At 38.5% G+C, this 144,179-nt stretch overlaps 5 protein-coding genes across 5 annotated transcripts; 3 read left to right on the forward strand and 2 right to left on the reverse strand.

Annotated features, from left to right (window-relative positions):
* Positions 1–11,743: 11,743 nt before the first annotated feature.
* On the forward strand, positions 11,744–18,357 carry LOC127107113 (mitochondrial outer membrane protein porin 2-like). Its single transcript, XM_051044387.1, has 2 exons — positions 11,744–11,872; positions 16,943–18,357. Exon 2 carries the CDS (start codon positions 17,674–17,676, stop codon positions 18,265–18,267), a length of 594 nt encoding a protein of 197 aa, XP_050900344.1. The 5' UTR covers positions 11,744–11,872; positions 16,943–17,673; the 3' UTR covers positions 18,268–18,357.
* A 19,334-nt stretch (positions 18,358–37,691) lies between these two features.
* LOC127107114 (mitochondrial outer membrane protein porin 2-like) lies at positions 37,692–38,626 on the forward strand. Its single transcript, XM_051044388.1, has one exon. The coding sequence runs from the start codon at positions 37,943–37,945 to the stop codon at positions 38,534–38,536; it is 594 nt and encodes a 197-aa protein (XP_050900345.1). The 5' UTR covers positions 37,692–37,942; the 3' UTR covers positions 38,537–38,626.
* A 25,593-nt stretch (positions 38,627–64,219) lies between these two features.
* On the forward strand, positions 64,220–64,774 carry LOC127101716 (mitochondrial outer membrane protein porin 2; the record flags this gene model as incomplete). The annotated part of the gene is made up of 1 exon (XM_051039166.1): positions 64,220–64,774. A coding segment is annotated over exon 1 (555 nt), but the record flags the coding sequence as incomplete, so codon positions are not given.
* Positions 64,775–64,794: 20 nt separating this feature from the next.
* On the reverse strand, positions 64,795–65,568 carry LOC127105047 (uncharacterized). The gene has a single exon (XM_051042215.1). The coding sequence runs from the start codon at positions 65,479–65,481 to the stop codon at positions 64,795–64,797; it is 687 nt and encodes a 228-aa protein (XP_050898172.1). The 5' UTR covers positions 65,482–65,568.
* Positions 65,569–67,207: 1,639 nt separating this feature from the next.
* On the reverse strand, positions 67,208–68,509 carry LOC127105982 (uncharacterized). Its single transcript, XM_051043206.1, has one exon. The coding sequence runs from the start codon at positions 68,369–68,371 to the stop codon at positions 67,364–67,366; it is 1,008 nt and encodes a 335-aa protein (XP_050899163.1). The 5' UTR covers positions 68,372–68,509; the 3' UTR covers positions 67,208–67,363.
* Between the last annotated feature and the right edge of the window lie 75,670 nt (positions 68,510–144,179).

Genomic DNA, 144,179 nt, shown 5'->3' on the forward strand with positions numbered 1-144,179 from the left:
TGCAATTACCAAACACATGATATAATGAGGTTAAAGTATATATAAATTAATATTAAATTACTTTTCAATAGTACAACATTTAGTCTTGGCCAACTGATCCTGGCTTAAGATAGCACAAAATATAATTATCTCACACACTATATTTATATCCATTATTCAATCATGTATTTTCTTAATTTCTTTATGTGAGATTATAATTCAACATCTTATTATTCGTTATCAATATAAAATAATACTTTGTAGACATCTACCATACAAAGAAAAATCGTCAAGCATATGATATTATATGATTGAAGCATTGAGCTGCAATGAGAATATCACACAAGGCTAGATTATATATATTTAATTTCATATAAATTAAAAATTATTTCTAATGATACTGTACTTAATTTTAACCAAACACTTGAGACTTATGTAGTAGACATTTTTATTTAGTTTTCAATGCAAATTTTATATAAGAAATTCTCTAATTTATATTACTAAATATTTGATGTGTGACAAAACATTAGTTTCTTTTTTGTGTTATCGGTAGATTATTATAGTTGAAATAAATTTCTATAATCAAAATACAAATAAAATAATTAGCATATATATAATATTATACATTTAGAGAAATTATCAAACACATAATATTATGTGGTTAGAGGATATAAAATATAATTATAAACTAAGTTGGAGTGGTACTACACTTAGTCTTAGCCAAATGGTCGAGACTTAAGGTCGTACAAAATTTAAATTTGCTCACACACTCTATTTGTATATGTCATCACTCACTTATTTTCTTAATTCCTCGATGCGGTATTATAACTCAACATCTTATTTTTCTATTAACTAATATAGTTTTACTTTGTTGACATCTACCACATAAAGAAAAATTATCAAACATACGATATTAAGTGATTCGAACATTGAGTAATGAGAATATTCTATGATGCTAGATAATAACTATATATATTTAGATAAGTTTGAAACTATTTAAAAGGGTATATACAGACAGATAAATTTTAATCTACTTTAAATGGTACAACGCATAGCCTTAATAACGAGTTTGATATGTAAGGTAGTATTATTTTTATTGCAGAATTTATAAATGTAAATCCAAGATTTATATTCTTAACTCCTCAGTGTGAGAGTACTATTTATCTTCTTTTTATTTTGGTGTCATCAGTAGATTATTCAATTGTATAATTTTTAATAGATGTAGACCAATTATCATACACGTAATATATTGTGTTTAGTGCAATTACCAAACACAAGATATTACCAAACACGTGATATCATGAGGTTAAAGTATATATAAAAATTAAAATTAAACTACTTTTGAGTCGTATAACACTTAATTTAGCCTCGTGATCATGATATAAGTTAGTACATAATATAATTTATCTCACACACACTTTTTATATCCATTATTCAATCATGTTTTTTCTTAATTTTTTGACGTGGGATTATAATTCAACATCTTATTATTGGTATTCAATTATACAGTAATACTTCGTCGACAGCTACCACACAAAGAAAAATTGTCAAGCATATGATATTAGGTGATTGGATCATTGAGCAGTGAGAATATCATACGTGGCTATAGCTAATATCATATAAGTTTAAAATATTTATAATAATAGTGCACTTAATCTTAACCAACCACCTGAGACTTAATTTACTACAAATTTTTACTTAATTTTTAATGCAAAATTTATATATGAAATTTCTCTAATTTATATTACTAAATCTTTGATGTGTGCCTAAACATTAGTTTCTTTTTATCAATAGATTATTTAATTGTAGATATAGGTTTGTTATGAGTAATGAGAATATTTTATGAGGCTGTATAATAAATATATAAATTTAGATAAGTTATAAACTATCTAAAATGGTATATAAAGACAGTTAAATTTTAATCTACTTTAAATGGGACAACACATATACTTAAAAACGAGTTTGAGATATAAGGCATTATTATTTTTATTGCATAATTTATATATGTATATCCCAAATTTATATTCTTAACTCCTCAGTGTGAGGCTACTATTTAGCTTCTTTTTATTTTGGTGTCATTGGTAGATTATTCAATTGTATAATTCTTAATAGATGTAGAGCAATTACCATACACGTAATATATTGTGTTTAGTGCAATTACCAAGCACAAGATATTACCAAACACATGATATCATGAGGTTAAAGTATATATAAATTAATATTAAATTACTTTTCAGTAGTACAACACTTAGTCTTGGCCAACTGATTGTGGCTTAAGATAGCACAAAATATAATTATCTCACACACTATATTTATATCCATTATTCAATCATGTATTTTCTTAATTTCTTTATGTGAGATTATAATTCAACATCTTATTATTCGTATTTAATATAAAATAATACTTTGTAGACATCTACCATACAAAGAAAAATCGTCAAGCATATGATATTATATGATTGGAGCATTGAGCTGCAATGAGAATATCACACAAGGCTAGATTATATATATTTAATTTCATATAAATTAAAAATTATTTCTAATGATACTGTACTTAATTTTAACCAAACACCTGAGACTTATGTAGTAGACATTTTTATTTAGTTTTCAATGCAAATTTTATATAAGAAATTCTCTAATTTATATTACTAAATATTTGATGTGTGACAAAACATTAGTTTCTTTTTTGTGTTATCGGTAGATTATTATAGTTGAAATAAATTTCTATAATCAAAATACAAATAAAATAATTAGCATATATATAATATTATACATTTAGAGAAATTATCAAACACATAATATTATGTGGTTAGAGTATATAAAATATAACTATAAACTAAGTTGGAGTGGTACTACACTTAGTCTTAGCCAAATGGTCGAGACTTAAGGTACAAAATTTAAATTTGCTCACACACTCTATTTGTATATGTCATCACTCACTTATTTTCTTAATTCCTCGATGCGGTATTATAACTCAACATCTTATTTTTGCTATTAACTAATATAGTTTAACTTTGTTGACATCTACCACATAAAGAAAAATTATCAAACATACGATATTAAGTGATTTGAGCATTGAGTAATGAGAATATTCTATGATGCTGGATAATAACTATATATATTTAGATAAGTTTTAAACTATTTAAAAGGGTATATAAACACAGATAAATTTTAATCTACTTTAAATGGTACAACACATAGCCTTAATAACGAGTTTAATATGTAAGGTAGTATTATTTTTATTGCAGAATTTATAAATGTAATTCCGAGATTTATATTCTTAACTCCTCAGTGTGAGGGTACTATTTATCTTCTTTTTATTTTGGTGTCATCGGTAGATTATTCTATTATATAATTCTTAATAGATGTAGAGCAATTATCATACACGTAATATATTGTGTTTAGTGCAATTACCAAACACAAGATATTACCAAACACGTGATATCATGAGGTTAAAGTATATATAAGAATTAAAATTAAACTACTTTTGAGTCGTATAACACTTAGTCTTAGCCTCGTGATCATGATATAAGTTAGTACAGAATATAATTTATCTCACACACACTATTTATATCCATTATTCAATCGTGTTTTTTCTTAATTTTTTGACGTGGGATTATAATTCAACATCTTATTATTGGTATTCAATTATACAGTAATACTTCGTCGACAGCTACCACACAAAGAAAAATTGCCAAGCATATGATATTAGGTGATTGGATCATTGAGCAGTGAGAATATAATACGTGGCTATAGCTAATATCATATAAGTTTAAAATTATTTATAATAATAGTGCATTAAATCTTAACCAAACGCCTGAGACTTAATTTACTACAAATTTTTACTTAATTTTTAATGCAAAATTTATATATGAAATTTCTCTAATTTATATTACTAAATCTTTGATGTGTGCCTAATTATTAGTTTCTTTTTATCAATAGATTATTTAATAGTAGATATAGGTTTGTTATGAGTAATGAGAATATTTTATGAGGCTGTATAATAAATATATAAATTTAGATAAGTTATAAACTATCTAAAATGGTATATAAAGACAGTTAAATTTTAATCTACTTTAAATGGGACAACACATATACTTAACAACGAGTTTGAGATATAAGGTATTATTATTTTTATTGCATAATTTATATATGTATATCCCAAATTTATATTCTTAACTCCTCAGTGTGAGGCTACTATTCAGCTTCTTTTTATTTTGGTGTCATCGGTAGATTATTCAATTGTATAATTCTTAATAGATGTAGAGCAATAATCATACAGGTTATATATTGTGTTTAGTGCAATTACCAAACACATGATATCATGAGGTTAAACTATATATAAATTAATATTAAATTACTTTTCAGTAGTACAACACTTAGTCTTGGCCAACTGATCGTGGCTTAAGATAGCACAAAATATAATTATCTCACACACTATATTTATATCCATTATTCAATCATGTATTTTCTTAATTTCTTTATGTGAGATTATAATTCAACATCTTATTATTCGTATTCAATATAAAATAATACTTTGTAGACATCTACCATACAAAGAAAAATCGTCAAGCATATGATATTATATGATTGGAGCATTGAGCTGCAATGAGAATATCACACAAGGCTAGATTATATATATTTAATTTCATATAAATTAAAAATTATTTCTAATGATACTGTACTTATTTTTAACCAAACACCTGAGACTTATGTAGTAGACATTTTTATTTAGTTTTCAATGCAAATTTTATATAAGAAATTCACTAATTTATATTACTAAATATTTGATGTGTGACAAAACATTAGTTTCTTTTTTGTGTTATAGGTAGATTATTATAGTTGAAATAAATTTCAATAATCAAAATACAAATAAAATAATTAGCATATATATAATATTATACATTTAGAGAAATTATCAAACACATAATATTATGTGGTTAGAGGATATAAAATATAATTATAAACTAAGTTGGAGTGGTACTACACTTAGTCTTAGCCAAATGGTTGAGACTTAAGGTCGTACAAAATTTAAATTTGCTAACACACTCTATTTCTATATGTCATCACTCACTTATTTTCTTAATTCCTCGATGCGGTATTATAACTCAACATCTTATTTTTGCTATTAACTAATATAGTTTTACTTTGTTGACATCTACCACATAAAGAAAAATTATCACACATACGATATTAAGTGATTTGAGCATTGAGTAATGAGAATATTCTATGATGCTGAATAATAACTATATATATTTAGATAAGTTTGAAACTATTTAAAAGGGTATATAAAGACATATAAATTTTAATCTACTTTAAATGGTACAACGCATAGCCTTAATAACGAGTTTGATATGTAAGGTGGTATTATTTTTATTGCAGAATTTATAAATGTAATTCCGAGATTTATATTCTTAACTCCTCAGTGTGAGAGTACTATTTATCTTCTTTTCATTTTGGTGTCATCGATAGATTATTCTATTATATAATTCTTAATAGATGTAGAGCAATTATCATACACGTAATATATTGTGTTTAGTGCAATTACCAAACACAAGATATTACCAAACATGTGATATCATGAGGTTAAAGTATATATAAAAATTAAAATTAAACTACTTTTGAGTCGTATAACACTTAGTCTTAGCCTCGTGATCATGATATAAGTTAGTACAGAATATAATTTATCTCACACACACTATTTATATCCATTACTCAATCGTGTTTTTTCTTAATTTTTTGACGTGGGATTATAATTCAACATCTTATTATTGGTATTCAATTATACAATAATACTTCGTCGACAGCTACCACACAAAGAAAAATTGCCAAGCATATGATATTAGGTGATTGGATCATTGAGCAATGAGAATATCATACGTGGCTATAGCTAATATCATATAAGTTTAAAATTATTTATAATAATAGTGCACTTAATCTTAACCAAACACCTGAGACTTAATTTACTACAAATTTTTACTTAATTTTTAATGCAAAATTTATATATGAAATTTCTCTAATTTATATTACTATACCTTTGATGTGTGCCTAATTATTAGTTTCTTTTTATCAATAGATTATTTAATAGTAGATATAGGTTTGTTATGAGTAATGAGAATATTTTATGAGGCTGTATAATAAATATATAAATTTAGATAAGTTATAAACTATCTAAAATGGTATATAAAGACAGTTAAATTTTAATCTACTTTAAATGGTACAACACATATACTTAACAACGAGTTTGAGATATAAGGTATTATTATTTTTATTGCATAATTTATATATGTATATCCCAAATTTATATTCTTAACTCCTCAGTGTGAGACAACTATTCAGCTTCTTTTTATTTTGGTGTCATCGGTAGATTATTCAATTGTATAATTCTTAATAGATGTAGAGCAATTATCATACACGTAATATATTGTGTTTAGTGCAATTACCAAACACATGATATAATGAGGTTAAAGTATATATAAATTAATATTAAATTACTTTTCAATAGTACAACATTTAGTCTTGGCCAACTGATCCTGGCTTAAGATAGCACAAAATATAATTATCTCACACACTATATTTATATCCATTATTCAATCATGTATTTTCTTAATTTCTTTATGTGAGATTATAATTCAACATCTTATTATTCGTTATCAATATAAAATAATACTTAGTAGACATCTACCATACAAAGAAAAATCGTCAAGCATATGATATTATATGATTGAAGCATTGAGCTGCAATGAGAATATCACACAAGGCTAGATTATATATATTTAATTTCATATAAATTAAAAATTATTTCTAATGATACTGTACTTAATTTTAACCAAACACTTGAGACTTATGTAGTAGACATTTTTATTTAGTTTTCAATGCAAATTTTATATAAGAAATTCTCTAATTTATATTACTAAATATTTGATGTGTGACAAAACATTAGTTTCTTTTTTGTGTTATAGGTAGATTATTATAGTTGAAATAAATTTCAATAATCAAAATACAAATAAAATAATTAGCATATATATAATATTATATATTTAGAGAAATTATCAAACACATAATATTATGTGGTTAGAGGATATAAAATATAATTATAAACTAAGTTGGAGTGGTACTACACTTAGTCTTAGCCAAATGGTTGAGACTTAAGGTCGTACAAAATTTAAATTTGCTAACACACTCTATTTCTATATGTCATCACTCACTTATTTTCTTAATTCCTCGATGCGGTATTATAACTCAACATCTTATTTTTCTATTAACTAATATAGTTTTACTTTGTTGACATCTACCACATAAAGAAAAATTATCAAACATGCGATATTAAGTGATTCGAACATTGAGTAATGAGAATATTCTATGATGCTAGATAATAACTATATATATTTAGATAAGTTTGAAACTATTTAAAAGGGTATATACAGACAGATAAATTTTAATCTACTTTAAATGGTACAACGCATAGCCTTAATAACGAGTTTGATATGTAAGGTAGTATTATTTTTATTGCAGAATTTATAAATGTAAATCCAAGATTTATATTCTTAACTCCTCAGTGTGAGAGTACTATTTATCTTCTTTTTATTTTGGTGTCATCAGTAGATTATTCAATTGTATAATTTTTAATAGATGTAGACCAATTATCATACACGTAATATATTGTGTTTAGTGCAATTACCAAACACAAGATATTACCAAACACGTGATATCATGAGGTTAAAGTATATATAAAAATTAAAATTAAACTACTTTTGAGTCGTATAACACTTAATTTTAGCCTCGTGATCATGATATAAGTTAGTACATAATATAATTTATCTCACACACACTTTTTATATCCATTATTCAATCATGTTTTTTCTTAATTTTTTGACGTGGGATTATAATTCAACATCTTATTATTGGTATTCAATTATACGGTAATACTTCGTCGACAGCTACCACACAAAGAAAAATTGTCAAGCATATGATATTAGGTGATTGAATCATTGAGCAGTGAGAATATCATACGTGGCTATAGCTAATATCATATAAGTTTAAAAATATTTATAATAATAGTGCACTTAATCTTAACCAACCACCTGAGACTTAATTTACTACAAATTTTTACTTAATTTTTAATGCAAAATTTATAGATGAAATTTCTCTAATTTATATTACTAAATCTTTGATGTGTGCCTAAACATTAGTTTCTTTTTATCAATAGATTATTTAATTGTAGATCTAGGTTTGTTATGAGTAATGAGAATATTTTATGAGGCTGTATAATAAAATATATAAATTTAGATAAGTTATAAACTATCTAAAATGGTATATAAAGACAGTTAAATTTTAATCTACTTTAAATGGGACAACACATATACTTAAAAACGAGTTTGAGATATAAGGCATTATTATTTTTATTGCATAATTTATATATGTATATCCCAAATTTATATTCTTAACTCCTCAGTGTGAGGCTACTATTTAGCTTCTTTTTATTTTGGTGTCATTGGTAGATTATTCAATTGTATAATTCTTAATAGATGTAGAGCAATTACCATACACGTAATATATTGTGTTTAGTGCAATTACCAAGCACAAGATATTACCAAACACATGATATCATGAGGTTAAAGTATATATAAATTAATATTAAATTACTTTTCAGTAGTACAACACTTAGTCTTGGCCAACTGATTGTGGCTTAAGATAGCACAAAATATAATTATCTCACACACTATATTTATATCCATTATTCAATCATGTATTTTCTTAATTTCTTTATGTGAGATTATAATTCAACATCTTATTATTCGTATTTAATATAAAATAATACTTTGTAGACATCTACCATACAAAGAAAAATCGTCAAGCATATGATATTATATGATTGGAGCATTGAGCTGCAATGAGAATATCACACAAGGCTAGATTATATATATTTAATTTCATATAAATTAAAAATTATTTCTAATGATACTGTACTTAATTTTAACCAAACACCTGAGACTTATGTAGTAGACATTTTTATTTAGTTTTCAATGCAAATTTTATATAAGAAATTCTCTAATTTATATTACTAAATATTTGATGTGTGACAAAACATTAGTTTCTTTTTTGTGTTATCGGTAGATTATTATAGTTGAAATAAATTTCTATAATCAAAATACAAATAAAATAATTAGCATATATATAATATTATACATTTAGAGAAATTATCAAACACATAATATTATGTGGTTAGAGTATATAAAATATAACTATAAACTAAGTTGGAGTGGTACTACACTTAGTCTTAGCCAAATGGTCGAGACTTAAGGTACAAAATTTAAATTTGCTCACACACTCTATTTGTATATGTCATCACTCACTTATTTTCTTAATTCCTCGATGCATTATTATAACTCAACATCTTATTTTTGCTATTAACTAATATAGTTTAACTTTGTTGACATCTACCACATAAAGAAAAATTATCAAACATACGATATTAAGTGATTTGAGCATTGAGTAATGAGAATATTCTATGATGCTGGATAATAACTATATATATTTAGATAAGTTTTAAACTATTTAAAAGGGTATATAAACACAGATAAATTTTAATCTACTTTAAATGGTACAACACATAGCCTTAATAACGAGTTTAATATGTAAGGTAGTATTATTTTTATTGCAGAATTTATAAATGTAATTCCGAGATTTATATTCTTAACTCCTCAGTGTGAGGGTACTATTTATCTTCTTTTTATTTTGGTGTCATCGGTAGATTATTCTATTATATAATTCTTAATAGATGTAGAGCAATTATCATACACGTAATATATTGTGTTTAGTGCAATTACCAAACACAAGATATTACCAAACACGTGATATCATGAGGTTAAAGTATATATAAAAATTAAAATTAAACTACTTTTGAGTCGTATAACACTTAGTCTTAGCCTCGTGATCATGATATAAGTTAGTACAGAATATAATTTATCTCACACACACTTTTTATATCCATTATTCAATCGTGTTTTTTCTTAATTTTTTGACGTGGGATTATAATTCAACATCTTATTATTGGTATTCAATTATACAGTAATACTTCGTCGACAGCTACCACACAAAGAAAAATTGTCAAGCATATGATATTAGGTGATTGGATCATTGAGCAGTGAGAATACCATACGTGGCTATAGCTAATATCATATAAGTTTAAAAATATTTATTATAATAGTGCACTTAATCTTAACCAAACGCCTGAGACTTAATTTAATACAAATTTTTACTTAATTTTTAATGCAAAATTTATATATGAAATTTCTCTAATTTATATTACTAAATCTTTGATGTGTGCCTAAACATTAGTTTCTTTTTATCAATAGATTATTTAATTGTAGATATAGGTTTGTTATGAGTAATGAGAATATTTTATGAGGCTGTATAATAAATATATAAATTTAGATAAGTTATAAACTATCTAAAATGGTATATAAAGACAGTTAAATTTTAATCTACTTTAAATGGGACAACACATATACTTAACAACGAGTTTGAGATATAAGGTATTATTATTTTTATTGCATAATTTATATATGTATATCCCAAATTTATATTCTTAACTCCTTAGTGTGAGACTACTATTCAGCTTCTTTTTATTTTGGTGTCATCGGTAGATTATTCAATTGTATAATTCTTAATAGATGTAGAGCAATAATCATACAGGTAATATATTGTGTTTAGTGCAATTACCAAACACATGATATCATGAGGTTAAAGTATATATAAATTAATATTAAATTACTTTTCAGTAGTACAACACTTAGTCTTGGCCAACTGATCATGGCTTAAGATAGCACAAAATATAATTATCTCACACACTATATTTATATCCATTATTCAATCATGTATTTTCTTAATTTCTTTATGTGAGATTATAATTCAACATCTTATTATTCGTATTCAATAAAAAATAATACTTTGTAGACATCTACCATACAAAGAAAAATCGTCAAGCATATGATATTATATGATTAGAGCATTGAGCTGCAATGAGAATATCACACAAGGCTAGATTATATATATTTAATTTCATATAAATTAAAAATTATTTCTAATGATACTATACTTAATTTTAACCAAACACCTGAGACTTATGTAGTAGACATTTTTATTTAGTTTTCAATGCAAATTTTATATAAGAAATTCTCTAATTTATATTACTAAATATTTGATGTGTGACAAAACAGTAGTTTCTTTTTTGTGTTATCGGTAGATTATTATAGTTGAAATAAATTTCTATAATCAAAATACAAATAAAATAATTAGCATATATATAATGTTATACATTTAGAGGAATTATCAAACACATAATATTACGTGGTTAGAGTATACAAAATGTAATTATAAACTAAGTTGGAGTGGTACTACACTTAGTCTTAGCCAAATGGTCGAGACTTCAGGTAGTACAAAATTTAAATTTGCTCACACACTCTATTTATATATGTCATCATTCACTTATTTTCTTAATTCCTCGATGCGGTATTATAACTCAACATCTTATTTTTGATATTAACTAATATAGTTTTACTTTGTTGACACTTATAATTTATCCTCTCATCACTCTCCCAATTCCTCTTCTCATTCACCTATCAAAGCTCGCCACTATTGTTGGAGTAAGCTTCACTGTGAAGCTTGCCACCACTAAGTTAAATTTACACTTTGCTACACTCAGCATATAATCAACAGTAACAACATGAATTCACCGCATACAGACTAAAATTCAAAGTAGAAGAAGAAGAAGAAGAAGTTTATTGCATAAGGAAAAAGATTGAAGGTTCAAGTTACTTAGCTCTGGCTTTCTCTTCATAATCTTCATCTTCATCTTCAATAAAGTTTGGGATAAGCTACAGTCTTGCAAGTAGGTTCTCAATTCCTCCTCTTCTTGCTTTAAATTATGTTGTCAAAATGTAGTATTCACTAAGGGGAACCAAGGCCCCAAGTGGAGTGGCTTGGATCCCCTCATTCTGCTTTTAATTTTTGTTATGGAGGCTTAGGGTTTGTATCCTTCTTGATTGGATTCGGAGAATTGATTGAGTTTTGGGATAAATTGAGGCGAGATTAAGAGAAAAGACATTTAGACGAACATTTTGGTAGAGTGATTGGTTGTTTTGGACCCACTATGTCGCCTCCGGTGCGACTGAGCAAAACGCCGACGAATGGGGAGCATTTTTTAGAGAGAGATAAGTTGAGACAAAATGAAGTGTGAAATGAATTGTGCTGATACTTTCCACTCTCCCCTTTGGAATTGCATTTCGTGTGTGGGCCTCAAAGGCCCTAGACCCATGGGGCTTTGCCAAAAATTCTCATAAACCACTAGCACACCCCTGGTCTGAGTAATAACAATAGACAACATTTCTTTGGGCTTTTTGTTTGGGCCCTTGCGCCAATTTCCAGGCCACACGCCCTATGGCCACTGCACCCCCTGCAGAATGAAACCTTTTCTTGATTAACTTCTTTTGTTTCTTTAATTCTTTTTGTCACTTTTTAACTCATGAAAATATTAATTGAAATACACATAAAAAATGTGTTTAGGTTCATATTTTAATTGAATTCATTTTAGGTAAAATTTAATTCCGCTTTTAAATCAATTAATAACACGTCAGAGATTAGGATTATTTTTGGTTATTTTTATTTTTTTAATGCCATGTTTCTTTTCATGATTTCATATGCTTATGATTCTCAATGTGATCATGTCTCCCTTATTAATTAGTTGATCAAAATTATGTTTGATCAATTGGTTACACTTGTCCTTGACTTGCCTTGAACATGTGTTTGTTTTCTTAATCCTTTTAAGTGATCATAAGTCCCTTGATCACTTGATTGGGTGATACCTTTGTACTTGCCTCGCGCTAGATCTCAAGTCAAAGTTTCACATCCAAGACCTTGGAGACAGAAAGGAAATCAAGACCTTGATCATTGCTGAGTTTCATTCATTTTTCTTTCCCTTGTTCAATTAAGACTAAAATCCTTTTTGCAAATAAATTTAAAAATCCTTAAAATATGATGTGAATTGTGCGCCACAAGCCTTAAGAAATGGTGAAGTATGAGAGGGATATATTTATACCTTTATTCTGAATATCTTTGGATACGATGCGCATGACCCCGTTGTTCAAAGTATTCACCTATATTCATAGACTTTAGTGCAATTCGAATCAAAACAATATTTCCAAATTTAAAATCAACCGCAACCCATCAAAGCTCAATTTTTTCGTCTTAGGGAAACATTCAAAACCTTTCAAAAAGGACATGTTATTTCCGTTCTACCGCAACATAAACAACGCTTAAGCCTCCGGCGCGGAAGTATATAAGCAACGTTAAACTGCTAGAACATGAATGTTAACACCGTCCAGTAAAAACAACCAACATATCCATATTTTCTACCATGAACTACAGAGCTTTGATTTTCTCATTGCACTATGGAAATATGTAGGCACAAGATTTCGACATCTTGCCAAGCACATTAATTAAAAACTTATCTTTCCCTTAATTAAAATCAACTACAAGTAATCTTTAGATAATTACACTCATTCGCGCAAAGAACAACTAAAATGGTTTCTGTTGAGTACAACGGATGTGAGGGGTGCTAATACATTCCCCTTGCATAATCCACTTCCTTACCATTTTTCTCTTTCCCTTGGGTTTTATCAATATTTTTTCTTTCCTCTTGGAATAAATAAAGTTTGGTGGCGACTCTGTTGTATCTTCGAGCGTACCATGTGCTCAAGTATTTTTCGCGGCGTGACATTATATATATAGCCTTACTTTGAAATCATTGTCACAAACATGTTGGGAAAGTCATATTGAAAGTGTAAAAGCTATAAGATTCCAAACTTCATAAATAAGAGATACTTTATTGAAATTAGGTGAAGTGAATGATGAATCTAAAATAAAAAGTGAAGATGAATGTTTGGCAACTTATGAGCTTAAAAATTTTGAATTTTTTATAGGCATGACTATTTGGTATGAAATATTGTTCGCTGTAAACTCAGTTAATAAACACTTTCAATCAAAGGATATGAGCATCAATGTTGCTATAGAGCAATTGAAAGGACTTATTTCCTTTTTTGAAAAATATAGGGAAGATGGTTTTGAAAATGCCATAATTTCGGATTGTCGCACCTCGAAAAATGTGGGGATACGACTTCAAAGCGAAGCGCGATCGCACGCTCGCAATGATGGGCTGAACAGAGTCGCCACCGAATTTTATTTATTCCTAAAAAGGAAAGGGGAAATATCGATAAAACCCAAGACAAAAGAAAGGATAAGATATGGTCATCGCAACCAATATCAGGGTTCGGGAGTCAATTACGCAAGGGGAAGGTGTTAGCACCCCTCACGTCCGTTGTACTCAACGGGAACCATTAGGTCAGTTGTGTGCGTTAGTGTTAGTTAAATATGTTGGGATTTTTGAATTATTAGGTGGGAAAGAAAGAAAGGATGAGAAGAAAAGTTTTTGGATTTTTAACTAAGGACTAAACCTAAGTTTTTTATTAGTGGGCCTGACAAGATTTAAAAATCCTGCTCCTACGTATCTCAAAAGAGAAATCAAGGCTTACGTAGTTCTGGGTAGAAAAATGTTTGTTTGTTTGTCGATTTTAGCGAAAGCTATACTGTATTAATCGATGAAAACATTGTTTTACCCAAAACAGATGAGGAGTGGACGCATACCACACATCGAACGGATTTATAAATCTACATTCGGAAAAGCGTCATTTATCTCTACTCAATAATCGTGGCCGAAACATTGTTTTGTATCACTTAAGACAATATATCTTTCATTTATGAAAAAGATTTTTGATTAATCGCACGGCGGCGAGAAAAGAGTTTGATCGGTTGGATGTATTTTGAGTGATGGCGAGGACTTGGATGAGCGAGATATACATCTCGAATCCTAGCCTCAGGAGTGCACGGTATACACCATGTTCCATTTCCATCTTTATTGAAAGAGGTTAAGATGGGAATTAAGTATTTTGGAATTTGATTGAGAAAGGGTTTGAAGAAACCGCATTGACAATTTTAGACGATGGCGAGAGCTAAGATTGGCGAGGCATACGTCTCGAATCTTAACCTCAGGAGTGCATGGTATACACCATGTTCCATTTCCACCTTTATTGAAAAAGTGTTAAATAAGATTTAAGTATCTTAGATTTGATTGAGAAAGGGTTTGACGAAACCACATTGACAATTTTAAATGATGGCGAGAGTTAAGATTGGCGAGGCATACGTCTCGAATCTTAACCTCAGGAGTGCATGGTATACACCATGTTCCATTTCCACCTTTACTGAGAAAGTGTTAAATAAGAATTAAGTATTTTGAGTTTTGTTGTGAAAAAAAGACTTGACACTAGATCAAGTATTGATGGACGTTTAAGAGAAATTTGAATGAGTATTTGAGAGAAAACAAAGTGGATAAACTTGGATGATGGCGAGAGCTAGGATTGGCGAGATATACATCTCGAATCCTAGTCTCAGGAGTGCGTGGTATACACCACGTTCCACTTCCATCTTTATTGAAAAAGTCTTGACTATGAATTAATATTTTTTGAGTTTTTATCAGGAAAAATGGTTTGACGTTGAATCAAGCGTTTGATGAAAGTTTGAAAGAAATGGAATAGAATGGGAGGGAGAAATGGGTTGGTTTGTTTATTGAGAAAATACTCGACGTTGGATCGAGTCATATTTTTGTATTTTTTTGGAAATGGTTGATTTTATTCTTGTGTTAGTATCTAACTAGACAGTCAAACAAATAAAGAAATAAAACAGTACAAAATTATTACACATCGGGGGAGTGGGGTACATCTTGTTAAATGGGGATTCAAAAATCATGAAATAATTAAATCGGGCCCAAACAATAAATAATGCGATGCATGAGTGTAAGTGCAAGAGAACTGGCTCATTGTAAGAAAGCCCAAGAGTAAGCTATGTGAGGTTGATGGCGATGCTTAAAAGCAATCGACTTACAAGGGTATGAAAATGAGCTCGACATTGAATCGAGAAAAATGTGATTTTTAATAGTTCAAAATGGTTTTGAATGGATGATGAAATTAAAAAAAACAAATTTGTGCTATTAATCAATAATGAAACTATGAGTATAGGAGAAATTATAATAAAACATAAACATAAAAAAAATGAATGCTAAAGAAATAAAATGCTATATATGGGTATCGAACCCACTCCACTAAAGACTATGAAACTAGTCTCTCTCCACTAGGCCATTTATGATTAGTTATTATCTTAATACTAATTTAGATATATAAACCAAGATAGATTAAAAATTAGAATTAAAAAATAAAAACTAAGATAAAAAACAGTCTGTTGGACTACCAAGAAAAAACAGCAGAAAATTAAACCCAGCCGCCTGGCTGTTGGGTTCTAGAGTTAATGAATTGGGAAAAAACAAAACTTAATATACACTATTAAAAATAAGGGAATACTAAACGTACTAAATTTTCTAAATGATTTAAAAGTTTGTTGTTTTTCTTTTTTTTTTTAAAATAAATAAAAAGGAAAGAAAGTGGGAAAAACAGGAAACCAATACCCAGAAGTCCTTCATCGTCTTCACTCACGTAATCTCGTCCTCTCCCTCTCAAACGCTCGCCTCAATCTTACTCACACGCCTCTCAGGTCTCACGTCTCTCCTTCTCAAGCGCACACCATTCCGTTCCCAATCGCTCACATCTCACTCAATCTCTCTGAAACATGCAAGAATCCATGGCTAAAACAAAAAAGGGGCTCACCTTCGGTGGTGACGACGGTGACGATGAAGCCTAAACCTCACTCTTTCGCCTCTCTAATCCGGGTTTGTTTTGATTGTGGGGTTGGGGTTTTTGTTTCTCCGATTTCGTCCGCCTCTCTATTAGGGTTTCGTTTTTGACCTTTTTTCTCCGCCTCTCAATCGCCTCCTTTCTTTCCTATTTATCCTTTGCAGATTAGGGTTTGGGATTTGGTCTATGGAGATCAAAAGGGGTCTCTGCCAAAACACTTTTTGTGCTCAGTATCGGATTGGTCCCTTTGATGTTTGGATTTGGAACAGGTAATCTGAGCTCAAACTTTCTCTTTGAATTTTGTCTCTATTCCAATTTGGGAATTTTCTTAAAATTTAACTGCTTTGCTATTTTGCTTTTACTGCAGTGAATTCGGAGTATTGGTTTGATGATGCCGGCTGGAATGCGCTACCCTCACATGGCTTGTGTAGCTCTGAATCCTCTTATATTTCCAACTAATTCTGCACCCCTCAGCATCAGTTTTAGCTCCTTTTCGGTTACATATGGATCACGCAAACCGAGCCACCTCTGTGGCATTGTGAACCGCAACGTTTTTTGGAGTGATTTTAGTGAGAAGCAAAATGGCAACAGTCATCACTCTTGTTGCTGCACTAACACCAGCTCCACCAAATGCTGCAGTTGTTTTCACAGAAAAGCACACGATTGCATCAGAATGGTGCCAAAGTTGCTTCAAGATTGCATCATAAATCGCAAATTTGTTCTGGTTTGGTGTGTTTCTTGCAGGTCACAGGTCGTCATTGGACATGGTTGCTGGTGTGTTGATTGCAGCAAGATTATTAGAACAAACTCTAAGAGACTCCTCCAAAATATTTAGCATCTTGGTCATAGTCAAAATCGTACTCTCACACCAAACTTCCTAACAACATCATCAACAATGTCTTCCAAATGCCCCAGTATCTTCTCCGACATCGGAATATTATCCAGAGATATCCTTACCAAAGATTACAACTCCGATCAACGGTTCACAATATCCTCCTCCACCAACTCCGGCATCGATTTGCATTCAACGTTATTGAAGAGTAGAGGACCTTCCTCCGGTGATGTTGCTGCTCAAATTAACCACAAAAAGAATACTCTTCTTTTCAAAGTTGATACCGAATCAAGTGTGTTGACAACATTTACTCTCACAGATTTTGTGTCTTCTGCGAAAGTCGTTGCTTCTATTCGATTACCTGATTACAAATCCGGAAAGATTGAGGTTCAATATCTTCATGATCATGCTGGTTTTACTACTTCTGTTGTTTTAAATTGCAACCCTGCTATTGATTTTTCTGCGACAATTGGTACTCCTGGGATTGCATTTGGCGCGGAAACTAGCCACTCCACAAGTGTTGGGAAGCTTACAAAGTATAATGCTGGATTGTGTTTGAAGATGCCGAGTTCGCATGCTTCCACCCAATTTTCCGGAAGATTCAAAGACGGTGTTGATTGCTCAGTTAAGGATGCTTCGCAAGGTTTTGCCCGTTGACTCTTCCCGGTACTTTCATTATAATAGTAAAATGCACCACTCCCCGGATCTTTTGCTTCCACCTTCATGACAAACCATCCTGGAGGTAAGTTTTCATTTCCCCTAAGTTCAGCTGAAGTACCTTTAATATCTTTGGTATGTATATCATCTTTAAGAACACCCCGAGCTCTTAACTTCTGCTTGAGGAACTCGGGCAATTCTTTACCTGCAGATGTTTGCTCTGAATATCTATCAAATTTAGATTCGGGCAGACTGAATGCGCTGTTGTCAGGGTCAGTGTTAAGCTTGGGAATATCATTATAGGCACCTCCACCAGGTACACAATATCCATTGCCTATTTCTGTGTTGACTTGTGGAAGTGCAGGTTTTCCACGCTTAAGAGCGATTTCAGACCTATGCTCAGTGGCCATATTCAAGAGATGTTCCTTCAAAGCATTGGGGTGATGACGGGCAGAGAATATGTCAAAATTATCCTTGGAAGGTGATGTGGTAGTTGTCACCTCTCTCTGGGTCCTTATGATATTTTGAGTTGCAAGTTCTTGTTCGCGCAAAACGGCATCCTGAGCGGCAGCATCAATGTTAAATGGTAGCAGAGACTGAGAGCATTGAGTAGCATTAACAAGGGTTTGAGAAGAGAGGGTTCCTTGTTGATCTTGGGAATTCTCCATAATTTAATCACATCAATCAAAATCGAGTGTTAATGAGTGATTCCAAGTGTAGAAATGAGGATTGAGGATTGTGCTGCCAATGAGATTAGTAACTCTGAATTTGGTAGGCGGCAAAGTTGCTAGATTTAGGATTATTTGTGTTAGCTTTTTGTGTGTTGTATTGTCATGAAGGTTCTATTTTGTGAATTTGAAAATTGGATGTAACAAATGATAATCCGCTGTAATTTCGGGGATTGCCCAAGGTTGTGGCAGCTTTGAAATGTGAATGTGTTGGTTTGAATTTTGCATTTCGTTTCAAACATTGTAATCAAAGGTCCGTGGAATGACGCAATGGCTTTGGTTTGAATGAGTCATGGTTTGTAATTAGGATGCTTTTACTCGATGAAATATGGTTTACTGTTGTAAAAATGGACGTGCATTTGGGAGAAACATGTATGTATGAATATGGTTTTGGAAATGCTTGAAAGCTAAATATTATTGAATGTTATGAAATGTGTGTATGTGCTATTTTGATTTGAGATGAACTATGGATGGAAGATGGATCATGTTTGGTTATAAAAATGGATATGGATTTTAGAAATAACCTGAGACTAATCACAATGTCAATTAAAAATAAAAAATAAAAACCAATTAAAATCAAATTAATCTATAATTTGTTAAAACTACTTTGATGTCAAATTCTAACATTTATTTGGAAACTAAAAATCAATTAGAATTTGAATCATTAGTAAAAACACAATTAAGATCAAATTGAAATTTGGAATTTAGGATTAATTTGAAATTAAAATCAAATTGAAAATTAAAAAGTCAAATAATTAAAATCCATTTTATAATCAAAAGCACCATGATCAAAAAGGCCTAGACAATGACCAATGTGTAACAAAAATATGGATTTGGGAATGAATGTATGCAAATGAACTTTAGGCCAAGTGCCAAATAAAAATGAAAAAATGGAAAAAATTCAGGACCAAAATCGGGGTATGACAGTTGCCCCTATTTAAGTATCTTCAACTAGAGAATATGAAGCAGGACACTCTTCATATGATCATAGTGGGAGATGGTTAAATACTAGGAAAACCCGGATTTTGATCCTGAATCCCTATGACATGATGTGATATGATATGATATGATATGCATGGATTCTCTTTTTTGTGATTTTTTTTATCTGCTAGGGATATGGTGGACCCTTAACAGGAGATGCTACTAGACAGACCAAGCTGTGGGGAATGCTGGTGGTCCACAGGGAGACAGACAAATGGTAAAATAAACAAACTCGCTGGGGAAGACAAATCCGGCTGGAGAATCAGACACAACGGGGAGTGCTCAAAGTGAAATTTGATAATCGATACTTGGAATACAAGAGGTTTCGGTAGTAAGTTCACATATGACTTACTAACCCGAATAAAGGAAAAAATGCTACAACTAGTTCACATATGACCTAACAACGCTGGGGAATATCAAGAAGTTCTGACAGCAGGTTCAGGTATGACCTAACAAACTCAGAAAAATTCAAGAAGAGTGTATCAACATGTTCATATATAACCTGATAATACTGGAACAATCATAGAGAAAGACTCTTCAGAACAGGTTCATATATGACCTGACACTGGAATAAGGTTTAACAACAGGCTCATATATGACCTGAATAGTATTGAACAAACAAAGGGAAAAAATCTTCAGAACAGGTTCATATATGACCTGACACCGGAATAAAGCTCAACAACAGGTTCATATATGACCTGAATAGTATTGAACAAAAATTGGAAAAACTCTTCAGAGGAGGTGTAGAAGCAAGCTTCAATCCAAGAAGTATTTTGATGAAGACAACATGCATCAATGCAAAAAGAGAAGAGCTTCAAAGATAATTCAAGCATCAAAGTGATCAAGCCACATACGCATGAGGAACCTTTTTGATCAAGCTTCTTTTTCAAGTCAACCGTTTGCAAGATTGTTGGTTCACTTCTTAGGTATATCTAACTCACTCTTAGATTAGTATACAAGTGTTCAACAATCATGATCTGCATTTGTATTTTTAAACATAACCATTTGTTAACACATTGAAATGCAAGACACAATTTTCTTAAAGTATTTTTCTGCATTTCAACAGTGTTAACCGGTTAACCATATGGGTTAACCGGTTAACAACCCTGTTTTTTGAAATCCTGTGTTAACGTTGTATGCGTTAACCGGTTAACCCATTTGGTTAACCGGTTAACACTGTTCGTTGCAGTGAAAATGTTTTTGAAAAATTATATCTTTTCATCAATGTTTATGGAGAAAATGATACCTCTTTGAAAAGGTGTTTTGGCAATATAAATTCTTAATTTTTCAAAATGAATTTTCACCTCCAAGAATTTTCATACAAACTTAAGATAATCACTCTTTCATATTTCCTTCAATATTTTTTTTAAAAAGTGTTCATAATCAAAGTTTCATCTCATTCTATTTCTTGAACACTGGTATATTATTCATTGAGTGAATTATTTATCTAAGGAGAAGATCAATCAAGAGAAGATTGATAATACTACACTTTGTTAATATCATCAAAAGATTTATTTCTGTTTGACTTGTGATCCAGGATTGTTGGACACAAGGGTTGGTGTTGAAGAGGATTGTTCTTCATACACTTGTTTACCTATAGGTTAGATAGTAGGCATCACCGTTGGTGTGAATAGGCTGTACCATAATTCTAACTATAGTGAAATCTCTTTCGTGTGGAAAGGGGAGTGGATGTACCTTCGGATTGTGAAGGGAACCACTATAATTTCCGGTGTCTTTTTACTTTCCGCAATTTATCTTTCCGCACTTAAACGTAAAATAACCAAAAACCGGAAACAAGTTCGAAGAATTTTTAACCACCTAATTCACCCCCCCCCCCCCTCTTAGGCGCATTTACAACTTACAATTGGCATCAGAGCAAGTTATAGGTAACTTGTTCCTAGAGATCCAGCATGGCTTCCGCAAGCATAAATCCGGTTTTCAAAGACGGTGGAAGTAGCAACAAGCCCCCACTCTTCTCCGGAGAATATTTCGATTTCTGGAAAATCAGAATGAAGGCACATCTTGAAGCCCAAGGGAAAGGTATATGGGAAGCAGTTGAAGAAGGTCCACACAAACCGGTAAATGTGGTGAATGGAGTTGGTACCCCAAAGTTGAAAAACACTTATGACGAAGATGATAAGAAAAGGATTCTAAATGAGAAGAAGGCAATCAACATACTCCAAAGCGCTCTTAGTATGGACGAGTTCTTCCGTATATCTCAATGAAAATCGGCAAAGGAAATTTGGGACACCTTGGTTGAAACACATGAAGGAACCACCGAAGTGAAGAGATCGAGGCTAAACACTCTAAGTCAAGAATATGAGATGTTCCGCATGCAGCCCGGTGAATCTATAGTTGCCTTACAAAAGAGATTCGTCCATCTAACAAATCACCTGATTGCTCTGGGTAAAACTTTCACTAATGATGATCTCAACCTGAAAGTCCTAAGATCTTTGACAAGAGAATGGCAACCGAAAGTGACCGCTATTTCGGAAAAGAAGAGTCTCTCAACGATGACATCCGCGTCTTTATTTGGAAAACTTCAAGAACACGAATTGGAACTTGGAAGGCTCGAGAAGCACGAAAGTCAAGAAAAGAAGTCCAAGGGAATTGCCTTGAAGGTTGATTCAAAAAGGGACAAAGATGATGAGACGTCCGAGGATGAGAACTTTATGCTTCTTGTAAAGAAGCTTGGTAAGTTTTTTAATAAAAATAAAAATTCCTCTTATCCTAAAAAGAATAACCATTTCAGGAAAAAGGAAGCATCCACATCAATGCAAGACGTCACGTGTTATGAATGTGGACAGCAAGGTCACATAAAGCCGGATTGCCCAAAACTTGCAAAGAAAGGAGGATTCAAAGGCAAGAAGGAATTCAAAAACAAAAAGGCTTATGTCGCTTGGGACGATAATGAGATCATTTCATCTTCGGAATCGGAAAGCGATGAATGTGCGAACATGGCTCTTATGGCTTCACATCACTCCGATGAAGAAATCGATGAGGTTAGTAGCAATTTTTCAGTTTATGACAATGATGCACAAGATGTTATAAATGAACTCTTAAAAGAATGCAAGACATTGTATAAAAGTATTTCATCCCAAAAGAAACAAATTTCATCCTTAGAAGAAAAAAATACTGCGTTGGAAAAATATATTGAAAGTGGAAAACAAAAGTTGATGGATGAAAAACAAAGTCTTGCATGTAAGAATTGTGAATATTTATCTTTTCAAATTGTTCAACTTAAAAGAGTTTTAGAAAGATATGAAAAAGGTCAAATTGGGTTGGAAGAAATTCTTAAGCACCAAAGGTATTCTAATGATAAAAGTGGATTAGGATATTCTAAGTTTTCTAAACCAAGCACAAATAAGACCATTTTTGTTAAAGCAAGTGAACAAGTTGCTAAAGAGAAAGTAAACAATTCTAAAAATATGCATCAAAGTCATAAAAAGAAATTGATTGCTAAGAAGAAGAATTATGTTCCTAGATATAGAAGTGATTTTCAACCTACTTGCTTTTATTGTGGAATCAAAGGGCACACACCTAATGCTTGTTATGTGTGAAACTTTAGCGTTCCAAAAGGGCATTATGTGTGGGTTAAAAAGGGTACTAACTACCAAGGACCCAAAGCAATTTGGGTACCTAACAAAACTTGATTTTGTTTTGCAGGTATGCTTGAAGACAACCTCGAATCAATGGTATCTTGATAGCGGTTGTTCAAAGCATATGACGGGCGACATCGACAAATTTTCACATCTATCTTTAAAGGCCAAGGGATATGTTACATACGGTGATGACACTAAAGGAAAAATCCTTGGAGTAGGAACCATTGGAGAACCTCCTTTTACCATCATCGAAGATGTCCTTTATGTTGAAGGCCTAAAGCACAACCTTCTTAGCATAAGTCAATTGTGTGACAAAGGGTTCCGGATCAACTTCTCAAAAGATGAATGTGTGATAGAGCATGAAGTCACCCATGACATTTTGCTAAAAGGTAAAAGGGTTAATAATATTTTTATGACTTCTTTTGATGACTCTTCCTTGAAGGTAAAGTACTTAATGATAAACAACAACGAGGCTTGGCTATGGCATAAAAGATTCGCTCATATACACATGGAGCACATGAACAAATTAATAAAGCATGATCTTGTTGTTGGTCTTCTAAAGATTAAGTTCATCAAGGATAAGCTGTGTGACGCATGCCAAAAGGGAAAGCAAACCAAGACAACTTTCAAATCCAAGAATGTTGTATCTTCGTCGAGGCCACTTCAACTCTTGCACATGGATCTCTTCGGTCCATCAAGAACGAAAAGCTTCGGAGGTAATGTTTACGGTTTAGTAATTGTTGATGACTTCTCTAGATATACGTGGACTTTGTTTCTTGTGCAGAAAAGCGATGCTTTCAAGGCTTTCAAAAAATATGCGAAACAAATTCAGAATGAGAAGTCTCTCTCAATAACCTCCATAAGAAGTGACCACGGGGGAGAATTTCAAAACACATTCTTTGAAGAATTTTGCGAAAAGCACGGAATTTCCCACAACTTCTCCGCACCACGAACACCACAACAAAACGGTGTCGTAGAGAGAAAGAATAGATCCTTGGTGGAACTCGCAAGAACAATGCTCAGTGACTCCAACCTTCCTAAATATTTTTGGGCGGATGCAGTTAGCACAGCATGCTTTGTTAGCAACCGTGTCAACATTCGGCCGATTCTCAAAAAGACTCCGTATGAGCTTTTCAAAGGAAGGAAGCCTAATATATCTTTCTTTCACATCTTTGGGTGCAAATGTTTTGTCCTCAACAATGGAAAGGACAACCTTGGTAAGTTTGATGAGAAATCCGACGAAGGTATCTTCCTTGGCTACTCCCTATCTAGTAAGGCATTTAGAATTTTCAATAAAAGAACTCTTACTATTGAAGAATCAACGCATGTATGCTTTGATGAAACTAACCCCTCGAAAGAGGATAACTTTGTTGTTGATGACGATGATGATATAATAGATATGTCACAAAAGGAACTTTCAAATGTTCAATCAATTCTACAAGGAGATGGCTCACCAATCATTGAAGAACATCATGATCTACCGAAAGAATGGAAAACTCATAGAGATCACCCGATCGATAAAGTTATTGGTGATATTAGCCAAGGCGTTGCAACAAGACTAAATCTCAAAGATGCTTGTCTCAATATGGCTTTTGTGTCTCAAATAGAACCAACCAAAGTCGATGAAGCCTTAGGCGACGATCAATGGATAGTAGCAATGCAAGAAGAAATCAACCAATCCAAGTATTGCAAGGAATTATTGAAAAGATTCGATATGGATAGTTGCAAAGTGATGTCCACTCCTATGGGATCCGGAACGTACGTTGATCAAGATGAATCAGGAATGTCAATAGATATTACAAAATATCGAGGTATGATTGGTTCATTACTATATTTGACGGCAAGCCGTCCTGACATTATGTTTAGTGTATGTTTGTGTGCATGCTTTCAAGCAAACCCGAAGGAATCGCATCTCACCGCCGTGAAGAGGATTATGAAATATCTCAAAGGAACAACGAACGTCGGACTATGGTATCCAAAAGGTAGTATATTCTCCTTGATTGGTTATTCTGACGCTGACTATGCAGGATGTAAGACCGATAGAAAAAGCACAAGTGGTACTTGTCACATTCTCGGGAATGCACTAGTGTCGTGGGCATGCAAGAAGCAAGCATGTGTCGCACTTAGCACGGCCGAAGCAGAGTACATTGCAGCAGGCAGTTGTTGTGCACAAATTTTATGGCTTAAGCAACAACTTCTGGATTTTGGTGTAGATCTCGGTTGCATTCCTCTTCGATGCGATAACACAAGTGCCATCAACATCACAAAGAACCCGGTCATGCATTCAAGGACGAAGCACATAGATATCCGACATCATTTCCTTCGAGATCACGTGCTTAACGGAGATGTAGATGTTACGTTCGTGGATACACATAACCAACTCGCTGACATATTCACAAAACCATTGGCTAAAGAGCAATTCTTCAAGATTCGGCGAGAACTTGGTATTCTCAATGAAGGTGACATCTAACCTTGTCTTCAAATTACTTGTTATGTGGTATAGTTGCTAAAAATGTGTTTACTTTCAATTTTTATGTTATGCAATGCTAGCACTTCTTTTTCGCCGTTTTCCGTTCTTCTTACTTTCGCATGTCCAAATATTATCCGTTTTAAAATATTTTTAAATCGAAAGTTGCGTATTGATAAGTGCTAATACTTTGTGTAAAATTTTTGTAAAAATCTTTTCCCGATTCTTCAAAACAGAGCTGCTGTTTTTCTTCTATTTTTGAAAAATTCAGTCCGTTAACCGGTTAACGGTATAGGTTAACCGGTTAACACCTCCAAAACAGCACTTCTGCGTTAACGTTTTGAATACAATTTTTTTTTTAATTTTATTCTTTTTTAACTTTAAATTTTATTGTGGTATGTGTGTTTATGTTAAATGCATGTGCTTTACTCTTTCACCTACACCTCATAACTCTCTCCTCCCTCATTACTCACCATAAACCCTTCATCTCATTTCATTCAACTTTCAACCATACTCTCTTATTAACTCTCAAAATCCCAAAAATCCTCTCAAAACCCTAGCACCTCCTTTTTCCCCATGGCTCCTCCAAGAAGAGAAAAGGCTCCCGTATCGGCATCTAGCAGTGAAGAGGAAGAAGTGCAAATGGAAACAGCAAAGAAGAGGAGAATGGATTTCAGAGTCAGGGTTAGACATTTGCTCAAGGGTAAGTATGTGAATCTCAAATCCTTCACTACCTTCTCTTTTCCTGAGCTGTTGAGATATCAAGGGTTGCATGCGTTCATAACTGATAATGGCAAAACTTATACTGATTTGGTAAAATCTTTTCTGAACCATTTTACTTTAAATCTGAATGATGATGATCAACATATGATGTCTGCCATTGTAAGAGATTGTGAAATTGTAACAGACCTAAGGTCGCTGGCTGTGTCTCTTAAGATTCCCTATTCAGGATTTTTTCTTCGGAAAGGTGTTAATCATGATGAAGGAAAATGGGCTCAATATGATAAAATGGAATATTACTACTCCATCTGTCGGTTTCCAAGGGATGCTGTTGTGTCGGGACAGCGCACTTCTCGCATACTCTGTTATGCTAAGAACCTGTCGATTGATGATCGAATGCTGCATTATGTTATTTGCCATGTCTTGCTGCCAAAGGATTCAAACCTTTCACAAATCAATGATTTGGAGATGCAAGTTCTATTTGCTGTGAAGAACAAAATCAGAATTAATTGGCTACCTACTATGATGTATCATCTGAAACAGCAACTATCTCTCAAAACAAGGCTGCCATACGGTCGTCTTATCTCAAGGATTTTGGAATTAACAGACATGGAAATCGGGAGAGAACCGTTTCTGGCTATGACCACTACCGCCAATCAAAATCAACGGCGTTACCATTATGAAGAATACCGGGATTATTCAATGCAATGACGGTTCCTACAAGTATGATGACGGGTCTTCTTCTTCAAACTTCCCTATTCCGGAAGGTGGCATTACAAACGAGTTCCTTTACACCACCATGATGAGCCAACACCGTGAAACCACCCGCGCTATCAAAAGTCTTCGGAACCTAGTGTTAAGTTCCCGCAACCTTCCCATGGAAGATGATGAAGGTGAAGCCGATAGTGAAGCGGAAGGCGAGGAGAATGAGGACAGTTCGGAAGAAGATTAAAGCATTATGTTTTTTCTATGTTCCTGTTATGTGTTGTTCTACTGTTTTTGTTGTTAAACTATGTTTATGCTAATTATGCTTACCGTACACTTAACTTTTAATCCATTTTTATTCTGTCATAATATGTGCTTGAATGCTTATATAATGATCACAAAATGTGTGTATGCTTGTATACTTTTCCTTTTTCATAAGTCTCTCCCTTTTTGCTAATGCCAAAGGGGGAGAAGACTTGTTTCTCTAATGGTTTCTCTATGCAGAATTTTTGTATGTCTCTCATTTAGGGGGAGTTCTTAAACTTAGGGGGAGAATCAACTTAGAGAAACTTCACTCTCAAGCATCTATCTCAAAGTGGTTGTCATCATCAAAAAGGGGGAGATTGTAGAAGCAAGCTTCAATCCAAGAAGTATTTTGATGAAGACAACATGCATCAATGCAAAAAGAGAAGAGCTTCAAAGATAATTCAAGCATCAAAGTGATCAAGCCACATACGCATGAGGAACCTTTTTGATCAAGCTTCTTTTTCAAGTCAACCGTTTGCAAGATTGTTGGTTCACTTCTTAGGTATATCTAACTCACTCTTAGATTAGTATACAAGTGTTCAACAATCATGATCTGCATTTGTATTTTTAAACATAACCATTTGTTAACACATTGAAATGCAAGACACAATTTTCTTAAAGTATTTTTCTGCATTTCAACAGTGTTAACCGGTTAACCATATGGGTTAACCGGTTAACAACCCTGTTTTTTGAAATCCTGTGTTAACGTTGTATGCGTTAACCGGTTAACCCATTTGGTTAACCGGTTAACACTGTTCGTTGTAGTGAAAATGTTTTTGAAAAATTATATCTTTTCATCAATGTTTATGGAGAAAATGATACCTCTTTGAAAAGGTGTTTTGGCAATATAAATTCTTAATTTTTCAAAATGAATTTTCACCTCCAAGAATTTTCATACAAACTTAAGATAATCACTCTTTCATATTTCCTTCAATATTTTTTTAAAAAAGTGTTCATAATCAAAGTTTCATCTCATTCTATTTCTTGAACACTGGTATATTATTCATTGAGTGAATTATTTATCTAAGGAGAAGATCAATCAAGAGAAGATTGATAATACTACACTTTGTTAATATCATCAAAAGATTTATTTCTGTTTGACTTGTGATCCAGGATTGTTGGACACAAGGGTTGGTGTTGAAGAGGATTGTTCTTCATACACTTGTTTACCTATAGGTTAGATAGTAGGAATCACCGTTGGTGTGAATAGGCTGTACCATAATTCTAACTATAGTGAAATCTCTTTCGTGTGGAAAGGGGAGTGGATGTACCTTCGGATTGTGAAGGGAACCACTATAATTTCCGGTGTCTTTTTACTTTCCGCAATTTATCTTTCCGCACTTAAACGTAAAATAACCAAAAACCGGAAACAAGTTCGAAAAATTTTTAACCACCTAATTCACCCCCCCCCCCCCCCTCTTAGGCGCATTTACAACTTACAGGAGGTTCAAGTATGACCTGACCCCGGAATAAAAGCTCAACAACAGGTTCATATATGACCTGAATAGTATTGAACAAAAATTGGAAAAACTCTCCAGAGCAGGTTCAAGTATGACCTGACCCCGGAATAAAAGCTCAACAACAGGTTCATATATGACCTGAATAGTATTGAACAAAAATTGGAAAAACTCTTCAGAGCAGGTTCAAGTATGACCTGACCCCGGAATAAAAGCTTAACAACAGGTTCATATATGACTTGAATAGTATTGAACAAAAATTGGAAAAACTCTTCAGAGCAGGTTCGAGTATGACCTGACCCCGGAATAAAAGCTCAACAACAGGTTCATATATGACCTGAATAGTATTGAACAAAAATTGGAAAAACTCTTCAGAGCAGGTTCAAGTATGACCTGACCCCGGAATAAAAGCTCAACAACAGGTTCATATATGACCTGAATAGTATTGAACAAAAATTGGAAAAACTCTTCAGAGCAGGTTCAAGTATGACCTGACCCCGGAATAAAAGCTCAACAACAGGTTCACATATGACCTGAATAGTATTGAACAAAAGGAAAAAACTTCAGAACAGGTTCACGTATGACCTGACCCCGGAATAAAAGCTCAACAACAGGTTCATATATGACCTGAATAGTATTGAACAAAAATTGGAAAAACTCTTCAGAGCAGGTTCAAGTATGACCTGACCCCGGAATAAAAGCTCAACAACAGGTTCACATATGACCTGAATAGTATTGAACAAAAGGAAAAAACTTCAGAACTGGTTCATGTATGACCTGACCCCGGAATAAAAGCTCAACAACAGGTTCATATATGACCTGAATAGTATTGAACAAAAATTGGAAAAACTCTTCAGAGCAGGTTCAAGTATGACCTGACCCCAGAATAAAAGCTCAACAACAGGTTCACATATGACCTGAATGGTATTGAACAAAAATTGGATTTGAAAATGTCTGCGAAAACCGGATGTTGGTTTAAGGGCACCAAATACAAACTGGAATCAAAGGTCAAAGGATCTAGGATCGACAACGAGACCTGGGTCAATGCAAAATGAGCACGAAGTACATTTCGGCTATGCATGATTTGAATTTCCTTTTATGCATGATATATGAATGATCATGATTATGAGAATGCTGACACTGGGCAGACTGGGAGTTTGTAAAGGCTTTTTATGGAAGCTCATGATTCCTCAACACCGAGAACTCAACCAAATATTTTATGATAGATGTTGTCAAAGGAGGATTCTATCCAGTTTGATAGCCACAACTTAGCCAATGGATCCTTTTGGAGGATTAATGAATCGTGCTAGCATAATTTTCGGGCACTCGTCTTAAACTCAATAGTTGTTGACGTATGGCAGAATTTGTTTGAGCAGTTTGAAAGCACGAAGAAAGAGGTTCTGCCCCTCTGTGGCTCATCTTGCCCTATTGTGTTGGGTCTTTGGAAATGTTCACCTTGAAAGTGAGTTTGGAAACAACTTGCCATGAGACTACCTCGAGATGGCTTGCCCCAAGTGTTTGAAACTTGTAATGGTCTGAACTTGGCTAACCAAATGTTGGAATGGTAGACTCTTGGTCGACATTCCTTTGGATAGTTGGACTCATTGAGCTCTGAGGTGGCTTGCCCCAGTCTAAGTCTTGAAGCAAATTACTCTTAGCTAACTGAACCTTGGAGTGATTGGACTTACTGAGCTCTGAGGTGGCTTGCCCCGGTCTGATTCTTGAAGCAGATTACTCTTGGCTAGATGACCCTTAGGGTGACTAGCTCGAATTAACTGATGCTCAAAGTGATTTGCCCTTGACTAGACTTCTTTCACTCCATCAAGTTCCTCAACTGTGTATTGGCATTTCTTTGATGCTAAGTGTTGACTCGCAATTGTGCATTCAAAAATGGTAATCTTAATGCAATGCTTATGCAAAAATTTGAACTCAAATTTTATTGATATGAATGGGTGAAATACGGTGAACGAGTCATTGATAAGAACACAATGGTGATCAAGTCATTCACAGTATGCAAGTTGGTGCCATCAAATGATTAACAAAAATCGTTTGGAGTCAAGTTAACACAACCTTGTTATGGTATGCTTTCAAAATAAACCATGTCTCAATTAGGTCTTTTAAGGGTTGTAACGTGGTCTGGTTCACGGTTTTTTTTGAAACAAAAGGATATAAGGCTCAAAATTTATTTTTACCCACCCCTTCTTCTTGATGATCTCCATTTCCTATGTTCAGTTAATTCAAATACACGCATTCGACTTCCAAGAGGGTTCGAAGGTGTGATGAGGGTTCAAGACGAATTTTCTTGAAATGGCAGTCACCTTATTTTTTTGTTTTGTTGAGGATTTTGGTGACCTCTTTTGATTGATTTTCTTTATCCCTAATTTTGCCTGGACCGCTTCTCTGAAGCTTTTGGTCCATCGGGATGCCCTAACTTTTGCCTAAGCCATTTCGTGGTATTTGATTTAACGGGCTTTTTTTTATTTTTTTAAAGGTATTGACTGCCACATTATTGGTGGATGAGGATCAACCAACACTAAATTTATCTTTTCTCAACTTCTTCGACACTTCAACATGTGCGCGAAGGATAACATGTGGTTGAACCTAATTGGAGGATGTATATATGGACGATTTTTGAAAGATCGACTGCATGATCAAACTATCTGAACATAACTACCCTGCCCCAGGTTAAGATTAAGGGTTTTAGATCCGAAATAAACACCAACTTTTAGGCTCAAAGTGGTTGTCTAGGGATTAACTCCTTATCACTCCAGTGTTTGGGGATTTGAAACAATGCCTTACATCATCGACAAGGTTTACTCAAAAGCATACCACAACAATTTCAGGTGTTTTATTTTCATCATCCTCCTTCCAATCTTTGTTAACACAACGGTTTGATAAACAAAAGTGAATGAGAGGAGTATTTTTTGTTTTTTTTTTTGTGTTTTTTTTTTGTTTTTTAACATAAATGAAAAGCGAGTGAATACGAATGGATTAATTCAAAAGATGCATAAACATTTCATTAATCTTACCAATTCAAAGAAAACAACAATGCTTAAAAGCAATTAACAAACAACATGCAAGGAAACTACAAAAGAAATGCTGAAACAACCAAATGATTGCCAGCTCTAGGGAATTGACTTCTTCAAGCTTGAAGGTTTGGATCAACAAGCTTTTTGACATTGGCATGATGATCTTCAAATTCTTTTCCTTCATTCTCATCGTTGAACGCAACCCTCTTGGATCCACTACTCACTTCTCCTTTTCTTTCATTGGTATGGATCGTGACATTGGAAATCCAAGGCGGTATCTCAATGCTCTTACCAGGAAACAATGATAGCTCATTAGCCACATCCCTGACATCTTCCTTGTGGTACAAAACCTTGAGGGGTTTCAGGGGTCCTTTCCCTTTCTCATTACCTGGCTCAGAAATCAAGGTATATGTACCCGAGCCTTCCTCCTTGAGTGTTAGTGACCCTATGTCAATCAATCCTCGCAGTTTGAGCTTAAAACTCTTGCATTCCTTGATGGGGTGCCCCATTGTCCCAGTATGGTATTCGCACCTGACCTTCGGATGATCTTCTTCAAAGATTAAGCTCTTTTTGTTAATCAACCCTCGCACCAAGGCTTTCAGCGCTAAGCAAGAATCCAGGTCATGTCCCAATGCTCCTTTATGGAATTCACATGTTGCATTTGGATTGTACCATGGCAGGTATGGTGACACAGGTGTGAGAGCTCGAGGGGTCACCAAAGCATTTTGGATCAGTTGCGGGTAGAGCTTGCTATATGACACCAGAATTGAGTCATTGTGATCCTTGTTCCTCTTGCTCTGATTCTGATTTTTGTTCTGAACCTGACTTTGGTGACTTTGAGGAGCAAAAACCAGAGGATGTTGATGATGACGTCTTGAGGGAGGTCCATATACTGGTAAATGAGGAGTTGCCACATAGAATTTCCCTTGACTTGGGATAACACCAGATGGATGTGGGGTAGTAGCTCTCTTTGTTGCAGCGGTGTATATTGGGTGACCCTCTTTTCCCAACAAGACTTGCAGGGTTTCCAAGGCCCATCTCATTTGGCTCTTCAAAAGATTAAGTTCCTCCTTGCTTCTTGGCTTTTTCTTAGCTCGTCCATCATCTTCTGAGACATGGTTCTTTGTTCTAAACGCGTGTTGAGAATCACTTTGCTGATCACGGACAAAGGATGGATGAGTTTTTTTTTTGTATTTTGTCTGGAAAATGACATGCGTTATGATGAGATGCAGATGCAATGAGATGTGAATGAATGCAATGCAGGCCATGCATATTTGTGTTTTTTCAACACACGGGTTCAAAAGTATGAGGTATGGATAAATTTGATTGCTTTTCCAAAACGGGGTTCTCACCAGGTATGATCTAAGGCTTTGTTACAAAGGATCCCCAGAGTCATTGATTCACAAGAATGTTTGACGCTTACGGGAAATACTTTCCGGTCGTCAACTCCATCAAGGGAATCTATTCTGGGTGAGGTTCTCGTACCGACCCTTACGAAGTATTCATTTCGGGAGTCCGTACTACGCAACCATCGACTGGGTTCTAGACAGGGTACTCAGAGTCATGGATTCAAAAGACTGTTTGACGCTTACGGAAAATACTTTCCGATCGTCAATTCCATCCAGAGAATCTATTCTGAGCGAGGTTCTCGTATCGATCCTTACGAAGTATCCACCTCGGGAATCCATACTACGCAACCATCATTTCTAGTTGGTCAAAGTTCAATGTTCTAAAAGGTTCTTAGAGTCATGGACCCCTTTGAAACATTGAAGCTTACGAGGTATACACCTCGGGCAACAATATTTGCAAAAAGATCTACTCTAAGTGAGGTTCTCGTACCGACTCTTACGAAGTATTCACCTCGGGAGTCCGTACTACTCAACCATCGTCCTATCTTATGTTTTTTTTTCACTCTAGACTCGGGTGTAGAGCCTTTCCCACATGGTTTGCAATCAAAATCCAAGTACCCAACACAGTGGAACCAATATACAACAAATATCAATATAACAATAAAGATACTAAAAAGCAACGAAATAGGGAAAAGCCACAAAAATTAAACAAACAAAGGCATACAAACGTCCTAACTAGGCTCGACTCACTTAGGGATTGTAGTCCCCAGCAGAGTCACCATCTGTCGCACCTCGAAAAATGTGGGGATACGACTTCAAAGCGAAGCGCGATCGCACGCTCGCAATGATGGGTTGAACAGAGTCGCCACCAAATTTTATTTATTCCTAAAACGGAAAGGGGAAATATCGATAAAACCCAAGACAAAAGAAAGGATAAGATATGGTCATCGCAACCAATATCAGGGTTCGGGAGTCGATTACGCAAGGGGAAGGTGTTAGCACCCCTCACGTCCGTTGTACTCAACGGGAACCATTAGGTCAGTTGTGTGCGTTAGTGTTAGTTAAATATGTTAGGATTTTCGAATTATTAGGTGGGAAAGAAAGAAAGGATGAGAAGAAAAGTTTTTGGATTTTTAACTAAGGACTAAACCTAAGTTTTTTATTAGTGGGCCTGACAAGATTTAAAAATCCTGCTCCTACGTATCTCAAAAGAGAAATCAAGGCTTACGTAGTTCTGGGTAGAAAAATGTTTGTTTGTTTGTCGATTTTAGCGAAAGCTATACTGTATTAATCGACGAAAACATTGTTTTACCCAAAACAGATGAGGAGTGGACGCATACCACACATCGAACGGATTTATAAATCTACATTCGGAAAAGCGTCATTTATCTCTACTCAACAATCGTGGCCGAAACATTGTTTTGTATCACTTAAGACAATATATCTTTCATTTATGAAAAAGATTTTTGATTAATCGCACGGCGGCGAGAAAAGAGTTTGATCGGTTGGATGTATTTTGAGTGATGGCGAGGACTTGGATGAGCGAGATATACATCTCGAATCCTAGCCTCAGGAGTGCACGGTATACACCATGTTCCATTTCCATCTTTATTGAAAGAGGTTAAGATGGGAATTAAGTATTTTGGAATTTGATTGAGAAAGGGTTTGAAGAAACCGCATTGACAATTTTAGACGATGGCGAGAGCTAAGATTGGCGAGGCATACGTCTCGAATCTTAACCTCAGGAGTGCATGGTATACACCATGTTCCATTTCCACCTTTATTGAAAAAGTGTTAAATAAGATTTAAGTATCTTAGATTTGATTGAGAAAGGGTTTGACGAAACCACATTGACAATTTTAAATGATGGCGAGAGTTAAGATTGGCGAGGCATACGTCTCGAATCTTAACCTCAGGAGTGCATGGTATACACCATGTTCCATTTCCACCTTTATTGAGAAAGTGTTAAATAAGAATTAAGTATTTTGAGTTTTGTTGTGAAAAAAAGACTTGACACTAGATCAAGTATTGATGGACGTTTAAGAGAAATTTGAATGAGTATTTGAGAGAAAATAAAGTGGATAAACTTGGATGATGGCGAGAGCTAGGATTGGCGAGATATACATCTCGAATCCTAGTCTCAGGAGTGCGCGGTATACACCACGTTCCACTTCCATCTTTATTGAAAAAGTCTTGACTATGAATTAATATTTTTTGAGTTTTTATCAGGAAAAATGGCTTGACGTTGAATCAAGCGTTTGATGAAAGTTTGAAAGAAATGGAATAGAATGGGAGGGAGAAATGGGTTGGTTTGTTTATTGAGAAAGTACTCGACGTTGGATCGAGTCATATTTTTGTGTTTTTTTGGAAATGGTTGATTTTATTCTTGTGTTAGTATCTAACTAGACAGTCAAACAAATAAAGAAATAAAACAGTACAAAATTATTACACATCGGGGGAGTGGGGTACATCTTGTTAAATGGGGATTCAAAAATCATGAAATAATTAAATCGGGCCCAAACAACAAATAATGCGATGCATGAGTGTAAGTGCAAGAGAACTGGCTCATTGTAAGAAAGCCCAAGAGTAAGCTATGTGAGGTTGATGGCGATGCTTAAAAGCAATCGATTTACAAGGGTATGAAAATGAGCTCGACATTGAATCGAGAAAAATGTGATTTTTAATAGTTCAAAATGGTTTTGAATGGATGATGAAATTAAAAAAATCAAATAATGTGCTATTAATCAATAATGAAACTATGAGTATAGGAGAAATTATAATAAAACATAAACATAAAAAAAATGAATGCTAAAGAAATAAAATGCTATATATGGGTATCGAACCCACTCCACTAAAGACTATGAAACTACCCTCTCTCCACTAGGCCATTTATGATTAGTTATTATCTTAATACTAATTTAGATATATAAACCAAGATAGATTAAAAATTAGAATTAAAAAATAAAAACTAAGATAAAAAACAGTTTGTCGGACTACCAAGAAAAAACAGCAGAAAATTAAACCCAGCCGCCTGGCTGTTGGGTTCTAGAGTTAATGAATTGGGAAAAAACAAAACTTAATATACACTATTAAAAATAAGGGAATACTAAACGTACTAAATTTTCTAAATGATTTAAAAGTTTGTTGTTTTTCTTTTTCTTTTTAAAATAAATAAAAAGGAAAGAAAGTGGGAAAAACAGGAAACCAATACCCAGAAGTCCTTCATCGTCTTCACTCACGTAATCTCGTCCTCTCCCTCTCAAACGCTCGCCTCAATCTTACTCACACGCCTCTCAGGTCTCACGTCTCTCCTTCTCAAGCGCACACCATTCCGTTCCCAATCGCTCACATCTCACTCAATCTCTCTGAAACATGCAAGAATCCATGGCTAAAACAAAAAAGGGGCTCACCTTCGGTGGTGACGACGGTGACGATGAAGCCTAAACCTCACTCTTTCGCCTCTCTAATCCGGGTTTTTTTGATTGTGGGGTTGGGGTTTTTGTTTCTCCGATTTCGTCCGCCTCTCTATTAGGGTTTCGTTTTTGACCTTTTTTCTCCGCCTCTCAATCGCCTCCTTTCTTTCCTATTTATCCTTTGCAGATTAGGGTTTGGGATTTGGTCTATGGAGATCAAAAGGGGTCTCTGCCAAAACACTTTTTGTGCTCAGTATCGGATTGGTCCCTTTGATGTTTGGATTTGGAACAGGTAATCTGAGCTCAAACTTTCTCTTTGAATTTTGTCTCTATTCCAATTTGGGAATTTTCTTAAAATTTAACTGCTTTGCTATTTTGCTTTTACTGCAGTGAATTCGGAGTATTGGTTTAATGATGCCGGCTGGAATGCGCTACCCTCACATGGCTTGTGTAGCTCTGAATCCTCTTCTATTTCCAACTAATTCTGCACCCCTCAGCATCAGTTTTAGCTCCTCTTCGGTTACATATGGCTCGCGCAAACCGAGCCACCTCTGTGGCATTGTGAACCGCAACGTTTTTTGGAGTGATTTTAGTGAGAAGCAAAATGGCAACAGTCATCACTCCTGTTGCTGCACTAACACCAGCTCCACCAAATGCTGCAGTTGTTTTCACAGAAAAGCACACGATTGCATCAGAATGGTGCCAAAGTTGCTTCAAGATTGCATCATAAATCGCAAATTTGTTCTGGTTTGGTGTGTTTCTTGCAGGTCACAGGTCGTCATTGGACATGGTTGCTGGTGTGTTGATTGCAGCAAGATTATTAGAACAAACTCTAAGAGACTCCTCCAAAATATTTAGCATCTTGGTCATAGTCAAAATCGTACTCTCACACCAAACTTCCTAACAACATCATCAACAATGTCTTCCAAATGCCCCAGTATCTTCTCCGACATCGGAATATTATCCAGAGATATCCTTACCAAAGATTACAACTCCGATCAACGGTTCACAATATCCTCCTCCACCAACTCCGGCATCGATTTGCATTCAACGTTATTGAAGAGTAGAGGACCTTCCTCCGGTGATGTTGCTGCTCAAATTAACCACAAAAAGAATACTCTTCTTTTCAAAGTTGATACCGAATCAAGTGTGTTGACAACATTTACTCTCACAGATTTTGTGTCTTCTGCGAAAGTCGTTGCTTCTATTCGATTACCTGATTACAAATCCGGAAAGATTGAGGTTCAATATCTTCATGATCATGCTGGTTTTACTACTTCTGTTGTTTTAAATTGCAACCCTGCTATTGATTTTTCTGCGACAATTGGTACTCCTGGGATTGCATTTGGCGCGGAAACTAGCCACTCCACAAGTGTTGGGAAGCTTACAAAGTATAATGCTGGATTGTGTTTGAAGATGCCGAGTTCGCATGCTTCCACCCAATTTTCCGGAAGATTCAAAGACGGTGTTGATTGCTCAGTTAAGGATGCTTCGCAAGGTTTTGCCCGTTGACTCTTCCCGGTACTTTCATTATAATAGTAAAATGCACCACTCCCCGGATCTTTTGCTTCCACCTTCATGACAAACCATCCTGGAGGTAAGTTTTCATTTCCCCTAAGTTCAGCTGAAGTACCTTTAATATCTTTGGTATGTATATCATCTTTAAGAACACCCCGAGCTCTTAACTTCTGCTTGAGGAACTCGGGCAATTCTTTACCTGCAGATGTTTGCTCTGAATATCTATCAAATTTAGATTCGGGCAGACTGAATGCGCTGTTGTCAGGGTCAGTGTTAAGCTTGGGAATATCATTATAGGCACCTCCACCAGGTACACAATATCCATTGCCTATTTCTGTGTTGACTTGTGGAAGTGCAGGTTTTCCACGCTTAAGAGCGATTTCAGACCTATGCTCAGTGGCCATATTCAAGAGATGTTCCTTCAAAGCATTGGGGTGATGACGGGCAGACAATATGTCAAAATTATCCTTGGAAGGTGATGTGGTAGTTGTCACCTCTCTCTGGGTCCTTATGATATTTTGAGTTGCAAGTTCTTGTTCGCGCAAAACGGCATCCTGAGCGGCAGCATCAATGTTAAATGGTAGCAGAGACTGAGAGCATTGAGTAGCATTAACAAGGGTTTGAGAAGAGAGGGTTCCTTGTTGATCTTGGGAATTCTCCATAATTTAATCACATCAATCAAAATCGAGTGTTAATGAGTGATTCCAAGTGTAGAAATGAGGATTGAGGATTGTGCTGCCAATGAGATTAGTAACTCTGAATTTGGTAGGCGGCAAAGTTGCTAGATTTAGGATTATTTGTGTTAGCTTTTGTGTGTTGTATTGTCATGAAGGTTCTATTTTGTGAATTTGAAAATTGGATGTAACAAATGATAATCCGCTGTAATTTCGGGGATTGCCCAAGGTTGTGGCAGCTTTGAAATGTGAATGTGTTGGTTTGAATTTTGCATTTCGTTTCAAACATTGTAATGAAAGGTCCGTGGAATGACGCAATGGCTTTGGTTTGAATGAGTCATGGTTTGTAATTAGGATGCTTTTACTCGGTGAAATATGGTTTACTGTTGTAAAAATGGACGTGCATTTGGGAGAAACATGTATGTATGAATATGGTTTTGGAAATGCTTGAAAGCTAAATATTATTGAATGTTATTAAATGTGTGTATGTGCTATTTTGATTTGAGATGAACTATGGATGGAAGATGGATCATGTTTGGTTATAAAAATGGATATGGATTTTAGAAATAACCTGAGACTAATCACAATGTCAATTAAAAATAAAAAATAAAAACCAATTAAAATCAAATTAATCTATAATTTGTTAAAACTACTTTGATGTCAAATTCTAACATTTATTTGGAAACTAAAAATCAATTAGAATTTGAATCATTAGTAAAAACACAATTAAGATCAAATTGAAATTTGGAATTTAGGATTAATTTGAAATTAAAATCAAATTGAAAATTAAAAAGTCAAATAATTAAAATCCATTTTATAATCAAAAGCACCATGATCAAAAAGGCCTAGACAATGACCAATGTGTAACAAAAATATGGATTTGGGAATGAATGTATGCAAATGAACTTTAGGCCAAGTGCCAAATAAAAATGAAAAAATGGAAAAAATTCAGGACCAAAATCGGGGTATGACAGTTGCCCCTATTTAAGTATCTTCAACTAGAGAATATGAAGCAGGACACTCTTCATATGATCATAGTGGGAGATGGTTAAATACTAGGAAAACCCGGATTTTGATCCTGAATCCCTATGACATGATGTGATATGATATGATATGATATGATATGCATGGATTCTCTTTTTTGTGATTTTTTTTATCTGCTATGGATATGGTGGGCCCTTAACAGGAGATGCTACTAGACAGACCAAGCTGTGGGGAATGCTGGTGGTCCACAGGGAGACAGACAAATGGTAAAAAAAACAAACTCGCTGGGGAAGACAAATCCGGCTGGAGAATCAGACACAACGGGGAGTGCTCAAAGTGAAATTTGATAATCGATACTTGGAATACAAGAGGTTTCGGTAGTAAGTTCACATATGACTTACAAACCCGAATAAAGGAAAAAATGCTATAACTAGTTCACATATGACCTGACAACGCTGGGGAATATCAAGAAGTTCTGACAGCAGGTTCAGGTATGACCTAACAAACTCAGAAAAATTCAAGAAGAGTGTATCAACATGTTCATATATAACCTGATAATACTGGAACAATCATAGAGAAAGACTCTTCAGAACAGGTTCATATATGACCTGACACTGGAATAAGGTTCAACAACAGGCTCATATATGACCTGAATAGTATTGAACAAACAAAGGGAAAAAATCTTCAGAACAGGTTCATATATGACCTGACACCGGAATAAAGCTCAACAACAGGTTCATATATGACCTGAATAGTATTGAACAAAAATTGGAAAAACTCTTCAGAGGAGGTGTAGAAGCAAGCTTCAATTCAAGAAGTATTTTGATGAAGACAACATGCATCAATGCAAAAAGAGAAGAGCTTCAAAGATAATTCAAGCATCAAAGTGATCAAGCCACATACGCATGAGGAACCTTTTTTATCAAGCTTCTTTTTCAAGTCAACCGTTTGCAAGATTGTTGGTTCACTTCTTAGGTATATCTAACTCACTCTTAGATTAGTATACAAGTGTTCAACAATCATGATCTGCATTTGTATTTTTAAACATAACCATTTGTTAACACATTGAAATGCAAGACACAATTTTCTTAAAGTATTTTTCTGCATTTCAACAGTGTTAACCGGTTAACCATATGGGTTAACCGGTTAACAGCCCTGTTTTTTGAAATCATGTGTTAACGTTGTATGCGTTAACCGGTTAACCCATTTGGTTAACCGGTTAACACTGTTCGTTGCAGTGAAAATGTTTTTGAAAAATTATATCTTTTCATCAATGTTTATGGAGAAAATGATACCTCTTTGAAAAGGTGTTTTGGCAATATAAATTCTTAATTTTTCAAAATGAATTTTCACCTCCAAGAATTTTCATACAAACTTAAGATAATCACTCTTTCATATTTCCTTCAATATTTTTTTTAAAAAGTGTTCATAATCAAAGTTTCATCTCATTCTATTTCTTGAACACTGGTATATTATTCATTGAGTGAATTATTTATCTAAGGAGAAGATCAATCAAGAGAAGATTGATAATACTACACTTTGTTAATATCATCAAAAGATTTATTTCTGTTTGACTTGTGATCCAGGATTGTTGGACACAAGGGTTGGTGTTGAAGAGGATTGTTCTTCATACACTTGTTTACCTATAGGTTAGATAGTAGGCATCACCGTTGGTGTGAATAGGCTGTACCATAATTCTAACTATAGTGAAATCTCTTTCGTGTGGAAAGGGGAGTGGATGTACCTTCGGATTGTGAAGGGAACCACTATAATTTCCGGTGTCTTTTTACTTTCCGCAATTTATCTTTCCGCACTTAAACGTAAAATAACCAAAAACCGGAAACAAGTTCGAAGAATTTTTAACCACCTAATTCACCCCCCCCCCCCCCTCTTAGGCGCATTTACAACTTACAATTGGCATCAGAGCAAGTTATAGGTAACTTGTTCCTAGAGATCCAGCATGGCTTCCGCAAGCTTAAATCCGGTTTTCAAAGACGGTGGAAGTAGCAACAAGCCCCCACTCTTCTCCGGAGAATATTTCGATTTCTGGAAAATCAGAATGAAGGCACATCTTGAAGCCCAAGGGGAAGGTATATGGGAAGCAGTTGAAGAAGGTCCACACAAACCGGTAAATGTGGTGAATGGAGTTGGTACCCCAAAGTTGAAAAACACTTATGACGAAGATGATAAGAAAAGGATTCTAAATGAGAAGAAGGCAATCAACATACTCCAAAGCTCTCTTAGTATGGACGAGTTCTTTCGTATATCTCAATGAAAATCGGCAAAGGAAATTTGGGACACCTTGGTTGAAACACATGAAGGAACCACCGAAGTGAAGAGATCGAGGCTAAACACTCTAAGTCAAGAATATGAGATGTTCCGCATGCAGCCCGGTGAATCTATAGTTGCCTTACAAAAGAGATTCGTCCATCTAACAAATCACCTGATTGCTCTGGGTAAAACTTTCACTAATGATGATCTCAACCTGAAAGTCCTAAGATCTTTGACAAGAGAATGGCAACCGAAAGTGACCGCTATTTCGGAAAAGAAGAGTATCTCAACAATGACATCCGCGTCTTTATTTGGAAAACTTCAAGAACACGAATTGGAACTTGGAAGGCTCGAGAAGCACGAAAGTCAAGAAAAGAAGTCCAAGGGAATTGCCTTGAAGGTTGATTCAAAAAGGGACAAAGATGATGAGACGTCCAAGGATGAGAACTTTATGCTTCTTGTAAAGAAGCTTGGTAAGTTTTTTAATAAAAATAAAAATTCCTCTTATCCTAAAAAGAATAACCATTTCAGGAAAAAGGAAGCATCCACATCAATGCAAGACGTCACGTGTTATGAATGTGGACAACAAGGTCACATAAAGTCGGATTGCCCAAAACTTGTAAAGAAAGGAGGATTCAAAGGCAAGAAGGAATTCAAAAACAAAAAGGCTTACGTCGCTTGGGACGATAATGAGATCAGTTCATCTTCGGAATCGGAAAGCGATGAATGTGCGAACATGGCTCTTATGGCTTCACATCACTCCGATGAAGAAATCGATGAGGTTAGTAGCAATTTTTCAGTTTATGACAATGACGCACAAGATGTTATAAATGAACTCTTAAAAGAATGCAAGACATTGTATAAAAGTATTTCATCCCAAAAGAAACAAATTTCATCCTTAGAAGAAAAAAATACTGCGTTGGAAAAATATATTGAAAGTGGAAAACAAAAGTTGATGGATGAAAAACAAAGTCTTTCATGTAAGAATTGTGAATCTTTATCTTTTCAAATTGTTCAACTTAAAAGAGTTTTAGAAAGATATGAAAAAGGTCAAATTGGGTTGGAAGAAATTCTTAAGCACCAAAGGTATTCTAATGATAAAAGTGGATTAGGATATTCTAAGTTTTCTAAACCAAGCACAAATAAGACCATTTTTGTTAAAGCAAGTGAACAAGTTGCTAAAGAGAAAGTAAACAATTCTAAAAATATGCATCAAAGTCAAAGAAAGAAATTGATTGCTAAGAAGAAGAATTATGTTCCTAGATATAGAAGTGATTTTCAACCTACTTGCTTTTATTGTGGAATCAAAGGGCACACACCTAATGCTTGTTATGTGTGAAACTTTAGCGTTCCAAAAGGGCATTATGTGTGGGTTAAAAAGGGTACTAACTACCAAGGACCCAAAGCAATTTGGGTACCTAACAAAACTTGATTTTGTTTTGCAGGTATGCTTGAAGACAACCTCGAATCAATGGTATCTTGATAGTGGTTGTTCAAAGCATATGACGGGCGACATCGACAAATTTTCACATCTATCTTTAAAGGCCAAGGGATATGTTACATACGGTGATGATGTTAGTTGTAAATTTACGTGTCGGGTTTTTGTTATCGTATCCACAGGGATTGTAAGATATCACCGTCTTTCGATGGTTGTATTAATTCTAGCTCAAGTAACAATAGGGTTTTGATTGGTTGTCACGCTATCTTGCATAAAAAGGTATTAAATTGCGGTAAAAGTTATGTTTTGAATAAATGAGAAATATTGTCAAAGTTAGGGTTCAATGATTACTTTGCATGTATTTGTTCGGTCAACAATCGTATAAACTCCTTTAGATGATAAATCATTTCACAAAGTCCTCCCAATATGTTTCTCTCGAACACACATTGTGAGTTTTCTCATTTTGATCCATTGTTTCTCTCGAACACAATCTATCAAAATGACAACTTTTTGGTTCAACCTTATGGTGAACAAAATCATTCATTACTATCTCTAGCTAATAAACAAGATTGGATGAAAACCTAGGTCAAGAGTTGGTAAACATCTCTCGATCATAAACCAACACAAAGAGTTTTAAATAGAAACAAAGTTTTCATCATAAATTCACCATTAAAGAGTTTACATATGAAGATCCTTACATTTACACGCAAAGCTAGTAATCACCTACATCTAACCTTGGCAAATGGATGACTTAGCTACTCATTTTCATGGTAGCTTGGTCGGCAAGTTTCGGAAGAAGGTTGATCAACATCCAAGTCGGATAATCGAGATTGGATGGGAATCCACCTTCTTTTTGTAGAAGATGGTTACAAGATGAAGAGAAATAAAATCTAGGTCAAAAATATCTCTAGAGCAAAAGCTGGAAAAATAAAGTAAAACTAAGGTACTGAGGTATGGTGCTCAAAAGTGGCACTTGCTACTTATAGACATGTGATGGGCTGTCATGCTCGCTAGGCGAGCAGAAAGGCTCGCCTAGCGAGGGTCTAATTGTGGCACCAAAGGCACCTGCGCCCAGAGAAAACAGGGTCTGTTGAACTGTCATGTTCGCCTAGCGAACAAACCTTCGCCTAGCGAAGGACACGCTCCAACCTTCGCCCCAGCGAGGTTGAGAGGTTTTGCTACTGGAATGCTCGCTGGGGACTCGCTAGAGCCTCGCCTAGCGAGTGAGTGCTGGCTGCGCTTTTCACCAAAACTGAACGAACTCGCCACCACCTTCGCCAGCAGCTCGCCTGGCGAATTTATTGACAATTTACTGGAGCTTTTCGCTTGGAGCTCGCCTAGCGAAGCAGTGCTTCGCCACAGCCCTCGCCTAGCGAGCAGGCTGATGAAATGCTTGTATTCTTTGGTTCCTTTGCCAATTTTCTTGTGTCTTCATTTTCAATTAGCTCATGCCCTTTTTCCTGCACAATAACACACAAATCAAAGGCACCAAGCTTGTTTATCAATGTAATGCATTCCACGTAAAACAAATGTGGTTTTGACAATTTTAGCAAGGAAATAGAGTGAAAGATACCCTTAATTGATGGCTCAAATAAGCACTTTTGGGTATCTAACAGATGACACTAAAGGAAAAATCCTTGGAGTAGGAACCATTGGAGCACCTCCTTTTACCATCATCGAAGATGTCCTTTATGTTGAAGGCCTAAAGCACAACCTTCTTAGCATAAGTCAATTGTGTGACAAAGGGTTCCGGATCAACTTCTCAAAAGATGAATGTGTGATAGAGCATGAAGTCACCCATGACATTTTGCTAAAAGGTAAAAGGGTTAATAATATTTTTATGACTTCTTTTGATGACTCTTCCTTGAAGGTAAAGTGCTTAATGACAAACAACAACGAGGCTTGGCTATGGCATAAAAGATTCGCTCATATACACATGGAGCACATGAACAAATTAATAAAGCATGATCTTGTTGTTGGTCTTCCAAAGATTAAGTTCATCAAGGATAAGCTGTGTGACGCATGCCAAAAGGGAAAGCAAACCAAGACAACTTTCAAATCCAAGAATGTTGTATCTTCGTCGAGGCCACTTCAACTCTTGCACATGGATCTCTTCGGTCCATCAAGAACGAAAAGCTTCGGAGGTAATGTTTACGGTTTAGTAATTGTTGATGACTTCTCTAGATATACGTGGACTTTGTTTCTTGTGCAGAAAAGCGATGCTTTCAAGGCTTTCAAAAAATATGCGAAACAAATTCAGAATGAGAAGTCTCTCTCAATAACCTCCATAAGAAGTGACCACGGGGGAGAATTTCAAAACACATTCTTTGAAGAAATTTGCGAAAAGCACGGAATTTCCCACAACTTCTCCGCACCACGAACACCACAACAAAACGGTGTCGTAGAGAGAAAGAATAGATCCTTGGTGGAACTCGCAAGAACAATGCTCAGTGACTCCAACCTTCCTAAATATTTTTGGGCGGACGCAGTTAGCACAGCATGCTTTGTTAGCAACCGTGTCAACATTCGGCCGATTCTCAAAAAGACTCCGTATGAGCTTTTCAAAGGAAGGAAGCCTAATATATCTTTCTTTCATATCTTTGGGTGCAAATGTTTTGTCCTCAACAATGGAAAGGACAACCTTGGTAAGTTTGATGAGAAATCCGACGAAGGTATCTTCCTTGGCTACTCCCTATCTAGTAAGGCATTTAGAATTTTCAATAAAATAACTCTTACTATTGAAGAATCAACGCATGTATGCTTTGATGAAACTAACCCCTCGAAAGAGGATAACTTTGTTGTTGATGACGATGATGATATAATAGATATGTCACAAGAGGAACTTTCAAATGTTCAATCAATTCCACAAGGAGATGGCTCACTAATCATTGAAGAACATCATGATCTACCGAAAGAATGGAAAACTCATAGAGATCACCCGATCGATAAAGTTATTGGTGATATTAGCCAAGGCGTTGCAACACGACTAAATCTCAAAGATGCTTGTCTCAACATGGCTTTTGTGTCTCAAATAGAACCAACCAAAGTCGATGAAGCCTTAGGCGACGATCAATGGATAGTAGCAATGCAAGAAGAAATCAACCAATCCAAGTATTGCAAGGAATTATTGAAAAGATTCGATATGGATAGTTGCAAAGTGATGTCCACTCCTATGGGATCCGGAACGTACGTTGATCAAGATGAATCAGGAATGTCAATAGATATTACAAAATATCGAGGTATGATTGGTTCATTACTATATTTGACGGCAAGCCGTCCTGACATTATGTTTAGTGTATATTTGTGTGCACGCTTTCAAGCAAACCCGAAGGAATCGCATCTCACCGCCGTGAAGAGGATTATGAAATATCTCAAAGGAACAACGAACGTCGGACTATGGTATCCAAAAGGTAGTATATGCTCCTTGATTGGTTATTCTGACGCTGACTATGCAGGATGTAAGACCGATAGAAAAAGCACAAGTGGTACTTGTCACATTCTCGGGAATGCACTAGTGTCGTGGGCATGCAAGAAGCAAGCATGTGTCGCACTTAGCACGGCCGAAGCAGAGTACATTGCAGCAGGCAGTTGTTGTGCACAAATTTTATGGCTTAAGCAACAACTTCTGGATTTTGGTGTAGATCTCGGCTGCATTCCTCTTCGATGCGATAACACAAGTGCCATCAACATCACAAAGAACCCGGTCATGCATTCAAGGACGAAGCACATAGATATCCGACATCATTTCCTTCGAGATCACGTGCTTAACGGAGATGTAGATGTTACGTTCGTGGATACACATAACCAACTCGCTGACATATTCACAAAACCATTGGCTAAAGAGCAATTCTTCAAGATTCGGCGAGAACTTGGTATTCTCAATGAAGGTGACATCTAACCTTGTCTTCAAATTACTTGTTATGTGGTATAGTTGCTAAAAATGTGTTTACTTTCAATTTTTATGTTATGCAATGCTAGCACTTCTTTTTCGCCGTTTTCCGTTCTTCTTACTTTCGCATGTCCAAATATTATCCGTTTTAAAATATTTTTAAATCGAAAGTTGCGTATTGATAAGTGCTAATACTTTGTGTAAAATTTTTGTAAAAATCTTTTCCCGATTCTTCAAAACGGAGCTGCTGTTTTTCTTCTATTTTTGAAAAATTCAGTCCGTTAACCGGTTAACGGTATAGGTTAACCGGTTAACACCTCCAAAACAGCACTTCTGCGTTAACGTTTTGAATACAATTTTTTTTTAATTTTATTCTTTTTTAACTTTAAATTTTATTGTGGTATGTGTGTTTATGTTAAATGCATGTGCTTTACTCTTTCACCTACACCTCATAACTCTCTCCTCCCTCATTACTCACCATAAACCCTTCATCTCATTTCATTCAACTTTCAACCATACTCTCTTATTAACTCCCAAAATCCCAAAAATCCTTTCAAAACCCTAGCACCTCCTTTTTCCCCATGGCTCCTCCAAGAAGAGAAAAGGCTCCCGTATCGGCATCTAGCAGTGAAGAGGAAGAAGTGCAAATGGAAACAGCAAAGAAGAGGAGAATGGATTTCAGAGTCAGGGTTAGACATTTGCTCAAGGGTAAGTATGTGAATCTCAAATCCTTCACTACCTTCTCTTTTCCTGAGCTGTTGAGATATCAAGGGTTGCATGCGTTCATAACTGATAATGGCAAAACTTATACTGATTTGGTAAAATCTTTTCTGAACCATTTTACTTTAAATCTGAATGATGATGATCAACATATGCTGTCTGCCACTATAAGAGATTGTGAAATTGTAACAGACCTAAGGTCGCTGGCTGTGTCTCTTAAGATTCCCTATTCAGGATTTTTTCTTCGGAAAGGTGTTAATCATGATGAAGGAAAATGGGCTCAATATGATAAAATGGAATATTACTACTCCATCTGTCGGTTTCCAAGGGATGCTGTTGTGTCGGGACAGCGCACTTCTCGCATACTCTGTTATGCTAAGAACCTGTCGATTGATGATCGAATGCTGCATTATGTTATTTGCCATGTCTTGCTGCCAAAGGATTCAAACCTTTCACAAATCAATGATTTGGAGATGCAAGTTCTATTTGCTGTGAAGAACAAAATCAGAATTAATTGGCTACCTACTATGATGTATCATCTGAAACAGCAACTATCTCTCAAAACAAGGCTGCCATACGGTCGTCTTATCTCAAGGAGTTTGGAATTAACAGACATGGAAATCGGGAGAGAACCGTTTCTGGCTATGACCACTACCGCCAATGAAATCAACGGCGTTACCATTATGAAGAATACCGGGATTATTCAATGCAATGACGGTTCCTACAAGTATGATGACGGGTCTTCTTCTTCAAACTTCCCTATTCCGGAAGGTGGCATTACAAACGAGTTCCTTTACACCACCATGATGAGCCAACACCGTGAAACCACCCGCGCTATCAAAAGTCTTCGGAACCTAGTGTTAAGTTCCCGCAACCTTCCCATGGAAGATGATGAAGGTGAAGCCGGTAGTGAAGCGGAAGGCGAGGAGAATGAGGACAGTTCGGAAGAAGATTAAAGCATTATGTTTTTTCTATGTTCCTGTTATGTGTTGTTCTACTGTTTTTGTTGTTAAACTATGTTTATGCTAATTATGCTTACCGTACACTTAACTTTTAATCCATTTTTATTCTGTCATAATATGTGCTTGAATGCTTATATAATGATCACAAAATGTGTGTATGCTTGTATACTTTTCCTTTTTCATAAGTCTCTTCCTTTTTGCTAATGCCAAAGGGGGAGAAGACTTGTTTCTCTAATGGTTTCTCTATGCAGAATTTTTGTATGTCTCTCATTTAGGGGGAGTTCTTAAACTTAGGGGGAGAATCAACTTAGAGAAACTTCACTCTCAAGCATCTATCTCAAAGTGGTTGTCATCATCAAAAAGGGGGAGATTGTAGAAGCAAGCTTCAATCCAAGAAGTATTTTGATGAAGACAACATGCATCAATGCAAAAAGAGAAGAGCTTCAAAGATAATTCAAGCATCAAAGTGATCAAGCCACATACGCATGAGGAACCTTTTTGATCAAGCTTCTTCTTCAAGTCAACCGTTTGCAAGATTGTTGGTTCACTTCTTAGGTATATCTAACTCACTCTTAGATTAGTATACAAGTGTTCAACAATCATGATCTACATTTGTATTTTTAAACATAACCATTTGTTAACACATTGAAATGCAAGACACAATTTTCTTAAAGTATTTTTCTGCATTTCAACAGTGTTAACCGGTTAACCATATGGGTTAACCGGTTAACAGCCCTGTTTTTTGAAATCATGTGTTAACGTTGTATGCGTTAACCGGTTAACCCATTTGGTTAACCGGTTAACACTGTTCGTTGCAGTGAAAATGTTTTTGAAAAATTATATCTTTTCATCAATGTTTATGGAGAAAATGATACCTCTTTGAAAAGGTGTTTTGGCAATATAAATTCTTAATTTTTCAAAATGAATTTTCACCTCCAAGAATTTTCATACAAACTTAAGATAATCACTCTTTCATATTTCCTTCAATATTTTTTTTAAAAAGTGTTCATAATCAAAGTTTCATCTCATTCTATTTCTTGAACACTGGTATATTATTCATTGAGTGAATTATTTATCTAAGGAGAAGATCAATCAAGAGAAGATTGATAATACTACACTTTGTTAATATCATCAAAAGATTTATTTCTGTTTGACTTGTGATCCAGGATTGTTGGACACAAGGGTTGGTGTTGAAGAGGATTGTTCTTCATACACTTGTTTACCTACAGGTTAGATAGTAGGCATCACCGTTGGTGTGAATAGGCTGTACCATAATTCTAACTATAGTGAAATCTCTTTCGTGTGGAAAGGGGAGTGGATGTACCTTCGGAATGTGAAGGGAACCACTATAATTTCCGGTGTCTTTTTACTTTCCGCAATTTATCTTTCCGCACTTAAACGTAAAATAACCAAAAACCGGAAACAAGTGTAAGTTGTAAATGCGCCTAAGAGGGGGGGTGAATTAGGTGATAAAAAATTCTTCGATCTAGTTTCCGATTTTTGGTTATTTGTGTTTAAGTGCGGAAAAATAAAATGCGGAAAGTAAAAGACACCGGAAATTATAGTGGTTCCCTTCACAATCCGAAGGTACATCCACTCCCCTTTCACACGAAAGAGATTTCACTATAGTTAGAAATGGTACAGCCTATTCACACAAATGGTGATGCCTACTATCTAACCTATAGACAAACAAGTGTATGAAGAACAATCCTCTTCAACACCAACCCTTGTGTCCAACAATCCTGGATCACAAGTCAAACAGAAATAATTTCTATGAATGATTTTAACAAAGATGTAATAGTATCAATCTTCTCTTGATTGATCTTCTCCTTAGACAAATAAGTCACTCAAAAGATAATATGCAAGTGTTCAACAATAGAATGAGATGATAATTTTTATTATGAACACTTTCAATAATTATTTAAGAAAAGAATATGAGAGAGTGATTATTTGAAGTTTGTATGAAAATTCTTGGAGGTAAAAATTCATTTTGAAAATTTAATAATTTATATTGCCAAAATACCTTTTCAAAGAGGTATCATTTCTCTCATGAATTTTGATGAAAAGATATAATTTTTCAAAAACATTTCTGCTGCAACGAACAGTGTTAACCGGTTAACCATATGGGTTAACCGGTTAACGCATACAAACGTTAACAGAGAATTTGAAAAACTGGGTTGTTAACCGGTTAACCCATATGGTTAACCGGTTAACACTGTTGAAATGCAGAAAAATACTTAAAAATAAATGTGTCTTGCATTTCAAGGTGTTAACAAATGGTTATGTTAAAAGATGCAAATGCAGGTCATGATTGTTGAACACTTGTATACTAATCTAAGAGTGAGTTAGATATACCTAAGAAGTGAATCAACAATCTTGCAAATGGTTGACTTGAAAATGAAGCTTGATCAAAATGCATATGCGGCTTTGAATACATGATGCTTGAAATAACTTTGTAGCTCTTCTCTTTTTGCATTGATGCATGTTGTCTTCATCAAAATACTTCTTGGATTGAAGCTTGCTTCTACAATCTCCCCCTTTTTGATGATGACAACCATTTTGAGATAGATGCAGAAAGTGAAGTTTCTTTAAGTTGATTCTCCCCCTAAGTTTAAGAACTCCCCCTAAATGAGAGGTATACAACAATTCTGCATAGAGAAATCATTAGAGAAACAAGTCTTCTCCCCCTTTGTCATTAGCAAAAAGGAAGAGACTGATGAAAAAGGAAAAGCATACAAGCATACACACATATCAGATAAACATTGAATCACATATTATGACAGAAAGAAACTGGATTAAAAGTTAAGTGTTTGGTAAACATAAATAGCATAAACATAGTTTAACAACAAAAACAATAGAACAACATATAACAGAAACATAGAAAAAACATAGTGCTTTATTCTTCTTCCGAACCGGCCTCATCCTCCTCGCCATCCGCTTCACTACCGTCTTCACCTTCATCATCTTCTACGGGAAGGTTGCGGGAACTCAACACAAGGTTCCGAAGACTCTTGATAGCGCGAGTGGTTTCATGGTGGTGGCTCATCATGGTGGTATAGAGAAACTCATTTGTAATGCCACCTTCAGGAATAGGGAAATTTGAAGAGGAGGACCCATCATCATACTTGTAGGAGCCGTCATTGCTTTGAATAATTCCGGTATTTTTCATGATGGTAACGCCGTTGATTTCATTGGCGGTAGTGGTCATAGCCAAGAACGGTTCTCTCCCGATTTCCATGTCTGTGAGTTCCAAAATCCTTGAGATAAGGCGACCGTATGGCAGCCTTGTTTTGAGAGAAAGTTGTTGTCTCAGATGATACATCATAGTGGGCAGCCAATTAACTCGGATTTTGTTCTTCACCGCAAATAAGACTTGCATTTCCAAATCATTGATTTGAGACAGGTTTGAATCCTTGGGCAGCAAGACATGGCAGATAACATAATGCAGCATACGATCATCAACCGACAGGTTCTTAGCATAACAGAGTATGCGAGAAGTGCGCTGTCCCGACACAACAACCTCCCTGGGAAATCTACAGATAGAGTAGTAGTATTCCATCTTATCATACTGAGCCCATTGTCCTTCATCATGATTAACACCTTTCCGAAGGAAAAAACCTGAATATGGAATCTTAAGAGACGCAGCCAACGTCCTTAGGTCTGTAACAATTTCACAGTCCCTTACAGTTGCAGACAGCATATGTTGTTCATCATCATTCAGATTTAAAGTAAAATGGTTCAGAAAAGATTTTACCAAATCAGTGTAAATTTTCCCATTATCAGTGATGAACGCATGCAATCCTTGATATCTCAACAACTCAGGGAAAGAGAAAGTAGTGAAGGATTTGAGATTCACATACTTACCCTTAAGCAGATGTCTAACCCTGACTTTGAAATCCATTCTCCTTTTCTTGGCGGTTTCCATTTTCAACTCTTCCTCTTCACTGCTAGATGATGGTACAGGAGCCTTTCCCATTCTTGGTGGAGCCATGAAGAAGATGAAGATTCTAGGGTTTAGAGATGGATTTTCGGAAAAGGGTTTGAGAGTTATGAAAGTTGAATGTAAAGAGATGAAGAGTTTATGGTGAGTAATGAGGGAGGAGAGAGTTATGAGGAGTAGGTGAAAGAGTAAAGCACATGCAATGAACATAAACCCACATAAAAAAAATAAAAACAATTAATTTAAAAGATCTGTATTTTAAAACCGAAAACAGAGTTGCTGTTGGGAGGTGTTAACCGGTTAACCTATACCGTTAACCGGTTAACGGACTGAATTTTTCAAAAATAAAAGAAAACAAAACAGCAGCTCCGTTTTGAAGAACCGGGAAAAGATTTTTACAAAAATTTTGCACAAAGTATTAGCACTTATCAATACGCAACTTTCGATTTAAAAATATTTTAAAACGGATGATATTTGGACATGCGAAAGTAAGAAAAACGGAAAACGGCGAAAAAGGAGTGCTAGCATGCATAACATAAAAACTGAAAGTAAACACATTTTTAGCAACTATACCACATAACAAGTAATTTGAAGACAAGGTTAAATGTCACCTTCATTGAGAATACCGAGTTCTCACCGAATCTTGAAGAATTGCTCTTTAGCCAATGGTTTTGTGAATATGTCAGCGAGTTGGTTATGTGTATCCACGAACGTAACATCTACATCTCCGTTAAGCACGTGATCTCGAAGGAAATGATGTCGGATATCTATGTGCTTCGTCCTTGAATGCATGACCGGGTTCTTTGTGATGTTGATGGCACTTGTGTTATCGCATCGAAGAGGAATGCAGCCGAGGTCTATACCAAAATCCAGAAGTTGTTGCTTGAGCCATAAAATTTGTTCACAACAACTACCTGTTGCAATGTACTCTGCTTCGGCCGTGCTAAGTGCCACACATGCTTGCTTCTTGCATGCCCACGACACTAGTGCATTCCCGAGAATGTGACAGGTACCACTTGTGCTTTTTCTATCGGTCTTACAGCCTGCATAGTCAGCATCAGAATAACCAATCAAGGAGCATGTACTACCTTTTGGATACCATAGTCCGACGTTCGTTGTTCCTTTGAGATATTTCATAATCCTCTTCACGGCGGTGAGATGCGATTCCTTCGGGTTTGCTTGAAAGCGTGCACACAAACATACACTAAACATAATGTCAGGACGGCTTGCCGTCAAATATAGTAATGAACCAATCATACCTCGATATTTTGTAATATCTATTGACATTCCGGATTCATCTTGATCAACATACGTTCCGGATCCCATAGGAGTGGACATCACTTTGCAACTATCCATATCAAATCTTTTCAATAATTCCTTGTAATACTTGGATTGGTTGATGAAGATGCCATCCTTGGTTTGCTTGATTTGTAGTCCAAGAAAATAGTTCAATTTTCCCATCATGGACATCTCGAATTCTCCTTGCATCATGGTTGAAAACTCTTCGCAAAGATCTTTATTTGTTGAACCGAAGATGATGTCGTCGACATAGACTTGAGCCAATAAGGTGTTACCCTTGATCTTCTTTACGAATAAAGTCTTGTCAACCTTTCCTTTTACAAATCCCTTTTCACATAGAAAGTTGCTGAGGCGGTCATACCACGCTCTCGGTGCTTGCTTTAAACCATATAGTGCTTTCTTCAACTTGTAAACATGTGAAGGGTTCTTGAAGTCTTCAAAACCCGGAGGTTGTTTGACGTAGACTTCTTCATTGATATAGCCATTTAGGAAAGCGCTTTTGACATCCATCTGAAACAATTGAAAGTTCATAGAACAAGCAAAAGCAAGTAATAATCGAATTGCTTCTAACCTTGCTACCGGAGCGAACGTCTCATCAAAATCAATTCCTTCCTGTTGATTGTATCCTTGTGCGACCAATCTTGCTTTGTTACGAACTATGATCCCATTCTCATCAAGTTTGTTCTTGAAGACCCATCTTGTTCCAATGATGTGCTTGTTGTCTGGTCTTGGTACAAGACTCCAAACTTGATTTCTTTCGAATTGGTTGAGTTCTTCTTGCATTGCTACTATCCATTGATCGTCGCCTAAGGCTTCATCGACTTTGGTTGGTTCTATTTGAGACACAAAAGCCATGTTGAGACAAGCATCTTTGAGATTTAGTCGTGTTGCAACGCCTTGGCTAATATCACCAATAACTTTATCGATGGGGTGATCTCTATGAGTCTTCCATTCTTTCGGTAGATCATGATGTTCTTCAATGATTGGTGGGCCATCTCCTTGTGGAATTGATTGAACATTTGAAAGTTCCTTTTGTGATACATCTATTATATCATCATCGTCATCAACAACAAGGTTATCCTCTTTCGAGGGGTTAGTTTCATCAAAACATACATGCGTTGATTCTTCAATAGTAAGAGTTCTTTTATTGAAAATTCTAAAAGCCTTACTAGATAGGGAGTAGCCAAGGAAGATACCTTCGTCGGATTTCTCATCAAACTTACCAAGGTTGTCCTTTCCATTGTTGAGGATAAAACATTTGCACCCAAAGATGTGAAAGAAAGATATATTAGGCTTCCTTCCTTTGAAAAGTTCATACGGAGTCTTTTTGAGAATCGGCCGAATGTTGACACGGTTGCTAACAAAGCATGCTGTGCTAACTGCGTCCGCCCAAAAATATTTAGGAAGGTTGGAGTCACTGAGCATTGTTCTTGCGAGTTCCACCAAGGATCTATTCTTTCTCTCTACGACACCGTTTTGTTGTGGTGTTCGTGGTGCGGAGAAGTTGTGGGAAATTCCGTGCTTTTCGCAAAATTCTTCAAAGAATGTGTTCTGAAATTCTCCCCCGTGGTCACTTCTAATGGAGGTTATTGAAAGAGACTTCTCATTCTGAATTTGTTTTGCATATTTTTTGAAAGCCTTGAAAGCATCGCTTTTCTGCACAAGAAACAAAGTCCACGTATATCTAGAGAAATCATCAACAATTACCAAACCGTAAACATTACCTCCGAAACTTTTCGTTCTTGATGGACCAAAGAGATCCATGTGCAAGAGTTGAAGTGGCCTCGACGAAGATACAACATTCTTGGATTTGAAAGTTGTCTTGGTTTTCTTTCCCTTTTGGCATGCGTCACACAGTTTATCCTTGATGAACTTAATCTTTGGAAGACCAACGACAAGATCATGCTTTATTAATTTGTTCATGTGCTCCATGTGTATATGAGCGAATCTTTTATGCCATAGCCAAGCCTCGTTGTTGTTCGTCATTAGGCATTTTACCTTCAAGGAAGAATCATCAAAAGAAGTCATAAAAATATTATTAACCCTTTTACCTTTTAGCAAGATGTCATGGGTGACTTCATGCTCTATCACACATTCATCTTTTGTGAAATTGATTCGGAACCCTTTGTCACACAATTGACTTATACTAAGTAAATTGTGCTTTAGGCCTTCAACATAAAGGACATCTTCGATGATGGTAAAAGGAGGTGCTCCAATGGTTCCTACTCCAAGGATCTTCCCTTTGGTGTCATCACCGTATGTAACATATCCTTTGCCCTTTAAAGATAGATGTGAAAATTTGTCGATGTCGCCCGTCATATGCTTTGAACAACCGCTATCAAGATACCATTGATTAGAGGTTGTCTTCAAGCATACCTACAAAACAAAATCAAGTTTTGTTAGGTACCCAAATTGCTTTGGGTCCTTGGTAGTCAGTACCCTTTTTAACCCACACATAATGCCCTTTTGGAACGCTAAAGTTTCGCACATAACAGGCATTAGGTGTGTGCCCTTTGATTCCACAATAAAAGCAAGTAGGTTGAAAATCACTTCTATATCTAGGAACATAATTCTTCTTCTTAGCAATCATTTTATTTTTATGACTTTGATGCATAATTTTAGAATTGTTTACTTTCTCTTTTGCAACTTGTTCACTTGCTTTAACAAAAATGGTCTTATTTGTGCTTGGTTTAGAAAACTTAGAATATCCTAATCCACTTTTGTCATTAGAATACCTTTGGTGTTTAAGAATTTCTTCCAACCCAATTTGACCTTTTTCATATCTTTCTAAAACTCTTTTAAGTTGAACAATTTGAAAAGATAAAGATTCACAATTCTTACATGCAAGACTTTGTTTTTCATCCATCAACTTTTGTTTTCCACTTTCAATATATTTTTCCAAAGCAGTATTTTTTTCTTCTAAGGATGAAATTTGTTTCTTTTGGGATGAAATACTTTTATACAATGTCTTGCATTCTTTTAAGAGTTCATTTATAACATCATGTGCGTCATTGTCATAAACTGAAAAATTGCTACTAACCTCATCGATTTCTTCATCGGAGTGATGTGAAGCCATAAGAGCCATGTTCGCACATGCATCGCTTTCCGATTCCGAAGATGAACTGATCTCATTATCGTCCCAAGCGACGTAAGCCTTTTTGTTTTTGAATTCCTTCTTGCCTTTGAATCCTCCTTTCTTTGCAAGTTTTGGGCAGTCCGGCTTTATGTGACCTTGCTGTCCACATTCATAACACGTAACGTCTTGCATTGATGTGGATGCTTCCTTTTTCCTGAAATGGTTATTCTTTTTAGGATAAGAGGAATTTTTATTTTTATTAAAAAACTTACCAAGCTTCTTTACAAGAAGCATAAAGTTCTCATCTTCGGATGTCTCATCATCTTTGTCCCTTTTTGAATCAACCTTCAAGGCAATTCCCTTGGACTTCTTTTCTTGACTTTCGTGCTTCTCAAGCCTTCCAAGTTCCAATTCGTGTTCTTGAAGTTTTCCAAATAGAGACGCGGATGTCATCGTTGAGAGACTCTTCTTTTCCGAAATAGCGGTCACTTTCGGTTGCCATTCTCTTGTCAAAGATCTTAGGACTTTCAGGTTGAGATCATCATTAGTGAAAGTTTTACCCAGAGCGATCAAGTGATTTGTTAGATGGACGAATCTCTTTTGTAAGGCAACTATAGATTCACCGGGCTGCATGCGGAACATCTCATATTCTTGACTTAGGGTGTTTAGCCTTGATCTCTTCACTTCGGTGGTTCCTTCATGTGTTTCAACCAAGGTGTCCCAAATCTCCTTTGCCGATTTACATTGAGATATACGGAAGAACTCGTCCATACTGAGAGCGCTTTGGAGTATGTTGATTGCCTTCTTCTCATTCAGAATCCTTTTCTTATCATCTTCGTCATAAGTGTTTTTCAACTTTGGGGTACCAACTCCATTCACTACATTCACCGGTTTGTGTGGACCTTCTTCAACTGCTTCCCATATACCTTCCCCTTGGGCCTCGAGATGTGCCTTCATTCTGATTTTCCAGAAATCGAAATATTCTCCGGAGAAGAGTGGGGGCTTGTTGCTACTTCCACCGTCTTTGAAAACCGGATTTATGCTTGCGGAAGCCATGCTGGATCTCTAGGAACAAGTTACCTATAACTTGCTCTGATGCCAAATGTAAGTTGTAAATGCGCCTAAGAGGGGGGGTGAATTAGGTGATAAAAAATTCTTCGATCTAGTTTCCGGTTTTTGGTTATTTGTGTTTAAGTGCGGAAAAATAAAATGCGGAAAGTAAAAGACACCGGAAATTATAGTGGTTCCCTTCACAATCCGAAGGTACATCCACTCCCCTTTCACACGAAAGAGATTTCACTATAGTTAGAAATGGTACAGTCTATTCACACAAATGGTGATGCCTACTATCTAACCTATAGACAAACAAGTGTATGAAGAACAATCCTCTTCAACACCAACCCTTGTGTCCAACAATCCTGGATCACAAGTCAAACAGAAATAATTTCTATGAATGATTTTAACAAAGATGTAATAGTATCAATCTTCTCTTGATTGATCTTCTCCTTAGACAAATAAGTCACTCAAAAGATAATATGCAAGTGTTCAACAATAGAATGAGATGACAATTTTTATTATGAACACTTTCAAAAATTATTTAAGAAAAGAATATGAGAGAGTGATTATTTGAAGTTTGTATGAAAATTCTTGGAGGTAAAAATTCATTTTGAAAATTTAATAATTTATATTGCCAAAATACCTTTTCAAAGAGGTATCATTTCTCTCATGAATTTTGATGAAAAGATATAATTTTTCAAAAACATTTCTGCTGCAACGAACAGTGTTAACCGGTTAACCATATGGGTTAACCGGTTAACGCATACAAACGTTAACAGAGAATTTGAAAAACTGGGCTGTTAACCGGTTAACCCATATGGTTAACCGGTTAACACTGTTGAAATGCAGAAAAATACTTAAAAATAAATGTGTCTTGCATTTCAAGGTGTTAACAAATGGTTATGTTAAAAGATGTAAATGCAGATCATGATTGTTGAACACTTGTATACTAATCTAAGAGTGAGTTAGATATACCTAAGAAGTGAATCAACAATCTCTCAAATGGTTGACTTGAAAATGAAGCTTGATCAAAATGCATATGCGGCTTTGAATACATGATGCTTGAAATAACTTTGTAGCTCTTCTCTTTTTGCATTGATGCATGTTGTCTTCATCAAAATACTTCTTGGATTGAAGCTTGCTTCTACAATCTCCCCCTTTTTGATGATGACAACCATTTTGAGATAGATGCAGAAAGTGAAGTTTCTTTAAGTTGATTCTCCCCCTAAGTTTAAGACAGGGTACTCAGAGTCATGGATTCAAAAGACTGTTTGACGCTTATGGAAAATACTTTCCGATCGTCAATTCCATCCAGAGAATCTATTCTGAGCGAGGTTCTCGTATCGATCCTTACGAAGTATCCACCTCGGGAATCCATACTACGCAACCATCATTTCTAGTTGGTCAAAGTTCAATGTTCTAAAAGGTTCTTAGAGTCATGGACCCCTTTGAAACATTGAAGCTTACGAGGTATACACCTCGGGCAACAATATTTGCAAAAAGATCTACTCTAAGTGAGGTTCTCGTACCGACTCTTACGAAGTATTCACCTCGGGAGTCCGTACTACTCAACCATCGTCCTATCTTATGTTTTTTTTCACTCTAGACTCGGGTGTAGAGCCTTTCCCACATGGTTTGCAATCAAAATCCAAGTACCCAACACGGTGGAACCAATATACAACAAATATCAATATAACAATAAAGATACTAAAAAGCAACGAATAAGGGAAAAGCCACAAAAATTAAACAAACAAAGGCACACAAACGTCCTAACTAGGCTCGACTCACTTAGGGATTGTAGTCCCCAGCAGAGTCACCATCTGTCGCACCTCGAAAAATGTGGGGATACGACTTCAAAGCGAAGCGCGATCGCACGCTCGCAATGATGGGCTGAACAGAGTCGCCACCAAATTTTATTTATTCCTAAAAAGGAAAGGGGAAATATCGATAAAACCCAAGACAAAAGAAAGGATAAGATATGGTCATCGCAACCAATATCAGGGTTCGGGAGTCGATTACGCAAGGGGAAGGTGTTAGCACCCCTCACGTCCGTTGTACTCAACGGGAACCATTAGGTCAGTTGTGTGCGTTAGTGTTAGTTAAATATGTTAGGATTTTCGAATTATTAGGTGGGAAAGAAAGAAAGGATGAGAAGAAAAGTTTTTGGATTTTTAACTAAGGACTAAACCTAAGTTTTTTATTAGTGGGCCTGACAAGATTTAAAAATCCTGCTCCTACGTATCTCAAAAGAGAAATCAAGGCTTACGTAGTTCTGGGTAGAAAAATGTTTGTTTGTTTGTCGATTTTAGCGAAAGCTATACTGTATTAATCGACGAAAACATTGTTTTACCCAAAACAGATGAGGAGTGGACGCATACCACACATCGAACGGATTTATAAATCTACATTCGGAAAAGCGGCATTTATCTCTACTCAACAATCGTGGCCGAAACATTGTTTTGTATCACTTAAGACAATATATCTTTCATTTATGAAAAAGATTTTTGATTAATCGCACGGCGGCGAGAAAAGAGTTTGATCGGTTGGATGTATTTTGAGTGATGGCGAGGACTTGGATGAGCGAGATATACATCTCGAATCCTAGCCTCAGGAGTGCACGGTATACACCATGTTCCATTTCCATCTTTATTGAAAGAGGTTAAGATGGGAATTAAGTATTTTGGAATTTGATTGAGAAAGGGTTTGAAGAAACCGCATTGACAATTTTAGACGATGGCGAGAGCTAAGATTGGCGAGGCATACGTCTCGAATCTTAACCTCAGGAGTGCATGGTATACACCATGTTCCATTTCCACCTTTATTGAAAAAGTGTTAAATAAGATTTAAGTATCTTAGATTTGATTGAGAAAGGGTTTGACGAAACCACATTGACAATTTTAAATGATGGCGAGAGTTAAGATTGGCGAGGCATACGTCTCGAATCTTAACCTCAGGAGTGCATGGTATACACCATGTTCCATTTCCACCTTTATTGAGAAAGTGTTAAATAAGAATTAAGTATTTTGAGTTTTGTTGTGAAAAAAAGACTTGACACTAGATCAAGTATTGATGGACGTTTAAGAGAAATTTGAATGAGTATTTGAGAGAAAATAAAGTGGATAAACTTGGATGATGGCGAGAGCTAGGATTGGCGAGATATACATCTCGAATCCTAGTCTCAGGAGTGCGCGGTATACACCACGTTCCACTTCCATCTTTATTGAAAAAGTCTTGACTATGAATTAATATTTTTTGAGTTTTTATCAGGAAAAATGGCTTGACGTTGAATCAAGCATTTGATGAAAGTTTGAAAGAAATGGAATAGAATGGGAGGGAGAAATGGGTTGGTTTGTTTATTGAGAAAATACTCGACGTTGGATCGAGTCATATTTTTGTGTTTTTTTGGAAATGGTTGATTTTATTCTTGTGTTAGTATCTAACTAGACAGTCAAACAAATAAAGAAATAAAACAGTACAAAATTATTACACATCGGGGGAGTGGGGTACATCTTGTTAAATGGGGATTCAAAAATCATGAAATAATTAAATCGGGCCCAAACAACAAATAATGCGATGCATGAGTGTAAGTGCAAGAGAACTGGCTCATTGTAAGAAAGCCCAAGAGTAAGCTATGTGAGGTTGATGGCGATGCTTAAAAGCAATCGACTTACAAGGGTATGAAAATGAGCTCGACATTGAATCGAGAAAAATGTGATTTTTAATAGTTCAAAATGGTTTTGAATGGATGATGAAATTAAAAAAATCAAATTTGTGCTATTAATCAATAATGAAACTATGAGTATAGGAGAAATTATAATAAAACATAAACATAAAAAAAATGAATGCTAAAGAAATAAAATGCTATATATGGGTATCGAACCCACTCCACTAAAGACTATGAAAATACCCTCTCTCCACTAGGCCATTTATGATTAGTTATTATCTTAATACTAATTTAGATATATAAACCAAGATAGATTAAAAATTAGAATTAAAAAATAAAAACTAAGATAAAAAACAGTCTGTTGGACTACCAAGAAAAAACAGCAGAAAATTAAACCCAGCCGCCTGGCTGTTGGGTTCTAGAGTTAATGAATTGGGAAAAAACAAAACTTAATATACACTATTAAAAATAAGGGAATACTAAACGTACTAAATTTTCTAAATGATTTAAAAGTTTGTTGTTTTTCTTTTTTTTTTTAAATAAATAAAAAGGAAAGAAAGTGGGAAAAACAGGAAACCAATACCCAGAAGTCCTTCATCGTCTTCACTCACGTAATCTCGTCCTCTCCCTCTCAAACGCTCGCCTCAATCTTACTCACACGCCTCTCAGGTCTCATGTCTCTCCTTCTCAAGCGCACACCATTCCGTTCCCAATCGCTCACATCTCACTCAATCTCTCTGAAACATGCAAGAATCCATGGCTAAAACAAAAAAGGGGCTCACCTTCGGTGGTGACGACGGTGACGATGAAGCCTAAACCTCACTCTTTCGCCTCTCTAATCCGGGTTTGTTTTGATTGTGGGGTTGGGGTTTTTGTTTCTCCGATTTCGTCCGCCTCTCTATTAGGGTTTCGTTTTTGACCTTTTTTCTCCGCCTCTCAATCGCCTCCTTTCTTTCCTATTTATCCTTTGCAGATTAGGGTTTGGGATTTGGTCTATGGAGATCAAAAGGGGTCTCTGCCAAAACACTTTTTGTGCTCAGTATCGGATTGGTCCCTTTGATGTTTGGATTTGGAACAGGTAATCTGAGCTCAAACTTTCTCTTTGAATTTTGTCTCTATTCCAATTTGGGAATTTTCTTGAAATTTAACTGCTTTGCTATTTTGCTTTTACTGCAGTGAATTCGGAGTATTGGTTTGATGATGCCGGCTGGAATGCGCTACCCTCACATGGCTTGTGTAGCTCCGAATCCTCTTCTATTTCCAGCTAATTCTGCACCCCTCAGCATCAATTTTAGCTCCTCTTCGGTTACATATGGCTCGCACAAACCGAGCCACCTCTGTGGCATTGTGAACCGCAATGTTTTTTGGAGTGATTTCAGTGAGAAGCAAAATGGCAACAGTCATCACTCCTGTTGCTGCACTAACACCAGCTCCACCAAATGCTGCAGTTGTTTTCACAGAAAAGCACACGATTGCATCAGAATGGTGCCAAAGTTGCTTCAAGATTGCATCATAAATCGAAAATTTGTTCTGGTTTGGTGTGTTTCTTGCAGGTCACAGGTCATCATTGGACATGGTTGTTGGTGTGTTGATTGCAGCAAGATTATTAGAACAAACTCTAAGAGACTCCTCCAAAATATTTAGCATCTTGGTCATAGTCAAAATCGTACTCTCACACCAAACTTCCTAACAACATCATCAACAATGTCTTCCAAAGGCCCCGGTATCTTCTCCGACATCGGAATATTATCCAAAGATATCCTTACCAAAGATTACAACTCCGATCAACGGTTCACAATATCCTCCTCCACCAACTCCGGCATCGATTTGCATTCAACGTTATTGAAGAGTAGAGGACCTTCCTCCGGTGATGTTGCTGCTCAAATTAACCACAAAAAGAATACTCTTCTTTTCAAAGTTGATACCGAATCAAGTGTGTTGACAACATTTACTCTCACAGATTTTTTGTCTTCTGCGAAAGCCGTTGCTTCTATTCGATTACCTTATTACAAATCCGGAAAGATTGAGGTTCAATATCTTCATGATCATGCTGGTTTTACTACTTCTGTTGTTTTAAATTGCAACCCTGCTATTGATTTTTCTGCGACAATTGGTACTCCTGGGATTGCATTTGGCGCGGAAACTAGCCACTCCACAAGTGTTGGGAAGCTTACAAAGTATAATGCTGGATTGTGTTTGAAGATGCCGAGTTCGCATGCTTCCACCCAATTTTCTGGAAGATTCAAAGACGGTGTTGATTGCTCAGTTAAGGATGCTTCTCAAGGTTTTTCCCGTTGACTCTTCCCGGTACTTTCATTATAATAGTAAAATGCACCACTCCCCGGATCTTTTGCTTCCACCTTCATGACAAACCATCCTGGAGGTAAGTTTTCATTTCCCCTAAGTTCAGCTGAAGTACCTTTAATATCTTTGGTATGTATATCATCTTTAAGAACACCCCGAGCTCTTAACTTCTGCTTGAGGAACTCGGGCAATTCTTTACCTGCAGATGTTTGCTCTGAATATCTATCAAATTTAGATTCGGGCAGACTGAATGCACTGTTGTCAGGGTCAGTGTTAAGCTTGGGAATATCATTATAGGCACCTCCACCAGGTACACAATATCCATTGCCTATTTCTGTGTTGACTTGTGGAAGTGCAGGTTTTCCACGCTTAAGAGCGATTTCAGACCTATGCTCAGTGGCCATATTCAAGAGATGTTCCTTCAAAGCATTGGGGTGATGACGGGCAGAGAATATGTCAAAATTATCCTTGGAAGGTGATGTGGTATTTGTCACCTCTCTCTGGGTCCTTATGATATTTTGAGTTGCAAGTTCTTGTTCGCGCAAAACGGCATCCTGAGCGGCAGCATCAATGTTAAATGGTAGCAGAGACTGAGAGCATTGAGTAGCATTAACAAGGGTTTGAGAAGAGAGGGTTCCTTGTTGATCTTGGGAATTCTCCATAATTTAATCACATCAATCAAAATCGAGTGTTAATGAGTGATTCCAAGTGTAGAAACGAGGATTGAGGATTGTGCTGCCAATGAGATTAGTAACTCTGAATTTGGTAGGCGGCAAAGTTGCTAGATTTAGGATTATTTGTGTTAGCTTTTTGTGTGTTGTATTGTCATGAAGGTTCTATTTTGTGAATTTGAAAATTGGATGTAACAAATGATAATCCGCTGTAATTTCGGGGATTGCCCAAGGTTGTGGCAGCTTTGAAATGTGAATGTGTTGGTTTGAATTTTGCATTTCGTTTCAAACATTGTAATCAAAGGTCCGTGGAATGACGCAATGGCTTTGGTTTGAATGAGTCATGGTTTGTAATTAGGATGCTTTTACTCGGTGAAATATGGTTTACTGTTGTAAAAATGGACGTGCATTTGGGAGAAACATGTATGTATGAATATGGTTTTGGAAATGCTTGAAAGCTAAATATTATTGAATGTTATGAAATGTGTGTATGTGCTATTTTGATTTGAGATGAACTATGGATGGAAGATGGATCATGTTTGGTTATAAAAATGGATATGGATTTTAGAAATAACCTGAGACTAATCACAATGTCAATTAAAAATAAAAAATAAAAACCAATAAAAATCAATTAAAATCAAATTAATCTATAATTTGTTAAAACTACTTTGATGTCAAATTCTAACATTTATTTGGAAACTAAAAATCAATTAGAATTTGAATCATTAGTAAAAACACAATTAAGATCAAATTGAAATTTGGAATTTAGGCTTAATTTGAAATTAAAATCAAATTGAAAATTAAAAAGTCAAATAATTAAAATCCATTTTATAATCAAAAGCACCATGATCAAAAAGGCCTAGACAATGACCAATGTGTAACAAAAATATGGATTTGGGAATGAATGTATGCAAATGAACTTTAGGCCAAGTGCCAAATAAAAATGAAAAAATGAAAAAAATTCAGGACCAAAATCGGGGTATGACACGGATAAAGAAATTGCTATCGAAATGGATATAGAGCCTAGGTTTCGTGGAAACGTATTATTCGAAGAAAGAGACAATTTGATGAGATTATTGACGATAAAGTTTTAAAAACTCCTAAAGAATCATTTAAATTTGACTATTTTTTTTGTACATATTAGATCATGCAATTACATCATTTTGAAGTAGATTTGAACAATTTAAAATATATCAAGATATTTTTGGTTTTCTATTTAGTATAGAAAAATTAAGGTCATTGGAAATTGAAAATTTAAAAGAATATTATCTTAACCTCGAATATTTTTTAAAACATAAAGACAACTCTGACATTGATGGATTAGATTTATTTTTAGAATTAAAAATATTAAGAGAAATCATACATGTCTTTCCAAATACATTTGTTGCTTATAGAATAATGTTAAAGATTCATGTAATTGTTGCTTCAACAGAAAGAAATTTTTCAAAATTAAAATTAATACAATCTTATCTAAGATCAACAATGTCAGATTAAATAAATTGTCTTTATTATCAATTGAAAAAGAAATATTAAATAAAATTGATTATAATAATTTAATAAATAATTTTGTATCTCAAAAAATTATAAAAAGTAAGTTTTAAATAAATATTATAATAATTTAATCTAATTTAATTTTTTTATTAAAATATAAAAGACGTCAATTCAAAATTGTTGGGCTGACCCTAATATATACTTTTAAATAGATTAAAATGTCAAACTAGACTTTCAAAAATAATCAGAAACATACATTTAATTAAGTCCAACATAGTTTATAGTCTATTTCAAAGTTCAAACCATAAGTCCAACTCGTCTTAAAGTTATTATTTTTTTTTAGACAATGATACATGTAGTGCTGAAGAAGAAGCTGATAGAGTCATGGATTGCTGTCCTGAGGTGGTGCAATTGTGCCTGCATGATGTTGTCGTGTGTAGTATACTTGCTCTTGCTTAGCTCCACTATATTCATAACCAAAAATAGTCTGATGGATATTTAGATTTTGAGGCAAACTTACATACTGCTGAAATTGATTGGAAGGTATTTGAACAAAAGCAGGATTTGACCCCACTGAAGTTTTATAAACTGGGTATTGATGAAGTTGTTGGTATGATTGTGGTGCATAAATTGGGTAGTAAGATGATATTGGAACCTGACCTGTACCAGAAGGACCATGAATATAGACAGATTGATGTTGCTGGTTTTTATCAGATACTTCACTTTTGATATCATCAACTTCTATTGGAGAAAGCTTAGCAATAGAAGAATAGTTAAACATGTTGTCTTTCTCTTCCACAGGCACCGAGTAATCCATATCAATCAAATGCTCCTTAACACTAGTACTATTAGTATTAACATGATGATCATCATCATCAAGGTTGAGCAGGCAATTATTACCAACCATGGTAGCGGAATCAGAAACGACTCGGGACAGAATACCTGAGTTGTTGAGAGCCTCCACAAACCACGCATGATCGTCTGAGTTATCGTAGTTGCCCATAGAAACAGCGGTTTCTGGTTTGGATAAAAACAGGAACAATCTGAGTCGAGAAGGATAAGGTGAAAGGTTTGAAGACAAACTATCGTATTCTTCGATCATGTTCTGGAGGTCTTCGTTGGTGGAAACAGTGATGAGATTATCGAGGTCTTCATTGGGAAGATGGTACTTGAGAGTGAAAGGTTTTCTACCGTGAAGGAGTGTCTGAGAGAGACGAGAACAGATCTGTGTTAAGGAAGAGTTGCGGTCGACGGTGACTATGCGAGTGTCTCCGCCGATGTAGAAGAGTGAGTTGTCGAATGGCTTGATGTGGCCGCCGTAGCTGCACATGAGGCGGAGCTTGGAATCATGATATTGTTGTTTTTGTGATAAGGGGAGTGATGGATCCATTGCACATTAGTTGAATCAATTCTTAGTATCCTCATCATCACATATAGGCTAGCATCGTTGCAAGGATAATTCGTTGAACTAAGCACAATCACATGCAGAATTTTAGTTTTCAAAGTTACAAACTTCAATGAAGTTGAGAATGAAATTACTTGTCCCTTGGGATTGATCATCCCCTTATAACACACGTGACACGAGGGTCTACTTAGGAATAACACAACCCAAGAGAGCAACTATTGGAGAGACTAACATGTACTATGTATGATTAACTTGCAATCATAACATCTTAAATGTATGATTCACTCATTTATTATGATTATTTTTTTATAACACTCACTCATTTATTTTTATTTTATTCATAACATTTTTTTATATAACAGAATTCGGTCTATGTTAGTTTTACTATGTATAGTTGATCAAACCCGAATAAAAAGAGAGGATTGTGTTAGGTTTGTGACATCTAATATAAAATTTTGTTGAATTTCTATGACATGAATCAACTACGAAATAATGTGAATGGTAGGTCTTTGCCCGTAAACAACACACTTTATGGCTCGATTACAATGTCAAAAGAGTAAGAGTTGTTACATCGCCGCTTGTATGCAGAAAAAATAAGCAAAGGTTCCCATATTTTTCGTGAACGGGGATGGGAAAAGAAGTTAGTTCACGAGAGGATGATTCATTTTGGATCATGGAATAGAAGCACGCTTACTGGAAAATCTACTGAAATAGTGAACATGATGGTTAGGAGGAAGATCAATTTCATGCGTGGACAAGAAACTAAGTGGACAAGTAAAAGACAACGGAATTAGATAACTCATAATTTAAGCTTTGGTTCGCTGAAAAAGTTAGATAAAAAAATGAGATAGGGATTATTGTGGACAAAGAGTGGAAAAAGGATATTGTGGATGTGAAAAGAATAGGAGATTGAATCATAGCCTTAAAATTTGTAGTGGAGTAAGATACCTTTAAAGTTATTAGTGTTTATGTACCTCATATTGGGTCGGTAGAACAACTTAACATAAAATTTTGGGAGGATTTAAAAGCCTTATTTTAGGATATACCCTAAGGAGAGAAGCTTTTTTAAGAGAGAAATTAAATAGACATGTAGGGAGCATATCAAGAGGTTTTGAGAGCGTGCATGGGGGTATGGCCTCAGGGAGGTAAATGCGAAGGATAAATCCATCTTGGAGTTTTTACCGACCTTTGATCTTACTATAGCTAATACCTGGTTTAGAAAAAGAAATGTCCATCTTATCACATACAAGAGTGAGGTGACGTATTCTTAGATAGATTTATTTCTTATTAGAAAATCTAATAGGAAAATTTGTTTGGACTATAAAGTTATTACTTAAGAGAGTTTGACTACCCAACATAAAGTATTGGTTATGGATGTAAGAATCAACAGGATAGCAAATAGAATAAGTGACATGGGAGCACCACAAATCAAGTGGTAACATTTGAAGGGTGAAAAACAAGGACGTTTCCAACATAAGATCTTGGAGGAAGGGTTTGAACAACCACTGGGAGGTGCAAATGTGGAACAAGATGGCCTAAGAGATTAGAAAGGAATTTATAAAGACGTTAGGAGAATCAAGAGGTTTTGGACCTAGGGTAAAGAATCATGATGGTGGAATGAAAGTCTTTCATAATAAATTTATAGTTAAAAAGGATTATTTTAAAGAATGATCTAGGTGTAAAAATGCTTAAATTTGGGAAGAGTATAATAAAGCTAATAACGAGACCAAAAAAGTGGTGAGTGAAGTATGAACCCAAGCTTTTGACGGATTATACAAATCTTTAGGAGCCAAAGAGGAAAAAAATCAATATACAGGCTTGTTAAGGAAAAAGAAAGAAAGATAAGAGATTTGGATCAAGTGAAGTGTGTTATAGATGAAGAAGGCAAAGTCTTTGTTCACGAAAAGGACATGAAGGAGGGGTGGAAGATATATTTTTATAATTTATTTAATGAAAGAGGATCAAAACTATAATTACTACTATCATATTCAAAAATAAAAGGTAAACAAGCATTGAAAAGGATGAGTATTCATAAGGAGGTTGGGCCAGACAATATACATATTGAAGTGTAAAAAGTTCTAGAAGATAAAGGTATTGAGTGGCTCACCAAACTCTTTAACAAAATTATAAGGTCAAAGAAAATTTGAATGAATGGAGAAGAAACACTTTAGTTCTAATCTATAAGAATAAAAGGGATATACAAAATTATGAAAATTACATGGGGATTAGACCTATGACTCATACCATGCAGTTATGGAAAAGATTGATTGAACGGAGACAGAGAAAAGAGACTCAAGTTACTGAGAATTAATTTGGTTTTATGCATGGTAGGTCGACCATGGAAGCGATCTATCTATTACGGCGGAAGTTAGAGTAATATCGAATGGACCAACAAGACTTGCACTTAATTTTTATTGACTTGGAGAAAGCGTGTGATAGATTTCCTATAGAGATTTTATGGAAAACCTTAGAGAAGAAAGAGGTTAGGATGACATGTATTCATGTTACCCAATATATGTATGCAAGGGTGTTGACTAGTTTGATGACACGGGGTGGAGAGAGAAAGATTTCCCCATTACAATAGATTTGTGTCATACCCCAAAATTCACCCTACCTTTCACAAAGTTCATCTAGGTCACTAACCCTTTTCATATGCTTATCTTCATATCATTCATTTCACCTGCATAATCATTGGTCTAAGACAAGAGGACATATATCATGGATTCAAAGCTTTGTGCTTGCACCGAGTGGAGGCTAGGGTTTCTTTGCAACTCAAGGTGGCTTAATCGGTCAAACCCTAATTGGAGGTAGCTCTTAAGGCATATGTATGTTCTTATCGTTGGTAACTCAACTTTGGCTAAATGGTGAAGTAAAGCCCTAATCTTGGGATCCTCATTTGATCATGACATCCCCCAAACCCCAATTTTCCCCCAAGCCCTAATTCCTGGCCACTACACCTTATGTGTACCCCTAACCCCACTTCATTGGTCCATCATCATTCCATGGTGTGTATGTTTCACTTTCTTGGTCAAGATCTATTCCAGGCACTCTTGATCATGGTCTATTATGGAGAGTTCCTTGGTTGGATTGACATTCACCTCAAGACACCAGATGTTCATCTCTTGCTTCCGTATGTTCATTGTTTCAAGCCCATTTCCATGGCATCATAACTTCCACTTGATTCAATTCATCCTTAACAAATCATATGATCATTTTTTATGCCTAGCCTAAGCTAATGTTTTTCTTAGGCCTATTTCACATTTCAAGTACCTAGTCTGTGCTTTGCTATTTCAACTATTCATTGTATTTCAAGTTCATCTCTTTCCATTGTCATGCCATTGTTGCTTGGTCCATGAATCTTTGTTTAAGCCCTATTTAATAGTACATCTAGGGTATGTCCATATGCTCATTGGTTCATGCAATTTCGTTGCCTATTGGTCCATGCTATTCTAAGTTCATCTATGCTTTGTATCATCCATATTTCCATTGATTTGGTTTTGGTTCACTCACAATTCATTCACACCTTTTGATTCATGTTAATGGTTCATTCAAAGATTTGTCATGGGTCATTCTCTCGTGTTTCTTTCACTGGATATTTTGCTTTGATTCTAAGTCCATTACAATTCATGGTCATATTTGATCAAGTCACACATGTGCAAGTTTATGATGGCAAGTTTAGGTTCATTAAAGTATCATTTCAATACAAGTACAAGATCCCATTCAAAACCATTCAATCTCATTAAAGTATATCATTTTGATTCATTACAAATCAAAGTGTCCAGAATATGAAAATTTACTAAAAGTTGGAGAGGTTAACCAAATGTTGATTTTGGTCAATAGTTGACTTTGACCACAGTTGACTTTTTGGTCAAGTTTGACCAAAGTCAACCCAATCCCCAGAAATCCTAAAAACCCTAACCTCCCAAACCTAGATATAATTCCATCTTATCTTGTCTTGATTCGTCAAGGTCCATGTTTGTTTGTTTCCACCATGTTTCACTTCATTTTGCAAGCCATGCCTTGATTTCAACCATGTTCACCATAAACCTATAAAATTAACCAAATCATGGCAATGTAAACAATATGTATCAAGTTAACAACCACTCATGCCAATTACAATGCAGCCCTAGCATTCAAGTTAAAGCATACACCAACATACCAAGTCATAGACGTGCTAAGTTACAATGTAATCACATAGCAATGCATTCATAATAGGCTGAAAAACAAATAGACATGAGACAAGAAGCTAAACTAGCTAAACCAGGACCTACATAGACTAAAAGCAAAGTCAAATTAGGAATGATTACCACCGCAGACTTGCTGAATCAATACACAACAGCAGTGCAAACCATCTGTACACCAAGCCAAAGCATCATCAAATTATCCTGCAGAAACACATAAGCACAATCCAAAGCCATGAACATGCATCTAACAATTTAGAATAACCTAACCTTATCCTAACATGTTCTCCTCTAACTTGCCACACACTAAAACCATGTTGCAGGTCATAAACAAAGTTCATAACAAGTTGTAGAACTAGAAATGAGCAAGCTTAAGCTCCACCATGTCGCAAGCCAACACAAGAAATTAGTTGACCACGCCAAAATAACAATAATCCCAAAACCTTCAAATAACACAAAGACATGTCAGTAAACATGGGCCAGATTGCCATCATACAAACCCTGCTATCTAGCCTACTGCAGAACCATGAATCAGGGCAGGAAGCAAAGTTATCCAACACTTGTGACTCATATGTCTATAGCTTGCATAACACAAGGAGGATAACTGCAACCCAAGTCAAGGATATGTGCCAATGCATACTTGATGTAATGCAAGCTCACCATTTCAATACTGAAGAGGCGAGTCATAACACAAACTTGTTGTAATAAGTTGCAGAGTATATCAACCAATTGTAGGTCCTTGTTACAACTTTGCATCAGACCTGCAGTACAACAAGTCAATTTGCAACATGATAAAATTTGACTTCACCTCAACCAAATGTATCATTTGCATCAATTCTGTACCTCAAACAGGGAACATGCCAAACCTGCAATTTATGCACAACCTAACTATTCACCACATCCTACAAGCTACAAGTCAGCCCATGTATTAACCACATCCTTTCATCATCATAGTACAACATAAACCTGCAGCATGCCATGTACAAGTAGTCAAACCTTTGGCTCTCTCCGTATCTTCACTACTCGGTCTTTAAGAAGTTTAATAAACGCATCTTTGTCCTTTGACTTAAGCTGCAACTCCTCATGCTTTCGGCTCAAAGCATGGAACCGCTCTTCCCACATATCTTTCTCTTGCTTCATCTTGGCGAGTGCATCTTCTAACTCCTCTATACCTTGGTTAGGGAAAGTTAATGGCTCAACCATAACCAAATACATAGGTCTTTCACAAGCATACGACATCTTCAATTCCAAATATCTTTTCTTCACACAAGTAGTGTAAGCTTCCAAAGCTACACAGTTACGGGGACCAAGCTCGGATCTTCCTTTCCTATGCATATTATGTCGAGCATGTACCATCTTCTGCTTCAAATGTTGGGGATCTTTATCCTCTTGATAGAAAGGACCTTCTAATTGGGTGTTATTAGGTTTATCTCTCAAGGGGAACCCAAGTTGACGACGAGCCAAAGCAGGATTGTAGTTGATTCCTCCTTGTGCACCAATGAGGGGCACATTAGAGAATTCACCATAACTATCAATAATATCCAAGATATTCAATGTAGAATCATACCAAACAATATTATCATTAATGAAGGACATAAGTCTCTGGGACTACCGTAAACATTGATTGTTCTCCATAAAAGCAGGCGTCTGAGGTAAGTGCGAAGTAAACCACTTGTGCAAAAGATGAACACAACACATAATAGTCCCACCACCTTTAGAATTCCTTAAATGCAAAGAGAAATACATGTCACCCAATAAAGTAGGAACAGGATTCCCAACAAGAAGATTCTAATGGCGTTAACATCAACAAAACCATCAATGTTAGAGAAAAAAGGCAAACCATAGATGAGCAACACAAAAATAGCTTCAAAAGCGTCCATACTACCGGTTTGAGCAAAGAGAGTAGCTTTACCAATGAGGAACTCAGCAGTTAACCCAAACATTCCTCCTTTCTTCACCCAATGAGTCTCAATCTCAGACTTTTCAGATGAAGAGCTTCAACTATAATATGAGATCTAGGAATCTCCTTCAATCCACTAAAGGGCACTTTGTCAGAAACGGGTATTCTCAAGAGATGAGCATACTCCTCTAATGTAGGCACAAGCTGATAATCAGGAAAAGTGAAACACCGATAGAGAGGGTCATAGAATTGAACCACCACACTCAAGAGTCCTTCAACTACATCAGCAGATAACATAGATAAAAGGTTCACATGGTGTTGCTTGAAGTCCAAAGGATCTAATATAAAGGATGACAACTTCCTTAGCTCTTTCAAATCAGGACATTTGAAACTGTACTTCTTAGTGTTCCTTCGTCCAAAATCCATAGTCTGAAAATATTTGCAAAAAAGACCTCAGTTCCTTGAAGTTATTTTCGTGTGATGAATGTTATGATGCGCATGAATGCAACAATCACAAATAAGGGATCACACACAAGAAAAACTCAAACAAAGGGCAAGGGATGGATATGGTCATCATCAAAATCAATCATCCATTTTGGTGGATTATAGTTTTCGCCTTATCAACACCCAAGTTCCATTGATATTGACAAGACTTGATCGGATCAACCAAGAATCAAAGGGTTTGTTGTGAGTCATGAGCATGGAGTCAGGTTAAGAACCATCCCCAGAGTAGTGTACTAAGGATAAAAACCTGTAGATCATGTTCTAAAAAGTTCCCAGAGTCTTAATTCCATCTATCGGATATTACAGGTTAGGATGGCTGACTCATCAACCCATAATATTCTCAAGAGAAACTCATTTGAGTGTAGTATCGCGTAACAATTATTATCAGGTCTACACTTGGACAGTCTCCGCACTACGTCCTAAATAGGCCAAGCTGGGTTAAATGTTCTACGGCCCTCGGCTTCTCGGACCCTAAATCAGATAAAGTAATGCCTAACCACAAATAATTTGTGTGACATTAGTAACTCCAAAAGGGTATCCACTAAGTAAATGGGTCTCAAGCCAACTTGTTAAGGACTACTCCATACAAGTCGAACATGATTATACCATCCTCCTATCTTAATTGCACTCAAGTTTAGGTTAGAACTTATCTCACCACTCAGAGATCACCAAGCACAACAAGAATATTATATCACACAAACAAGTATATAAACATCAAATATACAATTATATACACATAAAAAAGTAGGCTAAACCCACTGAGGACTACTCCCCAACAGAGTCGCCACTTAATTTCTGTAGCGGTAAATTCATGACCATTAAGCTATGGATAAACTTAATGTCAATAAAACCAGAGTCGCCACCGCGTTTTTATTGTTTCTAAAGGAAAAGGGAAAAGTACAAACAAAACCCAAAGCTAAGAGGTTTTCAAATCAAAATTAATAAAATGCCAGAGATTACAGGTAAGGGGGTTGGTTACATAGAGGGAAGGTGCTAGCACCCAAAGTGTCCTAGGTACTCCTAGGGAGCCCTTTTTATGTGTGTATGTGTTTTAGAATAAAATATATTTGAGAAAAATAGAGTGTGGGGATGAGAAAAGAGTTCATTGATTATATTTTTGTGTTTGACAAGACCTTCGTACTTGTGCCTATGTACCAACATAAAAATGAGGGATCAAAACCTCGTAGTTCGTGGTGTCAATTTCAAAATGAGTGGATTTCTTTTAATCAAAATTTGAGTTAAAAGAGGCACAAAGGGACCAAAAGTTTGGATGAGTGTTAGTTCTTTTTGTCTTTTGAAATTTTAAGTCAATATGATTAGATTTATTTACAAGTTTGATTTAAGAAAAAGGTTGAAGATTCATTGGCATGGGGCCAAAGTTTCTAATTTAAAATTAAGGGCAAAGTTTGAAATCACAAGCACAAAAGATTTTGAAAAAAAGGGGGAGAGATTTTGAAATTTAAGAAGTGGAAGGAGATGAAGAGATTAATCTTAAGCATAAAATTAAAAGTTAAGAGTTGAAAAGATCTGACCAATGGGATGCAATCCAACAGACAAGAATGTCATATAGAAAACCCACTTTCCCTTTGGATTTTGGATCAAGTAATAATCAACAAAGCAATTAGCAATATCAAACATCATGAAGATCAAGGCATCAAATAAAGATGGCCACATCCAAGTAAGCAAATCCCACAGCTAACAATCTTCTTTGTCGTCTCATGTATCAAATGAAATACTCCTTGATTAACTCAAAATAAGGCATTAGAAATGAGATCAAAATAACAGTTGCATCAAGACCATGTAGCAGATGAGTTCAAGTGGATCTCAATACTTGCATCAGATGAAAGCTCATATCAGAATAACTTGGTCTCAAAATGTTGAGATTGGCCAAGTCCTTTTGCATATGGAATGTTTCCGAATCCTAAGTCCAAAAGTTCAAGTCAAGCTCAACATTCCGCCAAACAATTTTAGGGTTTTTGTTGTTTATTAAGTATTTTAAGGTCCTAAGACCACAAACACAAACAAAATACACAAACAAATATACATAATCACAATATATGGCTCAAATGAACAAAGTAAAAATGGCATAAACATAAACAAGTTAAATGATATGTAAATGACAATGAATGATAAATGCCTTGAAAATAAATTGCATAAAATAAATGGCTTAAAAATAAAGCAAAATTAATATAGAGTTAGTCAAATGTTAGTTAATTAGATGTTTGTGGAGTTTTGCTTTTCAATTGATTAAGTCATTCTTTGGAGAACACTCAATCATCTATTCACAAGCATGGATCCTTGAACCAAGACATGTTTCAAAGGAAGGAAAAAAGGCCAAGTTTCCAATACCATGAAATATGGGAGACTTACAATCTCACTTACTAGAATGATATGCCTTTAGGATCAAATTTAGCTCTATGTTAAGAAATCGTAATTGGACTTATGTAGAAGTCACAACTATATGAGGTCGGGCAATAAAAATTTAGGTGTTAATGCATGTTAGAGATTTGGTATAATGAACCAAACTCCTAAAACATACCACACACTAAAAGAAAAGAGATCAAAGAATGGACCTATCTCATCCATACTTGTATTGGTTCATCTAACACAAGGTTATTGATGAACCAATTAGCCTTAGGATCTTGAGATTTCATTGGTTAATGAAAGGGGATGGGAAAGAATGGGAATGAAGATGAAGAGGGAGGGGAGATGAGAGAAACACAAATTGGTCATGGGAGGAATTTTATCAAATTAAAATCATTCATTCATTTTGGAAGATGAAATGTACATTTCATCAATCCCCTAAATCCAATGATTTTAACCCAACAAAAGTCAAATCAACCTTGACCAAGGCCCAAACAAATAGTCAAACATCACAGGTCAAATAAAATGGCTCAACATAATTTTTACACAATTAATCAATTAAAAATAAAATTAAAAATGTATTTAAATTCAATTTAATTTGGTCAAAACCTAAAATCTCTTCAAAACACCAAATAAATGGCCAAGAGATTTATCCTAGGTCAAACAAGGTCAGAGGACTTTAGACAAAAAATCTCACGATTTTTAAAAAGTCAGAAGTATTTTTAAATAATTAAAAATATGCACAAAAACAAATAATTCATGAAAAATATCAAAATTAATGCAAAAAAATAATTTTAATTCAGAAAATGAAAGAGGAAAATATTTAAAGATTTTTGGAGAAAGTCCCATATTTTTTGGATTAAAAATGAAATTAATATGAATTAAACAAAATAAAAGGATTAAACATAAAATCAGAAATCAAAATAAAAATAGAAAAAACAAGGGCCATCAGATCTCCCTCATTAATTGAGGTTGCAGATCTGATGGCCACACGCGTGTGTTCCATGGTGGACCTTGGTCAAACAGATGTACGCGTGGTAATCATATGGAACAATCCAGATTATAACATTTCAACTTGATTAGATGGCCAGGAAGCGTGGCAACACACCACCGGAGCTAGGGTTCCGGTCTTCTTCTCCGGTGACCTCCACCGGACTGGTCCAACTTCATTTCAATGGAAAATGACAAACAAGGACACTATTTCAAAGAGAAAATGCTCAGGATCACGAATCTGACGTCAATTTCCTCCAATTCCAAGTATATAAAAACATACAGGGATTTGAATTTTGAGGATCATCAACTGAGTTGCTTCGGTTTGACCATAAAGCAACTCAACCTTGTTGCCTACATTGGTAGGACTCCAGCCAACCAAAAATCACAAAGATTGGCGAAGAATTGAGAGAGAATCGAAGAGATGAAGTGTCGCAACCTGAAAAATACAGTGCGCGAAAAAACAACCGGCGAAAGAAAATGGCAGAAGAGTCGCCACCGTGCGTTATTCATCCCAAAGGAGGGAAAGGAAACGCTCGAAGTAAACCTGAAAAAGGAAAGGACAAGACGGGGTCTTGCAACCAATTCTTGGGTTCGGGAGTCGGTTATGTGAAGGGGAGGTATTAGCACCCCTACGCATCCGTAGTACTCTACGGGATCCACTTGTGTAGTTCTTGTCTAAAGGGTGTGGGTTTATCTAATGTGTTATTTACTAAAAAAAGGGGTTAAATGAAAATGACTCGCGCGGATGTCGCATCCACTGCATACGTATCTCATCTGAATATGAGAATCAGAGTCTTCGTAGCTCGGCTACCTAGGGGTTATGGATTGGGTTTTGGACGAACGACGTCACTATGCAATCTACCGGATGCTCGACCTTTGGAGACTTACTCGCCTGTAGTAGAAGGAGTTAACGTGTTGCTTTGGGTTTTAGGGTTTGGGATGCTCAAGGGCAAAAAGGCAGTCCTTGACGAAGGAACCGCGCTACCTGCAGGGATACGAACACATATAAAACAAACATGTATAAAGTAAATGTGCCAACAAGGGGCTCAGAAGTAAATAAACAAAAGAAAACAAATGCCTCCTATCGAGGTCTTCCAGTTAAGAAAGCGATAAAATGCGGAAAAGAGGTAAAAAGTACTACACGGATAAAGATCCGAAGTAACAGCAATTAAAGGAGTAAGAAACCCAGGGATCTCCCAAGCTGATGCCATGAAAGAAAGGTGAGTCAGTACAGGTAATCGGAATGAACCTCCAGGGGGTATCCCACAAATAAAGTGGGAAAACCACGCAAACCATCTCTGCAAGAGTCTGTGAGCCCTCACAAAAACTCAACAAAAGGGTTAGTGAAACACGATAAGCATTTTTTTCATGGATAACAGTATGGTTTCAGAAACCTCAAACCCTGTGGCATACATTTCAGAAATCATGTGATTAAACATTCAAGGCATAGGTTTCACCCATTCATGCATAATTAAACCCGTGGGCAAAAACATAATGAAATTCATCCATCATACCTCATACATTCAGATGATCCAAATTAAGAGCATAAAATCATGGGAATGAGGCAAACCTGATGGGAGAGACCGGTTGAAATCAAATGGCACGACTGGGTTTGCAAGGCAATGTTAGGGTTTGCGTGAGATGAAAGTGTGTGAGTCAGATTGAATTTTTCAGAGTTGCCTGGGGGTTGCTCTGAGTTCTCTGTCAGGTTTCTCTCCAGGTTTTGTCAAGGGTTTTGTTTCAAGGAAACCTCAGAGTATTTTGCTTCTCTTCCTTTTTCTGTCTGATCTCCCTCTTTTATAACCTGATTTTCATGGCTTTGTGGGCTCAAATGAGAGAGGTCCAAGTCCAAGTTTTTCTATTATATTTTATTTATTTTATTATTATTATTTTTATTTATTTTTTTTGTAAAAAATTATTTTATTTTTTTCGCTCTTTTTTTAAAAATAAAGTTTCTTGGATCTAATTCTGATTGACATGATGAAATGCAATATGAAATGCTAAATGAATGCATGAATGAGGAGGGCAAATTTTGGGGTGTTACAGCTGCCCCTATTCAATCATCAACTAACCCGAGTAGGATGAAAGCGAACAGCTTATTAGACAAACGGGGTGAGCTGTGATTGAATACCAAAGACAAACCGAAAATTTGCGCTCCGAGAACACCACAAAAACACGAAAATACACCGCGTTGTTTATTTTTCTTTCGATCCTCTGGCTGGATCTGAATCAGTCTTCTGGCTTTATCTGGAGTTTCGATCCTCTGGATGAACCTATACTCAATTTAGTCCTCTGGTTGGATATTAATTTTGATCCTCGGGCTGGATACGATTTTGATCTTCTGGCTAGATCTTCTTCGATCTTCTGGCTAGATCTCCTTCGTTTCGATTCTCTGGCTGAATCTACTTCGATCTTCTGGCTAGATCTGAATTGTTTCGATTCTCTGGCTGAATCTATTTCCGGTCTTTGGGCTAGACCTGACTTCGATCTTCTGGCTAGATCTTCTTCGATCTTCTGGCTAGATCTCCTTTGTTTCGATTCTCTGGCTGAATCTATTTCCTTTGATTCTCTGGCTGAATCTACTTCGATCTTCTGGCTAGATCTGAATTGTTTCGATTCTCTGGCTGAATCTATTTCCGGTCTTTGGGCTAGACCTGACTTCGATCTTCTGGCTAGATCTGGATTGTTTTGATGATAAATTCCCATCATTAGGATCCCTCATCTGAGGCATGCGCTGGTTGACCCTCTTTTGAAATCTACACCCAACCTTCATATTAGATATGCAGCTTCCAGAATATTCCACTTTTGGGCTTCGTACATATTCTTCGGGCTAGAACATGTTGTAACGACTTCTCAATTAGACTTGGGCTTGCTGGGGAAATAAAGCTTGTAGGCGACTTCACTGGGGAATCTTCAAATTGAGCCTTAGGCTGGCTTACTGGAACACGATTCTCAGGCTGAATCTTCGAAATGACCCTCAGGCTGGAACACTGGAACACGATTCTCAGGCTGAATCTTCAAAATGAACCTCAGGCCGGATCACTGGAAAACGATTCTCAGGCTGAATCTTCAAAATGACCCTCAGGCTAGAACACTGGAAAACGATTCTCAGGCTGAATCTTCAAAACGACCCTCAGGCTGGATCACTCACGCTTGATCCTCTGGCTGGATCTCATGACCTTGGTTGTAAAGTAATTCTTCAGTCTGCTTGGAAGAACCTGTTTATCAGCTTATGTGTATGCTTGATATGATATGCATGCAAATGCAAATGTTATGCATGGTGTAAAAAGAAATCTGCTTGGGGAAGCAAACTCCGGTAGGGAACAGATCGCTGTATCAATCCTTGAATGCTCTGTGGGGAATGATCCGTCTGCCGGGACCAATGAGCCACCAAAAAATAAATTGGCTGCTTGAAAAGTTGACCTTGCGGGGGGAGTATCAACTATGGAAACTTTGTTCGGCGAGGCTCTGTGAGGAGAGTCTGTGGGGAAAACACTTCCTGGGGAAATGTCGTAGGAAACGACCTTTGCTGGGGATATGAACTTGCTAATCGCCCTCAAGCTGGGGATTAACAAATCTGTTAAAAATAATCTGCTGGGGAATGAGATGAACACTGGGAACACCACCCTCTCATCTGTTGGTTATGCAACCACTCCGCTGTTACTAGGAAGATACAGTCTGACACTGTCAACTCCGCTGGGGATATATAGTCTGGATACTGTCAACTCTGCTAGGGAACATGCTCTGCTGAGGAGAGACTTTGTCAACCGCTTGGGGATGAGGATTCATGACTTGGCATCCGGTTCCTGTGACCTGCAACCAAAAATACACGTATGCCTCGGGGGAATTACTCAGTTTGAATTCACCGTCCGGGATTAAGCACATTCAAAGCAATTTTAAATGTTTTCCTGTGCAAATCATCTGCAAAAGCCACCATTATGTTCATATGCAATATGTTTTATCAAAAATTCGGACATTTTTGCAAACAAACTAATAAATGAAAAATAAAGAGGCTCTTTAACTAAATCATTCGACTCTTACTGGGGAGAAAATTTGTGCCAGGAATAGGCGAGGGTATCAGGAAGTTGATCCCTGAAAAGAGGTGATCGCTATAAAAAGAGAACTATCCTAATGGTAATGGGGATACGGGGTCCCACCGAGTTTCGACTCTGCTATGGCTCGTATGTCCTCAAGACGCTCTGCTCATCTTGCTTTCTGAAGTGGATGATTAGTCGATCTTTAACCTTCGAAGATTGCTGGATTGAATGAAACGGTGATATAACACTGATGAACTCAGATCACAGTTATTCGCTTATTCCCTAACTTTTGCCTGGATCGCCCCCTTTTCGGGTTTTCAATCCACCGGGATACCCATTTTTGCCTGAGCCGCCCTCGTCGGGATGCCCTTTTTTTGCCTGGACTATTCTTTTTATCGTCCAGCGGGTCTATTTTATGCGAAGTATTTTTTTTTTACTGCGTCTGAGTTAATAGGGGACGGGAATTGAAATTCTAGTTATCAGACTTTAGATGTCACACGGGTTGTTATGACATCCAATTCTGCACAGACAGGAATTATGCAAAACTTAAATGTAAGTGCAGTAAATAACACAAGTAATTGTTTACCCAGTTCAGTCCAACATGACCTACATCTGGGGGCTACCAAGCCAGGGAGGAAATCCACTATTAGTAGTATCAATTCAAAGCTAAACTCACCCGTTTACAACTTATCACTTAATCCCTACCCAATGCAATTTCAATCTTAACCTAAGATCAGAGTTCCTACTCACTCCCCCTCAATCACCTCAGTGATTACTATCTTTAAACACTATTAAAGACAAGTTGAAGTCACACTTCAAAAACTCTTGATTGTGCTTCACAGCTTTAATCAAGATACACAGCACTCACGCTTAAAAGCTTTGAGTGGCACAACACTTACAACTCAATGAACACCCTATACCAAAACAATCATCAACGTGATGATGTCTTGGCTTACAAGATATGTCTAATACAAGACTCACAAAAATACAGCAGTGAAGTATGATGGACACACTTAATCTTCACGCCTCAAAATCCCCGAAACTGAATGAAGGAACGCCTTCCTTTTTATATTGCAGTACCTGGGCTTTTGCACCTGTATTCTCCTGAATTTAAGGTCACACGAGTTCCCATAAATTCAACATTTAGGTTACTAACAAATAGGCTATTTGTTAGGTTCATTAAATGTAACTTGGTTGTTGATTTCCTGGATTTTCTCTAAGCTGTTGACTTCCTGAAGAATAGCCCAAGAAAAGCTGAAACAGAAAACTGAACAACCTACAATATAGCATACGTTGTCAGGAATGAATGTCACGACATTCAGCTTGACATCAAGGTCCATATGCTGAGTCTGTTTTTCCAGAAAACAGACTGTACAATTTTGCTGACTTGTACATGATCAAAATGACCATACTACAGTAACAGCTTACATTAATAAATGTTAAAGTGTCCAACTTAACATTTACACATTTGGCCTTAAGTTAGTTCTGTCAATCTCTCGAAGAACTAACTAAGTTACATACTGAAGTATAGCAGAACACCACTCTGTCTAATTTTCAGTAGCTGCTGTTAATGATGAATGTCATAACATCCAATTTGACATTCTGTCAGTAGACCTTATGTCAGGTCTGGTCTTCCCTTGATAACCAGACTGGAATTACATACTAAGTTCTAACAGAACACCAGCTGTTCTATTCCTTAGTATTTGTTGACAGGTATGAATGTCACAGCATCCAGTTTGACATTCAATAATTCCTGTGTTAGCTAGTCCTGCAGTAACTACAATGTAGTCACACATACATGTCATGACATCAGTCAAGACATTAGTAACCAGCTAGTGTTTTACCATATAATGCAGCCAATTAAGCACCTACAAACTCCCCCTTTGGCAAATTTTTTGCTAAAACACTTTGATCCCCATAACAGAGTTCATAGCAGCGGAATCACACACCTAGCAGGAAATAAGCCTAGCTAATACACTCAGAGTGGCAGCACACTCACACACATGGAAGTTAAATAAAAACTTCACAAAGCAGCACACATACAGAAGTTACATCTAAACTTCAACACACAGCAGCTGCAGGGGAGGGAATCTGTCATGAGAGTCTGTTGTAGAGACCCACTCTGTTTGTCAGGGGTTTATTACTCCCCCTTTTTGTCAAAAATGTTGCCAAAGCCAACAACATATCCAGAGAGTAATGACAGAGTTACAGGCTTGGTTTTACTTCACAGTTTCAACCAAGTTTAGCATCCACTTGATCTTGCTTCACAGCTTTGATCAAGTAATCACCCACTTTTGCTTCACAGTAGGTACCACCATATCAGATGCCATGATTTTGTTTCTGACATCCAGAACCACTCCTGCATGGACAGCATCCTTGAACTCCTGCAGGTACATTGGCCTTCTCACAGTAGGGTGTCTCCTTACCCTCTTGTATCCACCCTTGTTGCAAGTAGTATAGCTATGATCTGTTGACCAATCATAGCCTAGTACAAATTGTTTAATAGGCAGAGATATTAAACAATTTATCCCAAACATCAGTGGTTGCTATAAGGTCTCAGAGAGACATATTCCCAGTTTGCTCCTTAAGTTTTCAAACTGAGTAGCATCCAGAGCCTTCGTAAATATGTCAGCCAGTTGAAGGTCCGTGGCTACATGTTCCAAAGTGATCACCTTGTCTTCCACCAGATCTCTGATGAAGTGGTGCCTAATGTCAATATGTTTGGTCCGGCTGTGTTGGATGGGATTCTTGGAGATATTGATGGCACTGAGATTATCACAGAACAATGTCATGACATTTTGAGTGACATTGTACTCAGTGAGCATCTGTTTCATCCAAACCAGTTGGGAACAACTGCTACCAGCAGCTATGTATTCAGCCTCTGCAGTGGACAGAGAGACACAATTCTGCTTCTTGCTGAACCACGATATGAGGTTGTCTCCTAAGAAGAAACATCCACCTGATGTGCTTTTTCTGTCATCAGCACACCCAGCCCAGTCAGCATCACAGTACCCAGATAGGACAGGCTCAGAACCATGTGAATACAGCATCCCATAGTCACACGTCCCATTGATGTACTTGAGAATCCTTTTGACTTGATTCAAGTGGCTCACCTTAGGCTCTGCTTGGTATCTAGCACATACTCCAACTGCATAAGAAATGTCAGGTCTACTTGCAGTTAGGTAAAGTAGGCTTCCTATCATGCTTCTATACAAGCATTGATCAACACCAGGGCCTCCTTCGTCTTTGGTTAACTTCAGATGAGTAGGCGCAGGAGTCCTCTTGTGCCTAGCATTATCCATACCAAACTTCTTAACTATGTTCTTGGTATACTTGCTTTGGGAGAGAAACATAGAGTCCTCCATTTGGTTTACTTGCATTCCAAGGAAATAGGTCAGTTCTCCAACTAAACTCATTTCAAACTCGGATTGCATCTGGTGAACAAATTGTTGAACCATTTGTTCTGACATTCCACCAAAGACTATATCATCCACATAGATTTGAGCTATCATGATTTTGCCGTCTTCATCCTTCAAAAATAAGGTTTTATCTATTCCACCTTTTCTGTATCCATTTGAGGTCAGAAATTCGGTCAACCTTTCATACCATGCTCTAGGTGCTTGTTTCAACCCATACAAGGCTTTCCTCAGCCTGTATACATGCTTAGGTTGGTTAGGATCACAGAACCCTTTAGGTTGTTCCACAAAGACTTCTTCATTCAAGTAGCCATTCAGGAATGCACTCTTCACATCCATTTGGAATAGCTTAAACTTCAGGATGCATGATACCCCTAACAGCAATCTGATGGACTCAAGCCTAGCCACAGGAGCAAATGTTTCATCAAAATCTACCCCTTCAACTTGAGTGTATCCTTGAGCTACTAGTCTTGCTTTATTCCTAGTAATTACTCCTTTCTCATCAGATTTGTTTTTGTAGATCCACTTGGTACCAATGATGTTGGTCCCTTCAGGTCTTGGAACTAGCTCCCATACTTCATTCCTTTTGAACTGCTCAAGTTCCTCTTGCATGGCATTGATCCAGTACTCATCAGTCAGGGCTTCTTTCACATTCTTTGGTTCAACTTTGGATACAAAGCAGGAATTTGAGCTTATTCCCCGTGACCTGGTAGTCACACCACTGTTAGGATCCCCTATGATGAGATCCTTAGGGTGGTCTTTCTGAATTCTGATAGATGGCATTTTGGTGGTTGCATCTACTTCAGATTCAGGAGGAGGTTCCTGTACTTCTTCAGACTTGACTTGAATGTCAGTTGAACTGTCAAGGAATGTTTCAACATCCTCTGTGACATCGATCCCTTCCTCTTTATCATCCACAATAACATTTATGGATTCCATCAGGACATTGGTCCTGTAGTTGAACACTCTGTAGGCTCTGCTGTTGGTGGAGTATCCTAGAAATATACCCTCATCACTTTTGGGATCCAGCTTCCTTCTCTGTTCACGATCTGTGAGGATGTAGCATTTACTTCCAAAGATGTGAAAGTACTTCACAGTGGGTTTTCTGCCTTTCCATATTTCATACAGAGTGGAGGAGGTTCCTTTTCTCAAGGTGACTCTGTTGTGAACATAGCACGCGGTATTCATTGCTTCAGCCCAAAAGTGCATGGGGAGCTTCTTTGCATGAATCATTGCCCTGGCAGATTCTTGAATAGTTCTATTTTTTCTTTCAACTATTCCATTCTGCTGAGGGGTTATAGGGGAGGAGAACTCATGACTTATTCCTTCAGATGAGCAAAACTCATCAAACTTGGAATTCTTGAACTCCGTACCATGATCACTTCTAATCCTGACCACACAACTGGTCTTTTCCCTTTGAAGTCTTATGCACAGATCTTTGAAGACATCAAATGTATCTGACTTCTCTCTGATGAAGCTTATCCACGTGTATCTGGAATGGTCATCAACCACCACGTAGGCATATCTCTTTCCACCAAGACTTTCAACCTGCATAGGTCCCATTAAGTCCATATGCAACAGTTCCAGAACTTTGGAAGTTGTAGGATGTCCCAGCTTCGGATGTGACATCTTGGTTTGCTTGCCCACCTGGCATTCTCCACAGACTCTTCCTTCGTCAATAAGCAGCTTTGGGATCCCTCTGACTGCTTCCTTGGATATAATCTTCTTCATTCCCCGTAAGTGAAGATGTCCAAGTCGTCTATGCCACAGCTTCACCTCTTGTTCTTCCTTGGCTGAGGAGCACATTGTGGAAAAGTTAGAGACTTGAGGTTCCCACAGATAACAGTTATCTTTGGACCTGGTTCCTCTCATAACTTCCTGATTGTCACCATTTGTCACAATGCATAGCTCCTTAGTAAACTGAACATGGAACCCTTGATCACACAGCTGGCTTATGCTGATGAGGTTTGCAGTTAGTCCTCTTACTAACAGCACATTATTCAGTTTTGGAACTCCATAACAGTCCAACTTACCCACACCTTTTATTTTTCCTTTGGCACCATCACCAAAGGTAACATAGATGGTAGTGTGAGGTTGAATATCTACCAGTAGATTTTCCATACCAGTCATATGTCTTGAGCATCCACTGTCAAAGTACCAGTCTTCTCTGGTAGAGGCCCTTAGAGCAGTGTGTGCTATCCTAGCATACCATTGTTGCTTCTTGATGGGAACATAGTGCTTATATGGTTTATGCTTAGGCCTGACATGCGAGGTTTGGTTAGGGAAACCATGAATCCAGTAGCAGAAGGCTTTTATATGACCAAGTCTACCACAGTGGTGACACCTCCACGCCTGGTATTTCCTCTTCTGATGATCATTCATCCTAGTTCCTCGATGTTGAGACATTGGCTTTGACTTCCGCTTGACCTTCTGAACTTTAGCCTTTGGGCGTTTGTGTTCAGCTGAGGATCTGTTCCCAAATCCTAGGCCAGATTTGGTTCCAGACTGTTGTCCCACCTTTAGAATCTCTTCCAAGGTGTCAGTTCCCTTATTCATCATTCTGATGGACTTAGTCATCTGATTCAGCTTTGAAGTCAGCAATGCTATCTCACCATTTAGACCCTCTATGACAGACAGTTGCTTCTGTCTCTCATCTTCCAGTTTCTTGATGAGTTTCTTCTGCTTTTCTCCTTGTGCACGCACTTCTGCACTGGTGGTACACAGCTTCTTATAGGCTGCAGCAAGTTCATCAAAGGTCAGTTCATCTGCACTTGAGTCATCATCAGATGCACAAACACTGGTTAGTGCAGTGACATGTTTGGCAGATTCTCCTTCAGATTCACTCTCAGAATCTCCTTCAGACCATGTGATAGTTAGCCCCTTCTTTTGCATCTTGAGATAAGTAGGACATTCAGCTCTGACGTGTCCATACCCTTCACAACCATGACACTGGATTCCCTTGCCTTGGTTGAACTTTTCATCAGAAGTTGATCTTTTCCTGATGTCAGACGGGATGTTCTTGACATTAGGTCTCCCTCTTTGATCAATCTTCTTCACGAACTTGTTGAACTGCCTTCCAAGCATGGCTAAGGCTTCTGATATACTGTCATCACCTTCAGTATATTCTACTTCTGACTCTTCTTCAGCATTAGATACAAAAGCTACGCTTTTGTTCTTCTTTTCAGTATTCTCACACAAGCCCATTTCAAAGGTTTGGAGAGAACCAATGAGCTCATCTACCTTCATATTGCATATGTCATGTGCCTCCTCTATGGCTGTGACCTTCATAGCAAACCTTTTAGGCAAGGACCTGAGAATCTTTCTTACAAGTTTCTCTTCAGCCATTTTCTCACCTAGTCCACCAGAGGTGTTTGCAATTTCAAGAATATTCATGTGAAAGTCATGAATAGTCTCATCCTCTTTCATCCTCAGATTTTCAAACTTGGTGGTCAGCATCTGAAGTTTGGACATCTTCACCTTGGAAGTACCTTCATGAGTTACCTTGAGGGTATCCCAAACTTCCTTAGCTAGTTCACAGTGGTGCACCAGCCTGAAGATGTTCTTACTGATTCCATTGAACAATGCATTCAAGGCCTTGGAATTTCCAAGAGCTAGTGCCTCTTGCTCCTTGTCCCACTCTTCTTCAGGAATCTGCTCACTGCCTCCATCTTCACCTGTCCTCATTGGATGTTCCCATCCTTTGTTGACAGCTCTCCAGACTTTGCTATCTAGAGACCTTAAGAAGGCTATCATACGAGGCTTCCAGTCATCATAATTAGAGCCATCCAACATGGGTGGTCTATTTGAGTGTCCTATATCCTTGTCCATGGTACTAAAAAGTAACTTCCCTAGATCTCACCCAGAAATTCACAGGCAGGGTGCCTGCTCTGATGCCAATTGAAATTCTAGTTATCAGACTTTAGATGTCACACGGGTTGTTATGACATCCAATTCTGCACAGACAGGAATTATGCAGAACTTAAATGTAAGTGCAGTAAATAACACAAGTAATTGTTTACCCAGTTCAGTCCAACATGACCTACATCTGGGGGCTACCAAGCCAGGGAGGAAATCCACTATTAGTAGTATCAATTCAAAGCTAAACTCACCCGTTTACAACTTATCACTTAATCCCTACCCAATGCAATTTCAATCTTAACCTAAGATCAGAGTTCCTACTCACTCCCCCTCAATCACCTCAGTGATTACTATCTTTAAACACTATTAAAGACAAGTTGAAGTCATACTTCAAAAACTCTTGATTGTGCTTCACAGCTTTAATCAAGATACACAGCACTCACGCTTAAAAGCTTTGAGTGGCACAACACTTACAACTCAATGAACACCCTATACCAAAACAATCATCAACGTGATGATGGCTTGGCTTACAAGATATGTCTAATACAAGACTCACAAAAATACAGCAGTGAAGTATGATGGACACACTTAATCTTCACGCCTCAAAATCCCCGAAACTGAATGAAGGAACGCCTTCCTTTTTATATTGCAGTACCTGGGCTTTTGCACCTGTATTCTCCTGAATTTAAGGTCACACGAGTTCCCATAAATTCAACATTTAGGTTACTAACAAATAGGCTATTTGTTAGGTTCATTAAATGTAACTTGGTTGTTGATTTCCTGGATTTTCTCTAAGCTGTTGACTTCCTGAAGAATAGCCCAAGAAAAGCTGAAACAGAAAACTGAACAACCTACAATATAGCATACGCTGTCAGGAATGAATGTCACGACATTCAGCTTGACATCAAGGTCCATATGTTGAGTCTGTTTTTCCAGAAAATAGACTGTACAATTTTGCTGACTTGTACATGATCAAAATGACCATACTACAGTAACAGCTTACATTAATAAATGTTAAAGTGTCCAACTTAACATTTACACATTTGGCCTTAAGTTAGTTCTGTCAATCTCTCGAAGAACTAACTAAGTTACATACTGAAGTATAGCAGAACACCACTCTGTCTAATTTTCAGTAGCTGCTGTTAATGATGAATGTCATAACATCCAATTTGACATTCTGTCAGTAGGCCTTATGCCAGGTCTGGTCTTCCCTTGATAACCAGACTGGAAATACATACTAAGTTCTAACAGAACACCAGTTGTTCTATTCCTTAGTATTTGTTGACAGGTATGAATGTCACAGCATCCAGTTTGACATTCAATAATTCATGTGTTAGCTAGTCCTGCAGTAACTACAATGTAGTCACACATACATGTCATGACATCAGTCAAGACATTAGTAACCAGCTAGTGTTTTACCATATAATGCAGCCAATTAAGCACCTACAGGAATCCTTCGCCATCCATGGTTGTTAGCATCAAAGCTCCACCATAGAAAATCCTTTTAACCACGTACGGACCCTCATAGTTCGGTGTCCATTTGCCCCTGTGATCTGTGTTTGGAGGAAGAAATCTTTTGAGTACCAATTCACCGACTTGATACCCCCGAGGGCGCACTTTCTGACCAAATGCTTTCTTCATTCGTCTCTGACCGAGATACGTCAATTCTGGGTACGTAGTTCCAGCATAGCACCTTAATCATCGAAGACAAGGTAAGAAAAGCATCAGCAAATTGGTTTTCTTCAAAAGAAAGTCAACAATCTCCTTGTGTAGTCTCTATAAGGAGCCAGATGAGGCTGAGGTGTATACCATTTCCCGTTGGTTTGATTGATGACCAAAGCTGAATCCCCGTATACATCCAGGGTTTTAATCTGTATATTGACGGCTTCCTCAAGTCTTAGGATACAAGCTTCGTATTCGGCTTCATTGTTGGTGCAGGGAAAAGTTATTCTGGCACCAAATGGCATATGAACCCCCTTCCGGTGTGATCAACACTACACCAACTCCGCGACCATTGACGTGGACCGCCCCATCAAACATCATAACCCATTTGGATTCAGGGTCAGGCCCCTCCTCCGGGAGTGGTTCCTCTCAATCTTTCGATTTGAGAAACATGATGTCCTCATCAGGAAAGTCAAACCTCATAGGTTGGTAATCATCAATCGGTTGCTCTGCAAGATAGTCTGACAAGACTCTTCCCTTGATGGCTTTTTGTGAAGTGTATTGGATGTCATACTCTGTCAGTATCATATGTCACCTAGTAACCTTTCCGGTAAGTGCTGGCTTTTCAAAAATATACTTGACTGGATCCCTTTTTGATATCAATAGAGTCGTGTGAGTCAACATATACTGTCTTAGTCGGCGAGCAGCCCATGCCAAAGCGCGGCAAGTTTTCTCGAGCAATGAGTATCTTTGTTCACAGTCGGTAAACTTTTGCTAAGGTAGTATATTGCATGCTCTTTTCGACCTGACTCGTCATGCTGACCGAGCACACAACCCATTGACCTTTCTAACACAGTCAAGTACATGATCAACGGTCTTTCCTCTCGGCCTGTAGACTTGCCCCAATCTTGATCTCTTTCTTGTCGTCTGCGGTACCGATGTTGACGGTCTCAATCACCTCCTGATAAGGTGTAATAGCTCGGTCCTCCTGTTTTAACAATCTGGCTAACCCTTCAGGCAATTCACAATCTTCCTCAACCCCTTCTTCGGCTTAATAGATAGGATTATCGAAGTCATACTTGGCCATAGCAGTGTCGTTAGTAGTGAGATCCGGGTGGTCAGCTCTGCATGATGGAGGATCATGCTTTACCTTAAAATGAGAGATTTTTTTTTGGAAAGAAAGAAAAAACGAAAAAAGAAACATTGCCATTTTTTTTGTAAAAGTAGAAAAAAACTGAAAGAAAGAGAACACAAAATTGTTTGCAAAAGCCGTCCTTTATTGATGATAAAAATAATTGTGAAATGTAACTAAATGGATGGCCCTACAAATGAGCCGTTACACCTTGGGCAAAGTGTAAGACTTTATTATGCATGTAATAAAGGAAAACAATAAAAATCACTCTTTCAGTAGAGTAACCCGGACGGTTTTTTCAGACGACCAATTGTCGAGCTTTTCTCCCGGGACACACGGGCGAATCCAGCTATCTAAGTCACAGTCGCTGTCAGCCTTGTCTTCATCTACAACATTGACGATGTGGGGAGAAACCAAACCCCCGCTGGAGAGAGTACCGGTTTCATTCTTCTAAGATCCCAGAGCATACCCCAATCCAAACTTGTCTTCTTTGATGACTGGCTCCACAAATTTGCCCCAGCCTTGGGCATTACCAGCTTTAACCACTTCGACAGCTTGCTTGTATGAAGAGATAGAAGTCCCGACCTTCTCAAACTCAGGTGAAAAGACAGCTTCAGGCGCGACCTCATTGATGTTTATAGTTTCGAAGCCCTGACACAGCATCTCATGCATCTCGCCATCCATCTCCACATACTTAAACGTAGACAGGTGGCTAACAAAAATATCCTCTTCACCACAGACAGTGACGACCTGACCTTCTAGTTCATATTTGAGCTTCTGGTGGAGGGTAGAAGTAACAGCACCGGCAACATGAATCCAAGGCCGACCTAGCAGACAGTTGTAGGCAGGCTGGATATCCATCACATAAAAGGTGCTCTTGAACACCTGCGATCCAATCTTAACTGGCAACTCAACTTCGCCAAAGACAGCTCTCTTAGAGCCATCAAAAGCCCTCACAACTAAGTTACTTGGCCTCAGGATGGTGTCATCGCAATCCAACTTCATTAAGGTTTTCTTTGGAAGAACATTCAGAGAAGAGCCTGTATCAACCAAAACATGGGAAAGCATCACCCCTTTGCACTCCATTGTGATATGCAAGGCTTTGTTGTGATTCCTGCCCTCAGATGTCAGGTCATTATCGGTGAAACCTAGCCCCCGGCTAGCGTTTACATTGGAAACTACCGACTCCAGCTGGTTAACAGTTATCTCCGGTGGAACATAGGCCATATTCAGTACTTTCAACAAGGTTGCTCTGTGCGCCTCAGAGCACAGCAATAGTGAGAGAATGGAGATCTTTGAGGGTGTCTGATTTAGCTGGTCGACTACCTTGTAGTCACTTTTCTTGATAATCCTCATAAACTCATCCACTTCCTTCTCGAATGCGGTCTTAGGAGGATCTTCCTCAGTAGTAACCTCTTCGGCGGCCATCTGTTTCCCTTTAGCCTTGGCAGTTGCCTCGGCTTCAGTATTCGCGCGTAATGTTGATGGTGCAAATAGGCGTCCACTGCGAGTGAAGCCACCAACCCCTCCAATATTGTCTACAGCGGAGCTACCAATGTCAATGTCTTCTTCGTTAACTTTCTGCCACTGGCAGTAGATATCAGCCCCATAGTGCCACGGGATAGCACTGTCTTTCTCATACGGAACGGGTCCTGGTATTGTGATGGTGATCGGACCAACCAAAGTCGGTTGAGGGCTGTCAGAGTAAATTGCAACTGGTGCTGAACTTTCGATGTTCACCGCTGCTGGTTCTGTACTTTCTGGGAAATATATTGTTATCGGAGCGAGTCTCTCGGGAACACATATTTCTTCAGGAGTGAAATAAAACGTCACCGTCGATACATCACTCTTCACTGGACGGGCCTGATCGAACTGAAGACAACCTTCATCTATCAGTTGTTGAATACCCCTTCTCAAACTGTCACATCCGTTTTCGGCAGCTTGACAATTTCTGCATTCTTCCCCACAGCCCGGGAAAATCTGTCCTTTCAGAAGTCGGTCTTTAACCACCGATAGTGAAGTCTTCACCTTAGTCACATCAGAAACCAAATTCAAAGTTTCCCCACTATCAACAGCATTAATCCTCTACCCACCGTGAGCCGGCATCGGGTTCTGGATAACATTAGGCACCGGAGCAAAATTGATAGCCTGGGCATCTCTCAAATCTTGTACCTTTAACTGGAGAGCCTTGCAATTATCTGTAGTATGGCCAGGTGCGTTGGAGTGAAAAGCACATCTGGCGTTGACATCATAACCTCTAGGAAAATTATTGGGATCGATTGGTGGGGCCAGAGTTCTCAATGTAACCAGATTCATGTCAATCAGCTTAGGAAGTAATACTGAATAAGGCATTGGGATTGGCTCGATGACCCGGTCCGTCTGCCTTGGACGTTGTTGATAGTGTCTTTGCTGACCCGGATTACCTCCTTGTTGTTGATTGTTGTACCTGGGTTGTTGTTGCGGATGATATTGCGGTTGAGGAACAGGTGTTGGAATAGTGACTGCGGCCACTTGATCTTGATAATAATTAGGGCATCCTCTACCCCTGCCTCTGCTGGCATACACAACGCTTGCCTCGCCTTCTTTTCTTCGCTGACCGTTACCAGTAAACGGTCTCTTGGGACCTGATGAGTTGGAAGCACTATTGTCTTGAGTTCGGCCCATCTTCAACAGACTCTCGATTCTTTATCTAGCAATTACTATCTCTGCAAAGCTGATTGACGGGCAAGCAACCAATCTCTCAATATAATTGCCTTGAAGAGTGTTCATGAACATGTCCGCCATCTCCTTTTCAGACATAGGGGGTTGGACGGACGTAGCAATCTGTCTCCAACGCTGAGCATACTCTCTAAAGGTTTCCTTGGCAGTCTGAGACATACCTTGCAACAAGGTCCGATTTGGAGCCATGTCCAAGTTGTATTGATATTGCTTGACAAAAGCCTCTGCCAAGTCTTTCCAGCTCTTGATGGTAGTACGAGACAAATGAGAATACCATTCACGGGAAGCTCCAGTTAGGCTGTCTTCAAAATAGTACATCCACAGCTTTTCATCTTCCGTGTGAGCTCCCAACCTTCCCAGATAAGATTGGAGACGAGTGCGTGGGCAAGAAGCCCCGTTGTATTTCTCAAAAGTAGGGGGTTTGAGCTTGTGAGGAATCCTTACTCCCTGAACCAGACCAAGATTTGTGACATCAAAGCCTAAGGAATTTTGAGACTCCAAAGATTTGAGCTTCTCAGCAAGCTCATCCATACGGCGAGTGGTCTCGAGGGCCTCGTCGTGCAAAGAAAATTGATCATACTGATAATCTTCAGTAACGGGGCGCCCGTTAATCCGAATTCCTTGATTCACATTGTACCTTCCGCCAATACCATTTCCAACATTCCCTGTGTTGCCAACATTACCCGGGTTTCCATCAGCATTTGTGTTACCCGCGTTACCAGTGTTCACAGGGTTATCAGCGTTCCCAGGGTTACCAGGGTTTCCCTCAGCATTTGGTATCTCCACCTCTGGATCGGGTCTCGGTTGCTCAACCAATTCCCTCAGCTTTTCCTGGCCTTCTGCCATACCAGTCATCAATGTCATGAACTGATCCATCCTTTCACGCATATCAGCTAGCTCTTTCTGTACTTGGTCCATCGCTAGCTGTGGACGATTTTCCTTTGTCGGGTACCTGTGGACTCGCTTGGGACCAATAACTGCCTGATACAGAGAACAAACATTAGACACTGCGGTGACACCTACAAAACAGACAAGGGTTAATATGCATGGTATGCGATGCACTGCTTGTTCAGTTTTAAGGCACCCCCGTTTTGAAAGGGAATACCCTGCAAATGAATAAGCATGAGATGTTGGATGCAAATATGCAGATGATGTTATGCAATGCAAAGGCATGTCAATCAGAATTGATGGATCCGCTTGAATATCTGTCAGGTTGCACTGCCTGGAGAGAAATTCATTGAGGAATATAATACAAGACCAAAACTCTGCTCCAGAAAACCGGGTTGGTTGGAGGTTAAGGTTTCCTGAATTTAGCCTGTCCCTCACTGGTAGGTTCTAAGAACAGAAGTTCGTCAGCTTCAGCCCTTCAGTCGCGAATAATACGTTTACCACTGAAGGTTTGGTATTATTATGGGACAAAAGACCTCCATTGACTCCCCTCAACAGGACATCCTAATAGCAAGTTCCCAGTCTCGGGATCCTAGGATTGAGCAGCGAGAATGTGCCCACCAGAGCTAACATAATCACGTCTCGGAGGAGAGGCCTCGATTGAGTTCTCGGGAAATGGTCACCAGAGTCGACGATTTCTAGAGGAACATCCTGCCGTTACGGAACACCCGTAAGACATAATATATCCAAAAGAAACCTCGTCTGAGTGTGGTTCTTCACGAACGACTTAACGTAGCAACACGCCACGCAAGCCTCATGATTATCCACTCTAAAACCTGTGTGTACACTCAAGCCTGGGTAATGGGCTTATCTCTCATAGAACACCCCATCCCAATAAACAAACAAACAGATCCAACAGATACAACAGATGCATGCAAGCAGGTAAGCAAATAAATGTACAAAAGCATGAACACCCAATAAACAAGAAATCACACAAGCTAGGAGGGACTCGCTTAGGGAAGATGGACCAGCAAGAGGTCAACTTCTTTCAATCCCCAGCAGAGTCGCCAGCTGTCGCAACCTGAAAAATACAGTGCGCGAAAAAACAACCGGCGAAAGAAAATGACAGAAGAGTCGCCACCGTGCATTATTCATCCCAAAGGAGGGAAAGGAAACGCTCGAAGTAAACGTGAAAAAGGAAAGGACAAGACGGGGTCTTGCAACCAAATCTTGGGTTCGGGAGTCGGTTATGCGAAGGGAAGGTATTAGCACCCCTACGCATCCGTAGTACTCTACGGGATCCACTTGTGTAGTTCTTGTCTAAAGGGTGTGGGTTTATCTAATGTGTTATTTACTAAAAAAAGGGGTTAAATGAAAATGACTCACGCGGATGTCGCATCCACTGCATACGTATCTCATCTGAATATGAGAATCAGAGTCTTCGTAGCTCGGCTACCTAGGGGTTATGGATTGGGTTTTGGACGAACGACGTCACTACGCAATCTACCGGATGCTCGACCTTTGGAGACTTACTCGCCTGTAGTAGAAGGAGTTAACGTGTTGCTTTGGGTTTTAGGGTTTGGGATGCTCAAGGGCAAAAAGACAGTCCTTGACGAAGGAACCGCGCTACCTGCAGGGATACGAACACATACAAAACAAACATGTATAAAGTAAATGTGCCAACAAGGGGCTCAGAAGTAAATAAACAAAAGAAAACAAATGCCTCCTATCGAGGTCTTCCAGCTAAGAAAGCGATAAAATGCGGAAAAGAGGTAAAAAGTACCACACGGATAAAGATCCGAAGTAACAACAATTAAAGGAGTAAGAAACCCAGGGATCTCCCAAGCTGATGCCATCAAAGAAAGGTGAGTCAGTACAGGTAATCGGAATGAACCTCCGGGGGGTATCCCACAAATAAAGTGGGAAAACCACGCAAACCATCTCTGCAAGAGTCTGTGAGCCCTCACAAAAACTCAACAAAAGGGTTAGTGAAACACGATAAGCATTTTTTTCATGGATAACAGTATGGTTTCAGAAACCTCAAACCCTGTGGCATACATTTCAGAAATCATGTGATTAAACATTCAAGGCATAGGTTTCACCCATTCATGCATAATTAAACCCGTGGGCAAAAACATAATGAAATTCATCCATCATACCTCATACATTCAGATGATCCAAATTAAGAGCATAAAATCATTGGAATGAGGCAAACCTGATGGGAGAGACCGGTTGAAATCAAATGGCACGGCTGGGTTTGCAAGGCAATGTTAGGGTTTGCGTGAGATGAAAGTGTGTGAGTCAGATTGAATTTTTCAGAGCTGCCTGGGGGTTGCTCTGAGTTCTCTGTCAGGTTTCTCTCCAGGTTTTGTCAAGGGTTTTGTTTCAAGGAAACCTCAGAGTATTTTGCTTCTCTTCCTTTTTCTGTCTGATCTCCCTCTTTTATAACCTGATTTTCATGGCTTTGTGGGCTCAAATGAGAGGCCCAAGTCCAAGTTTTTCTATTATATTTGATTTATTTTTTATTATTATTTTTATTTATTTATTTTTTTTGTAAAAAATTATTTTATTTTGTTTTTTTTTCGTTTTTTTTTTAAAATAAAGTTTCTTGGATCTAATTCTGATTGACATGATGAAATGCAATATGAAATGCTAAATGAATGCATGAATGAGGAGGGCAAATTTTGGGGTGTTACATGAAGTTTCTGAAAAATCACCTTCGAGTTTCTTCAAATTCACTTGATCTTGATCTGGACTTACTTGCTTTCTCTTCCTCTTGCTTGCAGAAACCAATTGAGATGAAAAGGGCAATGAATTATTGGAGTTTGGACTTCCAAATTGAAGATGAAGTTCAAGCTCGATTTCAAATGAAACCTTCAAAAGTCTATGAAATGGAGGGTTTGGATTGCTCTAGCAAAGCTTGGGCAAGATGTTCTTGGAGTTCTAATCACAATGCACTCTATTTATAGCTAATGCATGTGCTTTTTGCACACTTCCATTCAAATGTCAAAAATAGCAACTTCCTTCATGAGCTAGCATGGGCGTATGCAAAGCCTAAATAATCATTTGAAAAGGTCCAAAATCGTGCATAGGTCATGTTGAAATCATTGCATTAAGCCATGCAATGTTGAAATGAGTTTGATCATGAAATCCTTCCAAATGGTACCATACGTTGCACCTATGCGTAAGTCCTTCAATATTGATCCAAATGAGATGATTTTGGACTTTTTGGAAAGGTGAGATCAAGGGGAACAACTTTCATGTTGAACACTTTTCCATTTGAAGCTTGGATCATGATGAATTTTTAGGTGGAAGTTTGGAAAATCAAACATATTTGAAAATTTTCTAAGTACCAAGTCAAATGTTCACTTCTTCCCCCTTGAATAAATTTTTCTATGGACTACAAATGGAAAAGTTCCTTCAATAAAGTTATAGCTCTTTAAAACCTCTTGAATTTGGTCACAAATTGGACCTCATTTGGATTTGGCTTGAAGGAATTATGCATTTTAAAATTTGAGGAAAATCACTTGTTCCATGGGAATGGCCCAAAACGACCTATAATCTTTCCTCTTGGCACATGCATTTTCAAGTTGAATTTGAACTTCCTCCAAACATAAAATTTTAATTATACATATTGAATTTGATCATGGAATTTTAATGGCTTTCATCTCATAAAAATTGAGCAAGTTATTGTCTTGGGAAGTTGACCTCCTAACTAGGGTTCAGACAAAATCACCTATAATCTTTCACCATAACAAATTACTTTCCAAGCAAACCTAGATCTTGACTTAAACATAAAAGTTGGTTGGAATGTCATTTTGAGTAGCTTTTCTCTTGGAATCATTTTCATTTGATAAAAGTTGTAGGAGATATGGTCTATGGAACCCCAGTTTTGATCATTTGACTTTCTCTGGTCAACCACCATGAACCATCTTGCTAGCTTGACATTCTCGTGACTTTTGGGACTCATGGAGGATCATATAGGAATAATATGATGTAATATGAAGCATACCTTGAAATATTTGATCAAGTGATGAGGAAACTTGTTGAGGAAGTCACACAAGATACCCAGATGAACTAGGGTTCCCAAGGTAAACAAGCTTCAAACTCTTGATGATTTCTTGATAAAAATGATATGTGAGGACCAAAAGGGATCCATATATGATGTCTAAAGCCAATGTGAACCATTTCTTGATTGATATCCTTGCCTTGAGGGTCTCAAACCCTAGATATGAGCTTTATGGAGCATAGGTGAGCATACACACTACCTACAAAAGCAACAAACTATACATTGACATATTTTTGGTATTTTTGTTAGTAAGTAAATGAAAAAAAAGTATGATATGATCAAAATGTTATTGGTGATCTCTCCCAATGCAAACCCAATGAATAAGGGGTAAGGAGGATGCCAAGGTGTGATCCCAAAGTCAATGCATATGATGAGATAACATGAAGAATCTTATGGTCAAAATTGGGGTCTTATAGGAAGAGAAAAATATTTAAAGATTTTTGGTGAAAGTTCCATATTTTTTGGATTAAAGATGAAATTAATATGAATTAAACAAAATAAGTGGATTAAATGGAAAATAAAAAAATACAAAAAATAAGGGCCATTAGATCTCCCTCATTAATTGAGGTGGCAGATCTGATGGCCAAGCGCGCACGTTCCACCAAAGACCTGAGTCAATGCGCCACACCATTGGTAATTAAAAGGAAAAGTTGAGATTAAAACATGAGACAGTGATCAAATGGTTCTGGACACGCCAACACAACACCAGAGCTAGGGCTTCGGTCATCTTCTCTGGTGGACCTCACCGGACTGGTCCACCTCCAACTTAATGAAAAATGAAAAACAAGGACATTATTTCAAAGAGAAATTGCTCAGGATCACGAATTTGGCCTCAATTTTCTCCAATTGCAAGTATATAAAAAGATACAAGGATTTGAATTTTGAGGATCATGAACTGAGTTGCTTCGATTTGACCTCAAAGCAACTCAATTTTGTTGCCTACATTGGTAGGACTTCAGCCAACCCAAAATCACAAAGAATAGTGAAGAATTGAGAGAGAATTAAAGAGATGGAAGTTCTAGAAAATCACCTTTGAATGAGCTTTAAACTTGCTTGATCTTACTTCCAATTGACCTTGGCTTGGCTTTAGAAGCTTGTAGGAGATGAATTGGATCAAGGAGAAGCTTGGACTCTTGGAGTTTCAATCTTAAAACAAAATGAGATTTGAAGCTCGATTTTCAAATGAAAACCTTCAAGATTGTCCTTTAATGGTGAGGGTTTGGATTGCAGGTTCAAAGTTTGGGCATGGGGTCCTTAATTCTGAGCCAAGAGGGTTGTATTTATAGGCATTATAATTCATTTTCACACACTTTCAAAATTTGCCAAATTTAGCAATTTCCTTGCATGCTTGCATGGGCATGTGATATGCCCATCAAATGATGATATCAGGTCCAAAATTACCAATGTGCAATGCTAAAATCATGTCATGTACTCATGCAATGGACATTGGAAAGTGAATGTGAAATCCATCCAAATGAACCTTTGAAAAGAACCCATGCATAAGTCCTTCATTTCTTGGTCAAACGAGATAATCTTGGACTTTTTGGAAAGGTGCGATCAATGGGAACAACTTTCTTGTTGAACACATTTTGATTTGAAGCTTGGATCATGATGAATTTTGAGGTGGAAGTTTGGAAAATCAAACATATTTGAAAATTTTCTAAGTACGAAGTCAAATGTTCACTTCTTTCACCTTGAATAACTTTTGCTATGGGCTTCAAATGGAAAAAGTTCCTTCATCAAAATTGTATCTATTTCGAACCTATTCAATTTGGTCACAAATTGGACCTCATTTATATTTGGCATGAAGGATGTATGCATTTTAGAAGTTGAGGAAAATCACTTGTTCAATGGTAATGGCCCAAAATGACCTATAATGTTTACTCTTGGCACATGCATTTGCAAGTTGAATTTGAACTTCTTCCAAGAATCAAAGTTGGAGAGGACATATTGAATTTAATCATGAAACTTTAATGGATTTCATATCATAAAAATTGAGCAAGTTATGGTCCTTGGAAATTGACCTCTTAACTAGGGTTCAGACAACATGACCTATAATCTTTCACCATAAAAAATGTCTTTCCAAGCAAAACTAGCTCTAGACTTAAACATGAAAGTTGTTTGGAATGTCATAAGGCGTAACTTTTCTATTAGAATCATTTTCATATGACAAAAATTGTAGGAGATAGGGTCTAGGGAACCCCAGTTTTAACCAGTTGACTATCTCTGGTCAACAACCATGAACCAACTTGCAAACTTGAATTTCTCTTGATATTTGGCACTCATGGAGGATAATATATGTGTAAGATGATGTAATATTAAGTATCCCTTGAAATATTTGATCAAATGATGAAGAAACTTGCTGAGGAAGTGATCAGTGCACTTTGATGCACATTCTTATATAATTGTACTTAGGCATTTATCTACTTTATTTTGCTTATTTTACTATTTTATTATGTTTTTAGATTTAAGTTCATGATTGCCTTTAATCTATTTTCGTTTGCTATTTTCAGTTTTAGCGGTTATTTGATATATGTCCACTGTTCGGATCATAACTTGAGCTATGGGATGTCGTTTTACAAGTTCTGACATGCGTTAGAAAGCTAAGAGAAAGAGCTACAACTTTTATGTTGAAGCCAAAAGCTGATTCGGAGTTCATACGTCTCAAATAATTCATTTAAGTTTCGTACTTTAGGAAATATTTTCTTTTGGGCCATTTGTTGGGCCGAATTTAAGTTTTCTGACCCAATTTGAATTATAAGTGAAACCCTTATTTTGTTTAAAAGGAGTAGCCTTTGCACTGTAACAGGGGGACAAATTATTCCCAATAACTTTTTCCTTTTGTGCGATCATGAAGAGGAACTAATCTCCTATAGTCAATCTACTATAACCGAATTTCCAAGGCTTTGAGGTTTTTATTCTATCAATTTAATTTCGTTTTATTTCAATTCTATTCTATAAAATTTCATTTGCTTAATATGTATTTTGTGGAATGGTTTTGATTAAATTTGTATGATTGCATTCCTAACTATTAATCGTCGTTTTCGTCGCTTTGTCGTTAAATTGCGTTTCTAAACCGTGTTTGCTTAATTCACAATTGTATTTATCTGTTTGCTTAATTCAGAATATAGGAATATAAATCTGTCATATATCTATTGCGCTTGTCAATCGAATTTAAATCCAACAGAGGTCGAAGCCGCTTAGGGAATTGGTAGGTAAAAACCAGTGATTGGCCGGAAACCGAAAACAGTAGATTGACTTATTTTATAATCTCTTATTTTAATCACTTTTTTTGCTTTGTTTTCAAAATCGACTACTAAACATAAACCCCCCTTAAATCAATTTCATTAGGTTAAGAATAATACAAGAATCATTGCGATACGATACTCGAGTTGTCTCTTCCGCTTAACTATAGTTTTCTAATTACTCATTTTGACCCGTGTGCGACAGCGGATCAAATTGGCGCCGTTGCCGGGGATTCTTGTAGATTTTAACCATTCTTATAGTCTAACCATTATTATATTCATAGGTGTTGTGTTTTAACATTTTTTGCCTTAACTTTCTTGCGTTCTGATCTTTTTGCATTTTAGGATAAAAAAATCTGTTTTTAAAAAAATTGTCTCGGATTATTCCGATTCTTTGTCGATTCATTAGGAAAAAATCAAGGATCAAAAACCACTATTTTGAAACTAAATACTGGATGTCACCCTAAAAAACCGAAATTCCTTTTTCTATTTTTTATGATTTTATTTCTGTTTTGGTAGTTTCAGAAAATTCCTAAAAAATTCTCAAAATTCTTAATTGACGTTATTAGATTAATTTTTGTGTTTTTGTATTTTATTTTAATCGTTTTTTTTCGTATTTCAAATGTTTTTACTTAATAGGGACATTGTCGGTATTTTCCTATTTGTTGCTGCATTGCTGAATTAGTTGTGTTTTCTCATTGTTTGTTAATTTTTTTTCCTTTTCTATTGAGTTTAACATGGCTGACCAAAGAACTCTGAGAGAACTTGTTGCCCCTGATGTCGATTATAATGCTTTGTGTATTGAATATCATGTTGTTGCCAAATCCTTGATTGGGAACATGTCACTTAACTCCCAACAGTTCACAACAAGGGATAATTTTATGGTCCAAGCAAAAGGTGTGAATGAGATTCGGGTTTCTTCTTCCAACAAAGCTCTAGAAACTAGAATTGATGAACTTACCTCTTTAGTGAAACAATTGATGCTACCCATTCCACCACCATCACCATATAACCCTCTATAGGTAACCACCTATTCACCTTCTGAACCTTCACTAGAGGAACTTGTCAAACAAATGGTTGTAAACACTCTCCAATTTCAGCAGCGAACAAATTATAGTATTCAAACTTTGCAAACACAAATTGGACAACTTGCCACTTCAATGAATTCCATGCAACAAGCTCAAGGATCAAACTAACTACATACTCGAACAGTAGTTAATACAAAAGCCTCTAATGTGAGTGCAATTTCCTTGAGATCCGAAAAAGTTACAGAACTAGCCCCAGAAAAAAATAAAAAAATTGTTAGTGTAACACCTGAAAATAAACCTGAACCTTCTATTATTGTTGAGGTTGAAAAAAAGTATGTATCACCAATCCCTTTCCCACAAAGAGTATTGAAAAATAAGAAGATTGACGAGGAAGAGCATTGTGTTTTTCAAATAGAGTTGCTTTTGAAAGTTATTGATGAAGCTTATTCTGATTTGTTTTCAGCTGACTTTCCAACTTTATCTAGTTTTGATGATATTTACTCATGTGATGATTGTACTAACACTAACCTTTGTACTGTTTGTGTTGAGGTTGATGTTGCCTTGCAGGGTGACAGTGTAAAAGAAGTTGTTTATGTAGCTGAAGCTCTTGACACTTCGGTTGCCCCAAACATACCATTCATTAAACAACCACATTCTGTAGAGCTTAAATCACTTCCCGAGGATTCATATTATTCATCAAAGCTTCAACTTAAGCAGAAACATAAGAAGGGAATTGGATGGACCTTGGCAGACACTCGTGATATTAGCCATTCCATATGTACGCATAGGATCTCACTTAAAGATGAAACAAAAGTAGTGAGGCAGCCCCGTAATCCTTTAATTATTGATGTTGTGAAAAACAAGATCTCTTTCACGTGCCCATTCAACACTTTTAATTATCGAAGATACTTTTTTGATCCTGGAATACAAGGAAAATGCACTAATCAAAATTTCAAGGTCAATGGACACTACCAAAAGCTACTCCATGAGAACCCAACTTTGGAAGAAGAGACTGTAGAAGAGCTCTCTTTGGGAAAGGCTGCTTATGCGAACATTTATCCGTCTTGACTTCTCGGGTGTGTTCTTTCCTTTCTCTCACTCTTATTTTATATTTATGCTCTTTCATTGAGGACAATGTATGTTTTAAGTGTGGGGAGGGAACCATTTATTTGTTTTGTTTTCTTTGTTTTGTTTTCAGTTTTTCTCTGTTTTGGTTTTTGTTTGCTTTCTTAAAAAAATTGCATGCTTTTTCCTTTGGTTTTTGAGTTACAATTATGAGTATTTTTCTTAGTTCTCTTGACTAAAATCTTGTGGTGTGATGTGAAAAATTTGTTGTGCATTTTTAGTATGATAGGTAGGACTAGACTCTAAATTGTATATCTTTAGCAGTAGATCATTAACCCTGGTGAGCTTTGAGCCTTATATGGATAACATACAAAAATCCATCTCTTTCTTTCTTGTGTGATTCACTCATGTCTGTTGGCCTCTAGAACTTGAATTGACTCTTGTTGATGTTGTTGTTTACTTGTGCACACTGATATGATAAAGGCAATTTTGTTTTTTGTTTTTTTAGCCAGTTAGCTAAAAAGCCAACCCTGAAATAATATCATCTTATTGTTTGAAACCCCCTTGAGTCTATTATCCTTTTTTTGTGTGTAAAATTCATTACAAACCGAGAAGTGAAAAACAATGTTATCACCCTATTCAAAGGGTTGAAAGAGTCTTGTTTAGAGTTGTGTGGGGTTGAATAATTATGTTTGTAATATTTTAGAAGTTGGTAGGAAAAGAAAAGAAAAATAGAAAAGAAAAAAAATGAAAGAAAAAAAATAGAAGGATGTATACATGTCAATATATACTCCTTATGAAAAAGAGAAAAAAAAATATATGAATGAAAACAGTTAATATAGAGTTGTTGAAGTGAATGAAATATTTTGTAAATTCAACTCCTGCAATTTCTTTCAAGTCTCTTTTGTCTCTTTGAATTTTAGCCTAGTACCCCTTAGGATTTATCTCACTCTTACCTTGGCCATGTTACAACCAAATAAAAGTCCTTTTGATCTTTGTGTGGATGTATTTCAATTGTGGATGTTAGAGTCTTTTCAAGCTTATGGTAGTACTAACTTTCATGTTGTGTTTTGAGTATAAACAGTTAATCTAAACACTTGAGAGTTGAGTTAATTATATCCTGTAAGGATCTTACTGCTGCTGATGTACTCTTTAGTAATCTGTTTTCCTATCTGCTTTAAATATCATAAAAAGTTGCTTACTAATACCATATTCTTGAAGCTTAGACTTAGAATTTTGCTTGTACCTTGTGTAGCACCTCAAATTTGCACCTATCATTGTACATACATTCTCATATTAGGTCATAGCATAACATGGTCCACTGCATAGCATTGCATTGTCCCTTTTGCCCAAGTGCAAGATCATCAGGAGAATTAGGTCAAACTGATCAGGAGATCAGTCAACCAAGCAAGCAAGCACAATTCCCAAGGAGCCAAGGCCCTAGGGTTGGTCCAACATGTTCACATGACTTGGGGATCCATTTGAAGTGTTTTGGTCAAGGATTGGATGCCCAGAAGCCATCAGTCAATGCACAGTCAGTCAGAAACCCTAAAAAGTCAAACTTGGTCAACTGTGATTGATTTTATGGTTTTGATGGATGGATTTGGTTTGAGAGAGCTTATTCATGTCCAAATAGGCCCCATATATCATGTCAAACATCAACATTGAAGAATTTGAAGCCAAATCAGAAATTTCCAAAAATAGAAACTGGACCTGTAATTTTAACTGCCAAAAATGGAAACTTCTTGAGCCTAAACTTACATCATGATACAAGCTTCAAATGAATTTTTGCCCAACATGAAAGTTGAAGATCTTGTTCTCCCATTTCCAAAAAGTCCAAGAACTCTCAATTCCCATGTATGGTTGGCAAGATATGATCAATTCATTTTCAAAAATTCTTGAACTTCAAAAGGCCATATCTCTCAAACCATTTGGCCAAATTTGGTGAGGTTTTTTCCAACAAGTCATATTTAACCTCCTCTTTCCAAAAATGTAACCCTCATGCACCAAAACCTCATGGATCAAAATGGCATTTTTTCACTTACATGAATTATTTTTAAGTAAAGTGAAATTGTGAATTTTTGATTTCTTCATTTCCAAACACTTTTGCCATTCAAATATGATCTGAAATGTTGTTTGTGACTTGTGGAAGGCCCAAATTCGTGACCTTTGCCATCACACCTCACCATGAGAACCAAAATGGTCATTTAGCAATTTGATTCATAAAACAAAATTGTGATTAGCTCTCATTAAACCAACCTTAAACAGAAGTATATTAACCATTTTTCTGTCATTCCAAAGCCCTAGCTGCCTCCAAAATACACAGAATTCTCTCATTCTCTAAAATCTCCATTTTTGCACTTTGAGCTTTCCTTTGAAAATTTGTGAAACACACGAGCTGGCCATTGTTGCTTCATCATCTAATCACCATTTTGAGCCCGTTCCAACCTTCATTCTCCATCTATAGCAGCTGTTGCTCGACTGTCTTCTTCAAGCTCCTCTAATGGCAGAAATCTTTTGCATCCATTCCAAGCTTCCTTGAGCCAAACCATCTTCATCATTCATCATTTGGAAGGTTATAGGACATCTGTTTCAAGCTTGCAGCACCAAACAACCACTGCTTCTCGAATTTCTTCAGAATCAAGTAAAAACTCGATCTCTTTTTTTCTCTACTTCATGATATGCACTTTGTAGATCTCTTGTCCCTGATCACATTAAGCTTCGAATCACATGATTTGGTTGAGTAGTTTAGGAGTTATGCTGTTTTAAAGTTTAATGATGAAATTTATTCTTGCTCGATTCATGAGTTGTATCGTGTTTTAGTGAAAATAAATGATGGATTCATGTTAGTTGTGCTTTGCTGAGTCGATTGGTGTGTCTAATTGCAATTTCTGGAAAAAAATTTGGTTGAATCGATTTGGGAAGATGAATGTTATGCTACTGTACATGAAACCCTAAAATATGAATGCCTTGCCCAGATTTTTCTGTCCCCACGTGCATTGCATGGCACTGTTGGCCAACAGCCAATCATTTTATTTCCTTTCATTGCCCTAAACGACCGCGTATTGGTTAAGTGACCTGGGAATTACAAAACTGCCATCCAGCGTGCCCTTGTCCCATTGAATTATGTTGTTTTTCATTTTTAATTTCATTTTTGATCACCAAACTTGTAAAAATCATAGGTTCATCATTTTAAGTCCAATTTGAATGGGATTTTTTGCATTCTTTTCATCATGATCTCTACTTAATTGTCATATTTTTTCCAGATTTTTGTGATGAATGGATTTTATTTGGCATATTGGTTTGTAACATGTATCCACATTTTGCACATTCCACCAAATCATTTGTGAAATAGTCATGCTTTATCCTATAGACTTGAAATTTTTTGTGCACAAACTAGACATCCCTATGGTAATTTTGGTATAAAGATCATGAATTTATCTTATCTGGTTTGTGAGCTATGAATTTTTGAAGTAGGGTGTGACAATTTGTGTCACACCATTGATGTGCAACTTGTTGATTTTTATAGCCATGCCTATTGACCTCAAAATGGATTGATTTTTTACATGATTGAGCTTGAGTATGTCTAGTTTGTATGTGATTTTTTGTGGATTTGTTTATGGCATTTTCCATTTGATTGAGATTTTTGTTCTCTGTTTGATCTTATGTTGACTTTCTTTGACACATGTGCCCATTTGTTTTGTGAAATGCTCATACTTTATTAGATGGACATGAAATTTGGTATGAGATAACTAGACATACTAAGCTTTGCCATGGTTTTAGTCCCATTCATTTATCATATGCCATCTCTGATTTATGAATTTTTCAAGTTGATGCATGTTTGGTTGACTTCTTTGAGCATGTTCAAAATTTCCCTGCCTTTCTGATTTTCATTGACTGCCTTCCACTTGTTCAAATGAGATGAAATTTGACATGCTTACCATGCTATGTGTTATGATTGATCATGATTTATTTGGTAATTTTTGGAAATGTTTGAGTGTGCTTTTGATGCAAGTCTTGCTGTTGACTCCTATGAGCTTCTAAATGCCATGCCTTGACTTAACTTGTTCATGAAATGATGATGGTGATTGATATGAATATGAAACCAATTGGTATTGTTTCTTAATTGTTTGAACATGATTTTGGATGCTTGCCACTTGCTGTTTGAACTTTTTCATTCCCTTTTGACCCTAGGCTTGCCCTAGTGGTCCTATTACTCACAGTTGAGTTCATTTTTTCAGGTTGATCAACAAATGACCAATGAGACCAATTCTTTTTGATTGAACTTGCTTGAATACCATGACTAACATGTTTTGTTTTGTAGGCTGCTTGGCTCACATGCCTTGAGCCTTGTGACTTGCACATCCATTTGCCTATGATTAAACTGTTAATGTCTGTTTCCTTTTGCTTTGTTTTGAAGTTGCATACTAACATCTGCTTGACTATTTCAGGTGCTTTTAGTTGCTCAGTTCCTTGTGAACTTTTGCTTTGCTTTGCTTGTATAAGCAATTTGCATTGAGGTATACTTCTAATCTTCATGTAGTCTGGAAGACCTGGCCTGTTACTTGGCCAGGCAACTGTCTGAAGTCCTCCTTAAGAGGCAATGTTTGTGTATGTTTAAATCTTGTCCCTGTATATATGCAAAGTCCTCCTAAGTGAAGAGGCAATTGGCAGAACCCAAGGGATAAGCAACCTATCCCCTGCTAGTCTGTGTGTCACTCACATTGCTCACACTACCTGTGTTGATGCATAGTGGGTAAAAGCCCAAGATCTATAGAGTCTAACTTGTGGAGAGAGTTCCCCCATTCTGAACTCCCACACCTTCTGATATTGAAATGCTCTCCCTGGCCAGGGATAAGAGCAATGAGGCACACCCCTCATCTCCTTTCATCTGCTTCACCTTGGCTCTCAATGTCAAGGTTAAGAGCACCCTTTACCCAGTTCCAGAGGTTTGTTTGTTGAGGTTGATATGACCCCTCGACTAAAACCTAACCTTGTTTGAGCCCCTTGTTTGTGTATAGTGTGTGCTAACTTGTGATTGTGTGTTTGTTTGACTTGCTTCCTGTGCAAGTTAGGGTTAGTTTAGACTTGCTTCCTGTGCAAGTTAGGTTTTGCTTGGCTTGCTTCCTGTGCAAGTTAAGTGTGTGTGTGGCTTGCTTCCTGTGCAAGTCATGATTAGGATAGGCTGGCTCCCTGTGCCAGTTAGCTAGAAACCTTAACTTAGGGATGATCTTGCATGACAACATCTAGGCTCGAGTCGTAGTCTCCCTAGAGTTGTGTCTCCCTCTGTTATCTGGTTAGGCTAGGTCCTTTTCCCTGCGTAGGGGAACTACATCGCCCTGATCTTCATACCAGATGAAGTATGTAGGCAGGAGATTGAGCTGATCTCTCCGGGCGCCTTTTTTCTTTTTCAACCCTTTGTGTCTTAACCACCCTTGTGTGTGTTCTGGTTGGAGTCCGACGTAAGTCCAGCGATTGGCAGTTGGTTTCCTGTGCGTGTGTTTGTTGGTTCGGATGCTGATGTAAGCCCAGTGATTGGCATTCAGGCTCCATGTTTGCCTTTGCCTGTGTTTGTTTGTGTGCGTGTCAGCCGAGCTACGAATGCTCTGATTCTCCTTCGTCCAAGGAGATACGTATGCATAGGATGCGATATCCTAGCGAGCATGTGTCGTTTCCCCAGTCCGAACTACTTTGACTCTGATGTCTATGCCTGATAGACTAAGTAGGCCCAGGATGTGATATCCTTCCGAGTCAGTTTCAGTCTTGTTTGTTTTCTTGTGTCTCTTTCAGCCAGTGTGTGTGTGTTTGAGCAGTGTTTTAGCAACCATTTTCCTTTCTATTGTGCGTGGATCCCGTCGAGTACGACGGATGCATAGGGGTGCTAATACCTTCCCTTCGCATAACCGACTCCCGAACCCATTCTCTTTGGTCGCGAGACCATGTTCTTTCCTAGGTTTACTCTGAGCGTTTCCTTTCCCTCTTTTGGGATAAATAACGCACGGTGGCGGCTCTGTTGTTCTTGTTTTCCCGCCGGTTTTTCGCGTAATGCGACAGCTGGCGACTCTGCTGGGGACTAGAGAAGTTGACCTATGCTGGTCCATCTTCCCTGAGCGAGTCTCTCCTAGCGCTCTCTAGGATTAGGGTTTTGGTTGCTTTGTGCTGTGTTTAGTTTATTGCATTCATTATCTGTTCATTTCATTTATTGTTTGCATTTATTGTGTGCATTAATGTTTGCATTCATATTCATTATTCATTCTGCCTGACTGGTTGTCTGTTTTTCTTTGTGGGGTGGGAGTCAGTTGAGGTAAAAGGTCCAATACCCAGACCATGAGTGAAATCTAGGATGATTAGGAATAGAGTGATTCATGGGAAGCGGGTGGTATTGCGCCACTTAGCGGAACATTGATATCACGAGCAGTTCAAACCCTGGTGGGATGCTGTCGTTACATACTTCGGGTGTGTATATGATGGTATTCTGCGAAAGGTTATTTATGCTGCGTTTCTCTCAGCCTTACCCTGGCCTAGACTACACCCGTGAGTGGGGAAGGGTTGATCATTACAGGTACTGTTGGTGACTATTGGTTCTGTTGGTGACTTTGGGTCCAGACAACCGTGTGTTCAGTTGACCTTGAATCTTTTAAGTTGGATTTGGGTTCTGATTTTGACTGAAGCTTCGACCTAGTGATCAGAGTTTGCACAACCAGCCAGTCCAGTCTGCATCATTTGCATCATAGCATATTTATTTTTCAAAAGAAACGCAAAAAAAAATCAATCAAAAAAAAAAAAAAAAAAAAAAAAAGAAAAGAAAAAAAAACTAATCTCTGCATGCATATCATTTCTCAGGTACATTCCAGAGCTTGTCTACTGATAGAGATGGCAACAGTCCCCGAGCCGAAGCGGAAGACCTGTTCCTACAGCTTTCATCGTGAGCCGTTGACTTCACTGATTGAGTTGGGTAGCTTTGTGACTGATGATCGTCTGAAGAGTTTTGTTGGGCAATATGGAGATATTCTGACACTATTGAAGACAGTAGTTGATCCGGTGCCTCTGCAGACACTTCTTCAGTTCTATGACCCGGAGCTCAGATGCTTTACATTTCAAGACTATCAGTTGGCGCCTACTCTCGAGGAGTACTCTATTCTGATGAATATCCCGTTTCAGCATCAGATTCCTTTTTTGGACGTCCCAAAAGAGGTTGACTTCAGAACTATTGCCAGAGCTCTCCGGTTGAGTGTCAAGGAAGCTGGTGATAATTGGAAGCCCTGTGGGGAAGTTGTGGGTCTGCCGTTGAAGTTTCTTCTGAGGGTTGCCAAAGATGAAGCAGAGAAGGGGAATTGGGAAGTTTTTCACGCCCAGCTTGCTACCATGATATATGGGATCGTCCTATTCCCAAGCATGCCTAATTTTATTGATCATGCTGCTATCAGTATTTTCATCAGTGGGAATCCAGTCCCCACCTTGTTAGCTGATACTTACTATGCCATCCACAGTAGGCATGGTAAGGGTGGAGCCATCAAGTGCTGTCTACCTCTCCTGTTCAGATGGTTTATGTCACTCCTTCCTGTCAGTGGACCCTTTGTGGATACCCAGAGCACTCTTAAGTGGACTCAGAGGGTCATGTCACTCGCTTCTTATGACATCAGATGGCAGTCGTACCGGATGGATGTGAAAAATGTTATCATGGGTTGTGGTGAATTCCGGAACGTGCCACTCGTGGGGACCAAGGGCTGTATAAACTATAATCCAGTTCTTTCTCTTCGCCAGTTAGGGTTTGTTATGAGTAGAAGACCACTTGAAGCTGAAGTAGTTGAGAGTGTGTATTTTGAGAAGAAAGATGACCCTGTTAGGTTGGAGCAGATAGGAAGAGCCTGGAGATCTGTTAGTGTGAAGGATGGATCCGTCTTAGGGAAAAAGTTTGCCATTACAATGCCCGATTACACCGATTGGGTAAAGAAGCGAGTGGAAACTTTATTGCTACCCTATGATAGGATGGAGCCGTTGTAAGAGCAACCACCTTTGGTTCTTGCTGATAGTGTGCCTGCTGAGCACTATAAGCAAGCTCTGATGGAGAGTCGCCGCTTGAGGGAGAAGGAGCAGGACACTCAGATGGAGTTGTACAAAGCTAAAGCTGATAAGTTGCACCTGGCCCATCAACTCAGGGAAGTGCAAGGAGAGGATGCTAGCAGAGCAAGAAGCAAGAAGAGATCATATGAGGAGATGGAGTCTATGTTGGATACAGAGCATAGGGAGTGCTTGAGGCTACAGAGGGCAGAAGTCAACTATCAGAGGAAGATCAGAGGCTTGGAGAAGCAACTCAAAGACAAAGACGTCCAGTTGAAGAAGGAGATAGACTTGAGACAGAAATCAGAGGACTATCTTGGAGGAGAAGTCTTAGAGCTTAGAAGACAACTGAAGGAGAAGATCACCCCTCTACCAGAATGTTCAGAATGCACACTGTTGATAGACCAGTGCCATTACCTGAAGACCCTCATTCCGGAAGACCGTCTGTCTTAGATTGTATCTTTGTTTCTTTTTGTTGAGAATCACCTCCAGGCTTGTTGGATGGGATTCATTTGCTTGTACTCCGTCTTTTGGATCTTTGTTGTTGAGAATCACCTCCAGGCTTGTTGGATGGGATTCTTTTCTTTGTACTCTGTTTATTCGAATATTCTGTTGACTTGGTTGTATGACCTTTTTACCCTTATGTATAGATGAGGTTGTCAGTATTTCCCTGTTGTTCTCATATTTCCCTGTATCTGTTGTTCTCTTGTTGCTGCAGGTTGCCATCCTTTCAGGATGGGTCAGGCTCTTTGAATGCCTGAGAAATGAGCATATCATGTGCATCATACACATCATTTAACATCATACTCATATCATTTGCATAACAGGTGTTCTTGTGCCGTCTTCTCACTTTGATTCCTGTGTTCAGGCAGGATAGCTGATCAAAGACCGCACCGCTACTCAACGAGGCTCAACCATCAACGCAACATGGATCAAGTACAAGCTGAGTTAGCTGAGATGAGGGCTAACATGGCCCAGTTCATTCACATGATGCAAGGGGTTGCGCAAGGTCAAGAAGAACTCCGAGCTCTAGTTCAGAGGCAAGAAGCTGCAATTCCACCGCCCAACCAGGCTCTGCCAGAAGGAAACCCAGTTAATGACACTCCTGCTGCTGCTATTCCCGTCAACAACTATGCTGTAGGTGAAGAGTTGAGGGGTATTCGAGTTGACGGTCAACCAATTGCTCCCGATGCTGCTAATGCCAGGGTAATCCATGCTCCGGCCCGTAACAGAATTCCGATTGTTGACAGACAAGAGGATATGTTTACTTTGCTCAGCGAAGACGAAGATATCTTGGGTAGAAATGATGCGAGAGATCGCAAAGTTGAGGCCCTTGCTGAGAAGATCAGGGCTATGGAATGTCAAAACTCCCTCGGTTTTGATGTTACAAATATGGGACTGGTAGAAGGACTGAGAATCCCGCACAAATTCAAGGCACCGTCATTTGACAAATACAACGGTACCTCCTGCCCTCGCACCCATGTGCAGGCATACTACAGAAAAATCTCCGCATACACTGATGATGAGAAGATGTGGATGTATTTTTTCCAAGACAGCCTATCTGGGGCGTCTTTGGACTGGTATATGGAGTTAAAGCGGGATTCAATCAGATGCTGGAGAGACCTGGGTGAAGCATTCCTCAGGCAGTACAAGCACAATATGGACATGGCTCCGACCAGGACTCAGTTGCAGAGTCTTTGTCAGAAAAATAATGAAAGCTTTAAAGAGTACGCCCAGAGATGGCGCGAGTTGGCTGCGAGAGTTCAACCCCCTATGCTGGAAAGGGAGTTGACCGACATGTTTATCAGCACTCTTCAAGGTGTGTACATGGACCGGATGGGAAGCTACCCATTCGGAAGTTTTTCTGATGTCGTCATCTGTGGCGAAAGAACTGAAAGTTTAATCAAAGCTGGTAGGATTCATGATGTGGGTTCTTCTTCGTCATCGAAGAAACCCTTCTCTGGGGCACCTCGCCGTAGAGAAGGAGAGACTAACGCTGTACAACACAGAGGGGGTGTGTACAGAGCAAATGCAAACAGAGATCAATATCGTCCGGTGGCTGCAGTGACTATTCCTGCACCTCAACCTCGTCCACAACAACAGAGGGTTCAACAACCACAACAACAACAACAACAACAGCAACGTCCTTATCAGCCAAGGCAGAGATTGCAGGCTGATAGAAGATTCGACCCACTGCCTATGTCTTACGCAGAACTATTGCCCGAACTACTCCGGTTAGGGTTTGTAGAGCTGCGTACAATGGCTACTCCAACAGTGTTGCCTCCCGGTTATGATGCGAATGTCCGTTGTGACTTTCATTCTGGGGCACCAGGCCACCACACCGAGAGATGCCGGGCTCTCCAACATAAAGTTCAAGACTTGATCGATGCTAAGGCGATCAACTTTGCTCCAGTGCCAAACGTAGTGAACAATCCTATGCCTCAGCATGGTGGGCATAGGGTGAATAATGTTGAAGGAGGGGAAGCTGAAGACTTAGTTGTTAATGTTGAAGACGTTCAGACTTCTCTGCTGGTAGTAAAGAGCCGTTTGTTGAAGGGGGGTGTCTACCCGGGTTGTGAAGAGGGTTGTGTGGGTTGTTCTGAAGTTGATAATGGTTGTGACCGGTTGAAGGCTGGTATTCAGAGTTTGATTGATGAAGGTTGTCTTCAATTCAGTAGGGCTGTTAAAGACAAGGGGTCAGTGTCTACTGTCACCATTTACTTCAAGCCGTCTGAAGGACGAGGACGAGGGGTTGTCGGTACATCAGCAACAAGCAGTGCTCCGGTTACCATTCCTGCTCCGGTAACTATCAATGCTCCAACTACTATCAGTGTGTCTGGCGGAAGACCAGTTGAAAATAGTAAGGCTGTTCCGTGGAGGTATGACAACGCCTATCGAAGCAATCGGAGGGCTGGTAATCAGATTAGGCCAGCAGTGCAAGCGCCAGTAACAATCAGTGCTCCAGTAAGAACTCCTGTTGTCGCAAGTCCTGTGGTGGACAATGTCAGTGGACCGGGAGGTTTTACCAGGAGTGGACGACTGTTTGCTCCTCAGCCTTTGAGAGATGCTACTGCTGAGGCATCTGCCAGGGCTAAGGGTAAACAAGCTGTGGTTGACGAGGAACCGGCTCAGAAGGAGGCTGAGGGTTCTTTTGAAAAGGACGTTGAGGAGTTCATGAAAATTATCAAGAAGAGTGACTACAAGATCGTAGATCAGCTCAACCAAACTCCGTCCAAGATTTCAATACTCTCTTTGCTGTTGTGTTCTGAAGCACATCGTGATGCCTTGTTGAAGATGCTGAACATGGCATATGTCCCGCAGGAGATCTCCGTCAACCAGTTGGAGGGTGTACTAGCCAACGTGAGCACCAGGCATGGTGTAGGTTTCACTGACCTGGACCTGACGCCTGAGGGTCGTAATCATAACAAAGCCTTGCACATCACTATGGAGTGTAAAGGTGCTGTTTTGTCTCACGTGCTGGTAGACACCGGGTCGTCCCTGAATGTCCTGCCCAAACAAATTCTGAAGAAGATTGATGTCGAGGGAGTTGTGCTCACTCCCAGTGACCTTATTGTGCGTGCTTTCGACGGATCCAAACGGTCTGTGTTTGGTGAAGTCACCTTGCTGGTAAAGATAGGTCCGGAAGTTTTCAACGTCATCTTCTATGTTATGGACATTCAGCCTGTCTATAGCTGTCTGTTGGGGCGTCCGTGGATACACGCCGCTGGGGCAGTCTCGTCGACTCTCCACCAAAAACTCAAATATGTCTGGAACGGTCAGATTGTGACCGTATGTGGTGAAGAAGAAATTCTGGTGAGTCATCTCTCCTCATTCAAGTATGTTGAGGTAGATGGCGAGATCCATGAGACCTTGTGCCAGGCATTTGAGACCGTGGCGCTTGAGAGGGTAGCTTGTGCTGAGCAGAGGAGGCCAGGTGCTTCGATTGCATCCTATAGACAAGCCAAGGAAGTGGTTGACTCCGGTAAAGCTGAAGGTTGGGGCAAGATGGTTGACTTGCCTGTGAAGGAGGACAAATTTGGAATCGGTTTTGAGCCTCTTCAGGCAGAACAGAATGTACAAGCAGGTCCGAGCACCTTTACCAGCGCTGGGCTGATGAACCATGGAGATGTCTTTGCTACTGATGGTGAAGATATTGGCAGTGATTGTGTTGTAGACGTCTGGGTCCGCCCTTGTGCACCGGGGGAATCTATCAACAATTGGACAGCTGAAGAAGTGGTCCAAGTTACTCTACTAACAGAGTAATTTTCTTTTGTTTTTTCATTTTGCATGAAAACCCTACGTTCTGCCCAAGGCGTAGTGGTTCATTGTAGGGCCACATCATGTTTAAAATGATTATCATAAATAAAGGACGTTTTGCAATCAAATTTTGAGATCTTTGTCCTTCTATTTTCTGTTTTTTTCACTTTTTCAAAATAATAAAAATGGCAATGTTTTTGTTTTTTGTGACTTTATTGAAATCTTTTTCTAAAAACAAAACATTAAACATGCAGAAGTGATATTTTGGCATCCACTGTGAACGACTCTGTTATGGCTCAGTACGATTTTGATAATCCCATCTACCAAGCTGAAGAGGAGAGTGAGGAAGACTGTGAACTCCCTGCAGAATTGGTCAGATTGCTGAAGCAAGAGGAAAGGGTCATCCAACCTCATTAGGAGGAGTTGGAAATTGTTAATCTGGGTACTGAGGACGCCAGAAGAGAGATCAAGATCGGGGCTGCTTTAGAAGACTCTGTCAAGAGGAGGCTAACTAAGATGCTGAGAGAATATGTGGAAGTATTTGCCTGGACATATCAAGACATGCCCGGGCTGGATACAGACATTGTGGTGCATCGGTTACCTCTTAGAGAAGAGTGTCCGTCGGTCAAGCAGAAGCTTCGCAGAACAAGTCCTGATATGGCTGTCAAGATCAAGGAAGAGGTTCAGAAGCAGTGGGATGCAGGTTTTCTGGCTGTTACCAGATACCCACCTTGGGTTGCCAACATTGTTCCCGTGCCAAAGAAGGATGGCAAAGTCAGAATGTGTGTCGACTACCGGGATTTGAACAGGGCGAGTCCGAAAGATGATTTCCCATTACCTCACATTGATGTATTGGTTGATAATACGGCTCAATCCTCGGTATTCTCTTTCATGGACGGTTTCTCAGGCTATAACCAGATCAAGATGGCGCCAGAGGACATGGAAAAGACGACATTCATTACACCTTGGGGCACGTTCTACTACAAAGTGATGCCATTTGGGCTGAAGAATGCCGGTGCTACCTATCAAAGGGCAATGACGACTCTCTTTCATGACATGATGCACAAAGAAATCGAAGTGTACGTGGATGATATGATTGCGAAATCGCAGACAGAAGAGGAGCACTTGGTTAATTTGCAGAAGTTGTTTGACAGGTTGGTCAAATTCAAACTGAGGCTGAATCCGAACAAGTGTACGTTTGGAGTGAGATCAGGGAAGCTGTTAGGCTTTATTGTCAGTGAGAAAGGGATTGAGGTCGATCCAGCGAAAGTCAAAGCTATTCAAGAGATGCCTGAACCGAAGACGGAAAAGCAAGTCCGTGGGTTTTTAGGGAGGTTGAACTACATTGCAAGGTTCATATCTCACCTAACTGCCACATGTGAACCAATTTTCAAACTGCTTAGAAAGAATCAGGCGATCAAGTGGAATGATGATTGTCAGAAAGCTTTTGACAAAATCAAAGAGTATTTACAGAACCCTCCAATCCTGATTCCTCCAGTTCCAGGGAGACCATTGATAATGTACCTATCAGTTACCGAGACTTCGATGGGGTGTGTATTGGGGCAGCATGACGAGTCTGGTCGAAAAGAGCATGCCATATACTACCTAAGCAAAAAGTTTACCGACTGTGAAACAAGATATTCACTGCTCGAGAAAACTTGCTGTGCTTTGGCTTGGGCTGCTCGCCGACTAAGGCAGCATATGTTGAACCATACTACTCTGTTGATTTCTAAGATGGACCCAGTCAAGTACATCTTTGAGAAGCCGGCTCTCACCGGACGTGTGGCCCGTTGGCAAATGATCCTAACAGAGTATGACATTCAGTACACGTCGCAGAAGGCCATCAAAGGTAGTATTCTGTCAGACTACCTTGCCGAGCAACCAATCGATGATTATCAGCCTATGATGTTTGAATTCCCTGATGAAGACATCATGTACCTGAAGACGAAAGATTGTGAAGAGCCACCTGTCGAGGAAGGACCGGATCCTGATGACAAGTGGACACTGATGTTTGATGGGGCTGTGAATATGAATGGTAACGGTGTTGGGGCAGTATTGATCAATCCCAAAGGTGCTCATATACCTTTCTCTGCCAGATTGACTTTCGACGTTACCAACAATGAAGCTGAGTATGAGGCTTGTATCATGGGGATAGAAGAAGCCATTGATCTGAGAATCAAAACACTTGACATTTTTGGAGATTCGGCTCTAGTGATCAATCAGGTCAATGGAGATTGGAATACAAACCAGCCGCATCTGATTCCTTATAGAGATTACACCAGAAGAATACTGACGTTCTTCAAGAAGGTGAAGTTGTATCATGTCCCCCGGGATGAGAATCAGATGGCTGATGCCTTGGCTACCTTATTGTCCATGATAAAAGTTCATTGGTGGAATCATGTGCCACATGTTGCGGTAAATCGACTCGAGAGGCCTGCGTATGTGTTTGCAGTCGAGTTTATGGCGATTGATGAGAAACCGTGGTACTATGATATCAAGAACTTCCTCAAAACTCAAGAGTATCCTGAGGGTGCGTCGAAGAATGATAAGAAGACCCTGAGAAGGCTAGCTGGAAGCTTTTATTTGAATCAGGATGACGTGTTGTACAAGAGGAACTTTGACATGGTCTTGCTCAGATGCGTGGATAGACACGAAGCAGACATGTTGATGCAAGAAGTGCACGAGGGTTCGTTTGGTACCTGTCGCATCACGCGAAAAACCGGCGGGAAAACAAGAACAACAGAGCCGCCACCGTGCGTTATTTATCCCAAAAGAGGGAAAGGAAACGCTCGAAGTAAACCTGGAGAAGACGTGGTCTCGCGACCAAAGAGAATAGGTTCGGGAGTCGGTTATGCGAAGGGAAGGTATTAGCACCCCTACGCATCCGTCGTACTCGACGGGATCCACGCACAATAAGAAGGAAAATGGTTGCTAAAACACTGCTCACAAACATCTATACAAGCTGAAAGAGACACAAGAAAACAGACAAGACTGACTCGGCAGGATATCGCATCCTGGGCCTACTTAGTCTATCAAGCATAGACATCAGAGTCAAAGTAGTTCGGACTGGGGAAACGACACATGCTCGCTAGGATGTCGCATCCTATGCATACGTATCTCCTTTGGACGAAGGAGAATCAGAGCATTCGTAGCTCGGCTAACACGCACACAAACAACCACAGGCAAAGGCAAACGTGGAGCCTGAATGCCAATCACTGGGCTTACATCAGCATCCGAACCGAAAACGCACTCAAAAGGGCAAACATGGAGCCCGACAACCAATTGATGGAATTATGTCAGCATCCGAACCCAAAACACACAACAACATGCAACAAGAAGAAGGGTCTCGATTGCAACTAGGGCAAGAGAAGGGGAAGGTCTCGATCGCAACGAGGGCGAGAGAAAAGAATTAGTGTTAGTTGTTAGTCAAACTCGGCAAGACATCGCGTCTCGTGCCTACGTATCTCACCTGCACATGAGAATCAGAGTTGCCGTAGTTCGGCTAAACTATTCCTGTTGGTTTGTGTTTTTTAAGTGGATAACGTCACTACGCAATCTACCGGATGCTCGACCTTTGGAGACTTACTCACCTGTAGTAGAAGGAGTTGACGTATCCTTAAGAAGGGATAATGTTTGTTTGTGTTTTAGGAAAGCTCAAGCAAGAAAGGAAGTCCTATACGAAGGAACCGTGCTACCTTAATTGTCATGCAAACGAGACTACGCGGAGTCTAGCAAACCTAGGGGATACAATCACACCACACAAACATATACAGCATGAAATAAACACACCAACAAGGGGGCTCAAACATCAAGGCTAGGCTTTAGTCGAGGGGTCATATCAACCTCAACAAACAAGCCTCTGTATCGGGGTCAGGTTAGCTCTTAACCTTGCCATTGAGGGGCTAAGGTGAAGCTAGATGAAAGGTGATGAGGGGTGTGCCTCATTGCTTCTATCTCAAGTCAGAGAGAGCATCAGACAAGGGAGCGTGGGTCCAGAATGGGGGGACCCTTCTACGCTCAGGACATAGACTCGACTGTACAATGTACAAGATCTTGGGCTTGGATCTCAATGCTACAACCATGTAATGGGAGCAAGGAGAAGACTCACAGAATAGTGGGGGATAGATTGCTTATCCCTACCTTCCACCAATTGCCTCAAATGAGGACTTTCCCTGCTTAGGACAAATATAAACATACACAAGCATTGCCTCTCAAGGAGGACTTCAGACAGTTTGCCCGGCTCGGTAACAGCCGGGTCTCCAGACTACATGAAGTTAGGAAGCTATACCTCAATGCCAATTGCTTATAAGCAAAGCAATGCAAGTTCTTAAGAGAACTGAGCAACTAAAGGTACCTGGAAACAATCCAACATAATCAGCATCCCATTCATAATCAGATAACAGCATAAGAATCAATTAACAAAGTACAATTATACGAATAATGATGTGCATAGCACAAGGCTCACATGAACCAAACATCCTACAAAACAAATACATTAGTCATATGTGTCAAGTAACACAATCCATAATGTGGAGCAAATTCCTTAATCATTAACTCCTTAACCTGAAAAGGCACAACTAACTTCAAATGTAAGTAACATGACCACTAGGACTAGCCTAGGGTCAAAAAGATGGAAAAATCCTAAAACAGCAACCAATTCATGATCAAAGTCAAATTATATCAAATACAAAGGGATCCCAATTGGTCCCATATCCAAACTATGTACACATTTTAATTTATGCAACATATAAGGCAAAAGATGCAATGTTAAGTCACATATGAACAACCAGCAAGATCACATCAAAAAAAATATCAAAACAACACAGTAAATTCCACAAAAATTATATCCTAAACAGGGGACATTCAACAAGCTACATGTCAATTTTCAAGCAATTTGGACTAATGGAACTATGGGAATTAATTAGACATGTCAAGGTATGCAAAAAACAACATCAAATGAAGTCTACAAATGTATGCTAACTCCAATCCAATGGTAAACAGTAATGGTACATGGGAAATACATGGGACCAAAGCTAAATGAAAGCTACACATGTTAAGGACTACCCTATCAAATTTCGTGGTCACTGGATTAAGTATGTGGATATGGCGACATGTAGACTAAAGGTTACACAAGTGAAGCTCTAAAAGGCTAGGCAGCAAGGAAAAATATTAATCAAATTGAAAATGGATTGTAAAAATCCACAAAAATTTACAGGGAATGCTAACATGTTAAAGATATCATATGCAAAAACTTAGGGCCATTGGCCAGAGGGAAGCATGGCAAAAAATTTGGTGAACATGGCATATCAAATGGTGTCACATATTTCCACATCCAATTTCATTAATTCATATCTAAAAAACCAGAAGGCCAAAAAATACAAACTATATCTCAAAAGTTCCAGAAATGAGTCAGGAATCAATATCTAAAATTTCAATTAGTTTGGATTAAGCATGTTGATTCTATAATTAAAATGGTAAATCATGTGAATTTGGCATACATCATGGATATCTCTATGGCAATTTATTTTTCTACCAAGCACAATCTTATTTCTGATTTTTATAAAATAATAGAGAAAAAAAGATGATTAACAAAAGAATCCTGAAATTATTTGGATTATTATTGGTGAGTTTATGATTTTTAGAAGTATTTAAATATTTATTGAATATTATTTAAATGGATTTGGATTAATTAATTAAATTATGAATGAATGGCAAAATCATAAATCCGGTGCTATAGCCCAAAAACGCAGTCGTATGGCTAATTGATGTGGCGCGCGGTGATTGGACCAATTCGGTGGGAAACAGAGTTCAAAAAATGGCCTGGGCTTGAACGGATTGAAGCAGCGATTTCCAGAAAAAACGTTCATCTTCTTCGCGCTGTACACGTTCCATGTCCAAGATCGACTTCGATCATTTCATCGCCAAATTGCACAAACTGATATCCGTTGGAATCGTCTCACCGTGTACATCTCAACTATGTAATCAATTCCTCCTAACTCCTAACACAGCTCACGGATCGATCGAATAAAGTTTCGCATTCAAAGCTTCGAGTTCAGATTTCTCAATCTACGGTTATCCGTTTCTAAAACCGAGCCTAGCATGATGAACTACACCTAACAAGCTACAACACGCACACAATGATTCAACAAACCGTGATAATCGAATCCGACGTTACCTGGAAATTGCAGTAGTGGAATCGGTTGAATTCGCGCGAATAAACCCCAAACAGGTACAGTATAGGCTAGTGGCAAGGATATTTGAAGCTTTGATTCACTCGACTTTGCTCCAATCGCTTGAAATCACCATTCACCATGGATGAACCTTGAAGATGCAGTTGAGAATGGCGCGGTTTTGGAAGCTCTTGAGCATAAACAGATGAAGCATAAGCCAATGTAAGATCGATGCAAAAAGAAAATCGCAAATTGATCCAAGTTTGATGGAGTTTGGAGGATTTTGGTTTTTTGTGAATTCTTGAAGATTCTAGAGAATAGTGATGATCTTGATCTGGTTTTTTGGTGAATGAACATTCTGTTATGTTTAGGAGATCATTAAGCTTTTATACCATGCCTTTAATCATGATTAACAATCCCTTAATCCAAATTGGCATTGTTAAGCTAATATGCAATTTTTCTCAATTTGGCCAAAAATGCCCTTTCCTTATAACAGTCCAAATTGCAGCTCAAATATGGTTTCAACATGTCCAAAATACCACTTGTAATGTGTAGAAACAATTCCCACCTCAATTGGATGCCTATTGTGCAATTTCACCATTTGATGGGAAAAGTCCAATTTGTGCACTTTCATTTTTCGAGCCAAAACTCAAATTATGAGGCCTAGCCATGAAATGAGGATTCAAACACATTCTAAATGTCATTCCTGAGGTGTTACAAAAGGTCCCACTCAAAAATTCCAAATATTTTGACGTTTGGACGATTTTGCCCCTGGTCCAATTCAGCTGTCCAGTTGAAAAGTGACTTTTTGCCTTGGCCATTTTTGGAAAAATCCAATGATGCACCCTTGAAGTACATGTCAAATGGAGTTTGTGCATATAAAGAACTTGCAATTTGGACAAAGTATGTGGTAGTTATGGCCTCCTGATTACGGGTCTTTTCTGAAATTCACTGAGCCATATCTTGCAAACCGTACATTGGATTTTCAAGTTCTTGGACTTTTTGGAAAGGTGAGAACAAGATCTACATCTGTCATGTTGAATAATTTTCCATTTGAAGCTTCCTTGGACTTCTGTTTTTGAGGTCAAAAACTTTCCATTTTTGGAAACTTCAGTTACCAGTCACCTGCTATTTTTGGAAACTTTCTGTCTTGACTTCAATTCCTTCAACCTTGGTCTTTGATATGCCAAATGAGACTTATATGGACATGAATGAGGCCTTTCAAGCCATTTCCCACCTTCCAATCCATAAAATCGGGCACAGTTGACCACGGTTGACCACAGTTGACTTTCTAGGGTTTCTGGCCGACTGAACAAGGACTGGTGACTTCTGAGCATCCAATCTTTGGCCAAACCACTTCAAAATGATCCTTGGACCATATGAGCTTGAAAAATCAACCCTGGGGCTTTGTCTCAATGCAAATGGCACTTGCTTGCTTGATTGATTGATGCTCCTGATCAGTTGGCCTGATTCATCAACTGAGCTTGCACTTGGGCAAATGGACAATGCAATGTTATGCAGTGGACATTGTTAATGCTATGACCTAATATGCAATGAATATTCACAATGGTAGGGTGCAAATTTGAGGTGCTACAGCTGCCCCTATTCAATCAACTGGGAACCCGAATGGATGAGAGTAACGGCTGTCAGACTTTCAGGGTAAACAGGGATTGAATACCGAGTACCGTAGAAATTTGCACACTGCTGGGACTTATTTCTCTATTTTCCTTTTTTCCGAGGTACAACCACATCCAGACATCGACACACGATGAATGGGATCAGAAATCATCTCAACTAGATGCCAACGGACAACTAGGAAAAACTCAACGTTTACCAAGACCAACGGAGAGGTACGTCAACTCTACTGGGACGACCAGGAAAGGATACAACCATACGTCAGCGGACGTAATGGGGAAAAACTCAACGTTTACCAAAACCAACGGAGAGGTAACCAATCATTAATGAATGAATGGAAAGAGAGATACAACCATACGTCAGCGGACGAAATGGGGAAAAACTCAGCGTTTACCAAGACCAACGGAGAGGTAACCAGACATCATAGGATGAATGGGAAGACTCGACCAGACGTCATAGGACGAAAGGGAGAAGCTCGACGTTTATCGACACCAACGGAGAGGAGAAAACTCAGCCAAGACGTCATAGGACGAAAGGGAGACTCAACGTTTATCGACACCAACAGAGAAGGAGGAAACTCAGCCAAGACGTCATAGGACGAAAGGGAGACTCAACGTTTATCGACGCCAACGGAGAAGGAGGAAACTCAGCCAGACGTCATAGGACGAAAGGGAGAAGGAGAAAGCCACTTCACGAGGGAAAGGCACCACAACCGGAAACCGAATAGGACGTCTACTGGGAATTCTGGTTGGGAAGTCAACCAGACATTAATGAATGAACTGGGAATAGGGTATACAATCAGACGTTCGCGGACGAATGAGAAAAACACAACGTTTATCGAAACCAACGGGGAGGTAGATCCACTTGGGGAAGGGTACAACTATACGCCATAGGACGAATAGGAAAAACTCGACGTTTATCGACACCAACGGAGAGGAGTAATACTCTGAGGGGAATCACCCGGCATTACCAAATGATCTGCGGGGAATAAGCAACTAGACGTCAGCGGACGGCTAGGAAAAACTCGACGTTTATCGACACCAACGGAGAGGAGGATTCTTCTGGGGACGACCCTGTGGGGAAAGATATCAACTATACGCCATCGGACGCATAGGAAAAACTCGACGTTTATCGACACCAACGGAGAGGAGTAAACTTTTCTAGGGAGAGCGAACACAACCAAATCATCAACGGATAATTGGGAAAAACTCGACGTTTATCGACACCAACGGAGAGGAGGATTCTTCTAGGGAGAGCGAACACAACCAAATCATCAACGGATAATTGGGAAAAACTCGACGTTTATCGACACCAACGGAGAGGAGTAGCTCACTAGGGAAGGGACGACGTTACGAACATCGAAAGATGATGTTTACAGACACCAAAGAATACCAGACACTACGCATGACTGGGAAAGCACCGAAAGATGGTGTTTACCGACACCAAAGAAACAACACACGCGGGTGCTGACAGGATACTGACATCTACAAGATGACAGGGCAAGGCCACATACTGGCAGGGGGTCTCACTGGGGAGAAACATGCTTTCTTTTCACCAACGGATGAGGAAATAAACCTCTGTGGGGATCATTAATCCTGAATGTTGTCAGGAGCAACTGTAGCAAACGTGCTGTACAAGTTAAACGAACATCCGCCTCTGCCGGGGATACGGTCTGACAGGTTTCGGAACACATGAATGCATATGTTTGAATTTTTCTATGGCGTAATGCTCCACATTGAATGGAAATGCTACGCGTCTTGAGGATGCAATGATTACTACATGCAAAATGCAAATGCACCCTGGCTACGGAGCCAAAAGATCGGGTACTCCAACTCTGCGGGGATATTCTGGCTGAGGAATACTCTGCGGGGAGAGCCTTCATTTGGGGATGCTTTGCGGAGAAAGCACCGAATCCTCACTCATGCTGGAGAAACAAAACTGTTGCCGGGAACGGGATAGACCTCGCTGGGGACATCCTTCACAGGACTCCACTCCGCTAGGGGACTCCACTTGGGAAGCAAACACTACTCAGCTGGGGAAGCTGACACTAAGCAGCTCTTCAGGGATGATACTCATTGAGGAGTAACAAGATCACTTTACCAGAGATTGATAAAGCGACTTCACTGGGGAAGATTCCACCAAACCTTAGGTAGAACAGCTCTGCTTCGGGGAATAACCACTACTCCCCTGGGGACGATCCACCCAATCCACAGGTAGACTAAGCTCAGTTGGGGATGCCAATACTGATCTGCCGCGGGAACCCGTCCAATCCACAAGTAGGATGAACTCTGCTGGAGAAATATTTCTCTGAAACCCGCTCCACTCGGGGAACTTGCTGAAGAACGAACCCACACCACTCTGCTGAGGAGAACAACTCTGGTGGGGATGATAGCACATCATACCATACTGGAGACAGACCTTCACAACCCTGCTGGGGAGAAGCACTCACGGCCGTGCTGGGGATAACGTATCACAAACCCAACTGCTGGGGAACAACATTCTCATGACAAACTCCGCTGGGGGAACTCCTGGGGAAACATCTGCCAGGCATTCAGTGGGGATCTCAACTGGGGGAAATCTGCCAACACAGGCCTGCTGGAGGTAGGCAATCCTTAGATCTGCTGGGGAAAGAAGATACCATCCACAGGCGCCTCCGCAAGGGAACACAGCTCTGACAGCTCTCAAACTCGCTCGGAGAAAAACCTGCTGGGGAAAAGCTTACAGATGTCGACCTGTAAAACAGCAAAACACAATGCTCCAGGGGTACATGGACAAGATATGCTCAAGTGTCCTCAACATTCAAAATGATTTTCAAATGTTTTATCCTTCTGCAGGTTATTGTTAAGCCTTCATGTTTTATTATATGCAATGTTTATCAAAAATTCGGACGTTTTTGCAAACAAAACAGTAAAAATGAAAACAAGAGAGCTTTTTCTGAATAACGACTTTTATTGATTAAAAATGTGCCTGAAAAGGCAAATACATTGGGAAGCAATTCCTAGAAAGAGGTAATCGCGCACAAAAGGAAAACAAACTATCCTAATGGCAATGTGAATACGGCATCCACTATTTCCCAATCCTGTTATAACCCATAGATCATCAGTTTTCCTCCCAACCCCTTGCTTTCTGAGAAGAATGACCGGACCGATCACATCTTTCGAGATGGCAGCTGACAAAGCGAGATGATGTACAGATAACTCAGCCTGTAGCCTTCGCTTTAATCCCTCTTTTGGCTGGATCGCCCTTTCAGGTTTTCAATCCACCAGAATACCCATTTTTGCCTAAGTCGCCCTTGCGGGTTTTCGACTTACCGGGTGTACCAATTCTTTTCATTTATATCCCTAATTTTTGCCCGAACCTTTTCTTTCTGTTTTTTGGTTCGCCGGGATGCCCTTTTTTGCCTGGACTCTTTTGTTCTTTTTGTCCAGCGGGTCAATTTACGCGAAGTATTTTTTGACTACATCTGAGTTAACAGGGGACGGAAAATCTTCACCGTCCATTGTTGTAAGCATCAAGGCTCCACCGGAGAAAACCTTCTTCACAACATATGGACCTTCATAATTAGGAGTCCACTTGCCCCTGTTGTCGGTACCGGGAGGAAGGATCCTCTTCAAAACTAGATCTCCAGTTTGAAATGTCCGAGGACGCACCTTCTGATCAAAGGCTCGCTTCATCCTTCTCTGATACAACTGCCCATGGCACACAGCTGCTAGCCGTCTCTCTTCGATAAGGCTTAACTCGTTAAACCTTGTACGAATCCACTCGGCTTCGTCCAGCTTGACATCCAATAATACCCTCAGAGAAGGGATCTCCACTTCAACTGGTAGGACTGCTTCCATACCATACACAAGGGAGTACGGGGTTGCCCCGGTCGACGTACGCACTGAGGTACGGTACCCATGCAAAGCGAAAGGCAGCATCTCGTGCCAATCCTTGTACGTGACGACCATCTTCTGCACAATCTTCTTGATATTCTTGTTTGCCGCCTCTACAGCACCATTCATCTTTGGTCTGTAAGGAGAAGAATTGTGATGTTCGATCTTGAAATCTCTGCAAAGCTCTTTCATCATTTTGTTGTTGAGATTTGAACCATTGTCAGTGATGATTCTCTCAGGGACTCCATATCGACAGATGATTTCTTTCTTGATGAACCGGGCAACCACTTGTTTGGTGACATTAGCATAGGAAGCTGCTTCCACCCATTTGGTGAAGTAATCGATCGCAACCAAGATGAAGCGATGTCCATTCGAAGCAGTAGGCTCAATCTTCCCAATCATGTCAATGCCCCACATGGCAAACGGCCAAGGCGAGTTCATGACATTCAACGGGCTTGGTGGTACATGCACCTTATCAGCATATATCTGGCACTTATGGCATTTCCGAGCGTACTTGAAGCAATCGGATTCCATAGTCATCCAGTAATAGCCGGCTCTCAACAATTTCTTTGACATTGCATGACCACCAACATGGGTACCAAACGAACCCTCGTGCACTTCTTGCATCAACATGTCTGCTTCGTGTCTATCCACGCATCTGAGCAAGACCATGTCAAAGTTCCGCTTGTACAGCACATCATCCTGATTCAAATAAAAGCTTCCAGCTAGCCTTCTCAGGGTTTTCTTGTCATTCTTCGATGCACCTTCAGGATACTCTTGAGTCTTGAGAAAGTTCTTGATGTCATAATACCACGGTTTCTCATCAATCGCAACAACAGACTCGGCTGCAAACACATACGCAGGCCTCTCGAGTCGATTCACAGCAATATGTGGCACATGATTCCACCAATGAACTTTTATCATAGAGGATAAAGTAGCCAATGCATCAGCCATTTGATTCTCGTCCCGAGGGACATGATACAACTTCACCTTCTTGAAGAACGTCAGTATTCTTCTGGTGTAATCTCTATACGGAATCAAATGCGGCTGGTTCGTATTCCAATCTCCATTGACCTGATTGATCACTAGAGCAGAATCTCCAAATATGTCAAGCGTTTTGATCCTCAGATCAATGGCTTCTTCTATCCCCATGATACAAGCCTCATACTCAGCTTCGTTGTTGGTGACATCAAACGTCAATCTGGCAGAAAAAGGTATATGAGCACCTTTAGGATTGATCAACACTGCACCAACACCATTACCATTCACATTGACAGCCCCGTCAAACATCAGGGTCCACTTGTCATCCGGATCTGGTCCTTCCTCGACAAGAGGCTCGTCACAATCTTTCATCTTAAGATACATGATGTCTTCATCAGGGAATTCAAACATCATAGGCTGATAGTCGTCGATCGGTTGTTCGGCGAGATAGTCTGACAAAACACTACCTTTGATAGCCTTCTGTGACGTGTACTGAATATCATACTCTGTTAAGATCATCTGCCAACGGGCAACACGTCCAGTGAGAGCCGGCTTCTCAAAGATGTATTTGACTGGATCCATCTTAGAAATCAACAAGGTAGTATGATTCAGCATATACTGCCTCAGTCGGCGAGCAGCCCAGGCCAAAGCACAGCAAGTTTTCTCAAGCTGTGAATATTTGATTTCACAGTCGGTAAACTTTTTGCTAAGGTAGTATATGGCATGCTCTTTTCGACCAGACTCGTCATGCTGCCCCAATACACACCCCATCGAAGTCTCTGTGACTGATAGGTACATTATCAGCGGTCTCCCTGGAACTGGAGGGATCAGGATTGGAGGTTTCTGTAAATACTCTTTTATCTTGTCAAAAGCTTTCTGACAATCATCATTCCACTTGATCGCCTGATTCTTTCTAAGCAATTTGAATATCGGTTCACACGTGGCAGTTAGGTGAGATACAAACCTTGCGATGTAATTCAATCTCCCTAAAAACCCACGAACCTGCTTCTCTGTTCTCGGTTCAGGCATCTCCTGAATAGCTTTGACTTTTGCTGGATCAACCTCAATCCCTTTCTCACTGACGATGAAGCCTAACAGCTTCCCTGATCTTACACCAAACGTACACTTGTTTGGATTCAGCCTCAGTTTGAACTTGACCAACCTGTCAAACAACTTCTGCAGATTTACCAGGTGCTCCTCTTCGGTCTGCGACTTCGCAATCATATCATCCACGTACACTTCAATCTCTTTGTGCATCATGTCATGAAAGAGAGTCGTCATTGCCCTCTGATAGGTAGCACCGGCATTCTTCAGCCCAAATGGCATCACCTTATAGCAGAACGTGCCCCAAGGTGTAATGAATGTCGTCTTTTCCATGTCCTCTGGCGCCATCTTAATCTGATTATAGCCCGAGAAACCGTCCATGAAAGAGAATACCGAGGATTGAGCCGTATTATCAACCAATACATCGATGTGAGGTAATGGGAAATCATCTTTCGGACTCGCCCTATTCAAATCCCGGTAATCGACACACATCCTGACTTTGCCATCCTTCTTCGGCACCGGAACGATGTTGGCTACCCACGGAGGGTAAGTTGTCACCGACAAGAACCCAGCATCGAACTGCTTCTGAACCTCTTCCTTGATTTTCACTGCCATATCAGGACTTGTTCTACGAAGCTTCTGTTTGACCGAAGGACAATCATCTCTGAGAGGTAGTCTATGAACCACAATATCAGTATTCAGCCCAGGCATATCTTGATAAGACCAGGCGAATATCTCCACATACTCTCTCAGCATCTCAATCAACCTGCTCTTGACCTCAGGTTTCAAAGCAGCCCCAATTTTGATCTCCCTTCTGGCATCCTCAGTACCAAGATTCACAATCTCCAATTCCTCCTGGTGAGGTTGGATGACCCTTTCCTCCTGCTTCAACAATCTAGCCAATTCTTTCGGGAGTTCACGGTCTTCATCACTCTCCTCTTCAGCTTGGTAGATGGGATTGTCGAAATCATACTGAGCCATAACAGATTTGTTCATAGTGGATGCCATAAGATCAATTCTGCATGTTGATGTTTTATTTTAGAAAAAGAGTTCAAGAAAGTCACAAAAACAAAAACATTGCCATTTTTATTTTTTTGAAAAATGAAAAACAAAATAGAAAGACAGGGATCACAAAATTGTTTGCAAAACGTCCTTTATTAGTGATAAACAATGAAAACATGTGGCCCTACAATGAACCACTACGTCTTGGGCAGAACGTAGGGTTATGTGCAGAATGAAAAAACAAAAGAAAATTACTCTGTATGAAGAGTAACTTGGACTATATCCTCTGTCGTCCAGTTGTTAATCACTTCCCCTGGCGCACTCGGGCGAACCCAGCAGTCGAGATCATAATCGCTGTCGACATCTTCACCCTCAGTAACAAAGACATCACCATGATTCATCAGCCCAGCGCTGGTGAAGGTACTTGGACCTGCTGCCCCCTGCTCTGCTCGGAGAGGCTCATAACCGATGCCAAACTTATCTTCTTTGACAGGCAAGTCCACCATCTTGCCCCAGCCCTCAGCTCTACCAGAGTTAACCACTTCCTTAGCTTGCTTGTAAGAAGTGATTGAAGCACCCGGCTTCCTCTGCTCAGCGTAGGCCACCTTCTCAATAGCCACCGTCTCGAACGCCTGGCACAGAGTTTCGTGGATCTCGCCATCCACCTCAACATATTTGAATGAGGACAGATGACTCACCAGAATGTCCTCTTCGCCACACACGGTCACAATCTGACCGTTCCAGACGTATTTGAGCTTCTGGTGGAGAGTCGATGAGACTGCTCCTGCTGCATGGATCCATGGACGTCCCAGAAGGCAACTGTAAGCAGGCTGGATGTCCATGACATAGAAGACAATGTCAAACTCCTCCGGACCTATCCTTATAGGCAAAGTGATTTCACCAAAGACAGAACGCTTGGATCCATCAAATGCACGAACAACTAGGTCACTCGGCGTCAGTACAACCCCTTCAACCGGTATCTTCTTCAGGATTTGCTTCGGCAGCACGTTCAACGAAGAACCGGTGTCCACTAGGACATGAGACAGCACAGCCCCCTTGCACTCCATGGTGATGTGCAAGGCCTTGTTGTGATTCCGCCCCTCAGGTGTCAAATCAAGATCTGTGAACCCTACACCGTGTCGGGTAGTCACATTAGCGATTACACCTTCCAGTTGATTGACCGAAATCTCTTGAGGTACATACGCCATATTTAACATCTTCAGCAAGGCGTCTCTATGTGCCTCAGAGCACAACAGCAGAGAAAGGATAGAGATTTTGGAGGGAGTTTGATTGAGCTGATCTACAATCTTGTAGTCACTCTTCTTTATTATCCTCATAAATTCCTCCACATCCTGTTCAAACGAGCCACCAGGCACATTCGCTTGAGCAGGAACTTCATCAACAACGGCCTGTTTGCCCTTAGCTTTAGCAGATGCCTCAGCATTGGCATCCCTCAACTGTTGAGGCGCAAACAGCCGACCACTACGGGTAAAGCCTCCGGGTCCACCCACATTGTCCACAGCAGGACTCACAACGACCGGGGCTTTACTAGCAGGTGCAAAAATCGTCACGGGCGCTTGATTTGAAGGCTTGACCCTGTTCTCAGCCCTCCTGTTGCTTCGGTAGGCATTGTCATACCTCCAAGGCACAGCATTATTATTCTCGGCCCTTCTAACCGGAGCGACGATTGTTGTCGGAATATTGGTGGAAACTGGTGTGGAGATGGTAACTGGATTACCACTGGTTGTAGGCGCACGCCCTTCAGCTGGCTTGAAGAAAATAGTGACAGTAGACACTGCCCCATGATCTCTGTTATCAGCCCTACCAAACTGAACACGGCCCTGATCCATCAAACCCTGGATGCTAGCCCTCAGTAATTCACACCCATCCTCTGACTCTTCACAGCCCAAACAGTCTCTATCACAGCCCGGATGAACTCCACTATTCAGCAGACGGTCTTTAATTACCAACAGAGAGGTCTGAATCTCATCCACACTGATTACCAGATCTTCAGATTCAACCCCTTCAATACAGTTTACCCGGTGAGCGCCATGCGCGGGCATGGGATTGTTCACAACATTCGGCACAGGGGAGAAATTGATCGTCTTAGAATCGATCAGATCTTGGACTTTATGCTGAAAAGCCCGACATTTCTCAATATGATGTCCTGGTGCCCCTGAATGGAAATCGCACCGAACATTTGCATCGTACCCAGGTGGCAAAACGGTCGGTGGAGCCATGGTTCTCAACTCCACGAAACCCAATCTGAGCAACTCAGGTAGAAGCTCAGCATATGACATAGGTAGCGGGTCAAACCTTCTATCCGGTTGCAGCCTCTGCCTCGGCTGATACGGACGTTGTTGTTGTTGTGGTTGTTGAGGAGGTGGACGTTGTTGCGGTGCAGGAATGGTTACTGCAGCAACCTGTCTATACTGATGCTGATTTCTGTTCGGCCCTCGGCGATGCTGAACAGCACTGGTTTCACCTTCTCTACGGCGAGGTGCCCCAGAGAAAGGTTTCTTTGATGAAGAGGAACCCGCATCATTGATCTTCCCGGCCTTGATCAAGCTCTCGGTCCTTTCACCACAAATTACCACATCAGAGAAGCTTCCGAATGGGCAACTCCCCATTCGGTCCATGAACACTCCCTGCAGTGTGCCAATGAACATATCAGTCAACTCCCTCTCCAGCATAGGGGGTTGAACTCTGGCAGCAAGCTCACGCCACCTCTGGGCGTATTCTTTGAAGCTTTCATTATTCTTCTGGCACAGACTCTGCAGCTGAGTCCTGCTCGGTGCCATATCCATATTGTGTTTATATTGTCTGAGAAAAGCTTCTCCCAGATCCCTCCAACATCGGATAGAATCTCGCTTGAGTTCCATGTACCAATCCAGAGATGCCCCAGATAGGCTATCTTGAAAGAAGTACATCCACATTTTCTCGTCATCTGTATATGCCGAGATCTTCCGATAGTAGGCCTGCACATGAGTGCGGGGGCAAGAAGTACCGTTGTACTTGTCAAAGGTGGGCGCTTTGAATTTGTGGGGAATCCTCAGACCTTCGACCAACCCCATATTCGTGACATCGAACCCAAGAGAGTTCTGGCATTCCATCGCCCGAATCTTTTCAGCCAGGGCATCGACCTTACGATCTCTATCTTCCATTCTAGCAACATCACCATCGTCCTCTCCCATCATTGTGAACATGTCCTCTTGTCTATCAACAAAAGGAGCTGGATGACGCGCCGGAGCCCTGGTAGCTCTGGCATTAACCTCTGCAGCAAGAGGCTGACCATCAACCCTTATACCCCTGAGTTCTTCTCCAGTGGCGTAACCATAAACAGGAGCAGCAGCAACGTTGGCATTTTCGAAACCAGGTGGAGCAATAGGCGAACCATGGTTAGACGCCTGAATAACCGTTTCCTGCCTCTGAACCAAAGCACGGAGCTCCTCCTGACCCTGAGCAACCCCTTGCATCATCGTCAAAAATTGGGCCATGTTCGCCCTCATCTCCGCCATCTCAGCCTGAACCTGATCCATGCTTCTTCGCTGATTTAGTCTCGTAGAATACCGGTGCGGTCTCTGATCAGCTATCCTGCCTGACACAGGAACCAGAGTGAGAAGTCCGAACCAGAACACCTGTTATGCAACATGTTATGATTATGATGCTAATGCATATGATGCACATGATAATGATCATTTCTCAGGCCTTCAAAGAGTCTGATTCATCTTCGAAAAAAAGCAATCTGCAGCAACGGCACAGTATACAAGAGCAATGAGTACCGAGTGAAACCAACAATTTCATCTGTAAATGATCACCCGGATCTATCAGTGCACAGACTCTGGAATGTACCTGAGAAATGATATGCATGCAGAGATCATTTTCTCTTCTCTTCTTTTTTTTTTCAATTTTTTTTTTATTGATTCTTTTTTTTTGTTGATTGCGTTTCTTTTGAAAAATAAACATGCTATGATGCACATGATGCAGACACGACTGGCAAGCTGTGCATCTCTGAACACAGGATCGAAGCTCCGGCTCGAATTCTGATCACAATCATCTGAAACCCCAAAGTCAACTGGTCAACTGTCATCTGAGCCCAATCTGAAGAACCAAACCTACATCTATGCAACCTCAAACTCAGCCCAGGGATCCGAAATAAACGGAACCCTCTGATACTGGCCAAGGTCAAACCTCCGGCGTCCAAAAATAGAGATCCATAAATCCGACTTATAAATATGACTCTGATCAACGGAACCAAAAGTCACCATCAAAGTCACCATCAGAACATGCATCTGTAAGAATCACCCTCCCCTCACAGGTAAATTCTAATCAGGTCATCCTAAGGCGGATAATAGTCTCGACAATCGGGCAGAGATACTCAATGGGTTTGCCCTTTCGGGTGTGCCATTGTAGCTCTCCTGAGATCGTCTAGACCAAAGATCCGGGAAATGATCGGTCATCAGAGTCAACAGCCCAAAAGAGATAACCCAACCAAAGTGGAGAACCCCACTGGAAGAGCACTTCTCAGATGAACCTCGTCCGACTTGTGGTACGTCACGTCGCAACATCATGCCCAACCGACATGTGAGCGACGCGAGACCACGCTAATCCTAGGTGTATACTCGGGCCTGGGTTTTAGCCCCACTCAGAACACCCACCCCAAACAGAGGAACCACCTGCACAGAGAACAGCTCAATGATAGTATGATGCATGCAAACATAAATGCAAACAATAAATGCAAACAATAAATGAAATGAATGCAATAAATAACAGCAAAAAGCAACCAAGGCCCTAACCTAGAGAGCGCTAGGAGAGACTCGCTTAGGGAAGATGGACCAGCACAGGTCAACTTCTTAATAGTCCCCAGCAGAGTCGCCAGCTGTCGCATCACGCGAAAAACCGGCGGGAAAACAAGAACAACAGAGCCGCCACCGTGCGTTATTTATCCCAAAAGAGGGAAAGGAAACGCTCGAAGTAAACCTGGAGAAGACGTGGTCTCGCGACCAAAGAGAATAGGTTCGGGAGTCGGTTATGCGAAGGGAAGGTATTAGCACCCCTACGCATCCGTCGTACTCGACGGGATCCACGCACAATAAGAAGGAAAATGGTTGCTAAAACACTGCTCACAAACATCTATACAAGCTGAAAGAGACACAAGAAAACAGACAAGACTGACTCGGCAGGATATCGCATCCTGGGCCTACTTAGTCTATCAAGCATAGACATCAGAGTCAAAGTAGTTCGGACTGGGGAAACGACACATGCTCGCTAGGATGTCGCATCCTATGCATACGTATCTCCTTTGGACGAAGGAGAATCAGAGCATTCGTAGCTCGGCTAACACGCACACAAACAACCACAGGCAAAGGCAAACGTGGAGCCTGAATGCCAATCACTGGGCTTACATCAGCATCCGAACCGAAAACGCACTCAAAAGGGCAAACATGGAGCCCGACAACCAATTGATGGAATTATGTCAGCATCCGAACCCAAAACACACAACAACATGCAACAAGAAGAAGGGTCTCGATTGCAACTAGGGCAAGAGAAGGGGAAGGTCTCGATCGCAACGAGGGCGAGAGAAAAGAATTAGTGTTAGTTGTTAGTCAAACTCGGCAAGACATCGCGTCTCGTGCCTACGTATCTCACCTGCACATGAGAATCAGAGTTGCCGTAGTTCGGCTAAACTATTCCTGTTGGTTTGTGTTTTTTAAGTGGATAACGTCACTACGCAATCTACCGGATGCTCGACCTTTGGAGACTTACTCACCTGTAGTAGAAGGAGTTGACGTATCCTTAAGAAGGGATAATGTTTGTTTGTGTTTTAGGAAAGCTCAAGCAAGAAAGGAAGTCCTATACGAAGGAACCGTGCTACCTTAATTGTCATGCAAACGAGACTACGCGGAGTCTAGCAAACCTAGGGGATACAATCACACCACACAAACATATACAGCATGAAATAAACACACCAACAAGGGGGCTCAAACATCAAGGCTAGGCTTTAGTCGAGGGGTCATATCAACCTCAACAAACAAGCCTCTGTATCGGGGTCAGGTTAGCTCTTAACCTTGCCATTGAGGGGCTAAGGTGAAGCTAGATGAAAGGTGATGAGGGGTGTGCCTCATTGCTTCTATCTCAAGTCAGAGAGAGCATCAGACAAGGGAGCGTGGGTCCAGAATGGGGGGACCCTTCTACGCTCAGGACATAGACTCGACTGTACAATGTACAAGATCTTGGGCTTGGATCTCAATGCTACAACCATGTAATGGGAGCAAGGAGAAGACTCACAGAATAGTGGGGGATAGATTGCTTATCCCTACCTTCCACCAATTGCCTCAAATGAGGACTTTCCCTGCTTAGGACAAATATAAACATACACAAGCATTGCCTCTTAAGGAGGACTTCAGACAGTTTGCCCGGCTCGGTAACAGCCGGGTCTCCAGACTACATGAAGTTAGGAAGCTATACCTCAATGCCAATTGCTTATAAGCAAAGCAATGCAAGTTCTTAAGAGAACTGAGCAACTAAAGGTACCTGGAAACAATCCAACATAATCAGCATCCCATTCATAATCAGATAACAGCATAAGAATCAATTAACAAAGTACAATTATACGAATAATGATGTGCATAGCACAAGGCTCACATGAACCAAACATCCTACAAAACAAATACATTAGTCATATGTGTCAAGTAACACAATCCATAATGTGGAGCAAATTCCTTAATCATTAACTCCTTAACCTGAAAAGGCACAACTAACTTCAAATGTAAGTAACATGACCACTAGGACTAGCCTAGGGTCAAAAAGATGGAAAAATCCTAAAACAGCAACCAATTCATGATCAAAGTCAAATTATATCAAATACAAAGGGATCCCAATTGGTCCCATATCCAAACTATGTACACATTTTAATTTATGCAACATATAAGGCAAAAGATGCAATGTTAAGTCACATATGAACAACCAGCAAGATCACATCAAAAAAAATATCAAAACAACACAGTAAATTCCACAAAAATTATATCCTAAACAGGGGACATTCAACAAGCTACATGTCAATTTTCAAGCAATTTGGACTAATGGAACTATGGGAATTAATTAGACATGTCAAGGTATGCAAAAAACAACATCAAATGAAGTCTACAAATGTATGCTAACTCCAATCCAATGGTAAACAGTAATGGTACATGGGAAATACATGGGACCAAAGCTAAATGAAAGCTACACATGTTAAGGACTACCCTATCAAATTTCGTGGTCACTGGATTAAGTATGTGGATATGGCGACATGTAGACTAAAGGTTACACAAGTGAAGCTCTAAAAGGCTAGGCAGCAAGGAAAAATATTAATCAAATTGAAAATGGATTGTAAAAATCCACAAAAATTTACAGGGAATGCTAACATGTTAAAGATATCATATGCAAAAACTTAGGGCCATTGGCCAGAGGGAAGCATGGCAAAAAATTTGGTGAACATGGCATATCAAATGGTGTCACATATTTCCACATCCAATTTCATTAATTCATATCTAAAAAACCAGAAGGCCAAAAAATACAAACTATATCTCAAAAGTTCCAGAAATGAGTCAGGAATCAATATCTAAAATTTCAATTAGTTTGGATTAAGCATGTTGATTCTATAATTAAAATGGTAAATCATGTGAATTTGGCATACATCATGGATATCTCTATGGCAATTTATTTTTCTACCAAGCACAATCTTATTTCTGATTTTTATAAAATAATAGAGAAAAAAAGATGATTAACAAAAGAATCCTGAAATTATTTGGATTATTATTGGTGAGTTTATGATTTTTAGAAGTATTTAAATATTTATTGAATATTATTTAAATGGATTTGGATTAATTAATTAAATTATGAATGAATGGCAAAATCATAAATCCGGTGCTATAGCCCAAAAACGCAGTCGTATGGCTAATTGATGTGGCGCGCGGTGATTGGACCAATTCGGTGGGAAACAGAGTTCAAAAAATGGCCTGGGCTTGAACGGATTGAAGCAGCGATTTCCAGAAAAAACGTTCATCTTCTTCGCGCTGTACACGTTCCATGTCCAAGATCGACTTCGATCATTTCATCGCCAAATTGCACAAACTGATATCCGTTGGAATCGTCTCACCGTGTACATCTCAACTATGTAATCAATTCCTCCTAACTCCTAACACAGCTCACGGATCGATCGAATAAAGTTTCGCATTCAAAGCTTCGAGTTCAGATTTCTCAATCTACGGTTATCCGTTTCTAAAACCGAGCCTAGCATGATGAACTACACCTAACAAGCTACAACACGCACACAATGATTCAACAAACCGTGATAATCGAATCCGACGTTACCTGGAAATTGCAGTAGTGGAATCGGTTGAATTCGCGCGAATAAACCCCAAACAGGTACAGTATAGGCTAGTGGCAAGGATATTTGAAGCTTTGATTCACTCGACTTTGCTCCAATCGCTTGAAATCACCATTCACCATGGATGAACCTTGAAGATGCAGTTGAGAATGGCGCGGTTTTGGAAGCTCTTGAGCATAAACAGATGAAGCATAAGCCAATGTAAGATCGATGCAAAAAGAAAATCGCAAATTGATCCAAGTTTGATGGAGTTTGGAGGATTTTGGTTTTTTGTGAATTCTTGAAGATTCTAGAGAATAGTGATGATCTTGATCTGGTTTTTTGGTGAATGAACATTCTGTTATGTTTAGGAGATCATTAAGCTTTTATACCATGCCTTTAATCATGATTAACAATCCCTTAATCCAAATTGGCATTGTTAAGCTAATATGCAATTTTTCTCAATTTGGCCAAAAATGCCCTTTCCTTATAACAGTCCAAATTGCAGCTCAAATATGGTTTCAACATGTCCAAAATACCACTTGTAATGTGTAGAAACAATTCCCACCTCAATTGGATGCCTATTGTGCAATTTCACCATTTGATGGGAAAAGTCCAATTTGTGCACTTTCATTTTTCGAGCCAAAACTCAAATTATGAGGCCTAGCCATGAAATGAGGATTCAAACACATTCTAAATGTCATTCCTGAGGTGTTACAAAAGGTCCCACTCAAAAATTCCAAATATTTTGACGTTTGGACGATTTTGCCCCTGGTCCAATTCAGCTGTCCAGTTGAAAAGTGACTTTTTGCCTTGGCCATTTTTGGAAAAATCCAATGATGCACCCTTGAAGTACATGTCAAATGGAGTTTGTGCATATAAAGAACTTGCAATTTGGACAAAGTATGTGGTAGTTATGGCCTCCTGATTACGGGTCTTTTCTGAAATTCACTGAGCCATATCTTGCAAACCGTACATTGGATTTTCAAGTTCTTGGACTTTTTGGAAAGGTGAGAACAAGATCTACATCTGTCATGTTGAATAATTTTCCATTTGAAGCTTCCTTGGACTTCTGTTTTTGAGGTCAAAAACTTTCCATTTTTGGAAACTTCAGTTACCAGTCACCTGCTATTTTTGGAAACTTTCTGTCTTGACTTCAATTCCTTCAACCTTGGTCTTTGATATGCCAAATGAGACTTATATGGACATGAATGAGGCCTTTCAAGCCATTTCCCACCTTCCAATCCATAAAATCGGGCACAGTTGACCACGGTTGACCACAGTTGACTTTCTAGGGTTTCTGGCCGACTGAACAAGGACTGGTGACTTCTGAGCATCCAATCTTTGGCCAAACCACTTCAAAATGATCCTTGGACCATATGAGCTTGAAAAATCAACCCTGGGGCTTTGTCTCAATGCAAATGGCACTTGCTTGCTTGATTGATTGATGCTCCTGATCAGTTGGCCTGATTCATCAACTGAGCTTGCACTTGGGCAAATGGACAATGCAATGTTATGCAGTGGACATTGTTAATGCTATGACCTAATATGCAATGAATATTCACAATGGTAGGGTGCAAATTTGAGGTGCTACAGTACCCATGCTGGTGGTCATGCAATGTCAAAGAAATTGCTGAGAGTCGGATATTACTGGATGACTATGGAATCCGATTGCTTCAAATATGCTCGGAAGTGCCATAAATGCCAAATCTATGCTGATAAGGTGCATGTACCACCAAGCCCGTTGAATGTCATGAACTCGCCCTGGCCGTTTGCCATGTGGGGTATTGATATGATTGGGAAGATCGAGCCTACTGCTTCGAATGGACATCGCTTCATCTTGGTAGCGATTGATTACTTCACCAAATGGGTAGAAGCAGCTTCTTTTGCTAGTGTCACCAAACAAGTGGTTGCCCGGTTCATCAAGAAAGAAATCATCTGTCGTTATGGAGTCCCTGAGAGAATCATCACTGACAATGGTTCAAATCTCAACAACAAAATGATGAAAGAACTATGCAGAGATTTCAAGATTGAACATCACAATTCTTCTCCTTACAGACCGAAGATGAATGGTGCTGTAGAGGCAGCTAACAAGAATATCAAGAAGATTGTGCAAAAGATGGTCGTTACGTACAAGGATTGGCACGAGATGCTGCCTTTCGCTTTGCATGGGTACCGTACTTTAGTGCGTACATCGACCGGGGCAACCCCCTACTCCCTTGTGTATGGTATGGAAGCAGTCCTACCAGTTGAAGTGGAGATCCCTTCTCTGAGGGTATTATTGGATGTCAAGCTGGACGAAGCCGAGTGGATTCGTACAAGGTTTAATGAGTTAAGCCTTATCGAAGAAAGAAGGTTAGCAGCTGTGTGCCATGGGCAGTTATATCAGAGAAGGATGAAGCGAGCCTTTGATCAGAAAGTGCGTCCTCAGACATTTCAAATTGGTGATTTGGTTTTGAAGAGGATCCTCCCTCCCGGTACAGATAACAGGGGCAAGTGGACTCCTAATTACGAAGGTCCGTATGTTGTGAAGAAGGTCTTCTCCGGTGGAGCCTTGATGCTTACAACAATGGATGGTGAAGATTTCCCGTCCCCTGTTAACTCAGATGTAGTCAAAAAATACTTCGCATAAATTGACCCGCTGGACAAAAAGAATAAAAGAATCCAGGCAAAAATGGGCATCCCGGCGAACCAAAAAACAGAAAGAAAAGGTTCGGGCAAAAATTAGGGATAAAATGAAAAGATTGTACACCCGGTAAGTCGAAAACCCGCAAGGGCGGCTTAGGCAAAAATGGGTATCCCGGTGGATTGAAAACCCGAAAGGGCGATCCAGCCAAAAGAGGGATTAAAGCGAAGACTACAGTCTGAGTCATCTGTACTTCATCACGCTTCGTCAGCTGCCATCTCGAAAGATGTGATCGGTCCAGTCAGTCTTCTCAGAAAGCAAGGAGTTGGGAGGAGAACTGATGATCTATGAGTTATAACAGAGTTGGGAAACAGTGGATGCCGTTGTTCACATTGCCATTAGGACAGTTTATTTTCCTTTTGTGCGCAATTACCTCTTTCTAGGAATTGCTTCCCAATGTATTTACCTTTTCAGGCACATTTTCAATCAATAAAAGTCGTTATTCAGATAAATTGCTCTCTTGTTTTTACTTTTACTGTTTTGTTTGCAAAAACGTCCGAATTTTTGATAAACATTGCATATAAGAACATGAAGGCTAAACAATAACGTGCAGAAAGATTAAAACATTTGAAAATCATTTTGAATGTTGAGGACACTTGAGCGTATCTTGTCCACGTACCCCCTGGGGCATCTGTTATTCCATTTTGCAGGTCGTCACCTATAAGCTTTTCT

Source organism: Lathyrus oleraceus, chromosome 7 (assembly GCF_024323335.1).
Source record: "Lathyrus oleraceus cultivar Zhongwan6 chromosome 7, CAAS_Psat_ZW6_1.0, whole genome shotgun sequence".
In the NCBI taxonomy this organism is placed as follows: domain Eukaryota; kingdom Viridiplantae; phylum Streptophyta; class Magnoliopsida; order Fabales; family Fabaceae; genus Lathyrus; species Lathyrus oleraceus.

Excerpts from the sequence above, each read along its gene's own strand:
- LOC127107113 (XM_051044387.1), top strand. The coding sequence starts at position 17,674 with ATGTCTTCCAAATGCCCCAGTATCTTCTCCGACATCGGAATATTATCC.
- LOC127107114 (XM_051044388.1), top strand. The coding sequence starts at position 37,943 with ATGTCTTCCAAATGCCCCAGTATCTTCTCCGACATCGGAATATTATCC.
- LOC127105047 (XM_051042215.1), bottom strand. The coding sequence starts at position 65,481 with ATGGAGAATTCCCAAGATCAACAAGGAACCCTCTCTTCTCAAACCCTT.
- LOC127105982 (XM_051043206.1), bottom strand. The coding sequence starts at position 68,371 with ATGGATCCATCACTCCCCTTATCACAAAAACAACAATATCATGATTCC.